At 39.2% G+C, this 109,080-nt stretch overlaps 2 protein-coding genes and 3 long non-coding RNA genes across 6 annotated transcripts in view; 3 read left to right on the top strand and 2 right to left on the bottom strand.

Moving 5' to 3' along the window:
- Positions 1-8,565: 8,565 nt before the first annotated feature.
- Positions 8,566-57,289, bottom strand: LOC311443353. Its single transcript, XR_014697235.1, has 4 exons — positions 57,251-57,289; positions 54,063-54,133; positions 45,112-45,236; positions 8,566-9,106 (listed from the first exon to the last, which is right to left on the bottom strand). It is a non-coding gene; the product is annotated as an uncharacterized lncRNA (long non-coding RNA).
- KCNG4 (potassium voltage-gated channel modifier subfamily G member 4) lies at positions 56,083-74,432 on the top strand. Of its 2 annotated transcripts, XM_084533138.1 has the most exons (4): positions 56,083-56,399; positions 57,013-57,143; positions 57,269-58,068; positions 72,880-74,432. In XM_084533138.1, the coding sequence occupies exons 3-4, from the start codon at positions 57,319-57,321 to the stop codon at positions 73,663-73,665; spliced, it is 1,536 nt and encodes a 511-aa protein (XP_084389264.1). In that variant the 5' UTR covers positions 56,083-56,399; positions 57,013-57,143; positions 57,269-57,318; the 3' UTR covers positions 73,666-74,432. The 2 variants fall into 2 exon arrangements, with proteins under 2 accessions (XP_084389264.1, XP_084389263.1); XM_084533137.1 differs by lacking the exon at positions 57,013-57,143.
- An 11,135-nt stretch (positions 74,433-85,567) lies between these two features.
- On the bottom strand, positions 85,568-95,392 carry LOC311443169. The gene is made up of 2 exons (XR_014697106.1): positions 95,258-95,392; positions 85,568-87,681 (listed from the first exon to the last, which is right to left on the bottom strand). It is a non-coding gene; the product is annotated as an uncharacterized lncRNA (long non-coding RNA).
- Positions 91,296-103,232, top strand: LOC311443170. Its single transcript, XR_014697107.1, has 3 exons — positions 91,296-91,365; positions 102,930-103,035; positions 103,132-103,232. It is a non-coding gene; the product is annotated as an uncharacterized lncRNA (long non-coding RNA).
- A 4,339-nt stretch (positions 103,233-107,571) lies between these two features.
- Positions 107,572-109,080, top strand: part of HSBP1 (heat shock factor binding protein 1) — a 3,291-nt gene continuing 1,782 nt past the window's right edge. Inside the window, exons 1-3 of the mRNA XM_084533247.1 lie at positions 107,572-107,699; positions 108,138-108,204; positions 108,391-108,510. Coding sequence (XP_084389373.1) covers positions 107,655-107,699; positions 108,138-108,204; positions 108,391-108,509 — 231 coding nt within the window. The 5' untranslated portion in view covers positions 107,572-107,654 and the 3' untranslated portion in view covers position 108,510. The remainder of the gene's footprint in view (positions 107,700-108,137; positions 108,205-108,390; positions 108,511-109,080) is intronic.

The following is a 109,080-nucleotide window of genomic DNA, read 5'->3' on the forward strand; positions in this document are numbered from 1 at the left end:
GATAAAGGTCTTATCTCAAGCTGGTTGAAGATGAACAGCAAAATTTTGAACCATTGCAGACTGGGCTTATCTGGGAACGTTCCCTTTTATCTCCTCAAGCAGTGTGTCTGGAAATCAGCACATGTGTTTCCGTCATCTACCTGGTCTGAGGGGACTTGCATACTCTCTCCTGTCCAGTAGCTCTGCTAAGTGGACTGCATCTCACTCACCACTGACTCCTGGTGCCAATAAGCAATGTTTTGAATCTTTTCTTGGCTTGGGCTGTAAATATAATTAGATGTCATCCCAAAATCAGAAGCCAAGTGATGAAAACGTAGGATTGCAAAGCAAAAACTTCCTGCAAGAATGTTCCTAAAACTACTTGTTGACACCCACATGTGCGCTTGAATGCTTAGAAATCAGCCCAAAAAGCCCTCTGGGCAGTCAGAGAGCTCCTACAAGCTTTGGTGTGGCAGGAAAACACAGGAGACATCAGAGAGTGCTCTTTTTTTGGTGTATGTACCCCTAATAGAGAGGCTGCATCTCATACCTTTTATTTTAGCTTATATCATTTCCTTAGCCAAACAAGGCATTTTTTGTAACCGTCAGACATAGATTTTTTGAAGGTGCTGGAAGAAGTTTAATAGAAGGGTTTTCCTCCCCTCTTGTCTCCATGTGAGGTCTCTGTGTAATGGACCTGAACAGAAAGGTTTAGTATTCCAGCTGAATTCCTTCTGAATAGTTCAGCAGACCGGGAGAGATACATGGAGAGTTTCCATCTTTTATCTCGGCACAAAACTTTCCATCTGAATAGAGTCTCTTTAATGGGAAAGTTATTGTCCTCCAGTGAACCACTCATTTTTAGGATGACAGTAACTTGCATTTTCCACAGATGTTGCCAATTACAATGTTTCCCATTCCTGACATAAAGGGGAAACATGAAGGTACTTTGGATGGATGCACTGTGCCGCAGCCGCAGTCAGTCGGTGCTTTGCATTCACTGTCATGTTCACTTGCTTCCAAGCTCCGTGCTAGTGCAGCTGCAGTAAACTATTTGGGAAGGACAGAGAGAGGAGAACAGAGGAGGACGGGGGATGTTTATATTATGGAGAATAACCCATGAGAAACGGTGACATCTCTATTACAAAGTCAATGTTTTGAATATTGCATGGAGACTCCGTCAATGGCTGTCCCTATTTCTGCAGCAAAACAATCTGGAAATTGTTAGCTAAGGACAAAGCAAAAACTCTCTAAACACCCTATTAGCACCAGGCAAAGAATAAAAGCCGTGCTAAAAACCTGACTATTACAGACCTGGGTCTGTCATTACTTAGCGCTGAATGTGGCTACAGAAGATGGTCACATCTCTAACTCCCAGGAGAGTACACTCCCAGCCCTGCATGAGGCATCTGCTTTTGCCATTCACCATGTGAATTCAATACACTGGAAAATGTTTCATTGAGTTTTTGTTCAATGTTCTAGTTAAATATTATGTATTATATAACTGCGTAAGTTATATAATAATGAAATTATATATGTATTTATATAATTTAATCTCCAACATGTTTCTGGTTTGTTCATAAACCCCAGCCTGCCCTTCTCCACCTCCACCCAGCCCACTCAAAAAAAGAAAAAAAAAAAAAAAAAAGAGTAATGGAGCAACATCAACAAATCTCTTTATCTAGAGCTGCTCGGTACATTATAGCTCCTTCTAATTCAGGATATGTAGTATTTGCAGAGTAGGCATGCATCTTGCCAGAGCTTGAGTTCAGATTTACACTCACATTTGTGTGTATACTCACATTCCCCAGTCGTCAACTTTTTTGCTTCATCAGGGTTCACTTTTTTTTTCCTGAGATTTCCAGTGCCCAGCAATTCTGGACTCATTCTAATGGAAATAACTTCCACAGAGCAAGTACTTGTATATTTTGTCCTGCCTAAGTCCAGACATGGCAATCTAAGTCCTCTGTTAATAGGTACCTAATTAGTAGAAGAACATGCTCAAAATGTCATAGAGACCAGTAAACACACTATTCCTATGAGGTTTTGGTGGGCTTTGTGATGGTTTGTCCATGGAATCCCAAATGTTTTACTGGTCTACAATGACATGGTCTTGAGTGTAACAAGTCCTACCTCATCATTTTTTTCTCCTCAGTTTTCCCAAAGTAGCTGCATTGTTTCATCATTCATGTTTTCAGTATTCTGAAAGTGTTAAGGAGACTGGAGAAAGTGAATAATTGAATATTCAAATGCTTTTTTTTTTCACAATATCTCTCCATCTTTCCTTTGAAGTCTTGAATTTGAACATTTTTCCAACTTACATCCAACAAGCTCTTTGGCATGAGAAAGCTCAGATGAGGCTTGATTCCTTAATTACATTGTTGGCAGACTACAACATTCCTTTGTTAATTTCTTGATATAAATCTCCCAAAGAGCTGCAAAAAAGAGAATGGTGGATTAATTTAATCATCATTTCATTTTCTGTGTGGTTAAATACCACTCCTTTATAGTCTACATACATTTGGGTGCCATGAACTTGATCTTTTCCACCTAGAGTGAAAGCCTCTTCCACTGTATTTTTTTTTCCCTTTCAGACTTTATGTCCAAGCAATAATGCAAACAACAGTTCATGTGTTGGGAGTAAGTGGAAACTTAGTAGCTTGGAGAAGAAAATTCAAATGCTTTCTTATTCCGTCAAGTCTTGTAGAGCTAAGCTAATTCAGCTGGTGGCTGAAGGACACCTCCCATAGCTCCATGGAGCAGCTCTGGGCACTGGAAGGCTTCTGTGGAAGAAGGATGTACTGCAGTGTTGATAGTCTGTGCTGGAACAATATGGTTTTGAGGATGTTGAGGTTTGCAAGCCCCATATTCATATTTTGCTGAGTATGTAGAAAGAGTGAAAATCCGTCTCATGACAAGGTAATGGAGATAAATACTGTACAATTCATTTCATCTGGGGCTTCAATTCAGCAGAACCTCCAGTTATTACAAACTTTCTGTCTCAATTAACTCAATGCTTCTGCCAAAGAAACCCAGGACATGCTGTTTGCAGCAGGGCAGATTTACTTTTCTGTGCAGACTTAAACAGCTGTTTCAGACTGTGACTGAAAAGTTATGGCATTTACAGTTGAGCTTTTCCAGACTCTTAAATGAAATGTAATAGCGGAAGTGTTAGTTGTGTCTCTTCATTTCTGCATTCACCTCCCTCAAATTTGAGGCCTCTTGTCATAGTCTCAAGGGGTTAAATTGCTCTTCTCCCAGATTAGTTTTGTAGAAAACCTGTCTAGCTCCATCTAGGTTTCCATTCCTCTAGCTCCCTTTTTGGGGGGGAGCTTGTTGTCATCACTAGGTCCTGAGCAACCTTTGCAAATTAAAGCATTTTGTAGTCTGAGCCTAAGGCTCAAAGGGTCAAGTCCATGAGTTGGAGCTGAAGATCCTTGTGGTTCCCTTCCAACTGAGGATATTCTAGGGTTTTATAAAACAATTAGCACCCTCTGCATTGCTCTGTATTGGACAACGACCAGTTGGGTGAGTGGTTGGTCCTGCTTCTAGAAACTTCATGGAAGCTCTCTCTCTCCTTCAAACACAGAATGGTTTGGATTCAAAGGGACCTTAAATTTCATCCTCCCAATGACCGCTTGAGCAGTGAACCCTTCATTCTCTGTATCAACATGGACAAAGCAAACTACAAAACATGGCTGAAGTAGGATCTTCCCAACTGGTAGCCTAGGATTTATTGCTGAGCTGCCTTGAGAAGAGGTTTTGTTTGGAGCTGTAGTCCTGAATTTCCATACAGGCAATTCTTCACACTGCTGCCATTAACCTAAATATTTCAATGATCAGCTCATATACAATAGTTGTGAATTATTACTGAGCAATTCCTCATCTTCAAAGGCCTACCAAGGAAAACAGATTTAACTTTGAATGAATAGACAGAAGTTATTCAAATTAAGGGAGAATGACCCAATCCTGCAGTCTATCCTATAGAAAGGCACCATTATTCATGAGAAAACATTGGAATTTGGGTCAGAAATTCCATAACTTTCACACAGGTCACACGTGACTGGGCACAACAGCCAAGCTCCTGTAATCTCCCTCTCCCTCTCATAGGAAGAAAATGATGTTGCCCTCCCTCTACACTTGGATTTATAATGGTAACATGCTATCATCCTGATTGGTTTGCATGTGATTATTTCCTAAGAGATTGGTGCAGATAATAAACAGGAATACAAACAGCTTCCTTCAAGTGAATATTTGTAAGATCAGCCCGTTTGTGAGAGTCCCAGTCAGCAATTTCCAAGTGGCTGCTGGGACAAATGCAAAGTCTCAGGAATGCATAAGCAAACGCATTAGGCACAATTCATCCATTGGAGCAGTGATTCATTAAACAAAACGGCTTATGGAAACATGGAGAAGGCATGTTCAACACAGAAATAACTAACAGCTTTCCCCTCCAAAAAGTGGGTAATTATTGGAAGTTGTCACTACTTACAAATTGGCCACATAAAATTGTATAATTTAGATAGTAATGTTCACTTTTAATATTTTTTCCATGTATATCACAAACCCAAATGTCAATATATTTCATCAGCTTCCTCATTGTCAGAACAAAAAAATAAAAAAAGAAAATCCTATGAACTTTGACTGTCTTTGCCTGGACTGGGAATTTCAGATAATTGAGAGGCTGAGAGTGTGCTGACCAGTTCTGAGAGATATTTCAGCTGGTTTCACCTTCTCTTCATTATATACCAGCTCAAATTGGTTTAAATTTCCATACTCAGTGGAGAACAGATGTAGAAAATAATTTCTGGTTTCTTTGAAACATGAGCAGCATATTTTTGATTCAGGCCTCTGTGAACTAGCTTCTTCCACATTAGGAGGCTTGGGGCCACCCTGAGAAGAGGGACTTGCTGCTCAGCCCTGAGGACCTGCCCCAAAACCACCGAGACATGGAAAGGGCCCCAGAAAGCCCCACTGAGCTTGCAGATCCACAAGAAATCTTGGCCATAGCCCTGCATATCTTGGGACGTGAGTAATGTCTGCTGCAGCTCTGGTCTAACAAATGCCAGGCTAAATGGCTGGATCATTACCCTCCCCGGTATGAGACTGATCCAGCTCCCTCTGGAGCCAGCTGGAGCCTTTCCACCGAATGGAGTGGGGGGGGATCAGCCCCACGGCTGCTGTTTGTCCTTCTATGGTGCACGCTGCCTCCTTCCCACTGCCCATGGGGGCCCTGTGAGCCCAGGGCTGGGAAATGAGGGCAAATCCTGGAATCTGCAGCAATTCCTCAGAAGGGACGAAACTCCTATTTAAGGAAAGCAGAAAAATGGAGGGAAGGTTTTATGACTAGGTCCAGAATGAAGCAAAGAAAAACATTCCTGTAAGCAGTTTGAATCTAAGTGGATAGTCTTTATGTTTCAGCCACCCTGGCCCTTGAGAATTACTGGATGGCAGGGCCAAGGTGCATCCCAAAACCTGCCCCTTTGAGAAAGTTTCATCTGCTGACATTGCAAGTACGAGAGTAATACTGGGGAGGTCTCATCACAGAGCAGAACTTTGTTGTTCCAGCTACTGTACGAAATGAACACAATGATGGTCCCCACCCCAAAGCACAATTAGCACTTGGAATTAAAATTGCTCTGTGTTCCCCAGTCTGCAAATTTTGACCCTCTTTGGGGTCATGGACTGGAAGAAAGGGAGCAGTGAAAGGCTAGAAGAGCGGTGATGGTTGACAGCAGAGCAGTGTTGACAGCAGATGAGTGTTTCCAAGAGGCAAGGATGAGCAGAGGTTGTGTTTACAGGCTCTGAGGGCTTCTCTGGGTCAGAGCACTCTGAAATGTAACACAATCCCTTCCCCATCCCACCCAGGATAGAGAGGAAGGGTTTACAGTGGAGTGTGAAAGAAATTCTCATTTACAGAAACCAAAGTTCATCAGAGGGCTCTACATTCAACCCTCATGCTTGACCTCCCATTTCATACATGGGGTATATTTTGGGACTGATTCTCATGTATGAGTGACTTTCCTTTCTGTTTGGGGACAAGATGCAGAAAACAACAGAGAAGAGAAAAACCTCAGTCCTATAAAGCAGGAATGTGGGAGTGTAAAGTTAGAAAACTGACAACAGCAAGAGAAGAATCTGAAACTATTTCAAATTCATTTTTTAAGTGGCAACGTTTCAAGTTATGTCCTTCTTGCTTTAATTTTCTCACTTAGTGGCAGATCCTCTGCTGGAGCAAACTGCTCTGAGACCACTATATTTTAGGATGAATTCCTGTTCTCAATGCAAGTGACATTGCTGTTGAGTTGCATAGCACAGGATTTCCAGCATCTGTGCTGAAATCTGTGGGTTTCACACTCTGCAGGGGGGCAAATATTGGCTTCAGATGCAGTTTTCATTGAGGATTTTATGCAAGGAAACATTCCAATTGTTCAAAGGCTGCTTTAAAAAAATGCTGGTTCTGTAACAAATTTAAGTTAATACTTACTCTTTCCTCATGTCAGATTCAGCAATATGAAATAAAAATGACAAAGGGCTCCTGATTAAAATCCGAGAGGTGAGGTCAAAGGGGTTAAGGAGCTCTGGAAAACAGCAATCCTTAAGATGCATGTTGGGTTGTTTTTGTCAGGATGGGAAAGTTGCTTTGTTTGAGCCTTTTTAGAGATGGGGTTTGCAGAATGGAAACAATGTCTGCTGATAGAGATGGAAAAAGCCCCACATCTGAGAACAAAATAGAAGTGAGACTCCACCTCAGGGCAGCAGAAATACTGCCTGCCTTTTGGACGAACTGCTCCCTAGGGGTTCCAAATCTAATACTTGATCCACCAGAAAAACAAAGATAAAGAAGTGACCTTATTGGTTCAAATTTCTGCAAGAATAAGGACCATACAAAAAAATGTAACTTCTCTTGATTTTCTTGGTGAAAAGACACAGTAGCTTGGCTATTGATGCTCTGCAAAAATCCATGATGGGCCACTCCTTGTCAGTGCCAATACATGCTGGGGACTGTAAACAAAGTGTTTCAAAATATTTGGGATTGAGAGAAAATAGATTGCCTGCCTCCGAAGGGTGGTACTACTCTCTCCAAGACTTTGCCTCCTGCATTCTGTAACCTTTTCTCAAAATTTTCAGATTTTTCCTTAGAGAAAAAAGTTTTCTTATTTCTACCTACACAGCCCTGGGCTGTGAATTGCTGGTGCATCAGGATGGATGGGTATGTGTCAATCATGAGAGCTTTAAGGGCAGGAGACCCTTGAGTGCTGATTCTGCAAAGACGTCAGCACCTGAACCGCTGCAATGGTGTGGAGCCAGCTCACTGAACTCTTCCCTGAACTGGGGACAAGCATTTGCAGGCTGTTTCTTTTAAAGAAATAGCCAATGTGCGTTCCTCTTGGATTACAAATTAAAATATCTTCTGAGAATAAAAAAAAAAAAAAAAAAAAAAAGGTGTTATTTTCTCTCGGATATGCTGTGTAGGAGTATAATAGGAGCACAATTACCTTAAATCACACATGGACCATAAAGGAAACAGATGCTTATTTCTTTTAGAGATTAGACAATCTTGCACACTGCCCAATAGAAAACAAAGTAGAAAAGAGAAAGCAGGCAATATATCTCATAAGCATCAAGTAAATGAGAACATTGCTCAGGAAATAAGTAGATTTTATGACCGGTGGGGAAAAAAAACCACAACACACAAAGAAAAGCTTTTTTTTTATTTTTCCCTTTAGTGAAGACTATAGTAAGATTTCATTCATTTTCAAATTTCCAGCCTCTAGCAATTGTATCTTGGCCAGCTACACCTTTTAGTTCTTCCTGGTGTTTTGAAAGAAGAGAAAATAAATTTTTATTTTTTTTTTCCCCCTGAAACTACACCCAGCATTTACCACCACAACAACCAACAGTCATCCCTGAGCTTGCCATTCAAGGTCTTCTGAGTTCAGGCTTTCTCAAGGCTGCTTCATCTCCTAGCACGGACTTCAAAGCTTAAACACCTCTGAGGACCAGGGGCAGCTCCCCAGACTGGAGCAGTTCCAAAAGTAACATTTTTTGCTTTCGGCCTTGACCGCCTGTACTAAAACCAGCTTAGGAGAGGCGGGAACCTTAAAGCATCCTCCTGGCCTCTGCTTAGCAGAGATTTTCTGGTTCATTAAAGCCTTGATACATTAATGGCCTGTGTGCGATTTCAGAGACTGGTGCGCTGATCTCCTGCCGTTCGGGCCTGGAGCTTGTTAGTGTAATTTTCTAAAGATTAGCAAGCATTGATTCCACTGGGAAGCCTTGGGGAAATGCTGTTAATCTCCCCTGACCGCTGCAGCAGTGCGTGTTTGTGGAGGGTGCCTGCTGGCACCGTCCTCGCTGCTGCAGGGGAGGCGTGATTCTTAAGGAAAGTTTTTCCTTCAGAAAACTGCATCAATTCCAACTGAGTCATTAGGTAATGGGAGCTTCATTGAGTCAGACACTTCATTTTGCCTCTCCCGGGTTGTCTGAGCCCTGGAGGCCCTTTGCAGAAGATAGATACTGACTTGATTCTGGCTTCAGTTTCCCTAGCTAACTCCTATTAACCCCAACAAGCTCAGACAGGTATGAATTAGGTGGAATTTTACTCAGTGGAAGGACAGCATATATATTTTAACACAGACAAGTTGTGTGTTATTACACAGTGAAAAAAGAAAACCAGCCTGGATAATTCAATTTCCTAGCACGAAGGTAGAAAGTACTACAGTTAAATAGAGGAGGTAATTCAATTTTCTGGTTACAAAACAACATTCTTGGTAGAATTAATGAATGAATACTGAGTTCTGGGCCAGTGTTTACAAATCAAATCTCACAGTATACATATGTGTAGGGTGTTCTGCTACACAAAGAGGATAATAAAGTGCCTAAATCTATATCAAAGCCCCTAAAGGTGCATCTTGGATGCTGGTTTATATATTTTAATAGCTGTTTATCAATTCTATATGAACCATGGAGAAAGGGATGTAAATGCTGCCTTTCAGTATCCTTTTCCCAATGCAGAATGATCGTCCCTGATTTAGTTTTACGTTGGTGCAAAGCTCAACCTTATCCCATGAAATGTGTCATCAGTTGTACGTCAGCCATCTCCCAAACAAGGAAACCGGGAAACCTAGAAAGAGAAAAGCAGAGTGGATGAGGAAGGACAAATTGTTTAGATCATCCAGGCATTGTTTTCATATCTAGCTAAACTGAGGAAATAGATTTGTTGGTCCTGACAAAAAAGTCCTTTGTACATTGTAGGAGAAAGAGACCCTGGGGAATGGAGAACAATAGGCTTCCCATGACACAGGGCCCGATTACCTTCAGGAAGCGCATGTGGATTGCTCAGGGTGATTGAATTCCAGTATTGCTTTTTCAGGATCAAGTAATTATATTACAGACTCTATCATGGTCCCTTAAATGGCCACAATCTCTTTTAGTGCAGTAATGAAATAATCACTGCTTAAAATAATGATTTTATTTTATTTTTTAATGGGCTTAGCAGCCAGTGCTAGAGCAGTTTCCTGTTGGACAGTGCAGACAGCTACGTGGATGTGGTGTAGCCTCCAGCCTTCCTGCGAGCAGTGGGGTGTGGATCTGCCCCTTCAGCTCCCATGTTCCATAACTACAATTAGCCATGCTGGGATCCAGCCGCAAGGACTTTGTGGCAATGGGGCAGCTCAGCACCTTCCCCACCATTCATGGTGGCAGTGAAATGGATGCTGACCGATGGCTGCAGACAGACGTGTGAGAAGGAAGCAAGGGCACAGCTCTGGGTTCCCCTTTGCGGCAGCAGCCTCATGGATTTTGGCCATTGAGAGATGAAGGAGCTGTAACTGGCACAAAACTTTGGGCAGTGAGACCAGACATCACTGGCACAGTAACTTCTGGGAGGTTTTCCTTTCCTGCCGTCAGTGCTAGAACCAAATGAAAACTTTGCACTGCTTACTGTGGGGATCCCTAGATAATGTGTACGTGGTCCTTCGATGCTGAGCTACCAAAGACACAAACAGCTCCTGCACAGAAACCTGGTTTTTCAATAAAAGTGATGAATTCCAGAGATCACAAAAGCTAGAAAACTGTCAGCAGAGAGCTTGTGGCTCAGGGAAAGATAAAGCAGCCCCAGGAGCACCTCTCCCAGCAAGGCCCTGCCGTGACCCCTCTGCTGAGGGATCACTGCAGAAGAGCAGTATCCTGCTGCATGACCTGGCAGGTCACCGAGAGCAATGGCAGAGAAATTTGGCGATGAAAAAGGGCTCCTCAGGTTTTTAAGATGTGTGAATCAAAACTATGGGAGTAGTTTACAAAAGATGCTTTGCTAAAAAGAAAGCTCAAATTGCCGGAAATTCCACCATTGCTCCCTAGCAATATATCTCAACCTAATGACATTTTTTTTTTTTCTGATTTTGTGCAAAAAAATCTTTGTGAGTCTTGCAACCCGAGTGTCTGCCCAGTTCTTCTGTGAGAACAGAGACAGGATCCATACATAAATCATTCCTCCTTTTCAAACTTGTCCTTTTGCTAGGGTGGATTAAAATCTCCACTTTATTTACAAACATCAGCTTACTGAATAAACTATTGAGGGCTGTAACTGTTGATCTATGCTAAGGCCATCTGAAACATCAAAGCAAAGGGTATTTATGGGGAAGGGTTGATAAACCATGGCAACTTGCCTCTCTTCCTTCCTAGCTAGGTACAGCAGCGATGGCTCAATCAGTTCGGCTTCTGTGAGCATGTTTTAGAAGTATGGTTTGCAACTTTTATGGGCTGAAGATTAAATACCAAATGCAGTCTCGATGGCAGCAAGCACAAATCTTCCGAATTCCTCAGCACTACAGTGCCATTTGCTTCTATGCAGTGAATAAATATGGAAGTAGCAGACACGGGAGATGACGGGGAGGTTAGACGTGGGCTTTGAAGCATCGGGGGTGGATCGATGTTGAAAGCACTGTGTTAGCTCAGCCCTCTGGGCTGTTTTACTTCAGCAATTAAAGCCACTGGTGCAAGAAGTCAAAATGGCTTTGTCAATGTCATCAAAATGATAGAAAATTCCTGCTTGCTCCTAACTTTATGTTAGCAAAGAAATCCCTTTATTCCCTCTGTCCTGGGAGACAGATCAAATCAAAGCTATCAGTTACTTAGATTCTCATCAGAAACCATAAATAGCCACCCAGTTTATTCAGAGGAAATGCATTTTGAAAAAAAATAAATAAAAAAATAATGTTTCAAAAAGGCTATAAAACAGTGCAAAAGGAGAGGAAAAATAACCAGTTTCTTCTTGCTCCCAGTCCCTTCCTAATATTTAACCTGAACATTTGCTATTTAACATAAAGAATTCCCACAAAATGGGAAGGTTCCCACTGCTGAGAGAGAATGGGCACAGTCCAGAAGAATACCTTTGAGGGTGGTTTCCTTCTGAGTCTGGCTGCTGACCTCAGAAAACGTTTTCCAGCTGTGAATGACATTCATATGTAGCTTGTGGGACATGCTTGGCTAAACAGACCAACCCAGAGCAATAAAGACCTTTTTGTAAAACTGTACCAGGACATCAATTTCACCAGGCATGACAGACTTTCAGCTTTGTCTTGCAATCAGGAGAAAGTGTGGCCTAATTAGTTAACAATCACATTCTTGTGGTATTGACCACTGGATGATAATATTAGATGGTCTCTCTAGTCTTCTTCCTTGCCACACAGGCAAATATTCTGCCACAAACAATATCCTATGACTTTCCACTAGCTATCCTCTTGCTTTGTGTGTTGAAGGACTCCTAATGACTTTATGTCTCCCTCATACCCAAACACCAAAGGGCCTCCACCTGTTTATGTGAAGTGCTGCAGACATTTTTGACTTTTCCAAAGCAGTCCAAAGGAAAAAAAAAAAAATCAAATTAGTAATCTTCAAGTGAATATCACTTAAAAGTGTATAAAAACAGAGCACTTTGTTTGAAGAAGGTTTTAGACATATGCTTAATTTTAAGTGGGTAAATCCCAGAGAAGGAGGATTGCTGCTCAGACTACCCATACGCTTAAAATTACACAAGGGCTATAGGGTTTTTCTGGTTTGGGACCCTGGACCATAAACCGCACAAAGGAGATCTGCCAGACTTCAGATGAACCACAAGGGTGAATTTAATCTCCTCAGAAATGTGCGGCTGGCTTGATACAGATTTTCTGGTGCACAGATCAAAGAAGGAGTTGTACGCTGGGCTAGCGTGTGTCTCCACATGTGAAATAGGTGACAAAAAATGGAACAAATGTAAGAAAACAAGGAATGGGGCCTCAGTCTCGGTAAGATTGCTTATATTTAGTTAAGAGACTCTTGTGTGTTGGCTAGTAGCAAGGACTGGGGAAGGCAGGGGTTTTGTTGCTGCCTTGTGACTGCTTCAGACAACCGCCAAATAACTACTCTAAGTAGTTTGCTGCCTGCTTCCTTCACCTCCTTTGAAAAAGAAATAGACTCTTTCAGCCCCCTGGGAGAAGTGGTTAGGCAGAAGTGATTCCAGATGAGAGAGGATGGGGTGGCTTTTGTATTCACAACATCCGTATAACACATATGGCAGCGGATGATCCAGAGAGAATTAGGTGACAAGTTGTGTGGCTCTCCGAGGTCACTGCTGAAATCAAAGGGTAAAGAAAAGAGCTGGCTTTGAGGTTTCTGATCCATCTGGAGCATCTCTGCTGTAGGCACATGGCATGCTGCATGACTCCTTGCATAAAGGAGCCACAGAGACGTCTTGGTAGCACAGAGAGCATGGCCCAGCCAGACAGATATTTCCATCAGCCTGCCTTCTTGTCCCGGAGGACAGATGATATAACTCTGTGCCTTCTCAGGCTGCTGGATCTGGGGAATAAAGTAACGGTGTTTGTGGGAGAATTTAAGTGGCAGGATAGAAGTGTGCTCAGAGCAAGGGTCTGAAAATTTGGTATTTTTGTGAGCTGTCATAAACCAGGATTCTGTATCCTTCCCCAGACAGGTGTTTGACAGCAATCAATAACTAGAAAAATGAAGCGAATTGTTAGCAGCAGGATTTAATATCTCCTCAATATGGTACTTTGTTTTATTTCCTTGTCTGGCTGTCATCTGCTGGAACAAGATCTGGGAGAAGTGAAACAAAGTCCAATTTTTGTTGCATCTTCCACAGTAGGAGAAAATCTGTTTTACACCTTGGGAGAAGACTGCATTCCTCCATAGAATAACTGCTCTACTTGTCCCCCATCCCCATATTCCTGAAAACCTCTAAAAGGTTAAACATAGTTCTGCTTTGACCTGGAAAATGAGAGATGTCTAACGTATTTTTACGGATTAACTTTTCCAGGGTGCATTATTTAACTCATTACTTCGGTGCTCAGCTGAACTGTCAGATTTGGTCTCTGTTGTGACACTTGCAATAATCTCCAATTAGACACAACAGATTACGCTGGGAAGCCAGACGTAAATCAGGCAGTGCCGAGCTAAATGGGCAGGCTGAACACAACATATGCTCAAGGGTGCCCCGCCACTCTGCATGACTAGACATGACGAGATTTGCGGGGAGGTATGCGATGTGGGCCAGCAGCAAAGGGAAGGTGCTGAGCTCTTGGCACACTTGCCTCGCAATGCGAGGAGACATTGGGCAAATTCCTCGGCTTTGCACAAAGGCAGGGCTGTCTGAAGGGCAAACACCAGCTTTCCGCTGACTCCGAGGACCACAGCCGCCTCCTTCTGCACAGCCACAACAATTTCCTTGCATCGGTGAGATAATGCCATTATCAGAGTTACTGAACAGCAACAAGTGCCTCAGCAGCATTTGGTTGTTCAAAGCCGGATCTCAGAGACGGTCGCTCCATGTGAATTATTCTGCATATTATGGGATTTCAAAGCAGTGCTTATTTTAGGGAGGGGTGATGCATCCATAGTCAAAGCTGGTTTGCAGGACCTTTGCAGGACCTTTTTGTTCTGAGTCTTTAATAGGACAATCCCCATTTAATCCTAGAATCTGCTGTAATTTTCAGATCACCAGATGAGATGGTTAATGCTGAGACTTGTAGGACAACTACAGTTTTTTTGTTGCTGTAATTTTATCTTAAACACTCACCTAAGATGTCATGGATGTTTCCTTTACAAACTCTCCCCTCCCTCCACCGGGAAAACATGTGTTTAGTAAATAGCTCTGATGACATGAGGCACTTTTTATTGTTTGAGTTAAATGAATGTAATAGACTTAATTAGTTACACATTTCCCTAGCAGGAAATGGGAAGCCATTAAAACTACTGCACTAAAATATCCCTCAATTATTGCTTCTTATAGCACATGATTTCAATTTTACTCATCGGTCCTTCTGTTGGGTGGGTTCAGAAGAGGTGCTCTAAGAGCAGCAGGGGCACATGAAGGGTGCAGGGGCACACCAAGTGGTGGGGCTGAGAGGTGGAAGCAGGGCATCCATGGGATGGTAACATCTCTTCTGTCTCTCACTGGGGCCTCTCTATTGCGAACGCCCTGTGCTGGTTCCCCAGTGAGCCCCAGTTGCACCAGGTATCCTCTTCATATCCTCTCCATAACAACAACAAGCAAAGAAATAGAAAAAGCACAGGAAAAGAGGATGAGCAGACGGAAAGCCTTTTAATTTGAGTGAGTTCAAAGTGATATGCTCAGAGGATAACAAGTATGATATACTGCTCATATCAGTTCAGGGCCATGTTGAAATAAGCTGAGCCATTTAATTAATGAACGTACTGAAAACAAGGAATATAGAGATAAATATCACTGAGAGGTGCAATTATTTTGACAGATGCTGCAAATAAGGTTCTGTAATTCCTCATGGAAGGATCGTATGCTGTTTGCTTTCACAACTCAGCTTTGGATTTTGCTCTCTGCCCTGGAGAGGAGCAGGCAGAAAATCTGCCATTACGTATTTAAGATCTTGTACATGTGGCCTGTATACCAAAGTGTGTGATGAAAACAATACCTCTCCACAGCACATCATCTTTCTTTCATCTCGTTCTCTTCCTCACCTATCAATATTCATATAGATTACATGAGAAAAAACATTTGGGTGAGACACAACTGGAAAATAATTTCCTAATGAGCCCAGATTGTGATGGATTTTTTTTCCCCTGGCATTTGTGGAACAGTTTTGGATGTTCCTGATCTTTGTGTTGCTGCTTTGGCTGTGCTGGAGGATGCCACTTCATGTTCCAAGCACTGAGATCAGGAGGGGCACCTCCATGTGCATGTGGTTGGCAGGTTTTTAGGACAGGAGGCAAGGATATGCTTTTTCAGGATATTTAATTCACCTCTTTGCTAGTGTAAGATACTGCACAGCTGGCCGCAGTCTTTGCTACTAGCTTCTTTGTAAACATCATCTGTACTGGCAGTCTTAGCAATTAATTAAGATCTAAGGGGAAAAGGGGAACATAAACTTGCTATATATTTCAAAAGGAGAATGTTTTGGTTTCTTGTCCCCTTCTTCCAGTGGTAGACACTTGATCTAAGCATCACTACCTCCAGCTAGGCCCTACAGCTTGGCAATTTAATCTTCAAAGACATCAGATTTAAATATTTAGAAGTTTCTGATACATTACCGATCTCTATCCCAAGCTTCCCAGGTGGCAGATCCATGCATTTTACCACACGACAAGTCAGACACATTGCACTGGATAACAGCATCTCTGTGGGGTCAAGGCACATCATGCTGGTGCTCAGGAGCATGCCAGAAAGCCTGGGCTCTGCCCCTGGAACAGCTCTGTGTGTCTGTACTGCTGCTGCTGTGGTAGCAGCTGGATTGAAATCCTTTAACTCTGTCACTGAAGATTGAGAACAGCACATCTGGAGAATCAAACTCTTCCTCAAAACAATTATGCATGATTTATAGCATAGCTAACTATTCATACCTTTCTTAAGACAAAATATATATTTTTATCTTTGTTAGAGTATCCCAGATTGTTACACAAAGTTCATAATAAATCCTTACATTCTCTGAAATCCACCTGCTCTGAGATTCTAGATATAAATTCCAAAAGCAGGCTTGCTTTGTCCAAACGTACGTTGTGTTCTGCAGTGGGGACCTAGAAGTCAGGGGTGAAACTTTTTGGAGAAATCTGCCACTTGGGGATGAATAGGATGAATATAGAGGGAAGTATTCTATCTGAGTGAGGTCTGATTTTGTTTGGAAATGAAATCTCTTTGTACAAGCTCTTTGCGGTTTAGCAGCTGTGGTTAAACCTGTTGTGAACACAAACGGCATTATCACCTGTTTGAGTAAGGTACTGAAAGCTACAAACTCACATTTTCTAATTTCAGAAACCTGTTTACATTCTTATTTGATAGCATCCTGTCTTTTCTGATGCTTCATTTCTTCCATTTCCAGTTACAATTGACTCTTCCATTACTTCAGTCATATCAAATATTGCAAAGGATGAATTACACAGAAATAGATGTTTGGCACTTTGTTAATACTACTCAGCAGTAACAATACAAAAAGCATTCTAAAGACTCTAAAAGCCACTCAGAAAAATAGATAAGACTCATTTAATTTATTTTTGTCATGCTGTTAGTGTCATCTTCAAATGTCATAGCATTTTCTCTTCTTTAAAAGCCAATTGAGAATCTGACTGCAATTCTTTTAGCCATTTTGCTACAACTGTTGATTTAACTTGAAAGGATGAGTGTTTTTATTCCACAGAAAATGTCACAATAGAAACAATCTTGCTCTAAAATTCAACATCCCCCACCTTTTGAAAGCATGGCTCGGCACTGAAAACTGGAACTAGTTTGGGGTTTCTAACCCACCTTACAATATGACTTTGTCTAGACATTTAAGAGAGTCTTAGTAATTTATTAAGAATCCAACTGTCCAAATAAAAAAGTTTTTTTTTTCTTCCTTTTTTTTTTTTTCAATGAAGACACTGCAATGTTCATGCATATGATTTTTGTTTGTTTGTTTGTTTGTTTGTTTGTTTTTAATAGGAGGAAGATTCACAGATTAAGGAGCTATCTGAGAACTCCTGCTTCCAAATGGTCATTGATAAATAAAGTCCCATGCTATGGAGTCCGGGTCCTCAGCAACATCAGGGGCCATAGCCACAACTCAGCTCTGCAGATTGATTCTTGTTTTGCTATGCTACTTCCTAGCTTAGATATTACGAGGTACCTGGGATAACATCTATTTTTCTGCCTTTTACAGCATTGATTAATGTCAGCGAAAAGCTTTCCACTGACTTTAACATTCCATTGACAATCTTTGATTCAGATTTGCCTCCAGAGACATGAACCACATGTTCTACAGAAGAAAAAGGGATAGAATAAAAGCAGTGGGATTTTAAAATTTTTATCCCATACTGGCTCTTCTACATGTATAACATAATATTGATCTACTGCCATTTTTTTCCACTGAGCATCCATCTAAGAATAGAAGGCACTACAGTGGTATTAAGAGACCTCTTTAACATTGGCCGAATATACTAACTGCTTAAGATGAAGAACTTTCTCACAGCAACTCATACGGTCTCTCCTACATTAAAAGAAACATCTATCCATATTTCAATGACAGCTAGAAGGAGCACAGCTGTAGGAGTTACTGCTACTGCATTACCACAATATCATAAAAAACTACTTAGGATAAATTTCTACAACAGCCATTACCCATCCTCACAAAGCCGTCACACTGCAGCTGAAAGGAGAGGACTGTTTTTCTGATGCCCATGCAGTGATGTTCCACAGTTGAGTGTTTCAGACATTTTCATGTTAGGCAATCTTTCTTTATAGACAAACAGTAGGCAAAAATGAAAGGAAATTTTGGGATAGGTTTGTTAGTAGCCATACTAAGCACTACAGGTTAAGTGCACGCATATCCCTTCAGCTGATGATGTGAACAACCACTCAGCTATATTTAAATGATAACTTGAAAAACAAACAAAACAAAACAACACTAACCACAGGGAAAGGAAGCATTTTAGAAAGAGCTTGTAGGCACCAAAATATTTACTAAGTCTCAGATGAATCTCCTAGCATCACTAGGGAAATACCCTCTTATGAGTTCCTTGGAACTGGTGGGGACTTTCCAAGAATATTCTTAAAGTTTGTCCTAGACCAGCAATTCTGATCTTCAAACAATTTTTTTTTGGCTTCCCCCAGGTTCCCTCATTGCCCTAGACAGCCAGCAAGGAGACCCTGCCTGAGAGACCTTCATCTCTGAACACAATGTGGGAACAGCTGATAAAGACACATTGAAACTTGCATACAGAAAAAAAGAAAAAAAAGTCAATCACGCTGTGGTGCTGTGAAAGAGACCTAATTATAATCCTTTTTCATCTTCAATTAACCTTACAGACAAAACAAGAAGGCATCTAGTCCAAAAGTGCTGATGAAAGAGAAAGGCTAAACACAGACAGAAAAATCTCCACTGCCGCAGTGCTACTGTAAGCAAAACGGAAAATCAGGAACTCAAATTTGAGATTCCCTGTATCTGCCCTGTTAGCTTGACAGATCGTGTGAGTAGTCACTAATGCGAAACTCAGTTTATAACAGGCATTTGGGCAAACTTTTGTTGACCCACACTGCAGTTTTAAAGCAAACTTTTAGCAGCTTAGGGGAGAGAGACATAAAAGGAAGAAAATACATTTCTTTAGATGCTGAGCATCCAGAGAAGTTACGTTTGCAATAAAGTGCAGAAATAAACTACTTGTAGATACTGCCCTCATGCTGCCTTCTAATTGAACTACATAGATCAACGAGTGCAATAGGGAAGAGAAAAACAACTTGGTGAAGAATTTAAATGAGATGTTGGAAGGAATTGGGAAAGTCATAGTCCAGCCAGGATGCAGTTGTAAATACCACAGGTAATAGACTTCCATATATGTTGTTTGCAGCAACTCTTGCAGACTCCTGTGCAGAGCATCCCCCTCAAGCCAGGCTCCATGTTCTTTACTCCTTTCTCATATGTTAGGGATGTTGTTGCAGATCCTTCTTGTGTGAGCCCCCACTCCTGTCATAACCTCCATACACGTGGATAACACCTACACATAACTCCAGCTAGGGTCACCTGGGATGTTTTGTATAAGACAGTCAGCTCTTTGGAGGTAAAGCCCTTACAATACACTCTGGGGTCTGAGAAAGGAATTCTGTAAAGCCAGGATCTCCCAATGGCTCTGTAATGGGGTCTTTGTCCTCGCAACTCCTTCCCAAGGTACCAGAGATTGCCTGACACCCCCTTTACCTCTGCCAGCTTTTATATGAATCATTGAGCCCTTCTCATTTGGGACTGATATTTCATCTCATTAAATGCAAATATATACTCCTAAAAGAGTCTGTCTGCAGAGAAGTCTGGCTAGCCTCAAGAATAAATCATCTGGCCACAGGCAGGCACTTCTGGAGGTTTTACCACAGAGAAAGGAAAGCACTATGTTATGTTTTCTAATAAACGATTCGCTGCTATGACAAACTTTGTTAGTCTCAAGCTCTGCTCCTACTCCCTGCCTCATTCCACCTCACTTGGCTGTTCCATTCAAGGGCTCCTTCTGCTTCTCACATGGCAACATGGCTAAAAACAAATGGCCACTTCATCTGCCCAGTGCCAGCAGGTCTGAGCTCTAAATACAGACCCCAGATAATAAATAACTATAATTATTATTCTCAGAGGAGTCCAAAACCCAAAAAGCAAAATTTGAGTTCCACTAAAGTCAGAGGGAGTTTTGCCAGAAACTTCAGTGCTGGCAGGATTTCATCCAACATTTCTTTCACATTAGATTTAATTAGAGGTCGATAATGAGGCACTCTTAAAATTCTCCACATCTGGGGAAAGAAAACCATGATTAGATTAGAGTGTACAGTTATAATTCACAAATTGGATTGTTAGAACTAGTTCTCCTCTGCTTTTTTTCCCCTTCTTTGCCAGGAATAACACAATTAAACTCAGCGTCTCCACACGTAATCCAGTCAGGAATGACTGAAGTATGGTGGTGTTGAAGAAACCTGTTGCAGACTACTGAAATGGAGGCCTGATTTAGGGTTCACATTTGAGATTAGATGAAAGTTAGATTGCTTCGCATATGGTGCTTTACAGAAGATTACAAATTAACCACCAGTCATCCAAGAAGATACCTTCAGATGGAAAAGAAATCAAGAGGAAATTAGAGGAAGAGTAAACACCCCTTTTCTTCTATCAGGTTAATGATCACAGATTTTTCTTGCCAACATTGTCCCTAGCTCAAACAAACGAGGTTGTGTTCCTGGGAAACAGGAAACACCATTCAGAAAATCAGCTGTGAGCATGCCAGAAATGAAGAGTCTCTGGTTTTACCACAGGATCCCCAGAAGCCAAGGTGGGGACACAAGCCCTGCATTGCCATGTCCCACACTGCCTGCTCACTCCACATCATGGGCTGGCTTAGTCCTAATGGTGAGACTAATTCAGCTTCATATTCATAAACCACAACATTTAATTCCCATTTGTCTTCTAGGTCTTTCATCTGAGGACCCATAAGTATTATGAACTGCATAGAGGAGAGCATTTCTTATATTTATTACATTGAGCAGCAATAAAAGGTATGAATAAACATCCAGAAGTAGATGTTGTATTGGGGTCACGGTAGGGGTTCTTCCAGATAAGGGATTCTGGTGCAAATCTACCCACTGGCTTTGCAGATCCATGCAGGAATGTCCAAGTACTAGGAAGGAATAAATTACAATAGAGAAGGGTAATATGATACAAAAGATGCTAATGGGAGATGCTGATACAAAAGATGCTAATGGGAGATGCATGATGAAAGGGTATCCTATGTTCAGAAAAGAGGGAAAATGGGGTGCTTTAGAGGAGGTTCAGAAATCAGGAATGTAATTTTCATATTTCTTGGAAAGATAATATAAACAAAACAGGTGTATTTATATTTCAGTATTCCATAGCAAGATTTTTGTTTGATTTCCTAAACAAGTATTTTCTTGTTCATGTTAAACTCCTTCAGCATTCCAGGTCAGAAAAAAAACACAGAGTGGAAGCTGGGGTTGACATAATGCTGCAACATAAAAACAAAGTCAGACACTAGTTGGAATAATGGCTGGAAATGTGGATTTCATTTCCATTTGCTTTCCTGAGTAAGAGCTCCCTGGCTTTTATTAACATTTGGAAGAAATCATGCTGACTCCAGCCCGATTAGAAGGGGAAGCCAGTAAATTTAACACGGATTATAGGATCACTGTCTGGATTAAACTGACCAGAGAATGGCTTCAACCTTCACTTTCAGAAAACACAATAGTTTCCATTTGTGAATGCAAACGAGTGAACGGTGTAGTTACAGCCATATCATTTTATCCATGACCACTTTTCATTTCACTTCCCAGAGGATTACTACTTTTGCTCAGAATAATAAACAATAACAAAGAAAGAAAGAAAAAAAAAAAAAGTAGGCTGTAAAATCTGGTGATCTGAATGGATTTAGCCCCAGCCTGCTTCAAAACAGCAAATGTTTCTGATCCCTGGTCACAAATCAGAGATAACGGACCATGGCCAGAAGCCTGCTGCAGCTGTGGGAAGGACAGACACATATAAGATGCAGAAGGGGTGAGTAGGTAGGCAGACTTCCTCGGAGACAATCCACACTTTAAGATTGTTCTTCTCCTTCAGATGTCCTTTGCTGTTTCTGTGGAAGTGTGTGGGAAGCCAGCACTGCTTCACTCTGCAGCCTAGAAAAAATATTAAGTTTCTAACCTGCTTTTGGACAGTTAAAACCAAAATGAGTAATGAAATTTAGCATGATCATATGATTAAATGTCATAAAAAGCCCAGTGCAAATACAGTGTAGGCCCTAATTCTGCCCTGAAGGTCTCATAATTTCATCCTCATTGAGTATAATTGTGCATAACTCCCAATGTCACATCTACTGGAAAAAGAGTCAACTTTGCATTTTACGTGCAATGTGAGATCTGTGAGTGATGCCAAAGAAACTTCTGTTGCTGTTTAACACAGTCAGGCTCACATACAATTTACATGAGCCAGTTATTGGCATCCCAGGAAATCTGACTAAAACCACAGAATAGTTGTTGCTCTTGCACAACCCTTTTTCTGCTCAGGCAGTATTTATCAAAAATAATTTTGAAATGAAGAGACTCATCTCACTTCTCCAAAATGTTTCTGGAAACACACAGCCTTCAGAAAACAAGGTGATACTTTGCTCTGAGACTGACAAACAGCTAAGCAAATGTTATTGTACTATTTTGTGCAGTTAGTAGAACCATTATGGTGCGAAGGATTCCTCAAATATGTGGTATTTCTTAATAGCAATGGTAAAAATGGGGACCTGATCCTTAGATGAATAACTTCAAAGTGTTACAGACAAATAGAAACACAATTCTGAGGAAGCTCCCTCATATATGTGTAAAGTTTCTCCTTGTATGAAATTGATATGTTTTCATAAATCCTAATCCATTCACTTGGGGAATGTTGAATATATCACCAGAGTGTATCACAGCCTTTCTCTTTGCCAGAACCTGAAGCACCCCGAGGAGCTGTATATATAATTTTACCAATTCTGTGATATTATATAATAGAATTGTACTCTATCCCTGTCTGGCCAGCTTGTACAATCCAGAGGGAGTGAAGCTCTGCAGAGCCTACCTCCGCTCCAGCAGTTCTGGCACATGCTGCGTGCTGTTGGCGTGCTGAACTTTTCCCAAAATTCAGGGCTGAGAACAAAAATGCATCCCTCCAGAGGCAAGGAAGGGAGTCTGAAACTCAAGCAATTGCTTCTTTTTCCACAAAATGTTTTCTCTCTATTGTAAGAGCATACCTTGTTTTCCAGTTCTTTTTAACTCCTAGGAAAGCAATCACCTCTTCTAATGGAAGTGATGGCCAAACTCCTGGGAGCACAAGCATGGCCCAAAAGAATATAAAACCTTCTCCCACTTCCTCTCTTAATCTCCACTAAATCCCCTTACATTATGTCGAATTAGATAACAGGAAGGGCATTAATATTTCTGCAGATAAGAAATAAGCTGCCCTCAGTTAAACAGCCCCTATTATTTATATCCATGTAAGCAATGATTGTGGTTTAGAAGATTCCCCTTGCCTGGCTTTTTGTTGTTGTTGATAAATCCATTTGCATATTTTATATAAACTTGTGAAGCTGCAGACACACGTTATTAGAGTAATGGGAAAAGCCTAATGTAACAAAGCTGATCCAGAATGTGGATTGAGGAATATTATATAACTATAAAATGTTTCCAGAAAGCAAGTGAATAGTGCCCTGAATCTGCGGAGATGACATCACCGCCTCCTAAGAACTTAATTCCCACAGATCCAACGTATCTTATTATTATTTACAGGGGAAGCACTGAGTGAGATTGCCTCCAAATCGCACTGTGCAGCCATTAGGCTTAGGAAGGGGTGTTGCCTGTAATGGTTTGTGTAACTGGGTTTGTGGGCTTCTCCTTTATCACTGGAGTGCTGCTGAGACGTGGAGCCCAGCAGCATCCACAGGCTTCTGAGGATGGGGATCTGAAAGTTGTTTGCTTGTTTCTTTTTTTTTTTTTTTTTTTTTTTTTTTGAGCAGCACTCCCTGTCAGGAGAGAGCACCAGAATGAAGGAGAAAAGGATCTTTAAATACTTTCTCCAAGCCACAGATGGTAGCATTAGAAAACCCATTAGACAAGGACAGTTTTTGATATGCACTTGATTGCTTGAGTCTGAACTGTAAGTATGAAAGACACAACCCCAGGTAAAACAAGATGTCTGTAGTGATTCCAAACGAGCCATTTGTGAAACCATTAGCAAATAAACTGCCTGAATCGATATTTCTTCATTTCACTCAGAAATTAATCCACGCTTCTGTGGTACAGGTCTGATTGTCCAGCAGTTAAATTAATCGTTGGTAGAAAACTCAGTATTCAAATGATTCAACCAAATATTCATTTGCCATCAGTTAATGTGTACAGCAAGAGTTCGATGAGTAACTCCTTTTTACCTACTGAAATTAGCAAGATCTAGACAAACTACCTGTAATAACTTCTTTGATGAATGGAACTTTTCCTCCTTGGCAGAGAGCACACATTGTAATTTTTCTGAATGTTCTTACTATTTTATATCGTTTGTTTTATCATTGTCCCAGCAAATGAAGGGAAATAGACTGTTGAGATGTAAATACCTGTAGTTATCCAGTCTGCATGCTTAGACTCATAAAATGCATAATTTGTATATTTTTCTGTTCCTGAGTGGAAATATATTCTTCCCCTGCAATATTTGCTAAGTATGTTCTTGCAAAACAAAGCAATTTTGCAACTAAGCATAAAGAAGAAACAGAAACAAGTTAAACAATGTTTTTCCACGCAGATTATGGCATATTTGTATTTCTGTTCAGCTGGCCCCTACACTGGGTACTCCTGCTGACAGATCTGATTTCAAGCCCTTCTCAGCCTATCCCACATCCAGAGCACATCCTTCCACTTGGCTTGCCTCGCTGTCAAAGAAACAAACCTGCCAATTTCCTGCTACACCTGCAGTTTCAGTAAACCCATTAAACACCTAGCTGCAAAGATTTCACAGCATCAGGCAGGGAGATCACGTTAATAAATTACATCTACAGTGTTTAAGCCACATAAATCTCTGCAAGACTAATTATGTGCTCAACTCCAGCTTCAACCAACATGAGGGAACATAAAGCTAGAGGAGCAGAGGGAAGGCATCTTCCCTTGCCTCCTCGCAGACACTGCCCATTTCTCCTCCCTGGAAAGAGGTCTGGCCATATAACCGATTTTTGTCCTAGCCTGAGAGAAGCCTTTTGTGTGGTCAAGTGAAGAAACAGGCTGACAGACTGTTCCCTGTGTCTAATCCTGCGAATCAGGACCAATAATCGTCTTACCTCCTCAGCAGATCTATTTTTAACGAGTGCCACCCGCTATCTGACTTTCGACCCTGACTCCAGATGTAAAGCTATTGGCTGGTGGCTAATACTGGACTTTCACTGGGGCCGTATAATCCATTAGGATTATTCAGTGAGATGCTTCCCCCTTGCTCTTACATAACCAAGGGGACCTTTCTTATTTACCATCAGAGTCAAGTATTTTCTAAATTCAGGCCTGAAAAGCTGTATGCTCATGTCTATCCATTTACAAATACAGTAAACATTCTGGACTCAGATAACTAGGCTTCTCATCTAAAGCTTTCTGCTTTTCAGTAATTGTTGCAATTAAATCTCAAATAATAACATGTCTCAGTTTTGACTAGTTTCAATTTTTCCTTGAAAAAAAAATAATAAAAAATTCATCACAGCCTAAGTCCTCTGTAACTGTTAGGGATATGACTTATAGTGCAATTACATCTGACGACAAGTGCATTTTGAAAGATACACACATACATAGACATTAACGTTGTCTGCCAGAATATCAATTTTCTTTGAAATACGCAAACTCATACTGCTTTCCTTTGACTGAAGGAAGAAATCTGTCAATGATTTTAAAGTTCACTATGAAACACCTCCCCTGTGACAAGAACTGAGTGGAAAGATTTTTCCTGTTCTCTGAAGAACTGCAAGACTTTAGAAATGTTTCATGTTGTGCATCAGAACAATCTAGAAACCCTTTGAAAATCGTCAATGACTAGAAATCAGCTTTCTTGCCATTGGTTCTATGCAGCCAAACAGTTTGATTCTTGTGATTTGAAAAAAAATATTATTCATGTTTGAAGTTTTTGAGTTTTTGAGCATATTACCTAAAATATTGAAATGAAAAATCAATACCACCTAGAAAACATTAATTTCCTTATTCTGAAAATCATTTAAAAATGAAACCAATAAATTTCTGTAAAAATTTTCATTTATCAAAGAAAAAATTCTATTATTTTCATGTCACAATTTCTCAGGGTGACCATTTCCTTAGGAATCAATAGTTCTTTAGGACTCAGTTGCCTGTGTGTTACAATGGCTGAATTGAAATAATCAACTTCAACTTGAGTAAGAGTCAGGGAGTACTACCATACCTTGGCAGCATGGCACCAGTATAATACCTAGGAAAGACAGGCAACAGTGGATGACAGCTGGCTGTGTTATCTGTTTAATGACATACACGTTTCTACACATGAATCTTACAAATATGAAATATTTCCTAATAGATTAATCAAGGAAAATATTGTTTTAATTTACAGAAATTACAAGTTTACATTGGCCAAAACTTTGACTGTAAGACTGCAGTGTTTTTTTTTTTTTTCCTATAATTTCAATTAAAAAAAAAAAGTTTTTTTTTTTTTTTTTTTTTTTTTTTTTTTTAATTTACATGAAAGAAAAAATGTTAAAAACCCATTCAGTAGATAGTCAAAAGTCTAACAAACAAAGGATTTCATAAGCAAAAGCATTACCAAAATTTATATGTCTGGATTTAACTTTTGTAACAGATAATACAATGAGTGATTTCTAGACTACATCTGTACGATGTCTTTTCCTCATGCCTTTCCATTCTGTCCTGTAGTGACCTGCACATTGCTGATGCCAGCCCCAAAACAGAGCCTGCAGATGTTTGACACATGCCCTTGCCATCCAGAGTTGCTGTGCAATCTTTGTAACTCAATCAGTGGGCTCAATCAGCCAGCTGGGGGACACAGGCTGGGTGATTGCAAAAATATGTTGCCTAGGAAACCAGAAAATCCTCAAAATGTAACATTGCCTGATGAAAAGAGTTCAGTCAGTGATTCAAATACTTTCTCTAGACTTAATTTGGTTTCAATTACTTTTTTTTTTTTTTTAATTTTGACTCTTTAAGAAGAAAAAAAAAAGTAATTTTATTTTTATCTTAATTTTTAAAACTATATCTCAAATAGTTCATAGGATTTGTGTGATGATACAAGAGAGGCTGCTGGCAGAACTGGAGGCTGACCTTCCATCTCCTGACCTTCTAGAGTTGTGCTTTAACCTTTCTACAGATAATTAACTTTGAGATATTTTTCGTAAAATCTGTGGTCCTAGTTGGAAGTTCAGCCTTTGTCATTATCATGTTTCAATGATTGCGAAGCATTGCAAATCCATGTTGTGTTTGTACCAGCTACCACAAATTAGTTACCCAGCTAAATGCAATGTGATTGCTTTATATGTTTTGTTCTTGATTGTCTCTCAATTGCCAAGTTGTAGATTTTTTCATCTTATGCATTTTAAAAAATACTTGATTAATTTTGAAGTGTTGGGTATAACATTTTCCCATGTTTTTCATTTAATATCACTTGGATAAAGGCTGGAACAAACAATTATGAGATGCAGCAAGAGATTAAGGGTGTGCAATCAGTGCCTGCTTAGCGTGTCTGGCTTGGGAAGGGCTGGAAGCAGACACCATGACGCTTGTTATGGTGCTCTCTGACTGGGGCATCACATGCAATACCCCTCATTACTTCAGTCCCTAATGGACTGGATGACTGCGTCACTATAATCTGTTTTTAAAAGAGAAATAGCCATAAATGTCTGCTGCACCAACGTCCAGGTTGGCTTTACCAAACACCTGGGTGTATTGCGATGGAGAAGCCACCATCTGTTTCTGAACTTCTTGTCCCTTCCATCCTCTGGGCCTCTAACAACAACCTCCAGGAGCAATAAAATCTGCAGAATGACTCAATGGCAGAGCAGGGCTCAGAGACCGGGGCTCAGTGGAAGATGTCACATTGCAGAGCAGGTCAAAACAACCATGCAGTCACTCACAGCTACCCACCCACTCCCCCAAATACATGAGTGTACTTGGAGGAGCTCTGGCTGTGGAGTCATCCCACAAGCATCTGTGCTATTTGCTGCACTTCATCCTCCAGAGGGCTGTGGTAATATGGGTTGTGTTTGGAGGAAGCTAATTGATGTTCCTGAGCTAAGAGGGGAATGAGAAGACTGCCTGTGAATCTGTACTATGAAACAGAAATATAAGCAATCCCAGTCATTGCATATATGGGTATGTTCATGTCATTTTCTCACATATTTTTCTACCATGAAAGAAAATAAACTACAGGAGATCCATCAGCAGCTTTATTCTTGCTGCTTCCAGCTGTGCTTTTATAAATATTGAGGATTTGGAGAATGTACGGTATTTCCTGACTCTCTCAGTCATGCTCCAGCCCAAGTGAAACTTGTGGGCAAGAGCAGCGGGCAGCACCGTAGACCACTTGTGTGGTTATGGAAGACCCTTTGCTCTGACCAGCCAAATTTTTCCTTGGCTTTTTATTTCAAACTTGGATACTCAGTTCTGGATCCCAGTGTTCCCATTCTCCAGGGACTTTTGCCTGTTAGACAACAAGCAGTAATAGTGAGCATTACCCTGTAAAAAAGCCCAACAACTTGGAGAGACTCCTTGGCAAATTCTCTACTAGAAAAAGTCCTGTTGTCTATACACTTAAAAACAAAATACATGTAATAGAGGAAGAGAGAAAGTCATGAATGACTTCCCTTTGCTGTTCAGATTCTGCTGTTTGGCTATGCTGTGCAGAATATATTATTCAAACACACACAATCCCCCCAACAAAATTCTCACAAACCTAAGGGCTTACAGGTTCAGCAGACAGTTCTCAGTGCACAATCACATGGTTGTTTCAGTCTTAAAATCTCTCTGTTAACTAAATTTACATAATCCAGTGACAGATTGTACTCTTTCTGTGGAGACAGAAGAAATAATCAAGTACAGGACAGAAAATCACAGACACCCGTATGACTTTACTACAGAGAATCCAGTTGGATTCTTGAATTACACAGAAATGTCAACAAATAGCAATAATGTAGTGAACTATGCCACGGAATGGTTTGATCTCTATTCTCATACAATGCTTGGCTTGTCCAGCTTGGGTCTAATCTTCTTTAATATCAGTGGTTAGAGAAAAAGCAAATACAACATTGGCACCAGTCTTGCAGAAAGATTTTGGTGGCAACAGAGAATTGTTCATCTCTATTTCATCCCTCATTACTTATTTCTTTGGTTGTTAAGTGGAGCAGTTGTGGAAGGAGGGCATTTTTCTTTCTATTTTTCTTGGAGAATGATTCTTTTTAAAATAAGGTCTGCTTACATACGTTACAGATCTCTGACCTGTGGCATAAAGCTAGCACATCCCTAGGACATGCAAGACCAGTGTCTTGATATTGAGCTGTTTCCCTTCCTGTTCAGGAAGCCATGGACACAAGACTCTTCTCCCTGGTATATACTTTCTCTTAATAGCAGCGGAAAAACAGACCACAATGTTTTACTTGTTTCAAATTTCACATCACAGAAATCCTCTCTGCATTAGCACAGGCTCCCCAAGCCCTGTGGAAGACATCTGTTTTGTGTAGATGATTAAATGTAGGGCTGGTAGTGTCATGCAATTCAACCTCCTTGTCCACAACAGTCAGGGGCCAGCCCCAGAAAATGCTACTTACCTTTCCCTCTCTTCTAAATAACTTAGTGAAATACTAGACGAGCAGGCACTTCTGCAGTTCAGATTTACAAACAAATGGGCAATTGTCAGGTTATCTACCTGTGCATTATAGTCACTGTTCTAAGTGAGAAAAGAACATTCAACTGTCCAAAGCCTCCAGAATGTTTGGATGAAAGGAAAAAAAAATAATAAAAATAATAAAACGTACTTTAGTGAGAGATGGTTCTGGATGGTTTTGCAGCCTTAGCAGATCTCTCCCATTTCTATCCAAACTATTTTTTTAAAATGATTTTTGACTGAGTTATTTAGTGTAATGGCACAGAATCAGCCTTCAGCCGAGAAATAGCAAGTATTTTACCAGGTTTTGTCTCCCTTGTCTTGCTTTTCATTCCCTGATCAGCAGTACCTCACTCAGTGTCTTATGGAGTAGATGTTGCAGAAGGGTTCCTGCTTCCCTCTGACACATTCAATGGTATTTTTGCTTTGCCCTTGCTTTTCTCTATCCCACATTATTCTCTCCTCCTCCTGTTCTTGTTTTCTCATTTTCCTTTGATTTTCTGTCTTCTTTATCCTTTCACTTTGTTCTGAGCTGTAGGTGCCCCGCAACACCCCTGTCCTTCCAACTGCTTTTGGTTTTCAAATCCCAGCCAGGAAGAAAGCAGGAGTGAGGAGAGGCCAGAGGGTTGTGTGCTGGGGAGCGAGAGGGAAGCCAGGAGCCAGAGGTGGCCAAACTGACCAAGGTCGGTGAGGGACCAATACACTGTGGATGTAACCAGAAAATATAGCTAAAAATGACAACTGGAGAAACTGAGGGGGCTGAGGGTCAAAACTTCCATTTAATTGCAGTATTGCCTGGACTTCTCACTCCTTTAGATCACTTCAAGTTGTATTAAATCTTGTGGTCTTCAGGCCAGCAACTTGCCCACTGACTATTATTAAGTATCCAGCTTGTGCACCTCCTGAAGGATGTGTCAGGCCCTGTTTCCACAATGGAGAAGTGATTTATTCCAACTGACACACCAGATGGACACACAGCTCTCCAAAGATGTTAATTCCAACACCCGTCCTCTCGTTTGTTTGAGGCAACCGCAGTAATGAAAATAAATGCCTCAGGCCTGACAGAAAGCAGGCGTCTGATTACATTAACAGCCAGTTTTCTAGCCAAAAGTGGTAACAAATTAAATAGCCATCTGAGATGTTAAATAAGAAAGCCATGTATTCTGGCACAAATTGCCATCTGTGGCTTCCTCACTGAGGGCTCTGTCTTCAAAGGCACTGAGAGCCCTAGCTCGGATCCAGCAAAGCATGTGAGTGAGTGATTTGTTTTAAGCATCTGTAGTACCAATGAAGCACAAGGAACAGCCCACATACTGAACATTAAGCCTGAGTATTTATCAACTTTGCTACTATGAAGCCAGAAAATACTACTGAACATTTAATATATATGTGTATGAACGAGTGCCTCTTTAAATAAAACAAGTGCCGGCTCACTTCAAGTTTGAGCTATTAGGAATGAAATCACTATTTCTCTTGCAGTAGATAGAGATAGTCCATACTGCTTTACAGCAGTTAATATTTAAACCCAAAGCATTAAAATTATGTTAATTCAGAAAGAAAATAAAAAAGACAAAAGGATGTGAATGTCTAATATGATTACTTTAGCAGACCCCACAAGCAATGTTTCTCATACAGGGCAATTTCACATTCCTGAGGTTCACAAGTTCCCGTGTAAGCGTTTGCTCTCACCAGAAACGTAGCTGAAGAACGTCAGTTCTGAAACATAAAATCCAACATCTTGAGGTCTCACAGGTTACAACCCAGGTGTTCAAGCTCTTTCCACAAGAGGCACCTTTGTGTGAAAATGTTTCAGCTAAAGCCATTGCTGCTAAATAAGGAAAAAAGCCAAAAACTGGCAGCTCCACAGGTGTGAACTACCTCTCAGGCCTGCAAGTAACATTTTCATTGCAGCACCACAGGACAGAATATATGCTTTAATGTTTCACAGCAGCTAATCACAAGATAAAACTGTGCAGTCAGTCTCTTCAATTTTATTTTCCATTTTTTTTTGGTGCTTTTCTCTCTTTCATTAAGTTCCAGGTCCAGGAATTTGTTGGTTCTGATAACTTCAGTTAATATTAAAATAAAAACAAAAATTAAAAACAATATCAAGCAATGTTAAAACTTCATGATTGCAATGGAAGTATTTAAAATGTAGCCTAAATATGCCTTTCTGAACCAAACAGGAGATACAAGTTGGAGAATCTTTTTCTCTTTTTTAAAAACAGTAATAATTCAGGAGGTTCAATTTGTGATTTAATGGCAGGTGTTGGCTTAATTCTGTTAAGCACCTGATCCCTCCATGTGAAACCCTGTTTATCCAAATGACTTGTACATGAACCAGAGCTGCTGGTGGGGTATTTCCCAGCAAGACTAAATTTTAAGATAACGGGTCTCCAAATTTCTCTGGCAAAATTCCCTTCTCTACTTGCCTACAGAGGTCCCTCTCTCTGCCATGCTTCCGAATGAAGCTTTGACTTGATGATTGTTGAAGGATATATTTCATGGTGAGTCCACACCAGCTGCTTGCTCCTTCACTGCTCATCAAGGACAAACTGCTTCTGTTCACTGTAGTAGAGATTTCTGTATTTGCAAAAAGCCATTTGTGTTCCAACCCAGGGACAGCTGATCCCAGCAGAGTAAGGGAGAGGAAGGTTGGCAGCTGAATTACCATGCCATGCAACATTTTTCTTTGGCTACTGGGATGGGCTAAAATCCCCTTGGCTCACTGATAAATCCACACAAAATACAAAACTATCTAATATGTCAGACAATCTGTAGGGTTCTTCTGTACTAATTCTACAATATTAAAAAGTATTTATAATATTTTCATTATAAAGGCTTTGTCAACCTGACCCATGGACACACAATTTGATTTCATTGACTTTCAGCACTCATAAGTCTCTTGATTGTCTTCTGCTGCTTCAACATGTGCTTTATGGCATCATTAAGAAAATAAACTGGCAAGACCTGCTAACTTTGCTGTCATCCTCACCTGCTTAAAATTCAATTTATATTTAATAACTTTGAAATGAAGAAGATGCCTTTGGAAGATGCTTTTTGGAAGATGCCTTGGAGTAGACTATGGGATTAAACTGTTCTACTATACCAGATTTGTTAGTCTTTATAACAAAGAATACCACAGTGACTATGCTGCATGTTTATCGTACCACCAGGCAGATACTGGTCCTGCAGTTCCTCGCAATCCCATGGCAAGGGCACTCAGCACAATTTATACATAAATATATATATTTTGTTGCTGTTGTTATTGCATTTTTCTTAATAGATGGTCCCCCATTCCAGATGTCTATAAAAATTAGAGCATCTGAGTAATTCAGTTCTCCCAAGTACTAGCACTGTGTAAGCAGAACAGATGGCCAGTCCTACAGCCTTGGACGTACATTCTCCTGACGTGAGAGATGGAAACTGCAGTACAGGAAAAGTGAGGTACTGGGCTTTTCATTAGCTTTATCGGTTGACTGACATTTTGCTGGAATAGTGAGGCTATTTCTGGTTGCCATGTGTGCTGCTGCTCATACCTAAAATGGAGATGAAGTTTCACAAAGATGTAAAAACTGTCATGATGCAGCAGACAACATAAGGATGAAAGTGTAGACAGATTACAAAAGAGACACATCTCTTTAATTTAATATTGAAGGGCATTCCTATCAGCATTGGCAGTGAGTCAACACATTCTGCTCCATGACAAAATAACCAATACTCTCTGTACAAGGAAGCGGTATTATATAAGTAGCAACAAGTGATAGTAAACTTCTAATATATATAAATAGATGTAAAAGGTTTCTTGCATCTAATTTTGTAGATGAGAAGCTTTAGATAGGTTTACATATAAAGAAACAATATCTAGACAGTCAATCAGGTGTCAAGATTGCAGTGCCTATCATTAAGTAAAGGCAAAGAGCCAAGTTTTCTCCTAACTTTCATATTATTGAAATTAAAAGACAGAAGAATAAATTTGGCCCTGCCATAACTTTGTGATTTAGCATCTCTGATCAGTAACAGAACCATCCCAAGACCTTTCAGCATCTTTGAGAAAAGAAATCTTAAATTTGTGGCTGCATTAATTTCTTCTATTATAAAGGAAAAATGTGTCTATTTCCAACACAATAACCTTCTCTGATATGTGGCTGAAATCACACACATTTGGTTAATTTTCATTGCTGATTTTGACCCATATTCACCCAATTGTACACTTCAAACTAAAAGCTTTAGTTAGAAGTTAAGTTTCTCCTATACTTCTAGAAGGGATGACTCTAAATCTTGCTCCATTGCTCACATTAAAGCTGTGTCGACATATGAAATGACTGGAGGGTGCTTTATGCTGCCTCTCATACATGATACTTGGCAACAATATGCAGCTTAATGCCTCCGTGGCTGGGAAAGTGAGAAGTAAGAGTTCTCCTGTGAATGCTTACAGATATAGTCATAACATACAGCCTCGGTAGGACCTGGGTCAGTTAATTTTATAAAGATCATTTACAATCCAGATGTTTTTCTGCCAGCTATTCTGTGTTCAAAAATGATTACATCTATTCCTAGCCACGGTAATATGTTATGCAAACCAGTCTCTGCTTTGCAGACTCCGCATGTTACTGGGTTGCTCGAACTGTTGCAAACACTACACAAACATCCTCAATGGTTTGATCCTTCCTTAGAATGGTACTGAAATTTCCATTACTTCTAAAAGTGCAGGATAAAGCTCTATTTTGCTGGTTTTGGACCCCCAGACTTCTGTGCGAGGTGCTGCACAACACCACAGCCTGAATTATTTTGGTGTCTTTGGAAAAAAAAACAGACCCACAAACCAAAACAAATCAAAACAAAAACAAACAAGAGAAACCCAAAAACATTGTAGCCCGGGGTTGTAAAGAATATTATGGCCTATCTCTTGAAATAAGAGCACAGCAATAACACTGACAGGAGGTCTGGAAAGCATCACTTACAAGGAAAGTCTGGATCTGGGAATGTTTCATCCAGACACTAAAAGAAGTTATAAAAGCCTTAAGCTACACAAGATGATTTTGCTGACTGCTTTCCTCCTTGCAGTTCTCCATATCCACTGGTGATGGACAAGAAAGAATGGTCTTGAACTACAAGAACTGAAAATAAGAGCAAAGCCAACAACTGCCTTTCTGCTGTTGGAGCTCCAGCAGCACTGAAATAGATCAATAGGGGAACTTCTGAGTTTACCCTTATGGCCGTAGAGGGGGAGTGGACAGCAAGGGAGCAACGTAGGCAAATAGCTGCTAGAAATGGCATAAAAATAATTAAGCCTGCTGTGGGATCGTGATATGTGGCCTCTAGAAGTACCCTCCCACTCTATTTTTTTATTATTCTGTGTTAAGTATAACTGGAAGATTTCTGCAGTCCTTCCAGGTGGAGATGATTCTGTGACCGAAGGCAACAGCATTTCTCCCAAGGAATCTCACCCAGCAACAGAGGATGTATGGGCTGTGCTAACTCTCCCTCTGAGCACCAAGGAAGTAATTCATTTAAAGTGCAGCATTAAGCATCTCCTCCCTCGGTTTCTTAACAAAAACGGTTGTAATAAAAGCATACTGTTAGGTACTCAGATGTCTGTGGGACGGTCTAAAACTAAAATGTTTTACAATGAGATTTTTTTCCTATTTATTTCAATCCATAAACAATTCCCAATCCCACCTGATGTTTATAAACCACCACAGTCACATTGTCCTCCATCCTAAAGAAAACAACTACTGTACATGCACATTTTTCTGCAGCATGTGTATTTTTTACCAGCATGTAGCTTATGAACTGGGTGCTTGCCAGACTGCTGGTGTTTCAAAATTTATCACATGTCCCCTTGTTCTCTCTGAGGTACTTGTGTTATGCTGGAATTATAATCCAGGTATTTCATTTTGCTCTGTTATGTCATGTATTTTAGAAAGACCTTCAAAGAAGGATTAAAACAAAACAAAACGAAAAACCTATATATATATAGTAGTTTGGAGAATATCACTGATGCAGATAACGTGCTCTTGATATACCTGCTTCTATCTGCTTTACAATTTCATTATTTACTCTTAATATAATACATGAATTGATATAAATTCCTGTGGGAGATTTGTTATGGTGAGGAAACTAACCTCTGAGCCAACTCACAGTGAAAGAAGCACATGCTTTAGGAAACCACAAGGTAGTGGGATTGATACAAGACCAACGGGATCAGTTATGTGACCAGAATAGTAGCAATGCTGGGAGACTGTCACATACTCTGTGTTGTAAGTACTTAAATTCTAGTATACTGCAAGAATACCGTGTATTCAAGATGAAAAATGTTGGTTGAATCACGCTCCGCAGAAGCCTTTTGAAAAGTAAGAGAAGAATAATCACATATCAGATGTAATTATACTTCTGGAGGCAGCCGTACTCACACAACTACCTACCTCATTCAACAACTACAGTAAGTGTTGCCTGTGGACGTACTGAATGGCAAATGAATGCCTGGGCACCTTATTATTCCTAGTCGTTGAAACAAACGCTTTTATATTTAATTATGGCAAAGAACAGTCAGAAGAACTCGTCAGAAACAGAGAAAAATAAGCAGTAGTTTCTTTCAGCTTTAAGGGCACTGTGTTGCCAGAGCCAGGCATACAGAAAACCAATACAGATCACACAGTCCAGGTCACCTGTGTTAGCAAGTAACCTGCAGACAGCACACTGCCCTGCAAAGAGCATCAGTTTTAGTAGCTGAGCAGCTTTTAGTACTTAACAGTGCCATCTCAGTTTGTCTTGTCTCCTGCCTAAATAGCTAGAGTTTGCTTGTACATTTCCCTCACAGATCTTTTCTTAAGCACACTATAATGGTTAAAAATATAAATCTCTCTCCCAAGTTCAAAGAAAAAATAGCACTAAGGAAAAAAATATGTTCTTAAGTGACTCCAAAGGCAACATATTATAATTGCTACTTAAATGAACTGCAATACTGCTCAGAACTCTGAATTCAGACCAGAAATTGGGTGTCATTATATCACGTGTTGTAGGAGATGCGTGCCAGTTGTACCAACTTGATGAATGTGTCAAACAGAGTAATTTAATTTATTAACTTTTGCCTTGATCACTATTTTGCTGCTCCTCAGACACCATCATTAGAAATTAAAGCACTAGAAATGAGAATAAACCCATCAATAAAGTTCACTTTTACTATGAACACTTAGAAAACTCCACTGGAACAATAACCTCACTCTGAAGTGTCTTATCAGAGTCTTTCTTGCATTGAACAACAGCTTTAGATGAGCAGAGATTACTAATTTTCTATTGGACCACACAGCAATTAACTTTCTTCTAGCTGTGAAAATAATGATATACCAGATGACACTTTTCTAATAAACAAGTTAATGAAATTATTTTCAGTTTTAAAACCAGTGACTAATTTGCCATGAGTCTTAAAGGATAGCTACAAAAAAAAAAAATGCATAATAAGTAACACTGGGAATGTTCTAAAAATCCTTAAAATGTCTTTTGTTTTGATGTGGGATGTGGGTGTAGTGGAGAGCAGCTCCAGAGAGGCCCCTGGTAGGGATGGGGCAAGAGGAACACACTAAAAAGCACAGCTTCAGCCTAGAGGAGCCCTAGGTTACTGATAACTGTGGTGGGTGGGAGGTCTGGATGGTGAAATACCATCCTTACCTTTTGGGCAGCAGGGTGTGAAATACCAGAAACACAAGTACAAACCACAAGTGTGCCCTGTTCAGGATAGCCCATCCAAGAAGTACCACAGTCATCTCCAGTTTTTAAGTGGTCCTGCAGTCAATGTTTTTCGTTAGATTTACTGCAACTATTCTGTAAAAGATAATATACATGTAATACATGCACATATGTGACAGGTACAGTGTCACATAAACTTAGACACTAAGACTTGCATGACTCAAAGTCCCTACAGTTAAACAAATACCACCTAATAATATAACTGCTAGAATGTTGTGGTCGTTTTGCTGAGCAATTTTGTAGCTGCTGGACCCAGGCTCATGACAGTCTGAGAGATGGGCAGAAGTACATGTTCCTTCTTATTCTTTTCAGACTCAAATATAATCCTGAAGATGTTAAATATTTATGATACTAAATATTTAATTCTTCCACCCTGCTGTCCTGGATACTTCTACATTCAACAAAATAGGCAATGGGAAAAAAAAAAAAAAAAAAAAAAAAAAAAAGTTCTAACCTATGTAAAAAGTTAAACACAAAAAATGTGTTCAGAAAACAGAGATATTTGGGAAATAATAGCTTTAGTCAAATGGTGATAAAGTATTCCATATGAATTGGAGATGAATATTACAAAGGCCTGACAAGGATAAACAACTTTTTTCATTGTACAGTAACTCAAAGAGAACTGAGTGTCAGAGTCAGCTCATTTCACAAACTTGAACTGTTAGATTTAAAATTTGGATCCAGATTTAATTTTAGAGCTCTTCATACTTCTGAGTCATACACCACAGGCCTGCTACACTTTATTAACATATACTTTTCTTTCTTGCAACATCCAAGCCAGGGATGGAAGTCATTAGTAAAACTCACAAATGGGCAACCAGCCTGTCACATTTGGGTTTGATGTATTGAAAATATAAAGCTACAGAACCTCAGGTGAGACAGATTTCCTATTTATTTTTATTTTTTTAAACATCTTATTCACAGAATGTAGAAATGTAAGAGAGAGGTATAAGACAGTGCATTAAAAATAGATAATATCAGAAAACACAGACATAGGAAACTGCCTGATGGGAATTTTCAAGCCAAGCGCTGGTGACTGCCATGTCCCAGGAGCAGGCCTCAAACCAGATTTTGGAGACTTTGCAGGGTTGCAAACGAAGGAGCACCTGCTTATGAAAGGATCTACTCCCCTCCAAACAGATGGGAGAAGGATATTAAGTACTGGTGTTAAGATATTTATCCTTGGTGTTAAGGATATTAAGACCTTGTATGAGGGAACAATTACTTTATGAAATACATTTTAAGAACCACTAGTCTGAGTCCTAAATTCTCTCTTCTCTTTAGAAACTTATTACATAGGGCATCCAAATCTTCTTGCACTTGCAGTTTTTACTGGTCAGCCTTTATGTTTTCCAAAAACATGAGCCAAAATTATCCGCAAATCCATGAAAAAATGTTCATTTCAGTATGCTGAATATGAAAAACACATGAGCAAACATCCTTCAGATATATTATTAAAATGAAAGCAATAAAGTTTATCCAACTCTGCAAACATAAAGAAACAAGCCAACAAAAAGCCAAGCAAATAAGAGGCTAGTTTAACCTTGGCAGTTTCAGTGAAGCATTTCTTACATTTCCAGACATATGAATGATGCTGAATTAATATATAGGTCACATTTGAAAGCCTTGCTCCAATATTAGGCCTTTGAATATAATATTATATTCTTCTTTCTTTCTCCGACTCTCTTCCACAATCCTGGGATATATGAGGTACTTCTAGTCCTTTAGATATCCAAGGTTTTATTCGCCTTGATATAGCTGCAACCTCTTCATTGGGTCACTTATTGCAATACCAGAATATGTTATTCTCATTACACAGTGATCAACAACAAGAGTTCGGAGCTCTTAGGGAGGTATTAGTTAAGAGCAAAACATCTCGTAGAATGGTTTAGAAATACTATTCTTGGAATTTGAACTGACAGGGTAAAATGCCCCAAGTGATGAAATTTCAGAGATAATTTCATTTTCAGTATTTGATATGAACCCAATATATGGTTCTTGGAATTTTCATGTCACGCTTTTAAATTTAAATATTGATTTTTTAAAATGAAGTATTTTATGAAATATTTAGAGTACAAAATGTAAACAACATTTCAAGATATGTAAAACATATATAGACTCAACTACTTCAAATATTGTGATTCTTTTTTTTCTCTTCACAACCCCATGCTGCCACGTGCTTCACATTTGCACCCATACACCAATAGATCACACACTCAGTGGGAGCTGTGGCAGGAGGGAGGACTGACCTTTGCACCAGAGTGAGCAGTATTCATGCTTGCATGAGGCTTTTTGTTCTTTTGCCTAATTTTGGATGCTGGAACTGATTTTGTTCTGACCAGTAGGGCGTAGGCAGGAAATCAGTTTTTGCCAAACAACAGACTGATTTTCCAAAAAGCTGTTGGCATAAGTAATATCCTGAAAAGCAGCTCTGATTGTGGCACATGTTCAGCTCTGACCCTACCGAAACATGATGGCAGGAACCTGAACCACCAGATGTGGCTTTGTTTCTCAACACAGCTAGTTTGCACAAACAAAAAGATTATCAGTAATAACAATTTAAAATTTCATTTTCATTCGTATCTTTTTCTTCTGTCTGCTAAAAATAAAATTCATTCATTTGACCTTGTTTACTGAACCAACTCCTTTCCATATGGACCAGACTCCCATACCGTATTTAGGGAGTGAACTAATGAGAATTGTAAAGAGACAGAGACAAAGTCAGGGATGGAAGATTCAGCTGACTTCTACTCAGCTGCAGATTTTGCTCCGAGTCAATTTGAGAACAAAGAGGAATGGTCAAATATTTTCTATTGTAGAACAAAACAAAGTCATTCTCATCCTTACTCCTTGTGCTGAATTTAAACTGAGTTTTGAATCCAGGAACTCTCTACAGATGCGTGTGGAAGGTGCATCTTATTTTTCAATCCCCACTGGACTTGGGCATGGGGTAAAGAAGCAGAAGCAAAGCACTGGGCTCCTTGGGAGCTTAACGAGCTCAGGTACCTACAGAGGGCAGCTACCTCCAAATGGGGATGAACACTGAATGTGGTTTTTAGGACTGTAATTCTGGTTTAAGTCCCTAACTTCCACCACCCACCACCCATCCAACTGCTTCAGTCTTATCTTGAGCATCAGAATCATCCTTTCTTGCTCTGGCTCTGCCCATTGAACAGAGTGCAGGAGCACTTCCACATTCCTTGGTCCAGGTGCACTGGGATCTTGCACTGCAGCAACATCTGCCATGTGGAGGGCTTCTCACACATTGGCTCCCAAGGAAGGAAACCCTTGTGTGCAGGAGGTACAATAAGCAGCGTTCAGTGAGGGGACAAGAATCCCGGTGAGTACCATGGATCACTCCAGTAAGGAAGAAAAGCTGCAATGCACCTCTACAGGAGAAATGGGGATAAGAGTTCTTTACACTTCCTGAGATTGCAAAGGTATTACACTGAAGCTGGAGAGATGCTCAGATCCTGTCATAACAGACCCACACAAGCACCTCAGATTGGAAGAATGTCATTTCTAGACAGCAAACTGTCTTTCCTTCCTTTGCTATCAAAGATAATCTTCAGCCTTTATATAGACAGCTCATTCACTAGGACTTTCTAAGCAATTTTGCAAATCTTTCTACAATTCTGCCCCAGAGATACTTAGCACAGGAAAGCAAATTGGATGAGGAGCCATATTACACTGCTCTCTTTCCTCATCTTCCCTTCGACTAAATGTTTAATACGAGCACAATCTGCCAATGTCACCCACATGACAGTGTTCTGCATCTGTGTGGCCATATGACTGCTTAATCTGTCTGTTTCATAAGATAATTACTGAATGAGAAATTAATATTAGCATAGTAAGTCATAGCATGTCTAAACTAGTCAAGTTCAGATATAATTTTGCAAGGAACATTGAACACGGGTCCTTGCCAGTGAAGGAAATAATACTTTCATTCTTAACAAAATGTTCCTTCACGTGTTTTCTTTGAATATAGTTTATGCCTGTAACCAAAAAACAGTGCTACTAGCCTGCAAACCAAGAGGTGGTTGGCACCTCCTGATGTTATTGTGCTGACACGGTGTGAAGGAAACCCCAGCCTCAGGTTTCTGCATTGTTAGCTGACAAGGGCAGGAAGGAGGATTCAAGGGCAAGGCAGAAGAGCAAGATCATCTGCTAGGCAAACAACACCAAGCAGGCTGATTTAAAGCAAACACGATACTATTGAAGAGTTGGGCTCTCTGATGACAGACAACCTCCTTCTGGAACAGTACTTTCCATGACTGAGTCACTAGTTTTAACACTGATCTCTTGCTGCTCCTGATCCAGGAGATCTCAATCGAACCACTGCTCTTTGTTTAAACCATTAATAAGGAATTCAACATGAGCAGGACTGTATATTAGAAGGATGATAAACAGTCTTTGAGAAGGGAGGTATTTTCCTTCATTAAATGTCAAAGGAGAACAGTTCCAAAAAACTATGCAAAACCAATACCTGTGTCATGTGGTTCTACTAATTAAAAAAAAAAAAAAAAAAAAAAAAAAAGGAGTATTCTGCAGAATAGGAAATAGGAAAAGGTCTTTGAGGTGATCCCCAAAATTCATGCCTTGTCCCCTCTTTTTTTCTTTTTCTTTTTTCTTTTTTGCTAAAGAGATGAGCACTATCCATTTCCAGGGAAGATACCTGTCCACAGCTGAAATAACCCAAATGTAGATACCAGGTATGGCTCAGAAGTTGACTGATTTAATAACAAATAACACATAAGTAACTAACAGCTTTTCCTTAAAAACAGCAAGATGAGCAACAGTAGAACCAAACTGCAAAAAGCTGAAGTAATAAAAGATAATAAGATTGGCAGTAGCATATTCTTTAGATGCTATCAGTAACAGCATTAAAGGCAGAAATACAGCTAAATGCTTTTTCATGAATATGATGTATTCATTTGTTTTGCAGTGACATTACTTTGTACAAGTGTTATGAACAATTGAAAAAACATTAAATATACAATTTAATAAAAATACTTCAATGCAATAAATACATTTGAGCATCTCTGGCCTGGTTTCACTTCAGTCTCTTTTAGTTGGTATAACGTTATGGCATATAATAGCTTTGATCATCAGGGGATATGTCAGATGCAGAAATGAAGTTACAACTCGAAATGATTCCAAAAAGTCACAACTTGCTACCTTTTGCAAGGTGTCAGAGAAAGTCAGAAAGTGGAAGAAATCATGTATCTCTATTTCCATCTAGATAGGAAGACAAAGTATTAGGCAAAAAGCAAATATCAAGTTAATTAACATTTGACAACATCATTTAAAATACTCCCAGACAGAAATGATCAAGAAATTAACATCCAAAATCCAGAAGTACACAGACAAGAAGTCATGGTTCACTATTCTTCAGTATGTGTATTCATTTTACTTCTAGCATGGGGTAGATATTCCTGACTCCACAACTTCATATTCTTGATGGAAAGTATCAGCAGTGAATACTAGCATAAAAATCAAATACTAGTGTCAGTGGTGTAAACTCAGTATTTTCTGCTCCACTATGGACAAAGTTTGATGTGGGAGAAGTAAGGTGCAACTTACACAATAAAACTACCTTGGACTGCAGGGTGAGTGCATCTGCACCAAATTTTATCGGTTTTTATGCATATATCAAAAGAAAACTTCCCTAACACCTGATTGCTTTAGGGTACTTGTATTGAACTCACAGCATATCACTTTAATTGGTTTACTGCAATGCTTTCTCAGACAAGTTCAAAGTTCTCTCTGCTTCATAAACACTGCAGAGCATCCTCCAAAAGTTACTTTTTATTTATTTATTTATTTATTATTTCTTTGTTGAGGAACTCCTAGAGCTTCCCAGCAGAACTAACCCCCTTATGTACAGGTCTTGTGCAGACATGTACTGAGAGATGGATCATCTCCCAAGGGTTTTAACCTACAGAGAGAAGAAAGTCAGAGCATAAGTACCGTCATTATTCTACAGATGAAAGGCCAAAGCACAAAGGGTCGGATTTTCATTTAAGTGCATGCCTGGGGGAGCAGGAAGCAAAATGAGGCTAAACTCAAACATGTTATTTGATATCCTCGGGTAACAATGGAAAGCTATGCATAGATTAAGCATTAAAGGATTAAAATTAAGTTTCTTTGAACACACCTGATAGGACAAATAAACAGCACAGCAGGTAACTGCTTCACAAAGGTGAAACTATGGCAATAGCCTCATGTACTCTCAAAACTAAACTATCCAAAAATTAGTTCAACTTTCTTTTCCCTTGTGTTTTTATCTGAAATGAGTGCTACAAAGAACAGCAATAAAATCACTTTACTGACAATTATATATTGAACTGTGAGGCTGCTAACTGAGCAGGTTAGGGTTTCTGTATAAAAATCAAACATAACAATAATGATAATAAAAAAACTTGCTCTGGATTTTTTTTCTTTTTCCTTATGAACAATGTCTTGTAAATAATAAGTCAACTGGAATTTTGGGGGCTTTCTCATGAATATAGCACCTAAAGTGAGTTAGACATGAGAAAGGATTTTTATAGTCCTCCTTCATGTTAACAGAGGATGTAACATAATAAAATCAACATGATGGATAGATTATATTTTTATCCTTAAGACAGCCTAAACTAACTTCACTGTGGCCAAGTGTACCTGTAGCAAAAAAGGAGAAGAGTTGCTGATATTGTGACAGGTTCCCCATGACCTTGTCCTGTGAAGGGTATGACAAAAGGACAGCCGTGAATTCAGGAGCGTGCAGGGCCCTGGCAACTGGCTGAGATGGTCACAATTGCTTTGATGCAACCAGAAGAGCTCTAAAAGGGCCACTAGTAAGTCAGCACTCTGTATGCTCGGAATGCCTGGGATCGGTAATTAAAAATTGATTTTTAAAACCTTGAATGTAGTGGAAATGCAAAGATAATAGTCCCACTCCTATCTTCATATTGCATCTTCAAACAGAAGAGATTTCCCCTTATCGCAAATTCACTCCAACTTCCATATACCAGGCATATAAAATCATAACATTTATCAAACAAACACTAAGTGTTGTGCATAACTTTTTATTAGACTTGTGAATGTCATGAAATGAAAATGTTCAAAATACATGGTAATGATATTAACACTCCCTCCCTACAGGCTTTTTTGCACAGCATCTAAAGCCCAGCATTACCTTGTTGTAGTCTAAAATATTCAGCTTTGGCCCTGGCCTGAAAACATATGGTCCTTCTCTTTCTTGAACAAGTACTAACAGATTTTTCTTGTCCTGTCCATATGAACATGTTCTAATAACTAACAGGACAGCATCCTGCATGAGTAAAATGAACAGAATGATCCTGGGACAGAGGTGAACAGGATCTGGCCTTTACATTGCAGTATCGGGCAATTGGCCAGTTAATGACAACTGTGGGAATTCACTCAGAGTCTCTCGGTGAAACCAGAGACCCAGTTTTGCCTTGAAAGTGGTAAATGTTTTCAAACACTGCTGAAGTCCAAACAAACCCACAGTGCCTGGCTTAGTCTCTTGCATGTATTTCAAGGGCAAGCTTTCTGAGACAACAACCATCTGTTTGTCCTGTGTTTCTACCAAATAAGAGGGTGTTCAAGTCTATTCCTTGGATTCTTAAGCTCTGCTGTAACACCACTAATGACTGAGCAATAGCAAAAACAATCTTGTCTTATATACCAGAGAACCAGCATTGATTTCTAGACAATTCTCATGTAACAAAACACATTTTTTTTCTGGAAATTATTGAACTATAATGTAGCAAAAGTATCACAGAAAGAACATGGCAAATTATGAGATAATAATTTACATGAAAATAATAACACTTCCGTAACAGTAAAATAATTATCTGCCCTTCACAAATGTGAATCTGGAATCTATGAGTCCTGGCAAAGTCCTGCAGCCAGCCAAAATATGTTGGAAAATGAAGCTTTACAAGGTTATTTCTTAAAATTATGATCTCATCCTAAAACCAGGAAAACATCATACCATTTTTCCTTTCTCCAATCAGATTTAGTTCTTTCTTTCTCATACCACCAGTAATGAAGTACTTGCAGTGCTCTCCATATCCTTGGGTATCATCACAGAACTCTGCCTGAACTTGGTGACCAATTCTGTTGACAATGCACAAAAAGGAAGGTGATTTAGCTGCTTTTCTCCTAGCAGGATTGCTTCTGCAAAGCTGGAGGAGAGCAGCATTGCCAATAACAGCAGCAGTTTGAAGTTCAAGCTACGAGTCAGAGATGCTGAGTAAAGTGGTACAATTTTTACCTTAGTCATTGTTTAGAGTAGACTCTGCTTTCAACTGATGCCCTCAGATAATCTTGTGTTTAGATCACATCACCTCAAGTGCTCTCCTTGTTTTTATCTGCTGATGCATTTAAAGATGAAACAAGTAAGCATCTGTATTGTTTTTTCAATCTTTTGCAGTAGCATATGATCAGCAAAACCTGGAGGAGAACACAGGCAATAATACACCATACTATCACCAAATGAATAAAAAGATGTACTATATTACCTGGATCCATCAACATGGACTGATACATTGAAATGAGGCCTGAGAGGAAAACAGGCTGGTGGAAGTTCTTGTCGAAAGGAAAACTGCTGCAGAAGTAGTACAAAATGGCAACACCAAGAAACCACAGCAACAATCGGAGAGTTGCAGGGCTATGAAATCTCGTTATGTATAAGATTAGGAAGCAGGGAGTTGAAGTAGGCCATCCAGAATGATACTCAAGCAACTTGGCTGATATTTCTGCTTCCTGTTTTACTTGATGAGCTTATGCCAATTTGAGTTATTTTATATTATAGATAAAAATCTTTTCATATTTCTAATCCCTTCAGCAGATTAAATGTTGTTAGAAGGAAAATTTTCATCCCTACACAAAGCCTGGATGCAACCATTGAGTTTAGTTATCTAATTGAGGTTGTCAGGGTTGAAAGATTGTCCCTTTTGGCTAGCTATATAGTCAGAAGAGAAGGGCAAAGAACAGGAGAGAGTCAGGCTTTCTGAGCCTGATATCCTTTTTCTATCACCCTCTAAGTAGCTTCTTGTTTTCTGCTATCCAAATAAATAGCCTGGAATGACCACATTTCAAATCACTCTCCTTTCTTAACAGAGATGGCTGAGCCAAGTGCTGCTATCTACTCAAGTCTCTCTGCAACACTTTTAGAAAGGAAAGTTCTAAACAGCAAAATCTTGGAGGCAGAATTTGTCCTGTTCAGTCCATAAATAAAATGTCTGCACTAATGTAAAGTTACCAAGGAACTGAAGTTTCTACAGCCCATGTATAAAACAAGAACTTACCAGAGGTAAGAAAGCATTTCAACAAAATACAATGATAATATCTGTTTTCCCCAAGAAAAAGGGTGCTTGGAGACATGCTTATTGTATTTTATTTTATTTTTATTTTTTCTGTGAAATGGTTAAAATGAACTACAAGAATTCTGACTTCAGTACACGAAGAAATATCACAGCCACAATGAGCCTTCAAATTCCCTTTTCCCTCTCACTCGCTGCCATACATTTATATGTAACACAACTGCCTAGTTATTTCCCTGGCAGGCAATAAGAGACCAAGTGGTAATTAAGTTACCTCACTTGAACGTCAGGTGTATTTTGAGCCACGGTAATATCTCAGCATCTCACATACCTTTCATGTCCTATTGTTTAATTATCAAAGGAGCAATGAAAAGGAGAACAGGAATGAGGTGTAGATGAATATGAATTATTGAAAGAGACTAGGAAGAAAGCACTGCAGAAACAGGAGTATCTGTCATTCAAGCTCTGCATAAGAGGCCTTAAAGAACAAATGAGAGAAGTGAATGTGAAAATGCTCTGACTGGTGTTTGTACTGCTCAACAGAGAGTAGGGGGTGTTTGAGCTCCTGCTCAGCTTTCCTCTCTGCAACATGGGGAGATCCAACATGGGGGCAATGCCTAACAGTACCCAACAGGCACTCCTGGTTTCTACACAGCTTTGTCGTGTTGTCATGGCTTCAGGAGGGACCTCAGGAGAGGACTGTGGGACCCTGGCATTTGCCAACTCCCCTCTGTCTGACCAGCCCTTCAGCACCATTATTTCAGTGCAGTGCATCCTGCCCTTTGTTAACCCAAGGGTAAAATCTGGGTCAACATTCTCTCCTGCTTACCCCAAGGGCTTTCACACATCGAGGTCAGCTTCTGGCTGCTAACAACTCCTGGCTGGGCAAGGCCTTGGGACATAAGAGCAGCTTCACTGGAAAAGTTCCCCTCCACTCAGGAGCTGAAGTATTCATTTATTTATTTAAGATGTTTTAGTTAAGATGTTTTCTGTCACCTATCCTGAACATATAGGCTGACTCTTTGTGGCTTTACCTGAATCATTCAAAGCAATTATTTTCTTTTGCTTCATGTTAACACCCATATAACAACTGTGGATGGTTATCATGTCATTCATAGTCTCTTAAGCTCTGTTTTTATTTCTTTTTCAAATTTTGGCCTGAAAGACCAAAATTTAATGTCTTTAAATAATTCTGCAAACACCACCCCTTTCACATTCTACATATCTTCTTCAGATAATGAAATGTAAAGCAACATGAACTGAAAACTTAACACTACTTCAATTCAATCCACAATCCATCATCTTTTAAAATGTCTGTACAAGCATCTTTTGACTTCTTGGTGGATGGACTACATGAATGGGGTCACTTTATGTTTTGCTTTATGCTAGCTGCCCCATCATATTAGAAAACCAAACAGCATTTCTGCTTTCCAGACATTTGTTTATCTCTGCATTGATCTCTCTTCATACTTTATGGCTATTTTCCTTTAGATTATCCCCCTACACTGGACATATTAGTCTGTTTTTCCCCGTGTTCAGTCTAATTTTATTAATGCCTACCATTTTCTGTAATCTCCCTAGATCTATCACTGTCTCTCTATCTATCCTCCCAGACTTTTCCCTTGATTTTATCATTAGTTAATGCATATCTGTAGTGTTTACAACAAAAGTTGGGTTATAAATGTGAATCACTTATCCATTCATTGCCCAGCCACCGAGAGTCAGACATTTTCCAAATCATTGTACTGACAATTTTAACATTACAATAAATGAAACATTTTTCTGATTATTTTTCCTCTCCAGTATTTCAGCACTTGCAGATGACAAATCCTCTGACTTTCCAGGAGAGAAGAAGGTAGAGAATACAGATTGAAAACAGAGTGACCAGTTTGCAAGAGGTAATGGCCCAGAATGTCAATGTTGTGTGGGAAAGCTCACAAGGGGCACTTGTACGTTCCTAATCCTTGTGCAGTTGCATGTCAAGACAGCCCCCTAATGTACCTTAGAGTAATTAAAAAGTTCCTCTACATGAAGAGCTGACAAAACAGCCAGAAATCAGGGAAAAGTGAAAAATACCATTTTAGTGGAAAGTGTCCATCTTTTGTCAGCTGGACAGGAACCTGAGCAATGATATAGGTTTTGTACTACTGAAGCTTTTTATTACTGAAACCTTGTAGTTCTGCAGGCTGAGAGGGGTCGCTAATGCAAATTTCCTTAATAAATAATTAAATAAATAAATAGAGAAAGAGCTTGTAGGGAATAAAATTCAAACCAACGGCTTACTTTTGAAAATGGTTCTAATTCAGCTCCTAATTCACTTTTGAAATAGGAACCTGCACCATGAATAACAAAGAGTAGTTGTTGTCAGGTAGAATGAAAGATGGGTCTGAAATGGGGGCTTGAGGGTTAAGCTTGGGTTCTCACCCAAAGGTGGGTTTAAAAAAAATATTCAGTGTTGGTCTGATAATTTTCTCACCAAAGGAAATGAAGGAACTCCATTGCAAGGAGTGAAAATTCTCTCTTTTCCTCTCAAACAGAAAAGTTAAACAACTATTCAGAGCCCACTGGATGGGGATCTTCCCACGGGTTTGAAGAGGCCAAAATGCAAGCACATAGCCTTTTTCAATTAGTTTTATACTACAATCAAATCATAATATCTTTGTATTTAGCCTGGATGAAGCTAACATTTCATTGATTAAAATAGATACAGATCTCAATGAGGAACAAGCTAAATTATTAAAAAAGAGCTTAAGGGTACTTTTTAACAAGTGCAAGGTACTATATGCACAACAATGCATTTTATGTATATTGCTTTTTAATGCAAGGCCTGAAGCCTTAGGAAAAAAAAATAGAAAGATTTTTTATTTTTTATTTTTTTTTAATGTAATGCATCGTAAATGCAGAGCTGGATTTGTATGGTAATTCAGTTGAGCAGTATTGTATTAGGAAAAACTAGATGAAGTAATCAATCTCAACAGTAACAACTTTAAAAATATTTTCAGACCTTCCTTTGTTACTTTTAAATGATTTGAGAAATAAATCCTAACATGAGAGAGGAAAAAAAAATCAACGACATTCAGTATTCAAACCCACCTCACCTGCTTAGTGATTCACATTTTAATCTGGCAGTTCGTCACAGTAGCTAATGCAATTTTAACACCGTTTCTGTTTTCCATTTGAAAACTGAAAGCATTGCTGTATTTGATTCTCGAGCTATACGACTTTAGATAATCACTCTGACTAGTAACTTATCCGCCTATTAAAAAAAAAGTCTTCTCCAGCACAGTTAATTGAAGATCAACTTCTTAATGCCTCCTGTTCTTCTCCCTGTCTGGGAGCTTGCTGCTCTGTCTTAGTAACAGAGTTCTCCTTAAAAGACCACAGGAGTTATATTTATTTGACTTATGACTAGGAAACAAAGACACACAGATATTAAGTGATGTGTCTGGGATGACAAGGAAAGATTTTAACAAAGGTAAGAAAGAAACCTTTTCTGTATTGTAACCACAATATTATAATTTCTCTTTCAATACTGCATCACCTGATGGCAGGTATTTTAGTGTGCACAGTAAGTCAGGTGTATGTTTATGTACACAAATACCTGTGATCCCACGAGCTCAAAATCAATGGTATCTGCAGGCATAAATACATGTACGCTCCCAAGCGAGCACTCTCTTAAGCCTGTAACAACAACATTCAAACCACTTGAAACTTCCAGTTAAGTTTCTTCAGTTTTTCTTCCTAGCCAATTTCCATCACCTTCTTCTGCCCATTTTCTTCCAATTTTGAAGCGAGTGTTATTTTCCCTAACTTATGGTGGCACAAATACAATTTCTTTTTTTACCTGCCCCTGTGCAGATAGCTTCTCAGTGAAGCAAAGGTTTCTTTTTCTCATCATGTGTCTTGTTACTGACTACAGAAATGCATGAAAATGGTAAAAGAAAAACAAACGAAACCAAACCATAAAAACTACCTCAGTACTCAAATGACAGTCAAATATATGTTTTTTGGAGGGTTTTTGGAAATAGCAGAAGGTACATCTGTATGTCTGAATCCTGTACTATCTACTGGGCATCTGTGGTATTTCAATGATCCTGAGGTCAACCATTGAAATGATTCCTTTAATATCAGCCATGAAAATGGTGTGATTCATAAATGCCTTGGAATTTTGAAATGAAAAGCACTGGGTGAAAAATAAAGAAGTTTAAATGATTTCCAATTTTTATCTCACCAAAGGTTTTAGGATGTCAAGATGTTCTCTACTTCAATAGATACATCAAGACCCACAGTCTAAATCTGCCTGCAGAGTAAGAGAGAAAACAAAATGCTTCTCCCAAAGAAATCTTCAATTTATTAACTACAATCTCATATTGATTATCACCAGGGACTGTGTTGCTAGGATCTCAGTAAGGACAAAAATGCAGTCTGCATATATATATATATATATATATTTTTTTTTTCCCTGATGTGCATGCGGTTAGACAGATGTGCCCTTTCATTCAGACTCAAGGGAGGGAAGGTTGCATGTGTTTCCCATAAAAAATTTTGGCACCTCTAAGGGACCTGTGCTCAGAGATGGTAGAAAAACATCTTCCTGAAATGCTCAACTAGTGTGTAGTGCTCAGATGAGACTGATCACCAGAACTGATATCTGGAGGGAATTAATCTCCAGATCAGGTTATGAAAGACTTTAGATTGTCTTCCTCTGAAGCACGACTCTCAGATTACCTGGATGTTTCACTTAATCAATCTAGGTGGACAGATAATAGCACTCAGCTCTAAGCCACAGCATTCAGCTCTGTTTCATCTGCCCATGCCACACAACATTGTAATCCCTTAAACCTAAGTGATTCAGCTCTCATGTGAAAAATGCTTTGGGATTGACATAGGAATGATTATCCATTTGAAATTAGTTTCCCTGGGTACTATCCATTAACAGGTACAATTTTCTAGGCAGTCCAGAGAAGATGAGTAGAGAAAACTTCAGAAAATGTAACAGAAGTTAATTCCTAGGTTCAGTCTTTGTGCATGGAGAAGAGTGAAAGGACACAGAAATTTGTGCATTACATATCTTTAACTTCATTACCTTTATATAGCTAACAAATGCTTAGAATAATTCATTGGCTTTAGTGGTATTTTGCATACTGAGAAGAGGCTTGTTTGGCTTTCATGAAACTCAACAAAGAAAAAACAAACTACTTTCACAGTGATGGAAAGAAGGAAGAAAACACTGCCAACAATACACGTGACTCAGTAAATCAAGGGCATCCATTGCCTGATTTACCACATACTCCTGGGCAATTGCTAGCATTATTCTACTGGAATCAATAATTCTGCAACTCGCTAAGGCTTGAATAATGAAGAGGTGAATCCAGCCCTTTACTGTCAACTTAATTATCCAAACAAACTAGGCATTTGGCAAGAAAGGATATTTCTATTGCTCCATAAAGACAAATTATGAAGGAATAAACAGGAACATGAAGCTAACATTGCTAGACTGAATAAAATATTGACATAAATCCTGAAAGTTTACCTTGCAATGTGCAATACGATAATTAAACTAAGAAAAGAAAGCTAAGCTCTTCTTTATGCCCAATGAATAATATGAGGATCTGAAAAGACACTGAATTTTCATGTAACAAGGCTATCTAAATCCATTTACTTCCAGAAGTATTAACCACCTGTGAACACAATGGAAAGTATTTAAACTAATTTTGAGTTTTAAAATGCTCTTTTCAATTCCATGCCAATTATTTTGCAAATAAAGGAAAAAAAATATATATATATATTTGTCACAGGGAATCATATGGCATAAACAAAAAGAACCTGGGAAGGGACAGGTCTATACATTAGCTGAGGCTTAAAGAATTAATCTTCACAGGCAAAAGGCAGCATACTCAACATATTAAAAAACAGCACACAATAATTAAGTGATGAAATTGCAGCAACTCAAGATTCAGCACTGTATTAATTCCTAAGTCAATGAATGAAGACAGTATAGGTTTTAAAATTTCTTTCATTCATTTTTTTTTTCTCCTTTATATGCCTATTTCTTCTGTGCATTCATATGTCCTAAAATAATTATTTTGATTTACACTTTTGTTTTCTGACTTTAAAAGCCTGAAATGCATCTTCTGGTATAGATGTCAGGGAAAGTAATTATCTTTGTGTTATATTTAAGTATTACAAAAAGCCTGGTTGGGAAGAAAGGAAGATTGACAACACACTGCCTTTATTAAATTATTTGCCTGCTCCCTGCAGAATGACTGGAATACCTGAAAGCACATACAATTTCCAAGTGTACAGTCTACTCTTTTGTGAGATTACCCATTATAAACAGACATAATTAATCTTGAATAGATATATAAAATACATATACATACATATAAAATCAGAGTTTTATATCCAGCTCTTTTTTTTTGCTGTTCTGACAGAGAAATACTGTCAAGTAACTAACTAGTGCATGATCAACCCAGAAAAGCATGACCAACCTAGAAGAGCTTAGGGCACCTTCCTCTGGTTTCTTAGCATAAAGACTTCTCCATGGGGTCACACCAGGGTCTGTGCAGCCCCCATGTACATCATCAGAAATCTAGAAAAAAGCAGAGTGACAATTCTGGCATTTCCACTAAAATACCTTCCCACTGCCTGGCAATTTTTTCACTGATTTTCCATGCCAGAGATTGGATCTACATGGTGGACCTTCCTTGCTTGAATTTGTTCAGTCCTTTTCTGAATTCTTTACACTTTTGTACACAATATTCTGTGCCAATGAACTCGAGTTTTATTATGTCCTTAGTGAAAAAAAAATGTTGCTTCTGTATATCTAGATTCTTTATATATCTGCTGCTTGATCCAGGATTCTGGCACAATTACAGAGGAAAAAAAAAAAAAAAAGAAAAAAAAAAAAGCAGGAGATAAAATTGCAGGTAAGCAAGATATTAGAGCCAGTGACTTTCACTGTCTTTCCTATTTTCTACAGCAATTAACCATTATCAATACCTAAATGCTAATGCCATAAATAACTTCATTATCCTACTATATGGGAAAAATCTGTTCACTTCAGTGGATATCTTTATGAGATTCTCCTCTGCGTTTCACATGGACATGATGACAGCCTCAACATCATACCCACATGGTTTCGAGCCAGCGTACTAGATCTCCATTGTGCATTTCAAAATTTGAATTCCATCAAATACCATACAGCCAAGATTGAGGCTTTAACCTTGGTTTACATAGGGCTAGGCTTTGTCTGGTCTAAGACACTACAGTAGAATGGCAAAAACAGTAAGGGGAAACAACGGAGGAGACAGGAATGTCATTTATATATTAACACATAAAAAAAGCATATGGAAACTGCATTTAAGGCATAAAGGGCGTGTAAAAGAAGTTGATATGACCAGATGGCTAAGGAGCAAGGAGAGATCAATTCCAGGAACTGCAAGGGGAATAACAAACAGAAAAAGAGAATAAAGATTATAAAGCTCATACTGAATAAGGCAAATCTAAGGGGAATTTAACAGGAAAACTACAGACGTAGTTATGAAAAAGAAAAAATAAATAAATGTAAAAGCAAGTCAGCAGAGGTTTGAATTGAGCCAGAAATATGATTTCTCACCTGGGGAGAGACTTCAGTTTTATGGTCTTGGCATTAACAGTTTTAGAAGCTGAAATATTAAGAAAGATCTCCTATAAATATAGTAGTAGAATCCGGGAGAGCAGAAGGCAGAGACTGGCCAGAGAAGAAGGACGGGTCAAGGAGTAAGTTATATATTTAAGACCTTCAGAGATGGGTTCAGGGCTTGGCTTCCTCAGACACCAAATAAAGCATTTCCATTTTTGGTGTCTTCATTTCCTGCTAATAAAACTAAGATAAAAATATTTCTTTCCTTTCTGTCTCATTTATGAAGACAGATGGCTCTTAAGGACTGACTGGCAGATACTGATATGGTTCTAGTTCTGGCAATGAGGTCCTGATCTAGCTACAGACACAGCTGCAAGTCCCAGTAAAACAAATATTAGGGTGTACAGTACTGGAGATGAAGTTTTAAACAATTAAACATTAAAAAATATGTATTTGCTGTTAAATAAGTATAACACTCAAATTACTGAATTATGTACAAGATTTACTCGTTGATTTGGATTTATTCACCTTCTTGTCAGCCAGTTCCAGAAATATAACCTTTAGCAAAACCACACAAGGGCTTCACAAGGTGAGAAGGAAATGCTAATTGGTTTTATCCTTTTGTGAAACAATCCATCCAAAGTTAATTAGAATAGGTTTGCTTTTTCTTTGCAAAAGTAATCCATAAGAAAGACTGAAAGGCAGAGCAAACTGCGTCTTGCACAAAGGTGGTAGGATTTAAGTGATTTTGAGCTGTGCTCCTAGAACTCAGTTGCCTTCAGGCATCTATCTGGTCTTTCTCAGTAAATGGCATAATTAGGGCCTGAGTGTAAACCCCAGTGGTGAAGCCTGATAAGAAATTAATCTTCTGGGCACCACGTGGGACAAGAGAGATGTGCCAAAAGGTCCAATTAGCAAAGGTTTCCCGTCCTAGGCTGTGCCACAGCATCGCTCAGCACTGATAAACAGCTGCAGGATTTGCTTCCGAGGTGCCTCAGTTCAGCCGTGCACAAGTCCCACACACATCACAAGGGCAAACAGCTCAGTGCAAGCAAAGGGCACCACCTGCACCTTGTACCCACTGTGCAAATGGCACAAACACAGCTTTGTGAGCCAAACACAGCCACTTCTTCATACACACAGTGGGACATGAAAATCCTACAGAAATAGGATTTGGGTTTAGGGGTTTCAGCTGCACTGGGTATAAACTAAGGCATTTCTTACTGAATTTAGGAATACTAGTGAGGGCACTTGTCATTAAGATCTACTCATAGGCCTCTTGAACCTGCTGACGGAGGCCAAGCAAGCAGAATACAGGTCAAATCCATGCCACCCCAATTTTAGGCTGAGGCAGCCCAAGACCTACCAGCAGTATGGAACCCAAAAAAGTTACAGCAAGCTCAGTCCCCCACAGCCACGTATGAGAAAGTGAGAAGAAGATCCTGTGTGATTTCCCATCATCTGTACAGGAGAGAGGAGAAAGTTCCTGGCTGTTGGAAAAGTACCACAGAGCTGCAAAGAGTGATCAGAACATTCTCTGCAAGCCAGAGACCCTTTCTTTTTTGGGAGGAAAACACTTTCTTAAAAGCCAAAGGAATGCTGAGGCCCATCATCCATGGACCCAACAAACTTCCCTATAGGGATAATTAAGAGCAAAACTCGGTTTCAAGAGGGATGCAGGACATGGAAACTACTCCTGAGGAATCTGACTGGAGCTGCCAGAGCAAGCAATTGTAGGATGACTACAACAATGGCAGGAGTTAATAAGGATTAAAATTGTTTTATTAAGCAGGTTCACCAGAATTTACTTATTGCTAAACCTGATTAGTCGGAGACTGTCTCCATGTTCTTACTCAGTTGCTGCCTGCTGCCTGCTGAATAGACGGAGGGATGCTGGAGAGATTATTTCTAAGCCCTTCCCCCTTCCCTCTCCCCTCCTCTTTCAGGACCACACTGACAGTCCCAAGGGAAACAGAGGAGAGACAGGGAGAGGGCAGGATCCTGCAGCTCTCACTCAGCATATTTCACCAGGAAGCCCCACGAGTCCAGGAGAGGAGCTGCCACTTAGGACGCTGTCTCCTTTGCAAAGGATCTATTAGTACAACATACATTATACCAACACATACAAATATTTTCCCCTTTCAGGGAAGAAGCAGAGAAAGAGAAAAGAGACTTTGATCTCCAGAGTGCTACAGTGATTTTTTTATGTAATCAATACCATAAAATATCCCCAGGTCTTTCTGCTGGATTGTAACTCAGCCGATCAGTTTATGGCATGTATACTTCACCTGCGGCGAAGGCAGGCAGTGGGCAGCAGCCCGTGGCGCGGTGGTAAGTAACTTTGGGGAAGTTTCCTTGGGATTTTTGTACTTTGCTGACTTGGGGTAATAACTGCCTGTGAATCTTCGGAGATTATGAAAAAAAACAGGGATTTGTTCCTGAAAGGATGAAGGGGGGGAGGTTAGTAATGTGTATTTCAATTGCTTTTCTCCCTGAGTTGATAGAATACTTTGCTTTCTGTCCATGTAACAAAGTTTTCTGTAGGGTGGGCAAACATTCCCTAGATTTTACCAGTGATTTGCAGTGACTGGGTGGATAAGAACACTTGTCATTTAAACAGCACTTTACTCTTAAAGCATTTTACAAACATCTACTAGTTAATGCTCACAGTGCCCCAGAGAGGCAGGCAAAACAGGCGAGTAGTGAAAGGAAGAGGAATTACAATCTGAGCATTCAAGTTAAAGCAATTAAGAACTTCGCATCCAGCTGACGGCAGGTAATTGACCACTCTAATAACTATTAAGCAGCTTAGTTGAGTTAGTGTGTATTTAAGGGTTTATAGCAGCACGAGAGCCATGTGCCACCCACCAGAAAAGGCAGTGATCTAGCAGTGACCATGATGTGTTGGGAGAAGGGACCGATCTGTTCACGTTTGGATTTGCAGGCATCCGACCCTTTGCGATAATTATGAATGAGGCTTTAGCTCTCCTCCGTGTCTGTGTGTTGCCAGACAACCAATGAGGCTGCCAAGGAAATCGCATTCATGGGCTGCAGATTTCAGGAAGAAGCACAGAGGTGACTTTTACTCACACACACACACTCGCTAATTCTGTGGTTTAGGAAAGTAGCCTGAAGCACCCTTTCTCTTGCAATAACTTCTGCTATGTTTTCTCCTTCTTCACCTGTCTTTTGGCTGACAGATAATCCTGGTCTGATGCCATTTCGGATGTCCCAGTGAGAACTCTTAGAGATGCCTATTCTCTCCGGAGGCAGTGACCAAGACTATAGTAACATTAGCTACGCTTCTTGTAATTCCTTGAGCCATTTCTTTCCTGTCTCCGTTGAAACTCCTTCTGTCAAAGGGGTTCATTACCAAAAAGCCAGGAGGATTTACCACCCCGATCAAGTCTCTGCAGTCGATCTAAAGACAGAGATCATGATAAATGTTGGAGGCATCAAGTACCTGCTACCTTGGAGTACTTTAGATGAGTTTCCCCTGACCAGACTGAGCAAACTTAAGCTTTGCAGCAGCTATGAAGAAATTATTCAGCTGTGTGACGATTATGATGAAGACACGCACGAATTCTTCTTTGACAGGAACCCCAATGCTTTTGGGATGATTGTCAGCTTTCTAGCAGCAGGGAAGCTGATGCTCTTAAGAGACACGTGTGCCTTGTCTTTTCAGGAGGAGCTGAGATACTGGGGGATTGAGGAAACCAACCTGGAGAACTGCTGCTTTCGAAAACTATTTCAAAAACTGCAGGAGTTGGCTGAGGTACGGAAAGAAGAGGAGCTCCGGAGGAGTAAAGAAGCTGCTTGTGTTTTGGATGAGAAAACCAAATTCGGACAGTTTATGAACAGACTCAGAGATATGGTAGAAAATCCCCAGTCAGGACTCCCAGGCAAAGTCTTTGCTTGTCTCTCCATCCTCTTTGTGGCCACCACAGCTATAAGCCTTTGTGTTAGTACAATGCCAGATTTAAGAGCTGAAGAAGACAGGGTAAGTAAGTCCTTTATAACTGATCTAAATATAGAATTAGAAGAAATTTGTTTGCTTTGCTAGGTATGCATCATTAAAAAGATGAAACAGATACAGAAAATCCATAGCAATGAGGTTCAAAACTGCCCCAGTAATGAAATGCTCTGCAACAGAAAACACAGTAATAGCTAAAAATCAGTTTCAAAATCACATTCAAGAATAATGTTAACAAAGTACTTCACTAACTGTGAGCTAAAATATATCAAAGTGTTTCTGGACAGAACAGATATTGCAGCTCTATAATACAGCATTGATTTTCCTTCATAAAAAGCATTTGCTAGTGTAAGTTATAAACTGGTTACACTGAGATTCAAACTCACATTGTGGAGTTTTCAACATGCTTTACTCTCATTTATAACCAATCTCTTGTTTGGACACATCAGCAAAAGAAACGTTTTCCTATGACTGATTTACTTTTAAAATCAGCCAGATATCTTCCCTTTTGTTAACCAAGTCAAATCTTGCAAGAGGAAGAAATATTCATTATTTTCTTCCCAGAACAATGTTACATTTCAACAGTTGCATAAAGATTAAAGGATAAGAGATACATGAACAATTTTCACATAAACAAATACTTGATGCTGGGCCTCCAAAAATCATGATTCCATGCTTATAGAACTTTATATTTGCCCACAAATATATGTATGTATTGTAGGAGTGATGCCAAATACTAGCTGAACTGCTAAGCACATATAAAGCCTTTTCAAGTAAATCATGCATAGTAATTCAGTGCAAATAAGTCATGTCTGTATCATACATGAATGATCTTTTCTATAACACTGTTGTATTTCAGCATGATAAATATTTGTTATTCTAATAATAAAATGGAGGAAAGTAAAAATCAGAAGTTATTTCAGATGTAGCAATGTTCAAATTTATCAAATAACCTTGGCTAGTCTGTTTAATGAATCCTTCACTTCATTTGCAAACTATTCTTCCAAAAGTAGTGAGCAAAATCAGATTAAATAAACTCCTCACCCCACTAAGATAAGACACTCCCCAAAGTACTGTATATTAATGAATAAAATCATTTTTACATTGGTAGAACAGCATGGTATATGCAACAATACATATTTATTTTATTTCCCAAGTAGTAATTCAAAGCAGCATAATCATGGTGAGGATGTTATGATATTTGATGTCTTCCAATAAAGCTAAGGACTGTACAGAAGGCTTTAATTCCCTGTTCTATTTAACTCTTTAAATATTAACTTATATTTGCATGGGAAAACTATTACCTTTTAGTGATAAGTCTGGTGCTCTTGCAGCCTTCCACAGCTATTACTTTTGGCAGAAAAAAATGTTACCCTGTTCCAATGTTTCTTCCAAGGAAATATTTTAAATATAGAATATCATTCTTAGAGTTAAATGCAAAAACATTACAAACTCTGCTCTAGGAAGTGCTTCTCACTAACTTTGTTAATGGAAGCAGTCTGATGCATTTAATTTTCATTTTCCAAGCACTGTAGAGAAATCTTTTGTAAATACTTTTTATGAAAAAAAAAAAAAAAAAAAAAAAAAAGGACATAATCAGATCTCAGGTAGATGAAATATGTTATGTGTTTTTGAAAATAATTAACCACATTTTAGAAAGGGAAGGATGTTCAGGTTTGTAGGTATATCTGCTAGCTGAAGTGTAGTTGCTGTCCCTAGACTTTCTATAAAACACTGACAACGTCACTCCTTAGATATTGACATGAATATACTTTAAAAACAAGCAGACTGGACTAAAACAAACTCAAAAGTAGGACTGCTTAATGTGCAGGGGAAAGGATGAAGGATGAACTTGGGCAAAGAAAAAGCCTTGTCCAAATAGTTAGAAACATCACATAATTTATACTTACAACACCAGACTAGTGCTCCTTGTCAGTGTGTCTCAGAAGCATAGAGAAGAGTATTGAAAGTCCTAGGATTTGAACCATTTAACACTATGCCAGTGAAAATATAGTGGAATATGTGGGACAGAATACTCACACCTTGTGGAAAAGCACAGAATATGAGCTGCCAGATATTTCCCATTCCTACATTCTCAGCCTGCAATACTTAAGATTTTATTAAAGAGATTTCTAAAGAGCATCCCAGCTATAACTGAACAAATAACTCACAGAACTTGAAAAAATACTACTTGGTTGTGACCAAGTCACACCCAGGGAAACTGCAACTCTGTACTGAGACTTGGTGCTCAAATTGTTCACTGGCTGACCTCTGAAAATGACCCACAAGATGAGGCCACATTTACCAGCAACCTGGGACAGGCATGCAACACCTGAAATTTTGGCACTGGGGGCTGAACTTAAAGATCACCTGACATCCTTTTGCCCAGAGACAAAAAACAGTCAAACTCCTTCAATCAAGTTTCTGCAGAGCTTGTAATTCCACACCTGACCCTAAAGATGCCCCATTCTGAGGTTTATTCATTTCAGAGGTAAAGATTGACAAAACCTCTATGCATAAACGTGCTGAAGTATTTTAAGGATCCATATTCCAATGTCATTAACACTGGAAATGGAATTTATCCATTCTGAAATACAAATAAAAAAGGCTTTACCTCTGGCGAGTATGTACCACTGTAGGCTCCTTTTTCACATCATCACTGCCACACTAAGAGAGGGAGAAATGGCTGGGTTCCAGCTCAAGGAGAAGAATCAGGTTTAAAAAAATAAATAAATAAAGGAAAAAATAATAATACAAGGTGACTTCCACTTTACTCAGAGGCTTGGCTGATCCCACCCTGCAGGCACACGAAATCACAAAATCACTTGTTCTTTTAGCAGCTGCTAAGCCAGGGCTGGCTTAGGAGGAAGAAGAGCTGCCCAGGCAGGCAGAAGAGCAAAGAGGAGTCCTCACCACCCGAAGGAAAGTGAAAAGTATGGTCTCTGGGAAAGGGATGGCAAGGAGCCAAGGCAGGAGCATCCGCACCAGGGCAGCCCAGTCACCCTGGCAACCCGAGGGGAGGGAAGGAGCCATCCGCATGGGCAGCAGAATGGGGAGGGGGGGCTGGCCTAAAGATAGACATCCAGCAGAAAGCAAAATATAGAGCAAGTTACTAAAATTGACACCACACACATACCCGAGAATAATTCAGACGACATTTAGGAATTTCCTCTTTAGAAATATGAAATAAAACCAGAGATAGATGAGCAAACAATTTGGTAACTATATATCATAAAAATACGTGATGGGAACAGCCTCAGGGAGAGGAGGTCAAAAGTTTGGGAAAACTCTAGAGAGGTAAATTTGTGAGGCTCTAGTGATCTCAAGTTTAAGCCTGATTGTGACGCAGGTGTATAGATGAGTCTATCATACACATTACTAAGGAAAGACAACAAATTAGGCTATCTGCATAAAACAACTGAAATTTCATATACAATATTCATACAGCTTTGCATAGGATATTTTCAGCTATTCCTTATGGAGGGCAAATTGTCTTCAGTAAGGAAGCAAATACAGCATCACTAAAATGTAGTAATCAAAGCACACATGTAAGTAGAGGTAGAAAAGAAAGCATACTTGGCAGCAAGGAAAATAATAGTTTATTATTGACCCAAACAGGTAGAAGCTGTAAGCCTGAGAGAACTACAAAGTTGAATCCTATTTAGGATAAGAAAGCTGAAGCAACAAAATCTACATTTTCCTCAAACAAAGGAATTAAGATGAGTCCGGTAGGGCTCAAGCAAAAGTCCCATCAAAGTCCCCCCAGAAGTCTCAGTCCCACATAAAAATTCAATCAGGATCCAGGGGGTATAACTGAAATAGGCAATGCCCAGCACATCTAATCCAAAGGGAGAAAAAAAATCTTTACACCAGTGAATTATGAAACAAAACCAATGCAGAAGGGCAGGAAGATTATCTACTTTGAAGCACTCTTGGGATTTTTTTTTTTTTTTTGAAGAGATTTCTTTTAATGAGTCCCTAAAATTGGCATCCTCTGGAGAAATGACTCAGCAGAAAAGGTACAGCAAGGACATTTCTTCAGGAAAGGCAAGCAAATTAGGGTCAGGGGAAAAAAAATATTAAAAAAAGAAAAGAAAAAGAAACCCCAGATATTTCCACTCCCTTTCCCTCAGCACTGGTGACAATGACGTCTTTTTCTGCTGATGCAGAAGGCTCCAAAAAGTTACACTTATATGACATCTCAGTTAAAGGAAAAGGAAACATCTATTTTCAGTTCTCCCTCTGTTCTCCAGTGACAAGTGAGTGGTCCGACCTTGTTACTATTCATTTTTATGTCTGCTCTTAAATGATCTTGATAGGCCTGTAATTGCTTTAGGTATTGTATATAAGCTAATGAAAGAGAACCAACATACAAAACAACCAGTATTGCCAGGCCTAATGAGTTTATCTTGAGACTTAGTATATTAATTTGCTGAAGCTCCAGTTCATGAGGTCATTTGATTACATGGGAATCTAAATCATTTTAAAAGACTATGTTTTTGGTCACTGATTATACTGAGAATCCAGAAAACATGAACAAAAGAAGAAAAAACCCACAGAGATATATAATAAACAGAACCATTTCTAAATACATATATATATATTTTTTTCATTCTACATCATTATAAGAATCATAGAGTGAATCCCAGAATGGTTTGGGTTGGAAGGGACCTTAAAGCCCATCTAATTCCACCTCCCTGCCATGGGCAGGGCTCCCTCCCACCAGCCCAGGCTACCCCCAGCCCCATCCAGCTTGGCCTTGGGCCAGGGATGGGGCACCCACAGCTCCTCTGGGCACCTATTCTGGAGGCCCTGACTTAGGTTTTTCAATACTTGATGTTGTTGCTGCTGTCTGTATCACTCTGAAAATGGCCTATTTGGCTTGTAACCTAGAGGAAACTGCCGAGAAACACATTTTCTTTAAAAGCGGCGTTACAGTGGTTTATAGGAGGAAAAGCAATTTATTGGTTTTCCTGTGAAGAGAAAGAAAATCAGACAAGACATTTGTTTCACCAGGGTTACTATCGCCACAGCTAAATGGGGTAATTAAAAAACATCACATTGACTTGCATTTAACCAGTTCAGTATGTGAAGATATGTGTGCAAGAGATATATCCTCAGCATTCAAGCTATTAAATCCATTGTGAAGACATTATAACATTATACTCCAACCCTGCCCATAACCTGCAGATAACATTAAATCTCGCTAGTGCACTTATTGAAAGAAAACTTGAAGGACTTGGGAATGATTGGAGAAGATAATAAGCCATATAGAAAGTGTCACTGAGAGGTGTGCAAACCCAGTCCTACCGCTTGCAGCCTGCAAAGATAAGACTCTCCATCAAAGTGTAATTTGGCCAACTGGTAGAAGCAATAACCTTTGTTAAATAGGATATGAGAGCTGAATTTTGACAGATACCCTTGGCTCCTAACTTTATAGCTTTTAAATAACAGGTTCTAAACACTGATCAAAAAAAAAAAGAATTTTCTAGCTGAATATCCAGGGCAAAATGATTCTTGCTGAACAATAGCTTTTTTTTTCAATGAGTAGTTAAGAGTACTATTAATGAAGTGGGGCACTATTTAGACTATATCTGACCAGCAGGGGTATTTAACAGTAACTCTATGTTCAAATTTATCTTCTAACACAAGTTATATATCACACAAATTATGGCCCAGAACTTGTTCTACTGCAAAGAGATTAATGAAGTTCTGACTTTCAGAAATACTTCAAATGCTCATTTCAAAGTGTAAGACCAAAAAGGCACATGTGTATATGCCTATTTACAAATATATTGGTATATACATATGACTTGAATTTACTTGGAACAAAATAAAGCTGGACACGCTTTGGTTTTATTGCATCTGCCCAAGAATTTTTCTGGCTTTTTATCAGAACACATATTGTGAATACTCATGTGACTAAATTATCTAGTCGTTCAGTACAGCTCTGATTTCTTCTAACCATTTCAATAACAAAATATTCCAACGTTTTAAGATATGAAAATGTGTTTCACTGAGGCACCAAAAAAACATCTACTAGGTGCACTTAGCACAGGTTGAATTAGTTAAATTACAATTGAATAAAGATATAAACATAAGCTGTAAAAAAAAAAAAAACAAAAAAAAAAACAAAAAAAAAAACAGAAAATTGAATGTTGAAATGTTGAAATACTTTGATATATACAAATATACATATTGTTGTACTATGGGACATACCTGTTTTTACATTTTTACAGCTTGCATATCCATACAGCAATGTCAACAGTTTAGACCTCAAAATTGGACCATTATGTTAAGACACTCATTTAACAGTTGCACACTATTAGCAACTGTAGTCCAAGTGCCTACAAACAGCATTGCATATTTCAGCATTAAATATAATATATACAACAACATTGGTGAAGCCTACATTACTTAAGCCCTGCTCTACATAACTGGAGAGGGGCACTGGGGGACAGATGCTGCTGAACATCCCTGTCTCAGCTCACATTCACTGCCACAGAGAGCAATTTTCTTTAGAAGCTCTGGACACTCCATTTCAGTGACTAAATGGATTCTGCATGGTTTTCAGAAGCTGTCTCTGCCAGCACAAGGTCCAATGTTCAGAAGGCACAATTAGACATTATTAGTTTGCCTTATGTTCATCCAGCTTTGGCTGTATCCCAACAGCACTAAGTCTCCCGGATCTGCACGCTATCCTGGGGGGACCCCCAGCTGTTCTAGCTGCTCCGCAACAGGCAGGCAATCAAATGCAACTCTATGTGCTGGCACATGTGCTCCTCCCTGGGAATCGTGCTTTCTTCTCCTTTCTACGCTTTCAAGTTTGCAATAGCCACACTGGGAAAAACCCTGTTCACTTTCCTCACTTGAGTCATCTCAGGGGGTTCAGCACAGAGGATTACCTAATAAATGCTTTCTTTGGAAGATGGGTATTTCCTCCCATGGAGAAGGCACTCTATCTTTGGAAAATGCTATTTGGAATCAATGTATCCTTCAAATTCATAGAAGTAATGCTTCAAGCATTAAAAATAAACAACCACCCAAATTTCTCTGTGCTGTAGAAATTCCTCTTTGAATGTGACAGAAATCTCTGAGGACTCTTCAGCTTACTGCTACAGCCAAAATCAGAATCTGGTATTTTAGTTCTGAAGATGCACGAGCAGATCTAATTGCTAATTTCACTGCAGCTTCAGAGCTACGAACTGCATATGCTGTGCTTACTCCCACAGTGTCAGCTCCTCCTGTCAGCACCAGTATTTTCCCTTAAAACAGATTCAGCCGTATGTGGGGCCCTGCTGTACGCCCTGCAGTACACAGGTACAATAACAAGTACCTCTGCTGCAAAGAGATTACGATGCAGGTGGGATGAAGCAGAGAAGAAACAGTAACAGTACAAAAGAATTGACCAGAAGTAAAACTGGAAATTGAAAGTTTTTCTCCTAAGTCCCAGATAAATACCTGTCATTCTGAGTATTTTTTCTCACAGTTACAAAACGAAGTCTGCTAAATTTCTTACTGGAGAAATTAAGAAAAAGATAATACCTCCACATCTCTCTCTGAATACAAATGTTCTGGGGTCACCAATTGGCTTAGATCAAATTGAAATTCTTCAGAATGATTCTCACAGTGTTTGCAGAATAAGGACCCAAGCTTAAGAGTTAATTGAAATATTTTATTTCAGTTAAATTTCTTCCCCAGAGGGGATGATCTGTGTTGGATACAGAGATAAAAATTTCCCCTTCACTATGTTCTTTGTAATACCCACATTAATATAATCCTACTAGTAGTTTAGTTTCCTCAAATTTACTAGTTAGAGCAATTGTTTTCATAAGTCCAGGTTTCTTTCCCATAAAGCAAAATGAGTGGAAAATCGTTCTGTGATCAGAATACACAGCACTCCTTTAACCAGCTCATCATTCTGTAAATCAGGTTACAGTTCTCCCTCAGCAGGCAGTAAACCTTTTGATTTTATTGCATGGCTCTGTAACCATAAATCCAAGCTTTGAAGTGATCCATAACATGGGGTTTTCAAGTTCTCCCTGACCATCATTTGATTCAGCAGAGCATGGTTTCATTATTCAAATAATTGCAGCAATGCGGTCGCAGTGATTCAGCAGTACCTCCAGCACTGCAGCTGGATCCCACAGCTCCAGGTAGGCAGGGAACGCAGACTGGTACAAGACTTACTAACTGAATTGTCATTTTATGGCCAAAAGAAATTTCTCTCCTGTGTCTGTTCATTTCCTGACACAGAGTGGGATAAGAATACCTGGGAGATGGTTTGGTGTCTTGGTAATACAAAGATCTATGTAAAGGTCTTGGTCTGGTTCCACTTCACCTTAATGACTTTCCAGACTTGTAGACTCACTCTGTAGACCCACTGTCTGAGAGAGAAGAGCTGAAGCTGATTTTTTCACTGCTACATTACCGTGCATTTTTATCCACAGAGGGAATTCTCTGGGGACAAGCTACAGCCCATGATGCAGTGCCCACATATAACCTTGAGAAGTGCAGAAGGCTGGAAAACAGCACTTTGCCCAGGAAATAAGTCAACCTCGGGCTTAGAGAGGATACATGCACAGCTGAATGGGTTTATTTTTTTTAATTTTATTTATTTATTTTTTTTTTTCTGTGGGGGCCAAAAGGCCAACCTGCAGGAGCACCTGGCTACAATAAGACTCCCTGCCAGGTGGTGGGCAGCAGTCAGCCTGAGCAAACAGGCAGTGGGCAGGTCAGTAGCCTCAGTACAGACTGATCCCATCTGCTGTCATTTCTGTGGCCACTGGTCTCCATCTACAATATAGTGTGTGGACCAGAGAGAAGGATCTGAGCAGTAACTGGCTGTATCTGAATGTGCCAAAATAAATTGGGACATGCCAGGGTAAGTTTAGCAGATGTGGACTGTGACCTTGTACCAATCACGGTTCCAGGCATTTCTGGTGTGAAAGATGACTGGCAGCTGGTCCCTCAACTGCAGAGTACTAAGCAGGTCCAGGTCCTGTCTGTCACTGTTTAAAGCTCCAAGAGAAGGCTGAATCAAGAAGAGTCAAGCATATTGCTTTATTGAGTTTCTTCTCTGCTTTGCTTTGTATTTGTTTAGTGTCTTTCTGGGTGACTGAACACCAAAACAGCCTTTACTCAGAAGCAATCAAAACTGCTTCAAGGGTGGATCTAGCTGGGAAGAGGTTTCAGATCCTTTCTGTCCAACACTTATTTGTTTTATGTCGATGAGCCAGCTGGTTTCCGTAAATGCACCCTGCAAATAGCAATGCTTGCATGTAGTGATTGAATCATGATTTCTAACTGGGTTTAAAGACTTTTATCACCTCAGATCCATAAGTAATATTACTTATCCTTCTAAAGTATAAATATCCACTTCAGAAAAACTGGGGTAAATCTTCAGCAGTAGAAAACTAATCAACAGGTCAGATAATGATTCAGAACAGGTTTTCCCTAGCATATTTTAATTATAAAATGCCTCAGAGTGAAACCAAGTAGGTCACAACTAGCCAGTGCAAAGAAGATCCTGAGGACATGAGAACAGCTCCTTGGTGCTCTTATCTAGTTATCTATAAATGAGTTTATAATAATAATTTTTCTCCTTGTCTAGAAAATGTAAACAAGTACATTGCATATGAAAACCAAGGTGGACAGACAAGATATATATTCTGCAAGGGAGATTCTGATTCAGTTTTCCTGGGCATTGCTACAGCTATTGATGCATGTACAGATATTATTTTCACTAGATGAGATTTATATCAGCTGTAAGATGGGATAGTACAGCATAATTCTAAGATCTGGTTTTGTTTATTAACCTAGATGTCATTATGCTTTAATTAATGTTTCCTGGTAAACTAAGAGGGCACTTGGCCAGGAAATTTATCTTATTTATCTTATCTTGTGAGCGGCACATATCCCAAGTTCATTTAGCTTGAATTCACAGTTAGGGAATAAATTTCACTTCTCTAAACTCACTTGTGCAATTAAGTCCTGTGATTTAGATGCATCACATCACTCTAGCCAGTGCTGGCATCAGAGGTGCTGAATTCCTGAACCTCAGATCCTTTCAAAAAATGTACTGCAAGAAAGTTGGAGCAAAGCTTATGAGAATTCAAACATTTTTCCGTAGTAGTAATACTACATTCTAAGCACAGTCCCTGTGTAGATCCAATTTGCTTAAACTTTTGTAAGGAGAGTAGATTAAAAAAAATATATAAATATATAGAATTATTGATTATAAACAGGATATAGACTTGACTAGATGAACCCATGGTTCACCCAGGCTTTAAAACTGCAGTCCCAGTCCTTTGCACCTCACAAGAAAAAAGGGCCAGAGAAAGGCAAAAGGGATGGAATGGCTTCATTAAGGTAGGCAGAATTCCTGAGGACAGGAACAAGCTATGACCTGGACTGTGATAGAAGTCTACAAAATTGTAAATAGCAGGAAATGAATAAATATCAATTGACTATTAAGTGTCCTTTCCAGTATGAGAGCTTAGGGGAATTAGATGGAACCAACAGGAACTTAGTTCAAAGCAAAGAAAGAAGCAAGTCTGCATGCAGTAGGCAGCGGACAAAAAGAATGACCCAACTTTATAGATGAAAAACACAAACACCACCTCCAGCATAGGAAGCTCTGGAGTGGAAAACAGAAGCCGGGAGACTTGTCTTGGGCACCCATGCTTTCTCAGGCTGGTAGAATAGGGCATTGGGCTAACAGGACTCACTGTGACCATTTCTACTTTTTATTATGAGCCCATTGCTTTCATATCTAAAGAGAAGCTAATAAAAGCATCGTAAAATGAGTATTTTTTACTGTAACACTCTAAACGTTCCAATACATAACAGAACCCAGAAAATGAGCCATTACCTTATACAGCAGAAGGAAATAATGAAAAAGAAGTATGAATTGCTCATTATCTCTGGTGGCAGAGAAATTTGAAACAGCCACTTTACTTCTTTGAGGTGGTGTATAGATTTAAGAAATCATTCAATATTTCAAACTATCAGGCTCAGTATACAATTTTTTATATACAAATCATTGTGTCCTTTGTTGCTCAACCAAATGTTCTTTTCATGCATGAGATCAATACCAGGCACACTTTTTATTACATTCACACCATACGTTGTAGACTTCAGCTAGAGACTAGTTCCATAAATCCTGATAAATTCTTGCACTAGTCAGAAGTAAATCTGCAGGAAGTATAAAGAGTCAGATACTCACTCATGGCTAGCTTTGTTCTAACTGTTCTCCCATCAGAGTCAGTGACAGGATGAATTCTGATTGATGTCATGATAGTGTAAAACATCTCAGAGGATTTTGTGGAAAAATCCCACCCAAAACATTTTGTGGTCAGTTATAAATAAAACCTCATATTCCCTCCATGTTCATGATCAATGCTGCATTGGTTTGGTGCTTTTATAAGTTCTACTACACCATGATACTATGGGTATAAAAATACAGTCAGGAGGAGAAAAAAGTCAGTGATAGATTTGACTCAAAGATATAAAAATAAAAGCTTAGAATTCTGCTCTAGTTAATATTGAGGGCAAGAGAGGGAGTTTTTTGTTTTGCTTTGGCAGTCTTTGATCACTAGAATTTCCCAAATGTGTTTGCTTTGTTCCAAAAGAAGAGATATATAGAAGCTGTTTTTCCACAGAAACTCCCTTATTGGACATTTTTGCAAAACACCTCTCATTGATCAGAATATTTGGCTCATAATTGGGCAATTCACTGAAAGTAGCTAACATCTGATAGGAGGTTGGTGACAATAGCAAATCTGAAATCTACCATTGACATAGAGGTGTCTGTATTTTGGTAAGTACTTAATATTTGAAGTCAGTGTGCTATTCTGCCTGCTCTTTGAACAACAATTGTAGGTGGAACATAAAGCACTACGAGGTCTGAAATCCTTAAAAATACCAGGAGAAACAGAAATTGGCCATGGTATTTGGTGTTTCCTTCTTTCCCCTCTTACTACAATATTTGCTGCTTTGAATGGAATATTCAAAAGGACCAAGAATCTTCAAAATGACTGGTGTTAGAGAGGGATAGCTTATATAAAACATGTGACATACATTATACAATAAATACAAATATTCCTAATACATAAAACATTCACATAGAAATTATTTGGATTAAATTTATTTCACCATGTGAAATTTGTGAGCATATGCTTATCCAGGATGTTTTACTCTTTCTAGACACTGCCAGTAGAGAAATAAGCAGAGAGGCAGAGAAGGAGGCCTGGACATCTCTGGCAGACATTGCACAAGGATTGACTAACTAATTGTATAGCAACACTATGGAATGGAGTGAAATGGCCCTGCAGTGGGATGATTGCCCAGTTGTGTTATTTCTAGGGTTCAGCCTAGTCACCTCCATGCACAGCTATGGTGCTGCATGGATAAATCAGTTGCCTCCAAGATAAACAGGGATGTTTTTGCCGCATGCTTTCATCCTGCATAGGCATGTCTGAGGCAAACACGTCCTCTTTCCATCTCTTTAAAAAAAAAAAAAAAAAAGAAAAAAAAAAGAAAAAAAAAAAGAAAAAAAAAGAAAAAAAAAGGAAAAAAAAGAAAAAAAAAAAAAACAGAAAAAAAAACAAGCACAGAATTCACTGCATTAATCAGTGTCAGAGACTGCGATACTGTAACTCTTGATTTCTGCAGAAGTAGAAGCAAAACGGGCTGGTTTGAATCATACACAGACATTTCTGAAGTGTCTTTTGCAAAGTATATAAAAAAGACAAAGTGTGCTAACAGGGGAGAACTCACCATCCTTTATACTCACAATTCTGCACAAAGGAAAAATAAAATGCACAGTTATGTTCTTGAAAAGTTTGGTTTGAAGAATGCTCTTCTGAAAAGTGAAATATGCATTTGGGAAGCTGACTGCACAAATTGCTTTCTCTATGCACAAATAAGTTCCCATGGGGATTACTGAGGCAACCGAGGTTGGAGAGAAGAAAAAAACTCCCAGTCAGTTCTTCCCACACTACTCCTTAACTTATATACTCTGTTCAAAAGACATCCTAGATCGTAACAGTTAAAATTCCCAGCAAACAATTTTTTTCTTGTATTTTCCAAGGAAGGAATAGTAAAAGCTACACAATGATTTGAGAGCAGCATCACCTGTAAATGTATAAATAGCAGATATAGTGGAAATTCAGCCCAGTTAACAAAAAATAAAATAAATCTTGATGGGACCAATGAATAATTCACAGGCCACGTCACTGGAGTGACCACAGGCAGGTCTGTGAAGAGTTCATGCTGTGCTGTACAAATAATTTACAACAGAAAAAACGTGAACACTGCATAACACAATTGCTGATCACAAGCAATCTTATCAAGCCAACTCAGCAACTCTGCAAACATCAATGCACTCTAGGTACTGTCACTGCAATGACTTCAAATAGGGCTATAACCTCATCATCTACACATAACTCTAGCAGAACTGAGTCTTTGTTACCTCTTGAGATATCTATTTTGAAAGAAATTATGATCTCGTTTGTCTACTGTGCAGAAAGAGAAAAAATCCCCAAAGAGTGCTAAATCCCCAGAGAGATGAATTGTTCTGACACTGTGTCAAAAAAAAAAAAAAAAAAAAAAGTACAGGATATATTATGATTTTACTTGTGGAATCTCAGATAACCAAGGATCATAATGTGATAATGATGACAGAACTACAGGCTATTTTTATACAGGTTTATATTTTTTTATATATGTTTATTTATAATATTGTCTTTTGCAAGTTCAGTGCTTGAACAACAAAAAAATATTATGTCTCAAGAATAGCTGTAATTTTATCAAAAAGGACACTCTCAAAACAACATCACATTCAATACAGAGTGTAACTGAACACTGTGAGCAATTTTAATTAATAATAGGGGTATGTGTTTCCCATGGTGTTTTTCATCAAAATTGCTTGTGAAATGTGGCTGACAATGGATAATAGTGTATGAGGAACTGTTCCCATATTCTCTTATTTACCCAATTAATCAGGAGTTAGTTTACATTTTCCTCCTCATTTCACTGCAATAGAGCAAAAGAAATTTAATTTAAGCTCAAAAAAAAAAAAAAAAAAAAAAAGAAAAAGAATAAAAAATAAAATAAGTGTGAATCTGAGGTAGCAAACTAAAGCAATTCCTTTGATAACAAAACCAAGGAAAGAACTGCTCGTAGCATAGGGTCTTAATACTGGGAGAAGATTCTTCAGGGCAAGAAGTTCTGCCTACAGGAGGGTATTTATTTTCCTTTCAACTGTAGTTATAAAACACGTATAAATATAAAAACATGATTTGTATATAGATAACTGAGTGAAGGATCCAGATGACTTACTGAATCTCTCTGAACCACTTTTAATTGCACCAGAGTACCCAACTTTTGCAAACGCACCATGCGTTGAATAGCACCAGAAGTTTGCAGAGACTTTTGAATGTTAATCTTTCTTTTGAAGAGACATTTTTTTGTATAGGTTAATGAACCAGTCAATTTAAATTAATTTGTCTGAGAGCTGAAAGTTGGAATTTACAGGCTGTATGCTCAGAAGGAGTTGAGTTTTTCTCATATTCAGAAAAGAGTTTCATGCATTTGGACTGGAAGAAGCAAAATAATAAAATAAGCAGGCAGTATATCTGTTTATCTAAATATTTCATGTGCTTATTACCTCCTATTCACTCTTGAAAGACAGCTACCATACAACCTGCTAGCTGGGATTTTTATTATTTCTGATATTAGTGACTCAAGAAGGTACGCATGGCTGCCTCTTTAATATTTTTGGATGCTGTCTCACAGACTGTTCTTTTATTTAATTCTCTTTTTGTTTTGCGTCAGGGTGAGTGTTCCCAGAAGTGCTATTACATCTTCGTCATAGAGACCATCTGTGTGGCTTGGTTTTCCCTGGAGTTCTGCCTCCGATTCATACAAGCAAGAAGCAAGTGTCAGTTCTTCAAAGGGCCCCTGAATATAATTGACTTCTTGGCTATTTCACCCTATTATGTTTCCCTCATCTTGGCAGAGGATGACTCAAACGAGGCAGACGACAGGCCAAGCAGCAACACATATCTGGAGAAGGTTGGTTTGGTGCTACGGGTTTTACGTGCCTTGAGGATCTTGTATGTAATGCGCCTTGCCCGGCACTCCTTGGGCTTGCAGACTTTGGGCCTCACAGTTCGGAAATGCACAAGAGAATTTGGCCTGCTTTTACTCTTCTTATGTGTGGCTGTCACTCTCTTTTCTCCTTTGGTCTACCTTGCCGAGAACGAATCGGGCAAGGTGCTTGAATTCACAAGCATACCTGCCTCTTACTGGTGGGCCATCATTTCAATGACCACTGTGGGGTACGGAGATATGGTGCCACGGAGCGTCCCGGGCCAGATGGTAGCTCTGAGCAGCATCCTCAGTGGGATTCTCATCATGTCTTTTCCTGCAACATCAATATTCCACACTTTTTCCCATTCCTACTCAGAGCTGAGGAAGGAACATGAACGATTGCAGTCTCGGGTAAACAGAGCAAAAAATGCCAGTCATTCTGGTGAAAGTGACACCTTCAATGACACAGACAGCTTGATCCTGGAAGAGCCAGCATCACCGATCAAATACATTTACACGGGGAACTAAGCCTTGCTGTAAAACATTCCCAAGAATAGGAATAGAAATACATACGTGTATGTCAACATAATACATAACGCAAAGCAAGAAAATTAGGTTGCAACACTATTTTTCTCTGCCAGGATAGGTATAACAAAGCAGTAGAAGCCAATGCAGCTGGCTCCAACACATCATTACGAAGGCGGAGGTTTTGAGAATGTCAGAAGTCAGAGTTTATTCGGTAATAAATAAATACTCATTCTTCACTAGGACTAACGGTAAGATTCAACTTTGTCTCTGCCAGCTATATATCTTGCTGAAAAACTAATATCGAATGAATAGCAAACAAAACCGCTTCTGTTGGCACAAATAACACTTGTTATTTTATTTGCCTTTGAGTTTCCAATGTTCTTTGCAATTAACACCTTGAGCCAAGCATTAGAAAGGATTTTTTCAGGGCTATGCATCAGTGTTATTTATACAATGCTCATTGGCCAGGCATACAGAAGAAGCCTCAATATAAATCTGAGCTCTGTATCTAAAGCTACTAATAAGCTTATAATAAAAGCATTGTATGTGAAAGCTTTCAAAGTTTGCCTGTAATCAGATGATCAATTTCTAAACAACGAATTGCACTACTGTTGTAAGACACATAGTGTTTGCAAGAGAATTTGCTTGAAATACAGTTGCAGTCTGAAGCATTTCATACTAGACAGAAGTTTTCAAACTTTTTTCATATATTTAAAAAATGAAAAAAAAAAAAAAAAAGGAATAAAACCCCAAACTTATAGAACATATAATTGAGTTTGTGTTTTTATTTTTATTTTTTCTCTTTAGTTGAATGGTGTTGGCTTTTCTAGAAGAAAAATAATTTTAAAAGTTATCAAAAATAAAATGACAGCTCAGAAGTATTCAAATGTATAAATAGCAAAAATGAGAGGAATGATTGCTGGAGGCGGTGGGAGTGATTTCCTAATGCAAATAGAAGATGTCTCTCTTGGTGTACACCAGACTAGCCAGAAAATACAGGCCTATAGAAGTAAAAAAATGCTACTTTTTGAGATATTCTCAATGATATTTTATAATATATTATATTATTTTATAATATAATTTTATAATTCTACCTTTTAGATGCTGTGAATGCAGTTAGTGGAAACCTATGCCAAGTCATGAAAATCGGGTTTGTGCATGCATCTATGTGTACAGGACCTGGTCAGCTCATCGGTCCTCAGCTTATAAGCAGTCCTGGTGGTATCTGCAGAACTTTGACATGCATTTAAGTACTGAGATGAAGCAATTAATTAATTTTTTAATCAGATTTTCAGCTTTCATTATTCCATTTCCTAAATCCTGCCAGGTTCCCTATGACCTTGCAGCAAAGCTGAGCTCAGTGAGATGACCCTTGAGTTCCAGTTTTCAGCAAGCACCGCGCTCAGGCAGGGCATGTCCCCGAAAGCCCAGGGGACACTTCCAGGCATGTGACCAGCCTCCCACATGGACACACAAGCAGTCACCGGCAGAGTTATGCAACTTCGGGCAGGCATTTGGGAGTTTCAGTTTTTCGATGCTATCCTCACTGTGCTTTATAGCTTAAGTAGAGAAAACCACAGTTGTTGGCACAGTTTGCAGCACGTGACTCAAATTAATCTCTTGGGTTTATCTTGCTATTGACCCTCTGATCTAAAGCAGGGAAACTCTAGCAGATTATAGATGGGATGTAGCAACACAATTGGAGCAAGTAGACTCTAGATGACAGGAATTTTTATTTGTCACATAACAGGTGGAATTTCTGCTGTTTTATGCATAAATCCATCTGATAATTTATTTTTATTTATTAACTTTTATTTTTGCCAGTGATTTTCTACCACAGGACTACTCAGGTAGGAAACCAAACAAAACCCAGCCTAGATGAGGACCACGACCTCGACCCCTCCAAGCTCCTAGGCATGTCATGCCAACCGCATTTCTCCTAGGGATTTTGTATTTCTTTAGGATTGTTTCAGCTCCTCAGGAAAAACCATCGCATAGTACCAAAACACCCACTGCAGCACACGTCTATCCCTCTGCTCTGGCAGAGTTGAAGACAGTGCAAGAATGTGCTGAAACTTGGAGTAAAGTTAAAAAAAAAATTAAAAAAAAATCACCAATGTTTAACAGTGAAGTAAATGCTGGTATGTTCGGCAGAATCAGGACCGTACCACACATTTCCATTTCTAACCAAATTTCTTCCTACTGCTAGGTCAGGCCTGCACCAGCTTTCATAGAAAATGTCCTTCATGATTCACTGTGTTATTCGGAAAGGAAAAAAAATATGTGGAGGGGAACATTTAGTTCCCGTATAATTCAACTGAGTAACAAATTCAGAACAAGCAGTTACAATTAGCAGATACTGTCGTTGCCAAGTACATATCATTTCATAACTAGACTTAATTAAAAGAGCAGTTTAGGTGCCTGGCATCCAGCCTCCTCTCTTAGTTCAGAGCCTCTTCCCTGAATCTAAATCCTAGAAGATGCAGGGGACCAGCACCCATTACCCAGTGGGAACCACATTCCTCAGCCCTTATCAAGGCATTACATTCCTTCTTAAACTTCTAACCGAAACTCTGATAAACAAGATATCTGCTGCATAATGAAGGACCCACAAAATTCCCAATGATTGCTTTCTCTGGGACCATCAGTAGATATCCTGCTCTGCAAACCAGCTAGGGACACCAAACAGAGGGACAGGATCACAGGGAAATGCAATACAGGACCCTTCCAAGTGCCAGTCTGACTCAGAACCAAAACACAGTGAATTGGTTTTGATCATGGACTAAATGCAAGTTTCCTATAATGTTGGAATAGTACTGAGGGACTAAGACCTTTGCTCTGACCTAACTGTAATTTCTTCAGGGATTCTGCAAATTACTTCAAATTCTCTCTGTAGCACTTGTACCTCCCAGCCATTCTCCAGCTGTTTCTCCTCTTTGACTTTCATCAGTTCCTCTGGCAGAGAAGCTTTATATAAAATGGATGTATTCTTTTAGTAATGAAGTCCTGTTACTTTCATGGGGTCAGTATTTTATAACTTCAGCCTACTGTTAGATCTCCTGAAAGTTGCTTTTTATCTGTATTTGACAATCTGAAGTTTGCATCCAGTCACTGGCATGCATATATAATTCAGATTAGATTTATTATTTAAGTCACGAATTAATTGGAGAGAATGGTACATTATTTATGTGAATTATTCTGTAATTTAATCCTAAGTATTATGCATATTCTAAACATAAATTAGAGCTGAGCTATTTTAAATTTATATTGGTCAATATATATATATATTTTATTTCAAATTTACACAAACAGTAAAGCTAATTATATAATTTCTGCAGTTATTATGAACCATTAAGCATGTCTGCTGATAAAAGTTATACAGATTATGCCCCCTCTAATTTTATTTTTAATGCAATCTTTTTACCTTTTTTTTTTTTTTTTTTTTTCCTTTCAGGAATTTGTTCTAATACATTGCAGTTATCTATAAAAAATGATGAAAACCTAGAAGGTCAAGGAAAAGAGAAGTACAGCACACTCCCTGAAAGGGTAACAGAAAGTTTCCACTTTGATGAGCTAGCCATATGGTAAAATTAAAACTGATAAAAGGCCAATATAATACTCAAGTATCCTGAATGGAGTCTGTTTTCTGAATTTCAGCACATTTTTACTGAAAGTGTTAAAATTCCTTTCTGTGAATTATTTTGCTTATGTAGCAATAGCTTGTCTGAGCTAAACAGCGTGTTCACCACTTCCCTGGGTAAAATTTACCCCTAAGCTACATCGTTACGAGAGCTGCGTTCTAGCAAGGACCAAGGAACCAACTCAAGTGAAAACTACTTAGGTCATCAACGCCAAGTAGAAGTGCTTAAGGGCCACCTTAGCGGAATATTAAAGTAGACTCAGCAAGAGGGAAGGGTAAAAGTCCAGCTCCATTTCATTATTTTTATACTTGATTCCTGCCTGGCTGTAAAGATAAAGTATATAGCTATAAGAGAAGGGCTGTAGAATACCCGTTTGCTTCTCTTCTGAAAGAGATAGTCTGTTATACCACTGGTAAAAAGTATCATAACTTGTAATAAGATGTAATCTTCTTGATACAACATTTAATGGCACTTAAAAATTTAAATCTTAAATGAGACAGTTTACTGTTTCATACCTGACAACTTTGTTTAAAACAATAAAAATCTTTTAGTACTTAATATATTAGCATAGAACACCATACATGCAGATGGCAAAGTCATCATATCTTCTGAAATTCCTTGCTTGCCAGTTCCAGTGTTCAGCCAAGAATTAGTCAGTTAGACACTAACTACAAATCAACAGGTTTCATCTCAACTTATTCAAAATAATTTCTTTTTATCACCTTTCAGGAAATTGATAGTTCTCAGGAAGAATAAATGGAGTGATACAGAAATTTTCTTCTGCCTAAAGTAGATGAAGTACAATTTATATTGACCTTACACAGCATTGAATAGCTTGCAATGCCTTTGTGAGCATTCAGTGATTTTTCAGTTAAATTCAAACAAATTGCATGATCATTTGCTGATGTTCCACCACTTGGCTTTAAGTCTGTATCTGGGTACACATCACTCCCTACACTTCAACAGTTATGTTCCTAGATTCACAACTTCTTCTGTTTTTGTCTTCCTGCTCTTGGAAGCTCACATCAGGAACGGTTCATTTGCTATACAAAAAGCCATATCGTTATGAATCCCAATAGGAAAATTCTATAACCTTAAAGGTGCAGAGTGACAAATACCAAAGATAATTGAATTGCACTCATGAACAGAGAATGACAATAAAACAAACATGAAGTGCTTTTATTTCTTTAGATCGACGGGTCTTGTACCATCCTGTAAGTGTCTAACGCTGTCTTTTAATGAGAAAATTAACAGATTTTCTTAAAATTTCACTTGCAAATCATTTTCTTGAAATATCTTCACCACAACAACAAAGTAGATGACAATGATAAAACTTTATGTCGAGGAACTACTTTTCCTCCAAATTATAAAAATATTCATTAGTCTGGTGTTTTCCTTTTACCAAGATATCTTGAAGCTTTCCAAACTGCCTACTTTCACACCAAATTAGTTAGAACTGTTCTGGCTCTGAGAGACTTTTATATTAGAATTTCAAAAAAATCATCTCAGACAAACTCCAGGAAATTTCAAAGCTTCAGAGAAAAGGAAGAGCTAGGAGCTACTGATGATTAAAGAAAAGAGTTACACAGTTCATCAAAGATACATGAATAGACTTGTACAGCGCAATTACTATGTTTTTAACAGGATATTTCTAGGAATCAGAAGGTAAAACCTTGGAAATGTTCTCTGCCTTTCCCAGTGCCAAATTTTCAGTTTGATTAATACTACTAACATAGTAACATCCATAATTCCAACTTTGTTACATAGATTCATACCTAGGATATCGTCTGCATCTAATATTAAGTGGGACTTAGTTCAGTAATTTACTGAGTTGATAAAGATAATGCTATCAGCTCATGAAGGCATAAGTATGCATGCTTAAACAAATTAAGCTAATTTCATACCAATACAAAGATAGCTAATGGAAAATGAAGGTCAAATAGATTTGTGCCATTAGCGATCTGCAGATTGTGAAATGTTCTAACAGAATTTAAAATTACATTATCCTACAGAGTTCTGTATTTCTGAGTAAAATTGTGACAAAGAGTCTGTTCCTTTGAGTTATTAAATGAGTAACATTAAAAAAAAACAACAAACAAACAAACAGAAATTCCAAGAGTAAGATTATTGGAAGGAACGCTACACAGAACAAAAGATAAATCAGTTTCAAATTATGTCCCAAAAGAGCAAAGTATGTCAGCACTACAGGATAATGGGCTTGCTGGTCTTTAATAAGAGTTTGTTGAATTAAGAGCAAATTAGGGGCCTGTTTTTGCAGGTTGTTGGATAATTCCTTTGCTCTGCTAAGTACCTCTGGCTCCTGTGGAAGTCTAGAGAACTTGAATCACCCGGTATACTAAAACTCTAAGTAGCTCTTAAATTTTATGCTTGATTTCCATTGAGAAAACAGATTTGTTCAGGCTTCCATTTCACTGAACACAGATTTTGACTGTTTTTTAAAAGGACTTTATTTTTTTTTTTACATTGCCAGGTTCAGTATCTCATCTTGGGATACAAAAAAAAAAAACAACAAACAGCCTAGATGCGGTGTGAATCTCTATCACTCTTAAAATTCATAGACTTCAACAGCTTACCGCAGTTGAGAACAGGGCTTCAAGGACTTCTCTATTGCTGAAATGTTTGCTGTCATTCTCCTGCTTCATCAAGTGGTTCTGAAATGCAAAAGAGATTATCAGAAAGTTGAAGACTGACCTTCCTTTTACGAATAACTGATCAACACTTCAGGCTTTAGAAGTCTAGTTAGACAGTGACACCTGCAACTTCCTTGTTAACATGAATTGCAATACCAGACATGAACAAAAGCCTTTGTATTTCCAGTCTTACCTATACTTTTAGTACTGCTGGTTGTCTTTTCATATATACCATGAACTTCCTAAAATTACAGACTACACACTCTGAAAGTGCCACACCAAGCACTCCCAAACACCAGCCTTTCCTAAAGGGAGGAAGTTTCAAAGGACCTTCAAAGCTCCTGCCAGAGTTCCAGCCTGGCTCATTCTGGGTGGGAAACTGGAAAAATAGGGAAGCAAGTCTTGATTCATCCTGTCTCCAACACAAAGAGAAGCCACAAAGGGCCCTCTAATAGCACCACAGGGAATATCCCAACCTGTAAATCGTTATTAGATAATTGTTGTGTTCACGTACATGGGAGAGAACACACTCTAATTAGAACTATGGGGAGATGCTGAACCTGCTCCTAAAGGGCATGCTCATTTGAGAAAAGCTGCCATAATCACAGCTGTTTGCTGCCTCAACTTTGGCTAAAAAGCAGCACTGAGGACTGCCAATATTTATACGATTCTCCCATTTTAATCAGAGAGCAAAAGCAACAAGCCAAAAAGTCTTGGAGCACCCTGCACACAAGACAGCAATAGCACTCATTTCTCCTATCCACTTTCCTTTTGAATAATCAAGCTTATCAGTTTCAGAAGTTTTCTTTTAAAATGTGGCAAGTAAGTCAGGTGGCTTCTAAGCTGAAGGCTCTGCACAGAGCTGAACTTTGCTCAAAGTCATGCATGGGAATCGTCCTGATGACTTGTGCTTGTATGACTGGGTCTCATGAAATAGCAAGGAAGCAGGTCTAGAGGAACAGGTATTAATGGAGGTATTTTGTCACAAAACCTGTTTGTTTACCTGTAAGGAATAACACAGCAGACAATTTTTAAGCTAATATCTCCCCAGCTGTGGCCTGCAGTGGCACATCTGAGGATTTACATGTGTCTTTGTAACACTGCACTGGTCTCCTTCCCAGTACAGTCACTGGGTGCACTTTTACTGACTGAAGAAAATTATCGAAGAAACATCAACATATGTGCCAAACGTCCAGATGAGTGTAATTGAATCTGCAGGAACATTGCTTTGGCGTGTTCTTTTGGCGTATTGAGCCAATATTGAGACATCAGTGTTCAGGATCTTCTCCCACTCTTGCAGCCCATCAAGGAAGTGAGGCGCACATGGACAGACAACATGCTTGCGCTTCGGTGGCTGTGTTCCAGCTCTGCTCTAGACAACTCTGAGCCAAAGGCTACTGGCCAAGCAGGACCCCCACTGCCAAGTCACCATGCTGGTCCCCTTCTTGTTCAGTATCTTTTCTATTTTGTTACTGCATTCTTAGACTAACACTTTATAACACTGCAAGGCAGCTTTCAGATACATTTCTAATGCTCTTATACACCATACAAATTAGACTTATACACTTATACAAATTAGAACAGCAAGTTGAAAACAAACAAACAAACAAAAAAAAACAAACAACACATACAGAGATTCAGCCCCTTTTACCTCCAGAACTTCTCTCTCTTCAACATATGAATCACCCAAAAAGACTTCACGCACACTGCTAACTGTGGCTCACAGAGATGCCTCCATCCTCTGAAACCTCATAGCAGACCACAAGCACCCTGCCTCTGAATCATGTCTTCAAGTCCAAAATGACTCAGGAGGTTCATTTACAATGAACATCAATGTTTCACATCATAGAAACACAATTCAGGATGACTCTTCCCTTTCCACTTCCTACACTTTCTGATAGTTAGGACCCTGCCTCAAAACCAGCCTGTAGAGGACCTGCACTGAACCCTGCTCTGCCCTGGACGCCCTCGCAGAGGTCCTCACTCCTTCTGCCTGACAGCCCTCTAGTGGTACCTGCACTACTCAGCAAGGTAAAGGAGCAGCCAACTCAGAGCCTAGATGGATGTATGGTCCTCTCCTGTTGGAGCTAGTAGCTGTGCTGGTAGGATGGAGTTTATAGCCTATACTCACGTCACTTTATTTATTTCTAGTTGTCCTATATAAAATAGTCCATGGACACAAACGTGCTGAAGGCACCACTGCAGCCTCTTGGAAAGTCTTACCAAAAGGTTTTCATCATTGAATGCACACAGCAATGATCCTGACAGCAGCCTTTAGCTGATGTCTCCTCCCCAGCTCCCCCCTTACCTCTCCCAGCTTTCAAGCATACATCTTGTGCAACTCCATTAACATCAGGTACAAGAGAAATTGTCAGAGTTCCTCTGCAGACTAAGTTAATTGTTACAGTAAACCACAGCTGATTCCAAGGACTTCCTAGCCCCAGTAACAAACAGGCTGAGCTCTGCTGGTTTCTCCCTCTATTGACAGTTACGTCTTTTTGCATCCTGAATGTTCAGATTTACACTACCTGCCCTCAGAATCACCTAGAGATCTTTGTCATGCTTTTTCCTCCCTTTCATAACATTTTATGTGAGCCATGCAGACCCCATCAGCCTCCACTATCCCCAGCAGAAGCAACCAGAACCAGAAGAACCAATCTGCAAAGTGTTTTGCTTGACAAATTAACAGAAACCCATGTAATGCTGCGCACATTTCTAAGCTCGCTAGACCATTGCACTCATTCCTAACTACAGACATCATTCACCAGGCTTGAAACGTTACAGGAGCTGCATTGCCTTGAGGTACTGAGAGCTGTGAAATTAGCAGTAAAGTACCTTGGCTAGCTTAGCATGAAGGCAAGAAGATTGCAAATTAATGTTAAGTTTGATTCAGGTTTATCCAGAGGGCAAGAACGTATTCCAGTGTTCAGGGAAGGAAAAAATAGTTTAAAATAAAAAAGATTTAAAGAGTCAGCATGACTTTTCAGAGTCAGATATTATTATTCCATATATTAAATAAAATGCAAAGGGAAGTTAGCTGCCTCTGTTTTTTGCCTTCAGCAGAACACGTAGGGGTGAATATACAGTCGACTGACTGATACAGTTCAGGGGAAAACTTCATTGCCAAAAGCATGATTTGGCCCTGAATAGAGTAGCTGGTCAAATTAGCTCATTTCTTCCCCTCTGAGTAGCATCATGCAGCTTACTGAGCCCAGGGCTCCTGATAGAAAGAGATGCTGCAACTGGGGTCTGTAGGAAGCGGAGTTCTGGTCAGCTACAAACATAAGGACATCAGCAGGTCTCAGCTTCCTAGACTTCAACCTTGTTTTTCTTTTATTTCCAATACATTCAGTACCCAGCTTAATTAAATCCCTCAGCTTCTCCCCAGCAGAGGTGCTTTGTAGGGAACTTGAACGCAATGTTTTCTTCTAGCATTTGGAAGAGATACATGAAACCCTAGCATCAATAAATAATGCAGGAACTACTGGTTCTAACTTTAAAGATTGACAGAGAACACTACCCCCATTTCCTCCACCCCAAATTCTTTACAGAAAAAAGAAGATACCTTTCTTCCTGTCTGCCAGTACTCTGACCTCCCATCCCAGACCCAGGTGTCTGAGCTTTCCATAAGGCCCAGACCACTGCTGTTCATAGCAATCTATAATAACGCCCAGCTGGCCTTCATCCCCCCAGCCTGGTTCATCAACACAGAAACATTTCTTCACTCACCCTGGCTCTACATCTCTTTGTAAAGTCCCACAGGCAAACAAAATGAAGAGTTTTGGCTAGCAGACCTCTAAACATGCATCTTATGTGGAACGTAATACCTCTTGAGAGGAAAATGACATGATGCTTCCCAGGATATAGCACAGCAAAAGGATGCTGTGTTACACACCCTGGGAAATTAATTTCCAGCTTTTTAACCCGTATTATAAAAAGGCAGCGGGTTTTGTCAGAGACCCTTACACTAGCTCCTTTCACAATTCAGAGGCATCAATCACAGGCCTGTCTCAGGCTCAGCCCTCCTTCAGAGTTTGTACTCAAAGAAGTAAACAGACTTGATTACTGATGTGGACCTTCTGAGAATGGAAACTCCAGCTAGCAGCTCAAGAGCTACCTGGGAGCTCTTGGTGAAACAAATTACTTTTTTTTTTTTTTTTTTTTAAATATAGCAGAGCAAGTAGACCAAGTTACATAACTATTAACACAAAACACAACAGCATAGCATTTTGTCATTTGCAAATAAATATAAAGAAAAGCAAACAAATTGGTTTTGGTTCCCACTTGTAAGGCTGGGTGGGGAGAAAACCTAACTAAGTGCATTCATCCTTAGATCTCAGGCCTTTCTCTGCAGATAAATTTCTCTTGAAATGTTAGTAATTAAAGATCAAAAGGAAAATAGGGAATATTCAAAATGAAATCACATCTTTATATTGGTAGAAGATTAAACGCCATGTTTTAAATATTTTTAATTCCTTGTTTTTATATTTTATTAATCTATAACTGGCATTTATTTTAAAATGGTTTGCTTTTACAGTGAGCAGTGATATCTAATGCCAGTTAAAGTACAGCATGCAATTTTAAAAATAATTATTCTTGAGCACAGTGGTTATTACTGCATGATCATACATTGATAAGCACCAACAAATGTGACCCTATTAAATGGGGATGATTTTGATCATCCATTCTGATGTATAGACATTTCCTTCTCATTAAAAGGACTGAAACTAAGCCTGGCACAGGGTTACTCATTGCTAATCATCTGTAGGCCCAGTACCACTGTATGCTGAGTGTATTGCTGTAGAGAAAATTGTCTGCTCTGAAGAGTTCGGAGTCAATGCAAAAGGTAAAGGAGGGAGAGTGATTTATGGTGAACATTTTCCATGTGTCTCTGTGGTTTCACATTTTTATGTAATGTTCTTATTTTCAGCCATCTATTTTTAAAACGTCTCAGAAGGATGTGCAAGTAAGTGAGTCAGGGGGAAGATTTGAAGGAGACAAATTAAAAAGAGAAAAATGAAGCACAGTGGACAAAGTTAAGAAGGCAAGTCCATGCACAGGGAGCTGTGCTGAAAGATGTACTGAGGCAGAATTGTCTCACTGACATAAAAGCACATTTTGAAATATGGCTTTAATGGTAGTCCTACAGCTAGTCATCAGTAGCTCTTGCTGATTTTCACTGTGCTGCTGACTTGTCTGTGAACTGCTGTCAGGCCTTCATTTTGTGTGGCATGAACACAACAAAGTGACCACTTCCCCACGTGACAGCAGGAAAAAAAAAAAAAAAGGAAGGTTATGGTAGGGTTACGTTAACAGCAGAAGCAGTATGTTCATTAGTATTACTTAACAAGTAGATTTTTCCCACTTCAAGAACAGTGAAAAATCATTAAGAAAACTATGTCATTGACAGTATTTTAAGATTCAAATCCTGGGGGAGTATCACACAAGATTTTCACAAATTCTAGCTGAAAGGTAGGTTTTCTTTTCCTACTTTTGGTCTGCTCTAAGAGAATATAAAATGAAACCCAGTAAAAAATGACTATCTAGGATGAGGATGCCTGAAATAAGTGAGAATAATGTGATTACACCATTCAATGCAAAATAAAATAATTGAGGGGAGAAATACACATTTATTTTTTTTTTTCTTTCTGTAACAGCAGAAAGTTTAACATAATCTTTCAGCTGACAGCCAGTAAAACATGAATTGTTTCTTAGGCTGAATTATCACTACATGTTTCATAAGGATTAACCAGTATGTTGTTATTAGAGTAGTCAGTGATTCAGTATGCCAGAAGATTAAACAAAAGCTAATCTCTAGAAAAGTAGGACAAAATCCTTTGTTTCTTTTTCAGGAAAAAAGAATTTACAGCTTGCAGGTTCTCAAAAGCTGATCTTGGGAAGACAAAAAGCTTTTCTCAAAGCAATACTTGCCCATCCACCTATTTCAGAGGAACACAACATCCAATAAGGTTAGGAATTGGGAAGTGCTAGTGTTGTTCTTTTTTGGTTTGGACAGTTTAGCCCTAACAGTGATGAATTTCTCTATAAAACAGGCTAGTCTTTTGTTGCACTGGTGGCCAGAGTTGGACACAAATGGAAAAGGCTGCAGAGTTTGAAGAGGTATTCAGCAAACTCCTGGTAAGAAACAAAATGCCGTGCAAAGAGTTTATGTATATCTTAAAGAAAACTCTTGGTATAGATTCAACATTTATTTCAAACTTGAATGCACAGTATGAAGCATATTCCAGGTTCTCATCACTGACTGTGGGATCTCTTCTAAGAGAACAATGAGATCACATTGTGTTCTACCAGAAGTCCTTCACTACAAAGGTTACTGTCACTTTCACATAACTAAAAGTGCTGCCAACCTTTAATTATTTTTAGAAGAGAATAACTATTTGAATTTTGCATTCAAATTATTCAAGGTTGTAAGCCATGTGTCTTTATTCTTCTGTTGTGTTTGCTTGATGGTCTGTAAAACTAATCCAAAGCAGATGCATGCTCATGTCTTAGCTTTTAACATTGCACTCCTAAATCCAGAAGCAATTTACTGTGTTCTGTATGTATATATTGTGAATGAATATTGTATTATAATGTAGACAGTGAGGCATATTGATGGAAAGGGTTATATGGAGTTCTTGACTAGGCAGCAGGCACATTCTGCAAGAGACTAATGAAACAGACAAGTGTACATTTAGGAGGATAATTAAATAATACAAATACATATATGAGAAAGATGGTGAATTTAGAGCCAACCTAATATAATTCTACATCAGCTTTGCCTTTTATATTTAATTATTACATTTTCAGCAATCCTCTATTAGAAATATCAGTAGCATTTAGGACTCTGATAAAAAAGAAAAAATAAGAGTGACAGGTACAGTTCTTGGTAATATAAGACACAAACAGGGAGCAACTGACATGTCTCCCACCCTGTGGTTGATTTTTGAAAGCTAGCTTAGGTTCTGGACATTTTAAGGAGACTTTAAGTATAATTTAAGAGAATTTTGACAACCGTCAACCAAAAATCTGGGAGTTTAGCACTCAACTAATGCAGAAAGTTATAAAAATAATCTAGGAAAGTATCTGAAATGTCCAAATATCTTCAGCACTGGAAAAAACTCCCATCCAAATGCAGAAGATTGGTCAGGAATGGCAGCAGCACAAAGCTCACAGCTCCTGGGAGGATTTATCCACAGGGCAGTTAAGCTTTAAAACATATGCAATTCATAGCCAAGTGATCTTACTTTCCTCCAGGCTCCCTCTGCAGTCATGTTCTGCTGAGAGTCCCAATTAAACAGATGCAGATGCTAAAATTAGTTACCCTAGCAGTGATGTACCAGTTCATGCTTTTCCTTGGGATCAAAGGCAGCGCAGTGGGAGCACCTCTCTGACAGCTGGAGAGGTCAACTCAGAAGTCCCTTCTCATCTGCTCAGGGGTCAGATGTTTCCCATGGCAAGGTCTGGACCCAGCAGTAAGCAGCAAGCACTTTTTGTCTTCAAGCAAGTTGTGACATGAATGCCGTGATCTGCTAAGGAAATGGCAGCAGGATTGGGGCCTTAGGTTTGCAAAGTTCCCATCAGTTGTGTTATGCAGGAAAATGTAAGGACCAACTCTGATTTCCTGAGTTAATTTAATATTTCTTATGAGCCTTGCAGCACACAAGTGTCTGTCCTTTCAGATTGAAACAGCGTAGATTTGACAAGCCACAGATACTGGTAATCTGCAAGAGAAAAGTGTTCAGACTACTTATCAGAAATGAAGTATGTGAAACAGTCACCTGAACAGGATCAGAAATATGACAACAAACTGAAAGGTCCTCATTCCTTTTATTTCTTTTGTGTTTTGATCTCCATCTCTTACATACTCCACTTATGGCACCTGCCTTGTACCTCTCTCAATAAACATGAACAAAGCTGCTCAGTGAGCCCAGCAAATGGCTGGCTTATAGTTTCACTGAGGTTCTGTCTGGCTATCCATGTGCTAGGCATCATTGTAGGAACAGACAGTGAGCTACCTATAAACTCAAGATACTCCTGGCTAAGGACTTGTATGGAACATTTATTAATCAGCTCATATACTACTTACTGTCTCGTTCTGTTCCCACAAATTCCTCTGTCCAAACCCTTAAAACTAGAATAATGACTCTTCAGTAACAAATAAGCTTTCAGATCTCACAGTGAAAAATTATCTGTTATCGGTGTTACAATATTTAGCATCTGTTGCATGTCATTCATTGCTAGTTATCAGCACTTCTACAGCTCCCTAATGATTTTCTTAGAGAGGGAGAGACAAGGATGAGCTCCATTTGATCCATGGTGAGATGATTTAGCTCATGCTGTCAGGCAGATCTGGCAACTGTTTGTGTTGAGTGACATTTTTGATGGACATTGCTGCAATGACACTTGCCAGAGTAGCATCTGTAAAAGAGTAATGGATGAGCACATCCATACCAGCATTCTGTGCAGGTCAGCTGAAACAAGCGGTAAGGAAGAACACAGCAAGCATTACTGTTTGCAAACAGCCATTGGGGAGGTTTAACAGCCCTTTAGTCTGGATGAAATGGTGGAAGTTTGTTGTTTTATCCCCCCCGCCTTCCCCCCTGAAAATAGCTTTCCTAACAGACACAAAATCAGATGGCAGAAGAGCTGTTCAAAATTTTACTTGTATCATTCTGATTTCAGTGTGCTTTCTACTTTGAACAGAAAGGTATGAACAGCATTATTTCCAGGGTATTTTGGCCAAAACACAACTCTATATATTTGGTAATTAGAGCTTAGAGTCCTTCCAAATCCAAGATATCTCAAAACCCAATCAGAATTTTTTATTCACATTCAAAAGTTTGTATTCTCAAACCACTATATTTGCAGTGTTTTGTGGAAGATCTTCTGAAAACAAGGAAATACCTGTTTATCCTCAGCTGATGTAAGCCAGCACACCTCCACTGAAATAAATAGAACCTGCTTCTAATGGTTTCATATTCAGCTAAGAATTTCTTGAATTATTATTATTTTTAAACTGGATACATACTGAGCCCTAAGCAACTATTAAAATAAACAGTGATGACTCACAGCTGACCTCATTCTGCAATTCAGGTATGGTTAGCTGTGCTCATTTATTTAAGTTTTTATTCAATAATCATTTTGGTTGACACCATTTCCATTGTATTTTATTATTATTATTTATTATTATTATTTTAAGTTCACCATTGACTTGAATAAAGAAGCTGAAAATTAAACTGGTCACGTCAAGACTTATGGAGTGATATTACCAAGTGTTTTACTCCCTAAATGTACATCAAGACTTTGAGTTATGGTGACAAGTCTTAGTTTTCCTGAGACAGCTGGAAAGTAAAAGAATGCAGAATCTAGAGACTTTCATAATATTTCTACTACATATATGTTAGACGTGAAAAATCATTTTGTGGATACTGATTTACAGTTACAAGATGATGAAGCTTTGAAAACAGGGATAGTTCTAAGTGTCTTGCAGATACGCACTAATTACAATCCCTCCAGAGTGACTAGCACAGCATGGGCAAAACTCAGAAACACATCCCTCCCCAAAACCCAACCTTACACAACCAGCAGCTTTCAGAGTAGATCTGACTGGTGAGAGAAATCCTACCAACATCTCATCTCCGTGGAAGGAGATGGTAAAGCCTTGTCCAATGCTCCCATTTAGCTAGGTAATCGGGGTCCCAAATTATTACCACTTTCAGTAATACCTTGTATCCTTGGTATGATAAAGACTGAACCTCTGTTTAGGACTGTTACTCAGGCTGAGATGCTCTGATAGTGCTCAGAGTGAATAGCCATTCTTTTTTATTTTATTCCTTGCTCCGTATTTTTCAGAGACTCCAACAACAGAGTTATTCTGTACTCAGTCTACAAAATGGGTAATGACAGAATTAGAGTTGTGAATGACTGATTACTCTCCTTCGTTTCTAATTCTGCCTGAGTAAATATTACAAATCTTGAGATTGTAAAATAAGTCATAATATAATTATAACTTGCCACTGTTTCAAAGGAAAAAAAGAGCATGAATTGATATTTCTGATAAGCAGTCTTAAAATAACAGAGCCCTGAGGTTACCAGCAAGACAAACAAATTATCTTCTTTTATCCATGCTTCCATTTCGTTTTATTTAAAGATAATATGATACCTCATTTTTTGCCTATTATAGTTGCCTGCCTTTTCTCTTAGATAAAATCTTAATTAGAATAAATGTCACATCCTATCCAGGTTAAAGTGGATAAACTCAGAATTTAAAATGGACCTACTTCATTTTAGAAGAGCAGGCTAGTTCTTACAGACCCGAGGACTGTGCAGCAGTACAAGGATGTGTACATTTGGAAGGCAGCTAATTTCAAGCCTTCACACAGATCAAGCCAAACAGTGTGCACTGAAGCATTGTATCTACTGACAATGGATGCAAAGCGCTTTATTTTACATAATGAATGTGCAATTTGTAAAGGCAGTGTTTGGAACTCAAGATAGTGAATTAATGTTGTAAACTGCTTGATTTTTGGCTTTCAAGCTAAAAACCTGTCTAGAAAGGATGGAAGTGAAAGACTGAGATTCAACCAAATTCCAGAGCAAGATTGCTGTGACAGAAGAGAAAAACACTTAATGGCTTGTGGTAATTCTGTATGTTTGTGGTTGGCAGTGTAATCTCCTTGTCACCTCATCATTATCTGGGAAGGCCTGCCTCTTGCTTTCCTTTTCTTAGGCACAAAGGTAATAACTCTTCTCGAGTGCATAAATTGGAGTTGGCCTCACTGCACACGCAGAAGCAGAGAAGTGCAATTTGGAAAGGCTGAATTAGCTTAAAGACTTCTGATTTACCCAACCAAAAGCATGAAAACTTCAGCCTGAATTCAGCCCCAGATCCAAGAAGTAGAGACTTCTCCTGGACACTTCCCTACCACCCTGCTGCTAGAAAAACTGGGCCTTATCATCAGCCATGATGGATAATAATCTAGCTACTTGAGTTAATGCAGACTCACTCAGCCAGAACAGGACTCAGCTTGGCAGTAATCAGGACCCAGACCCATAACAGCACTTAATGTCACCAGTCACCTAAATTTACTGTGATAAATGGAATATTTCAGTGGATCCCTAATGATTTCTATTATGAGAGTATAAAAGGCAGAGACCTGAAAAACCTAAATCACACATCTCATTACGGTTTGAATGATAATAGCTCTGCTGCCCATTCGCCTGGCAGGCAGGGTGAGTCTCGCAGAGTAGAACATGGCAAGCTCTGACTGCTTTTCTTTTCTGTGACCCATTTTAATCAAGCAACACTCGATCTGGGAGACATTCAAGTTACATCTGGCACGTTATCAGAAAGCAGAGAACTGCAGCTTGAAGACGCTGGAGTCCATGCTTGCCTTGGACAGCAGGTAGTTTCTCAATATGGATGACTTTTTACCTTCTAGCCTTTTAATTTTTTTCTCTTTTGAGACCTTATCCTGAACTATCTACCAATATCTATTTTTTATTTTTTTTTTTTAGCAACAGAAACTCATTTTAACCACTGTGATTTCTAATCTCATTGCAATTGTAGCATTCAAGAATGAAAGGCTCTCAAATTACATTAAACTGATCAGGAGACACTCTGGGAAATGTTATATTTTAAACATCAGATAGCAACTTGAGCCGTAAATTCAGAACAATGGACTGTACTAACTAGATAAGGAAGGGAGAGTTAATTTCAAATTACATGATTTAAAAAGACACTCAGCTGCAGTCTCTCTGTAATCACCAGACTAGTTCTCCAAGGATTCAGCTCAGTTAAAACATCATTTATCTGCTGTGATTCCTGCCGTACTTTATTTCAAAGATGCAGGATTTTCAGAGCAGCTCTGTGACATTTTTTTTTATTATCTACCATTGATGATTCAAGACGGGAAAAGTATACTAAAAACTGGGGGTATGGTGCTCACATCCTTCACAAAGACAAGATACTGCATATATCTGTTGATGCAAGGCAAGGGCACAGTGGTATGATCACTCTGGGAGAAAAGGTGAACTCTTGCCTCTCTGTGCTGCAGGGATTCCTATTTCTGGCTATGCTTAGAATTTATCAGAAAACATCACCTGGCATGGGACAACATTGAGAAGATCATGCTGACTATGATAATGGATTTGACTCTGCACTGACTTTGGCTCAACTGAAATGCCCTGGAAAGAAACAAAAGTTTGGGGAAAGCATGCTCTCTAACAACAACAAAAAAATATAAAGATATACTCAAAGATTTAAAATTACCGTGTCTGTCATCTGAATATATAAATAGAAATATATAAAATAATGTGCTTGTCCAAATCCAAAGACCAGATGAAAACACTCCAGTGGTTTGTCTTAGGCTGAATACAGGTCAAAAATTTATATATTTAAAAATAACTTTTCACAAAGGTAAAGAAAGAGATGAATTTCCACAACAATACTAATTCTGAAATGAATGAATTTCAAAGAACTATCCACTCATGTAATAGGAGATTGAAATTTATTTAGAGTGTGTTGAAAACAGCATGAAAGAAGGACATTGATGGAGAAGAGCCTTTGTGACTTTGCTCAAGGCTGAGTTTCCTCATGAATGCTCATTTCACTATAGTACAATCTGAAAAACTTCTACAATCATCCAAGGCTTTTAAAAGTGGAACAATCTCTGAAACCAGTTTGGCCTCCATATTCAAGTGATCCCCCAAATCTGAATGCAGTTCTGTCCTGACTGCTTCAAAACTTCCTGTTTTGCCAAAGACCACCCTGCCTAGAGCAGAACAGAAAACCAGAAAAAGTCACCAGAAGAACCAGAAACAGAATTGCTCAGGTGGTGGTCAGACTGCTACAGTCATCCTGAATTAGGAGACTGCTATGATTCACTGTGGATATTTGGTCAAACAGTTTAAAATTCTACAGAATGTATCTGCATAGATTTCAAGCTCAATGGTGATTGATGTGTGACTGGGTTTAACCTGAGGCTAACATGAAATTAAAAACATAGGTAAACAACACTGCAATTTGAACAGACAGTAGTGCCAAGGAATAAATGTTTACTACACAGAAAAGGAATTTGAAAACAAAATCTTGTATTATAAAGTTATTGACTAATGAAGGCTATTAAAAAAGATTTCATACAAGCCACTGTTACTTAATGTAATTTTGTGGAGAAGACACAGAGCATTGAAAGTTCATATGGTGGTCAATGGAATATTAAAATAATGAAATTTTGACTCAGCAAGATATTTTAAAGCATATGACTGGGGCATGGTAATGCCATTTTCTGTTTCATCATCTGGTACTATTGAGGAAAGTAGCAGAGGGTGGATGAGACACTGAATAAGGACCTCAATGGCTCTGAAAAAGGGCCAGGGTATGGAAATCCAGTCCTTAGTCTTCGCATTAAGTCAGAATCCTGAAAATAACAGTGGAGGGGTGACACTGAAGCTCTAACATACAAGGAATGATGGGAAATAGATGAAAGTCCCTAATTATTTCCTTAATGATTTCATAGGAAATTGACTTTCTATAAAAGCACTGGAAAACCTGAGGGTACAAGTACATCTCATTAGCAAGAACCATCGATAAATGCATATAGAATAAATAATAAATGCTTCATCCTATAAACGGACATTCAGAAGTCCTGTTTTCCCTTAGGGGAACTATTAACATAAAAAATTCAAACTGGCATTACACATAGAGAAGTTTGTAAACACGCCTGCTGCAGAGACCAATCCTATTGATGGCATGGCATTCCCAAGGTGGGACACTTACAAATGTGTTCCTCTGCATACCAATATTCAGGATCACTCTGGTGACCTAAAGGCTTCATAGTAGACAAAGCTGAGACCCATGATACTTGGAGAAAGTTTTGATATTGAAAGTTCCTTCCACAGAAAATGCCATTGAAGGGAAAGATTTTGTCCCAAACTGTTGAGTGTTTATTGCCATTGAAAGCAATCTTTTATTATCAAGAAAGAGCTTTTACGACAGTTTTTTAGATAACAACCCAGACTACACAACTGCTAGAGGAAAATGATTTCTCCACTAATTCCTTCTTTACACTCGATGATAAGAGAAAACAGAACCATGATTCAAAGACCGAGAAAAAAGAATTTCATGACAACAACCACAACTCTGCCTTCATGAAGCAGAAGGTTTGGGACATCCCCTCATCATTCTTGAGTTTGTTGGTAAAGCACCGATGCTGACAGTGCTATATTAGTCACTTCTGGTTAGCTTTGTATTTCGGGCAAGACTTACCATCTCATTTACACATCGCCAGCTAGCATTCACAAAATATCTCGCTTTTTCAGTGCACAGGCAAAGTCTGCAGCAAGCAGCATTGATCATTCCATTATCACTGTGTTACGCTTAATTTCCTCTTCATCTTTCAAGTCAGAGACCATCTCACACTACATCAATAGTGGTGGTAACAGACTGATTGATTATCCTCCTCTTTGGCAGGCGGGCATGCTGCAGGTACATTACAAGACTGTTCTTGTGCGACCCCAACACAACCAAGTTCCCCTAAACTAGTCAAAGAATCAAATTAAACTCATGGAGATCTTTAAGCACTCTGATATGACTTTGGAACAGGCAATTAACTGATGCAGCCAGACAGTTTGACAAAGCACTAGAAATCTCTGCCAAGAAGTGGGCTCTGCTGCAAGCACAAACCAGCTTCAACATCCACCTCGGCAGCTCCTTGCCTCGGTTCTGCCACAGAGATAACAGGCAGGGCTGCGGTGATCTCACCATTTGCTAGTCATGCCAAGGAGGCAGTGCAACTGCAGGACAGAAAGGCAGGGGCAGAAATTCAGCATTCTCTACTCTGAGGAAATGGAGGGAGAGCAGGAAACTAAATGCAAGAACCTTTGTGAAATGAAACAACTGCTTCATCTTTCAAAAGCACAGGACCTTCTGGGAAGGAATGTTCCTAGATTTCCTCCTGACCATAGCAGAGTAATTTCCTGATGAATTCACATGGTTACCATGGGCTTTGATTTAAAGAATGAAAGATGCACTCTTCCTTTTCCTTCTCCCTTCCAGTTGCACCAGTGCTTACCCTTTCCATCGCCCAGCCAGAGCTCCATTGCCCTGATGCCCCAGGACATAGTGCTCATTGTGACTATGCCTATAAGAAAAGTCAATTTTTTATATATATATAAATGTATATCACCAGTCTATCTGTTCTGATGGAAAGATTCTGAAGAACCTTTGAACCTTTGGCCTTTCCAAACATACCCAGGACATTATCAGTCATTTGATTTCACAGTTTATCAGCAGAGTACCTTGCAAGCTGTCCTGCACAACAGCAGTCCCTCCATATGTAACTGTAAACAGAACAGAAGCTGAACAGCAGGTCAGAAGCACAATCTGGTGTCATTTTTTGCTGTGAAGCTTTTGTCCCTTCACATTTATCTGTGCTGCCTGAGGCCCACAGCAGTGGAAGTTTGTTTCCCACAGGACAGGTGTTACCTGTAGATGCTAATTGCATTCTGCAAGCCAGAGGCAAATAAAGGAAAACTGCTCTATCCCAAGATGAACCAGTTCAAACAATAATACACCTCAAGTTTTTTGCCACCAAAAAAACCTCACTTGCAAACTGTCATGAAGACATAAGTCTATTTTAATTACCATAAAACACTGGCACCTAATTATTGTGGTGGTCCTCAGATCTAGTACTAGTAAAAAAGCAGTTCCCAAATTGGTAACAGTATATAACCCATCATTTACTGCCTTAAGTACATCTTTTCTGTGCTTGCTTTTTCTTTTTCCTTGCCTACCTCCACGCTACATGTACAAATTTAAAAAGCATTTGAGAAAATTAATTAAAAAGGAAACTTTTGCCTTTTTTTTTTCTTTTTTTTTCTTTCTTTTTTTTTTTTTTTCTGGCAAGGTCAATTTATTAATTTGCAATAATAATTACAGGTGCTCTTGGTCTACTACTGTTTGTGTTCCCTAGACACTACTGGTACAGATCTGAAAAGAAGCGATAACTAAAACAGTCAGCATGCATGATTAACTCTGTGCTAGTTTAATTTCAGCAGGCTTTGATTATGGAAAGTGCAGGAAAACAGCAGCTAGCTTGAGATGAGGTTTATACCACAGCAGGCTGAATAATGAAATCACAATGTGCACAACTAACACTTTGAAAAGTACTGATTCACAAGTATGTATCACATTGTTTCTAAGAACATTTTCCAGTTTTAATTTACTATCAAGATGTGATTCTTTCTCACAGTTCCCATCTTTTATACGAGTACGCATTACTGACCCTGCCCAAATTATATATTTTGACCTCTGAAAGTAGGAAACTCATGGTACATAACCTTAACTCTTCCCTTGGCAGTCATGCATGCACATACAGTTTTTGAAACAATAAATAGCTTGGCGTTTTTCAGCCCATGTAGCTTTAGAGCAGGGAAATGAAAGATGCCCTCATTGTGCTCCTTATGTTTCTAATGAATTTCTTTTATAGCTTGAGGTACCATAAAAGTGAGTTTCTAAGATAATGTAACCAGAATTATAAGAGTTGAATTTTATTGTCGTGTAGTTAGGGTGCTGTTAAAGTTTAATTTCATTTCTTCTTAAACTTGCTGGTTGTTTCATCCAAATGGGCTATGACTACATGGTCCTTTCAATAACCTTTCACTAGGCATAGGATTTACATTTTTTTGCAGAGTAGAATAAACACAAAATTATAAAAATAGTATTTAAAAATATATATAAAAATAAAGAGTAACAAACTTTTATAGATTGATGATGCATATTGTTATGCATCTCACTGTATAAATAAGCACTTTTTACTGAACATCAAAGGAAATGTATTGTATCTAGGAATTGTTTCAGTAGTAGACTGAAAATAATCATATTCTATTGATGCAGTCTAAAACCAGGGAATGTTTTGAGCCCCAAGAGCAGATATGTTCTCTCACTTGCAGAGCATTTATCAAATGCTCTGAACATCTTTATACAATTTTTATCAACACTAAGAAAGAACTAGTTCTCTTCAATATTAGCCACTCATATTACCTACAGAAGGGAGAAAAGACATCAAGCAGATGGTAAAACCCAGTCTTCATATCTGGCAAGGAAATAGCCCTCTAACACATTCCTAGTGCTGTATCACAGATATAACAACACACTGAATCCACCACGAACACAGCTTCCCATAGGAAATGTTTACTTGAAACAGAAAAAGAAGGAAGTTGGAACAGTGGACGCTCTGTTTCACAGCAATATGTTTATTACTTTCACTGCATCGATTTCTTAGAGTCTTGTTTATCCCAGAAAAGGCATATGTCCAATGTTAGGAAACATCTGCAGTTAAGTGCACATCAGAATACCTTGTTGCTTTGTAATGAATAAACAGAACAGCATTGTCATAATCTGAAACTAAGATACAAATTGATGGAGTGTGGTAGCATAAAAAACTAAAAAGATCATTAGATATGAGTGTGGGGGACTAATAAATAGGAGTAATAAAGTTATTTTACAGCACAGCTGAAACAGACTGGAAGACTGCGTGCAGTTCTGGAAGCCACATTTGCAAAGGACACAGAAAAATCACCAAATGATGGATGAGCTGTGTCTGGTACCCGGGGTTCTGTCTGACTGTTGCGTGGCAACAAGGGGTGCATGCTTCCAGCCCAGCCCTTCTTCTCGAAGGAGCTTCTTTAACGGGAACAGATCTGCCAGCTGCAATCTTTCCTGCAAACCCTCCTGTATCATCTGACCTAAGACATGGAGTGTCACATTCAGGTTCAGGAAAAGGGGGCCCAAAAAAGAGACATCCAAGGAATGCTATGCCAAAATGAGACACTATTTAAGCCTGTGTCAGGACAAGAATGTTTAGCTGAATGCAAACCACATCCATTTGAGGTGAATTTGTTAACCTCAGAAAACTTGGTTGGACCTTGAGAAATTAATTTGAGATTCTCTGACCAAAGGATGACAAGAGAATCCAGGCATTTATAGGAGTATAATGCATACATGTGTGACACAAGGTGGGGTGGGGTGACACAGATATTGAAGGACACACTGACAGGCACAAAGACAGGAATGCAAAAGAGTGAAAGCAAATCCCAGCAGATAAAGCCCTGACAGGTGACTATCGGTAATGACAACTAAACTTGCCATGTAATGCATTAAAAAAAGGCCAAAAAGCAGCACTGATGTGCAGGTACCTGCTGGAACAGCCCTCAAACTGGTAAATCAAGTACTTTTAACTGAAACACAACTGTTTGGGCAGTCCAAGCATGCCTTGTATTTTGTTTTGGCCGAGCTTCACTACCCAATGCCCTGGGAAATGCCATTTTATACTCTGTAAGAAGTTGCTTGGAGTTTTGAGATGGTTTGGAGTTAGAAGTTTTCTGTTCTCCCAGGACAATTCCTTAGTTATCCACAGAAAAAAAAAAAAAAAAAACACCAAAGACTTTCTGTAAAATTACTTCTCAGAATAATCCAAGGTCTGATCCACACAAATCTGCATGCAGTTTATTAATCATGGTTTATCTTTCTTTGACTAGATAATACAGCTTGTGAAAGGATTTCCTCTGCCACAGTCTTCCTATAATCAAAGCAGTTGTTTTTTTTTTTTTTCTTTGAAGCACCTGGTATTGACAGTTTTGATGTGCTTGAAGGAGTATCTGTTTTTCACTAATGGCATTTCCAGCCTGTCTGTGATAAAAGTTTTCTGTATTTTCTACTGAAGATAGTTGAAGCTTTTCTTGAGGAAATGAAGGGACTGAAACAAATATCTTTTTTTTTTTTATCTTTTTTTTTTTAATCTTTTTTTTTTTTTTTTTTTTTTTTCCTTCTCAGTTGTGGAAGAAAAAAAAATCAAATCGTCTTTGTGTTATCAGTTTTTGTTGGGTAGTAGAACAAATGATACATATGTGGCTTCCATGCCCCATTTACAACTTGATGAAATCTAAATCTCATGGCTTGAATTTTACAGCACTATTTTGTAATTGTTTAAACACACAATCTTCCCTTCCTGTGGTGCAGGCAATAGGAATACACCTGTCATTTACACCCCACTCCATTCCTTACCCCTCAACTCTAGGGCTGAAAAATGAAATGTCTCCCAGACTAAGACAAGCAATGTAGTTAGTGCCTACAGCAAGCACCCTGAAGACTATAAAATCCAAAGTCAGACTCCCAAACCTATGAGTTTGCCCCAAACGAGACAGATTTTACTTTAAAAAATGTTGCTCATCTCCACACATGCATTGTGTTCTTCTGCCCCACTCTGTTGAAATGGATTCACGTGAGGCCTTAAGTGGGGTTACTGGAGAGACCCCTGTCACTTCAGTGTTTTCTGGTGTGGATTGTCATGAGCAAACTGCCTCTTCCCTTTCTGATGTCTAGGTACAGGGAATGCCCCACTTCTTTGCACCCCAACCTGATCTAAATCGGCCTAGGGTTAGGGAGTGCACTACCATTACATGATGAAGATCTTGCCTTCGCTTTACCAATGCCTTCCTTTGGAGTGCTGAGGACAGTTCAGGAGAAGATGATGACATTATCGAAAGCTCTGCTCCTGAAAGACACAAGTCCTGAGTGTGTGTTTATATCAGACGGAGAGATTGAATTTCATTTGACATGTCACAAACATCCAGTCTCTTGGCCACAAAATAAAGTGAATAATTTAGCAGGGAACTGCTGTATGCCAAGCAAACAGGCTGTAAAACAGCTCTGTACTAAATCTAGGGAACCAGCTGGCCAGCACTGAGGTACAGAACAGTATTTATTGCTTATGCGCCATGCCAAATTGCAACAACATGGCCTAAAATTAGGAGAAGAATGAAGAAATGGACGAGTTCTTTTTTTGCTCTCCATACTCAGAAATTCTTCTTCTAGCACATGAAAAACTATGGGGAACACCACGGGACAGGAGCTATCACTTACAACATTCTTAACAGCTAAAGGGCAGTATGTAATGGTGCAGTTTGGGCAGAAAATGAAGGGATTTTAATGAGTAACTCGGGAAATTAAATGTAGACCTCTCTATTGCCTGGATGTTGCAGTTAGAAAACCTTCACATTCCTTCCATTACGCTAAACAAACAAAAGCTGGTTTTATTAATTTCTCAGCAGGTAGATTTTGCAAAAGAGTTCAGTATTGACCTAATTCTGATAACCCTGGAATCAGCAGGAATTTATCACTAGATTCATTCACAGCAGGAATCAGCTATCACCGCTCCAAGATACCCAGTGTTACAGAGCTACACATTGTGTAAAGCCTTTATAATTACCCCATTACTCAGAGTGGCTGCAGAACCATCTCGCTGGCCCCGTTCCTCATCTGGCTTCCCTGCTGGCTTCCACAACTGTCCATCTGTTTTCCAGGTGCCACCGCTGTCCATTTACTAATGACACCTTTCTCATGGCTTTACAGAGTTAAAATTGAAAGGAAACAATTCTAATTTCAACAAAGGAAAAATTTGGCTGTCTAGGATATGAAGTTGTAAATTTGCAACTGTTTTGCCAAATTTCTTTCAATTCAATTCAATCACAGAGGGATAAAATATCTTGGCAGAGCAGACACTGGAAAGAGTTACCTATTCTCCTCCACACATGAAATATTCAATCCATCCAGCTTTGTTTCTTCAAAGCAATAGAAATGTCAATAAATTCTTTAAGAAATGTTTACAGAAATCTCATCCACTTCCATTCAAAATTCAAAATTTCTGCTTCTTTCAGCATCTTTTTTTTTCTTTTTTTTTAAACATTATTTGTCACCCTAAATATTCTGCTCAGCTACAGCTCACATACAAGCACCAGAATGGATAAGTAAGAAACATTCCTTTTGTGTTTCTGAACAATTTTACATAAAAAGTAAGAGCACTTGAGCTGAGATGACCTTGACATTTTTACATCATCCCACACCAGGACTGAACATCAAATTTAAAGAGAAGATAGTAGAGTTTATAATTAGTTAAGATGGGTGCATGACAACTTTATGCACAATAGCTTATGCCCCAAACAATGAAGTTAATATTGGACATAAAGCACACTGTCAGAAATAATTTAAGAAACAATGACCTTAGTGCCAGGCATTTGCTCATGATTAATGTTTAGTTCTGAGGAGCGGATAGGCCCATAAAGGAATTTCAAGACTTAATAGCAATCTTTGTGGAGATGTGTGTTACTTATTTTAAAAATATATTTTAAAAGTATGAATTTTTACCGTAATTTCTCATAGAAGAGCCCAAATTGAACACATTTACTACTTTTCAGCTAATTCTGCATAGAAAGTTAACATTCAAAAGGTAGTACACACCTAAATTTAACTGCTTATCCATGAGAAGGCAAAAAATAAAATAAAGGAACATTTCGCTAATGTGCATGAAAAATAAAACTGGAAAATAATTCATTATATGATCGTTGGGGGGAAAATGAGGAGTTCAGCAAACAAGCTGTACATGGAGATATATTAAAAAGTGATAATAGCTGTAATTAAGGCAAAAATGTAAATCATTACAATAGAGAAGCTCTTTTAATAGAATGACAAATATAATGAATGTAGTTAGAAGACATGCGAATAACAATATTGATGTCACTCAGAAAATGCTCTTTAACACTAGTGTTAGTACACTAGAATTAATGATGAAAAGGATTTTTCAGGAAAAGTGAAACAAGATCTTACTGTGCAGTTACAGTAATTGTTTGGATATACTTTACAGTATCCAAGCCTCAACAATCATTTGATGGAAATCTCTCCCCAGTTGGAGTCTGTAACCTCGATAGCACTTCCCTTCCTATAGCTCACACAAACTTTTAGCACAGGAGCAAATCAGTGTGATTTGCATCCTTCACTGAGGTTGCTGTTATAAGCTTGTATTATATTTATTTTTTACTCATCCAAGTTATGAGATGAGTTTATATATTATCTGTTCATTTGTAGCCCAAAGCACTTTGGGAGCACTTTCAGTACTTAAACCAAAAACTAGCCAATATTTAATTAGCATCTGGCATATCCCATAGTCTGCAGTGTCTTCCCCAAGGAAATGACTGTAGTTTTGCAGGCTTTTTGCCTTCTTCAGTATGACACTGACCTAGCCCTGCAGAACAAATGGTTTAATCCTGTGATGTCCTGAGGTGGTCAGCACCTGCAATTCCATGGGAAGGCTGCAGATAATCAGCAACTTTCAGGATCAGACTCTTAGTCCACAGTTTCTATTGGCAAAGAAGTAGACAGGGCTAATTAACAGGATAAAACCGTAAAGATGTGGGCTTATTTGTCTTTGAGTTAAACCACAAAACAACTTAATTACACTATACCCTCATGAACCTTCAAGTAATCTCCTGGCTTGGTTGATTAGGCTTTGAATGTGAAGGCTGCCAAAACAGTACCCAGTTGTTCTACTTGTTATAATTTCAGTTTAAAGCTGCAAGTAAACTAGCCTGCTGCCCAAGTGTAATTCCAGTTTCTCTAGCTCAGCCAAACCACTGCAAAACGAAATACATTATTTACAACTGACTATCACTCGCTTAACTTGGGAGTGTGAGTAGTGCATGCTCAAAGTCAAGTGAAAACACTTTGGCTGCATCTTCAAAAGCAATGAGCTTCCATTGAAGTGGGTCAGATGTGAGTTTGACGTCCACACTCAAGTTTGTGGATAAAGCACTGAAATGTCTCTTGAAGCACAAGTGTATCTCTCTGATAAAAAGCTAACTCCTCTCCCTGCACTACAATCTACAAAACAGCTTGATCTCTCTCTGCTCAGCCAGACCCAACAAGGTAAAAAACTTTTCACCAGCATCGCTTCCCAGAGAAGAAACTGAATCCCCATTTAGAACTCCTCTCTTTCTGTGCTGCAGGTTTCCTTTTGCCAGAGAAACTTAAAGCCAACACCCCTAATAATTACTTGACTGAGAATCCAATCACTTACAGTTAATTAGCAGAACACAATTATTGTGTTCCTCATATCTGTGGCATGCTTGCTTTTTGCAGAAACCTTAATGAGATGCCCTCTGGAATGCTTATAATTGAAGGTGAAAATGGACTTCATGTTTCTAAAGAAGAAGGTCTTCAGACACTGCAGGTCATAAACGTCAATGTATGTAAGAAAATATTTCAGTTTGGTGCATGCTTCACACTCCACGTTGTTATATTGACAGTTTCAATATCTGTACATTAATATTTTGCTTTTAAGGTACTGAGCATCCGCAAAGTTCATTCATCAGTTCTGATGGCAGGTCACAGCAAGCTGATCAAAGACTGACAAAGCAAGGTACCGGATAAATTACCAGAGAGGAATAACCTACAGCCAAAGTGATTTAATTTCTTAACAGGAGTTAACTTTGTGCAAGAACTACCCATACTAAAGATATTTAATTTAGTTGCTGAAGGCTAAACTGAAAAAAGCACTGTGAATCATTTCTGTTTTGCTATGAATCATTGTTACATTTATTCTTGACCTGATTTTGTGATTTCCATACTTTATGCTTTATCCAGTTAAATATTCACGAGTCATGATGCTAAATATTTACTTTTCCCTTCACAGTTGCTTTCTAAGTATAGTTCTTTGTTTAATATGCTCTGACCTCATGTATATTTGACAGCCTCTAAAGAGCGTTTTTCCTCTGGAAGTAATAAAGGAGTTCTGTTTGTTATATTTTTATAAATTCACAAGAATTTATGCTGTGAGCAACCCAGGCTGCAACTGAGATATTAAAATTTCATTCTCAAGACTTCCTTGTAAGTCTCTGGCTCAAATACAGAAAGTATTTTTGTGATTTTACACGCCGAGTACGTTAAGATCCATCAACTCAGCACAGTCAAACGAGGGGGGCAGGCAAGAACGGTTGCAGCAGTTTCAGTGCACAGCCATTGCACAAATAATACTTAGAACTACCACAATTATCCGAAAGTCTTCAGGGAGCCCAAGTAAGTTCTGATAGTCCAAACAATAGAAGTATAGTTGCTACTTACTGCTTCTTACACAGACAAAATAACATCATAACTTTTCTGAACTGTTAACGCTGAGCTAATGCACCAGAATTCTACCAGGGAAATGGTCCTCTGGAAGAGCTGCAATTTAAAAGAGATGTAAACATAGGACCACAGCTCTTTGAGGTCATTGCAGAATCCACAACAGTGTTTTCCGTAAGAGCAAAGTCTTTTACAAAGACAACTGTCTGCAAAAATTGCCTCTGGGAAATTTTATTTTGCTTTTTAACAGCTACCTTTTTCGTTTCATTAGATGCCTTCCAACCCCCCCTAACAGCAATATACAATTAATTCTGCAGGATTAACTGCTTACGGTGATTTTGACATTAACTGGCACAAAAAAATAAGCTGTTAAATTAAAAACCTTTTTATTTTTAAGTGGTTACTTGATGAGAATTATATTAAGCCCTAATCCTATATCACCAAAATAAACAGGAACAGAATCAGATCTAAAGACACCAGCATCAGAAATCTCTGTCATGTTTCCACAAAGGCAAAGTGCATTTCGGGTTCTCTGGAAAACTGAAAATGTGCCTGCTTTCATACACAGCCTGACAATGACTTAGTGCTGCATGGTCCAATCACTCTCCATTGGAATTATGTTTCCTTGCATTTTATAGTCGTTTCATTAACTGTTTTTAAATCAATCTTTGTAAATTTCCCTTGATTTTAAGGAACACAACAGGCCCTTTGTAAATTCTAAAGATCCTCCTTCCCTGTACACTTTAAATTAAGACTTGTCCAGTAAAAAGGTAGCACGAGTATTCAGCCTTATACAACTCCATTCATTTTAGCAACCTCTGAACATTACTGTGAAAGGGTCATTAATCCTACCAGTCTGCCTTGTATAGCATTTTCTCTGTGTCCAGTCTTAAGAAGGAGACAAACCCCTGCAATTTTTAAGTTAGGCACTGTTTAACTGTGCCATGCTAGGAAGAAAGTGAATAATGAAAATGTTTTATCCTGCCATGAAAAAAAAAAAAAAAAAATCCCTAAAGTTATATAAGAACAAATGGGCAGCTATTCAACACCTATAAAAATCTTAACAGCCTGAGGAATCATTTTGCTAGTCTGATCGGACTAAGAAGATAACAGGACACAGCAATTCAGCTTTACCAGGAGAACACATAACGGAACAAAGATGACCCTCAGCTTGGCATGAAAAGGAACAAGCATACAAGTCAGATCTTTCCTGGTGTGTGTGCCACTGTTTGCTGTGTTTCCAACTGCTGAAGTTGCTGCAGAAAGCCACAGCTTCCCTGCCTGTTCAAGCCACACATGGTGCACATGCGAGAGAGCCCCTGTCAGTGAGCACCATGTTGTCAGGTCGTGGTTGTACTGTCCTAGACTTAAATTGTGCAGGGAAAGAGATGGCCCCCAGCCAGACACTGCTGTCCCACATCCTCTGAGAGTCTGCAGTAGCCACAGAACAGCCACAGCCTGACCCCATAGGCATCACAGTCCCTGTGTGGTTCACATCAGCACCCAGGACAGCTGAGAAACCTCTGCTTAAGATTGCACTTAGAGACTAGACATGATGACCTTTTAGAAACAGTAGTTTATGTGATGCAAATAAGTCATAAAAACAACCACCTTCCCATGAACAAATCAAACAAACAAATGAGAGTTAATTTCTTAGCGTTTCTCAGAATTAGAAACTATATTTACTTTTAAACAGTCAACAAAATTTACCCAAACTGGCACTAAGTTGTTGTTTGTTTTTTATTACTACTGCAATGTTCCAAAAGGCACATTAATAATGCAAATGCCCTGCATCTTCCATTTGTTACCAGTTATGGGATCAGGCAGAGAGTGTCAGCATATCAGCTTCCTCTAGAAATGAGACATTTGAGAATCATCTGCTACTAATGGGAAATGTTCTTCATTTACAAATGCACCTTCGATGCTTTTGTTGACTTCAGTTTGTTTAGATCTTATCTCAGTACACAATAAGCAAGCTGCATAAACACTAAGTCATTTCGCAAATGAGAACTACAGATGAGTAGTTTTGGTCTAAAAAGCCTATAAATTTGCACTTAGGAAATGCTTATCCTGCAACCATTCCCACTGCAAAAATCCACTCTGAAGCTTTACAGTATCTTAAGGACCATATCACTAATCTGTGGCAGACATGAATTTAATCTAATGCATGCATCTTTGTTATTTGTGCTTTATTTCATGAAGACAATATGCCGCAGTAATGTACTTCCTTTAATCATCAATCCATGTACGGAACAGCCCTGACTTCCACTGCTAATCCGTAATGCTGCCATTCCTACGGCCAGCCCCTTTCTGAATCCAGATTACCTGCAGCTGCCTGCTAGCCAGACTTAACTGCTCATTCCCTTCTAAATTAAATGCTGAAAAGGGTGAAGGCCGCTTCAGACAGCATTGTTTCTGAGGCTAGAAAAATGCACTTGTAATCTCCCCAACCTGCAAAGTTATTTTTAAGAGCACCAGCAAAACTACTAAATCTCAATATGAGGAAAGCTTTTATTCTAAGCGTAAGATTATGTTTAAGCTTAATGCTCTTGAAAATAAAGATGTTTTAATGTCGTCCCCATGCAGTTGTGCCAGGTGCTACTTTTTGACAAGACTGCCTCCTACTCAGCAAAAAGCATGGGTTAGCATGTACCAGTAAGCAAAAAACTGCTTGATCCTTACTTTTCACACCTGCAGGTGGGGGCCAACAGCCTCTCTGAAGACAGCAGAGGGTGACAAAGGCCAGCCAGACCCTCAGGGGCTCCCACAACCTCTCAGAGGACATTGGTAGCCATGGTATGGGCTTTGGGAAGAGTGGCTGGAAAGTTGCCTGCCAGGAAAGGACATTAGGGTGCTGTCCAACAGCTGGCTGAATGTGAGATGCTGGTATGCCCAGGTGGCCAGGAAGGCCAGTGGCATCCTGGCATGTATCAGAAATAGTGTGGCCAGCAGGACGAGGGAAGTGATTGTCCTCCTGTACTCGGACCTTGAGCTTCAGGCCCCTCCTGATAAGGATGTGCAGTTGATGGAACGCGTTCAGAGAAGAACAACGAAGCTGGAGAAGGGACGGGAAGATGAGACTTATGGGCAGTGGCTTGGGGTGCTGGGACAGTCTGGAGAAGAGGAGGCTGATGAGACCTCATTGTTCCCTACAACTGCCTGACAGGAGGCTGCAGTGATGAGGGTGCTGATCTCTTCTCCACAGTGACAAGTGAGGAAATGGCCTCAAATTGCACGGCGGGAGGCCGTGCTTGGATGTCAGGAAGAATTTCTTCACAGAGAGTCTGGTTAGGCACTGGGACAGGTTGCCAGGGGAGGTGGTGGAGTCGCCATTCCCGGAACTATTTAAGAGGTGTGCACATGGTGCTTAGGGACGTGGGCTTGTGGTGCTTGGTGGACTTGGTGACCTTGAAGTTCTTGTCCAACATTGACTCTGTGACACTATGACACTGTGATTCGTGACTATGATGCTATGACACCACGAATCGTGACTCTGTGCCGCTAGGACAGCATGATTGTTGGCACTGACGCTATGACACCACGATTCTCCCCGCTCCACCAGCAGGAGGGCAGGGCAGGGCTACTCACACCTGCTCCCCTCCCGCCAGCTCAGGACTACATTTCCCAGAGCACTCCGGGGCCTCCTCTTCCCGCGAGACGCGCCCGCGCCGGAAGCGGCGAGGCGCATCCCGGAAGCGGTGCCGCTGTGGAGCCGAGCGCCCGCCGAACCGCCCCGAGCCCAGCATGGCCGAGCCCGACCCCAAGAGCGTGCAGGACCTCACCGCCGTGGTGCGCCCGGGCCCCGGCCGGCACCCTGGGGGCGGCCGCGTTACCCCGAGGGGCTGCTGGGGCCTGCCCGGCCCGGCCCCGGGCCCTAAGGGGCAGCCCCTGTCGGAGCCGGGGGCAGCGAGGGGAGGGAGAGGCTGAAGGGTTCATAACAGGGAGGGGTTGGCCGCGGGATGGGCATGGGGAGCTGGGGAAGGCTGCCGCGGGGTGGTCGTGGTGTGCCCTGTCTTGAAACTGGTGGCCGATTCTCGTGTGTGTGTGTCTACGTGTTTGTGTGATGCGATACCTAAATACGGGATTATTCTGCGAAGTTTGAGCTCAGCAGTGTTGAAAATCAGATCATTACGCGTTCTGGTAATGTAAGGGTAAATGCTATGACAGCCTCTTTAATAGAAAGAAAACAAGCTTCTTACTTGTTATTTTTTTTTTCCTTTTTATTAGGTGCAGACGTTGCTTCAGCAAATGCAGGACAAATTTCAAACCATGTCTGACCAAATAATTGGACGAAATATCCTTTTTACAAGTCCAATAGCTACTATACACTATCACCATAGAAATATTTTTTATGTATATTTCCTGTGGGATTTGTAAGATACATTTAAAGTGACCATAAGAGTTTGAGCAAAGCCATAATCAAAACCAACAACCTGACAACACTACTACGTTGTGGTCATATTCCTTAACGCCAGTGAACTTGATGACATGAGCTGTCGCATAGATGACCTGGAGAAAAATATAGCAGACCTCATGACGCAAGCCGGAGTTGAAGAACTGGAAGGCGAAAACAAGACCCCTGCTACTAACAAGAGTTAAAGTGAGAAAATCGCTTGCTAACCTTGAAACAAATCCTCAGATCACTTGAAATTACTGACTTCAAAAGACTAAAAAGAAATTTTCCTTTGATTTTGAGGTAGTCTGACGTTCCTGCAGAGCAGCACTGTACGTTACAATATGAGAATGTGCAGGAAGCTCCCTTCGGCAGGAACCTATTAATCTCTTCACCAAGGATGTTTTCTTCATGCATAGTTAGTTTTGAGGAACTGCCATAGCTGTATTCATCCTCTGTTGTTCACATGCTCTGATAGTCTTGCTAAGAGCTGAAATAATGACCATCTTTGCTGCTTGGAAAGGAGAAGAGATGGGAAGATCCTGCACAAAAACATTAGAGAAGTTTGCATCTATTTGGCAAGCAGTGATTATCTATCTAGTACAAAAATACTCAAAGAGATTTAAGTGGTCACCCCATGCAGCATTTACAACTGTTGCTAAGGGTATTTCAGAAGGAAGGGGCAATGCAGGAATGCCAAAGTATTCCAGCATAAACAAGGGGTGTGTGTTGGAGCCTAATTGCAATATGAGAGTGGAAAGATTCCATTTCAGTTTG

Source organism: Aythya ferina (assembly GCF_964211825.1).
Source record: "Aythya ferina genome assembly, chromosome: 12".
Lineage (NCBI taxonomy): Eukaryota > Metazoa > Chordata > Aves > Anseriformes > Anatidae > Aythya > Aythya ferina.

Bases quoted from the DNA above. Each gene is read 5' to 3' on its own strand.
- KCNG4 (XM_084533138.1), top strand. From the start codon at position 57,319: ATGCCTATTCTCTCCGGAGGCAGTGACCAAGACTATAGTAACATTAGC. The intron at 58,069-72,879 runs GTAAGTAAGTCC...GTTTTGCGTCAG, and splicing joins TAAGAGCTGAAGAAGACAGG to GGTGAGTGTTCCCAGAAGTG.